Below are 142,968 nucleotides of genomic sequence, written 5' to 3' on the forward strand. Positions count from 1 at the left end.
CCCAGATGCCCCAACATTTTCAGTTTTAAAAGCTAGACAGGCTCCACCATATCTTTTGAATACCAATAAAATCTGATTTTGTTCATGTGTTTAAGTGTTCTCTAATGTTTTTAACTTTACTAATATACAACAATGAAAAACCACATAAAAATCTGAGAAAGTATTCAAAGCATTACTTCGCTGGGAATGACTATGTTCTAGATATTAAAGGACAACTAACTTGCTAAGAACAAATGCTCTGAGGCTGTTTGTGAAAAAAATGCTGGTGTCAGGACATCCATGATACCTACATAAGGTGTCCTAGCATGTAACAGAATAGTGCCAACTAAGTAAAAAAATATTACTCTAAGAATTCTTATTCTTTCCAAAATTGTAATCAAGTAAATAAATTGAGTAAACAGCATTTATTAAAAGTACATAGACCATGGAAGTATTTTTATATCAGCTATCTCTGGGAGGTAGGTTCACCAGTCTGAAACTCAACCAAGTGAAGTCCTTGCAGTGACAGTTGCTTGTGTTGAGAGGGTGGAGAGGTCAGAGCTCTAAAATGACAATGACAATTAAGGTAGGAGTGAGTCAAGAGTAAGCAATAGCAAAGGTTGGTCCTAAGGAGGCAGCTGAGAGAAGGGAAGATCGTGGGCTCACTGGCTTGGTGCCCTTCAAAGAGGACATGAAGGGGGCTGAACAAGGAGGCAGGTAAGATTTGCTAGTGTGGAGGGCATTAAAGGGTTATGTGAATTCGAAAGCCAGAGAGTTATCCTAAGGAAGGAAGTGGCTATGTTGTATGTGCTACTGGGGGAGGGGATTCTGAGTTAGTTACTGGTAAACACCTGCCCTAATTAGGTGTGTTCATTGGGTGTGAGTGCGATGATCTTTCACAGACATTCCAGATAACGGGGGAAAGGCCCAGGATTAAAGTTACTTTGTGAATCCTAGAGTGAGGAGACATTGTGGCATAACATTATGGGATGTGGGTTCACATCCCTTGAGCTTTGGAAATCAAATAGGTCTGTGATGGTTAACAAATTAACTCGACTAGGCCATAGGGTGGTCAGATGTTTGGTCAAACATTATTCTGGGTGTTTCTGTGAGGATGTTTTTGGAGGAGATTAATATTTACATTGGCAGATTAAGTAGTTGCCCTCCATAACATTGGTGGGCCTCATCCAGTCAGTTGAAGGCCTGTAAAAATGAAAAGACGGACCCTCCCCCAGTGAGAGTGAATTCTTCCTGCCTTTGGACTTGGAACGGAATCATACCATTGGCTCTCCTGGGTCTCCAGCTTGCCAACTCACGCTGCAGATCTTAGGAGGTACCAACCTCCATACACAGGTGAGCCAATTCTTTATAATAAATCTCTTATATACACATATATATTAACTGAAATAATTTCATAAAGCATTGAGCACAGGGCCTGGCACATAGTGCTCAACAAACGGATGTTATTTTTATATTATTACAGAAGACTCTATTTTGAGAAAAAAATCCAGGTGAAATAGTGCCTAAAAATGATGAGGAGGGTGGTATGAAAGTGAGTAGGAATTGTCAAAGCTGAACCTACCCAATAGCAAAGTGTCCCTTGGTTCTTTCCTTCCAGCTTTCTTTCTTCTGCTTTCATGAAAGTTACTTTCTGTGTTTCATCACACCCATGGAACTCTTTGTGTGGGAAAATGTAGCTGAACCACTTTCTAAAACCCTAATTAAAATCTCGTTAAAAATCTTCCAAATACTTTCTTGACTTAATTAAACACAGTGGATATTAAAATGTGGACCTTCTGATGGGATTTTGCAGAGGTACTAATTATTGCTGAAAAAATATCAGTAACCACTGTAACATACTATGTATGTATTTTCAAAATTAGATCTCTGATAGCAACTAATTTTTTCATCAGCCCTTTGTAAAATTGAGTGTGGCATCAATTCCAGCTTGCTGAGTTCTGGCTAATAAAGTTTGACGGTAAAAATCCCCCTCTCTTTGACCGTGGTAACTTTTAAGGGAGAGAGTAAGTTAAATCTCTTCATTTTATATCCTTAAATCTTAGGGTAGGTGTGAAGTATTGTGCAGAAACCAGATCTATTTCAGTGTAAACATTCCATTTAGCAACCAGTCTTAACTATCCACAAAAGACGCAGAGTTTCTGAAATTCCTAATTGGGGGCGGGGGGCGGGGGACAGAGGGAGAGGGAGAGAGAGAATCCCAAGCAGGTTCCAAGTCCGGTGGAGAGACCGACACGGGGCTCAATCCCACAACCCTGAGATAATGACCTGAGCCAAAATCGTGAGTCGGACGCTTAACCGACCAAGCCATCCAGACACCCCTCCTATTTAAAAAATAATAATGACTAACTTCCCTGTGACGAGGACCTAACTAACCCAGTGTGTGGATTACCGTTATGGCCTGGAGAACAGGACAAAGTTCTACCATCTCAAATCTAAAGGTACACCACACTACTTAGATCCCAAAATAATTTAGGCTTTGACTTTTATTTTGTCTTTCTCATGGGTGGTGGTGGTGGTGGTGGTGGTGGTGGCGGGAGTGGGGAAGGGTGGGCTTGGAAAAGAAGGAAACTATGTCCCCTACTACAATATTGGCTTGAAGCTCAATCCCCTTAACTATAAAAAACTCTCCCTTCTCAACATTTGCAATCTGCTTTGGGAAACACCACATTTCTTCAATGAAACAAAACACTATGAAAAATACAGCTCTTATTACATGCTAACACTGTTCTAGATGCCAAAATACAAAGACAGACACCAGTCCATAGTCCCAAGAGCTTAGTCCCACTTTCTTAGTGGGAGAAACAAACATGTAAGCAAACGATCACAACATAGTGAACAATTAGTGAGTATCAGATATAGCTCTAAGAGAACAGGTACAACTTGGGGGGCAAGGAGGACTTTACAGAAATGCTAACAGGCTTCCTACAGGATGCAGGTGGTCCGTTCCAAGGGTATTTTTAAAAGCAAAAACTCAATTTCCGGACTAAAAAAACTTAATTTCTGAACGTGAGAACGTTTATGTTAAGGTTCTTATACATTACATACACATAGAACAATAACCTACACAAAGGGAAATTAGCTCAGTTTGAGAACATGATTCATCATCATTCACACCTGCTCCATTTAAGTCCCTCCCAAAATAGGCATTACATTGAGGAAAATGTGGTAGCAACTGTACGGTATTAGGACAAAGAGACTTCTGTTGCTATACGAACAATATAAAACAGTATGCCTACTTCTGGACGTATTTGTTAGATCCTAAACTGTCCCTCCTTTTAACTGTGTTAATATGGACACTGAATGAGAAATAAAGCCCTAAACACTTGCAGTTTCCATATTTATATCGGAAAATCTCCAATTTACAAAGGCTAATGTGGTTATTTTTGGAAAACAAATGAAAATTACACATTTGGATTTAGGGGTTTCTGTCATTCATTCAGGTCATGATCTGCAAAGCTATCTTTATTCCACAACTAACTTTCCACCACTTCTAAGAAAAGAACACATGAAAAACTCAAGGTTACAGCCTTCGAAAACTTGAAATGTAAAATTTTAACGGCCCAACAGTTAACGTTCCCTTATTACCATTTGACACTTCCCACTTTATCATATTTTACTCTTCTGTAATATCCAACACCCTTCATCTAGCAAGGCCAAAAGCTTCATGAACATTGTTTTATAAGCTGCCTACGGAGACAAACCCTGTGAAAACCCGAGGATGCCACACCAACAACAGAATACAGGTCACCGTAACATGGCCGACCACTCCGTAAAGTCAAAATCTCAGTTCACTTTACGCTGACAGCGCTTCTTTCCAGAACTTTTCCCTCCCCCAACAAAAGAACGGGGGAGTGTCTATTTCACAAGGTGCCTGGCGCTACTTTCTTTTTTGTTTCCTAGAAGGTCACCTTGGTAAGGGGGGGTGGGCTCGGGATGGAGAGCCTGGGGTTTTGTGGCATCGGCTCATCAGGTGACCTTCAGACCCCTAAGCCTGGGCTGAGCCTAGAACGACCACCGCCCCTCCCGTCACGTAGGGAACAGTCCCTCTCACTGCCACGCCCAATTCGGAAGTGGGGGGTCCCGGGAGGCCCCCCAACAAGCGCTGATGGTGACACCGGCCACACCCGGGCCCCCCCCCGCCACGAATTCGGAAACGCTGAGTGACGACCCCACGTGGACACCGAGGGCTGGGCCCCGACGGCCTCGGGCCCCGCGCCTGTTCGGACTTCAGCCCACACCAGACCCCATCCACCGGGGAACTTTCCAGAACCCTGGACTCTCCGGGAAGTCCCGAGTCGCTGAGCAGAAGGGAACTTTGGCTCGTTTACTGAGCGCCTACTCGGGGGCAGGGCGAACACGGGGCCGGGCTTGCACGCGACCTTTGAGGCGCTGCGTCGGGAGGCGCCCGCGCTCCACCCTCCGGCCGGGCCCTCGTCCTCCAGGAGGGCCGCCAACGGTCGGCGAGCAGGGACGGGGACAGCCGCACCCCCAGCCCGCCTGGTCCCCTCGGCCGCCTTTACCTCGCCCGACCCCACCGAAGCCGCAGAGCTAAACTTAGAAAGTAGCGCGGCGCGCGCTCACGTGCGCTCAACCGCGGGCGGGGGGCGCGGTTCGGGTGAGTCACGGCCCCGCCCCCATTCGCCGAGGACGCGCTGACGTCAGCCGTTTCCCCGAAGGGTGACGTCAGCGCGCCTCGCGAAGGCCGCGAGGCCACCCGTAGAACGTTCACTGAGTTTCGATGCCTTAAAGGGACCAGGCGTCGGATCGTGAAAGGTCTGGAGAGGTGACTGCAGTCAGCCAACCGTGGGGTCAGAGCCCATCTTCAATCCTTTGTCCTGAGATGTGTTGACCGTTGAGATGGTGATGAAAGAAAGGAGAGCAATTGAGCCTCATTGGAGGCTGCTGAATGCCCCAGAACCTCCTCCTGGAAGCCCTCCTTGATTAACCAGAATCCGATCTTGACCCAAAAGTCAGAGAGTTTTCCTGGCCCTTGACTCCCTACCCCTTCACTTATAAGCCCTCCTCATATGTTTATATGTCTGTTGGTAGGGAAAAGCTGTGGTTTGAATGTTCATGTAATCCATCAATTTGGCCAGCTTGTCCCATTTATCACTGTTTTTGACTGTGTCCAAACTGTTATTAGTCATGCAGGCTGTAACAAATTACTGAACTCTGGGTGTGACATTGGTGAACTGGTCTCCAAACCGTCCTCGGATGCTAATGTTGCCTGTGGAAGCTTTCAGGACAAGAGCCCTGTCCGACACTTGGTCATTGAACGCTATCGCAGCCTCACAGGGAGGTTTGCCTCGCTGAGGTTTACCATGAGGCAGGTATTTTCATTACCCTCCTTGTCCCCCTCCTTTAATCCTCATACCTCCTCTCTGAGGTAGGTGTTATTGTCCCTATTTTAATACTGATGAGGAAGGACACTGAGGCACAGCAAGATTACGTATGTTTCCCTAGGTGACACAGCTAAAGAATGGCAAGCTGGAAACCATTCCCAGGTCAGTTGGACGCCCAAGTCCATGTTTTTGGGGACTGTGGTGGGCTGTGAAATATGCCTTATTTTGTATGTTGAGTCCCCTAGAACCAGTTTTCCCCTTATAACACAAGCCGAGTGCCTCTGAACAAGTAACCACTGCATGCTAGAAGATGCCCAGAGGAGGCCAGGCCCTGGGGCCTGCACAAGGCTAAGGCAAGTGAGGAGGTGCCCATCCTGCACTTGCAGGACCCTGAGAGCGAGTGCCTCTTTGAGGTTTGCACCCAAGGCGCCTCACCCCCCTCACTCTAGTCCCAGCCCTACCAGGCCTGCCCTGGACTCTGTGATTCCTCTCCTGAGACTAGAGAGACCATCCTGCTTACAGTGTCCTCACTGAGCACCAGCGGGCAGCCCCACGCAAGTGCAGAAGAAATACCTTGTTTCTCCTCCCATAATCCCCTCCCCATAAAGCAACAGAAAATTTCCCGTTGGAACAGCATGTTTGTGCCAAAAACAAATTAGAGTCATCAACAGCTTCTCAAAGTTTTGAGCAAAATGCGGGTGCCTCTGTAGGTGAGCTGTTGTCACTCTTCTCTTCTGACAGTCATTACTGGTCCTTGGCTGAGTGTCACTCCCACCTCCTCAGAGTACATGGGCCAGGTCTAGCGGAAGCACCTTCTTCCCTGCAGCTCACCCCTCAGAGATGTTGAAAATTGACCCCTCTTCCCCTGGACCCAGTCTCCAGCCACCACAGAGCTCTCCTCTGTGTGTCCCCTGCTCCTGTCCTCTGTGTCATACTGACGGATCAATCCCTGTCCACTGCTCTTTCTACTCTGCCAGGTTTTCTGGAGCCTGTGACCGAATGTGTCCTGTGTGCTTCCAGCAAAGCCTCAGGAGGAGATGGGGAAAACCATGGGCAGCCTCAGCCAGTTGGGGGTGGGGGATTATGGGGGCAGCAGCTTTCTCTGTGGGGCTGGACCCACAGACATGGCAGTTTAGAGCAGTAGGGTACCTTCAGGCCAACCAGTCTAGCCCTGTTCTCTAAGGGAACTAAGGTCCAGGTTGGGTGACCTACTTGGACTCACATGGCCTGTTAGGTAGAGAATCCGAGTCAACTGACCTTGTACCCACTGCTCTTTCTACGGATCACAGCTCTGTGACAAGACCTTGGTGGGACAATGGGCGTTAAATGTGCGTGATAAACTGTGACATGTCACATACGTGCTGAAACGGAAAACAAACGGTGACATGAAGTAAATATAGAGATGAAATCATAGGGGCGAATCCAAGAACACAGTTGCAGAGACCCCTGGCCATTCCCTTCTCCCCTTTCCTTCTCTCTCCCATCCAACCTCGAGTCGGGTAAGGGGGTGATTCCTCCTCAGCCCTAGGAACCATTTCCCAATGGAAGGACATGCTGAGTTGGATTGCCAGTTTTAAACCTTCAGTAATCAGGATCTGGTGTGTCATTTCAGATTTTGATTTTTTTTATCTCCCAGCCTTCACTTCCCATTATTTTCCTATCCCATAAGCCCCATTAAATGTTATTAAGAACCATAAATGTAACTGGCTGCTCATGTGGGAGGATTGTCATCTCCAGAAAACAGCCCCAGCAAAGAAAGGAGCAGGAATCCTGGGTCTGTTCCCACCCGTGCTGGTGACTCACTGGATGACACAGAGCAAAGGGTTGCTTTTGTTGGGAGAGAGATGTGAGACATTACATATGGCTGCTCCCCTAGCAGAGTAGAAGGACTGGGGAGAAGCCATTCAGCCCGCTCCCAGCATAGTGGAAGCTCAGAGGTCCCTGGGTGAATCCAGGTCCATAGTAACTGCTTAGCAGTGGCCCGTGGGGTCAGCCCGGAACTCTTTCCCACTTGAGCACCTGCCCCTGATGGGGCCACTAGAATGGCTTGGACTGGATTATGGCACTTACCCTTCATGACCTCATTCTCACTGGTTAGGAATGCACCCTAGTTATTCCTAACTCCACTTTAATAACTTGTTATATATCTGCCCCCCAGGAATTTATTTGAAATTTTCTTTAATCTATTTCTATTTCAGCCTGTACACCCTTTTCAGGCAACGAGTAGGGTTACCATTTATGTAAAAGCACTTAAGTCCTAAAAACCAGAAAGTGCTGTATCAGAGCTTTTTTTAAAAATAGCAACAATAATAATAATTTAATAATTAACATACAATTTTATATATGATATAATTATATTATAATTTGATGATGATAATTCATTCAGATGGTCTCACAGGCCTATTTTCAGTCCTATTTATTTCCATACACACACCCCCATCAAATAGTATTTCTCAATGGAGTGGGGCCCTGTGGTGGGTGTAACTCCTCTTTCTTGCAAACTAAGGTAAGTACATTCAATGTCCTCTGTGGACTTGCCATCTAGGACCAACATTTAGTAGGTGCTCAATAAATACTTGTTGGGCGGATGGATGAACAGATGGAATAAGAAAAGAGAAACCCATGTGGTAGGTGGTGGGACATACTAGGAATGGCCATATTGGGGGCTGGAGAGCAAACATGAGTATACTTGGCATGGAGGGGAAAGGGAACGTTCTGATTTTATGGTACGTGTGCATGTGAGAGCTCTCCTCAGATCGGCCCCAGAGCTCGTCCTGGAGGAATAGCTGGGTTCCCAGGCTGCTGAAATGGTTCATAGCCAAGTGATGCCAAAGGTCCACCCCCCACACACCCCAATCCCGGCAGGGGCTGTGTGGGTAGCAAGAGAGAGGAGGTGGGGATGGGGTACAAGAGAGGAAGACTGGTGAACCACACTGGAATAAAGTTTTCAAAGCCAGGGGTTCAGTAGGTGAATGGACAAATAAACTGTGGTACACAGAGACAGCAGAATATTATTCAGTGCTAAAAAGAATTGAGCCATCGAGCTACAAAAAGACATGGAGGAAACTTAAATGCATGTTACTAAGTGAAGCAAACCAACCAGAAAAGGCCACATACTGTATGATTCCAACTATGTGACATTCTGGAAAAGGCAAAACTATGGAGACAATAAAAAGATCAATGGTTATCGGGGTTTGGGGGGGGAGGGATGAATAGGCAGAACACAGAGGAATTTTAGGGCAGTGAAAATAGTCTGCATGATATTGTAATGATGGATCCATGTCATTATGCATTAATCCATACCCATAGGATGCTCAATACCAAGAGTGAACCATATTGTAAACTATGGACTTTGGGTGATGATGATGTGTCAGTGTAGGTTTATTAGTTATAACAGATGCACCACCCTGGTGGGCAATGTTGATAGTGGGAGCACGGGGTCTATGGGAAATCTCTATAGTTTCTGCTCAATTTTTCTGTGAACCTATAACTGCTTTACAAAATGAAGTCTATTTAAAAAAAAAAAAATCCAGGTGCAGTGGTTACACCTTTCTGTATGTAGGAATTTGGTCCACTGTGGAGTCAGAGACTTGGACTGGAATCTGAACCCCACCACGACCAGCTCTGTAACTTTGGGCAAGTTACTTAACCATCCTGATCTCAGTTTCTATAACTCCACAGGACTGTAATGCCGTCCTCAGAGCATTTTGAGTATTGCATTAAAAACTTTATGTAAGGTATCTAACCCAGTACCTTGGATATACACCAGGGTAAATATATACAGCACCCCCAACTCTTCTCTACTATCTGTGATTATTAAACATACCAATTTCAAAGTCAGGCCATTGGAAGAAAGCTGTCTGTATGAAAGTGACCTTCTACTAGGAAGGGAATCTGTGTGTGGGGGTGGGCATGTGTGTTCTCACATGCTCAATCAGAAATGCTGGCCACAGAAGGTCAGCCATGAACTTGAGCCCTGGGAGGCAGCATCAAGCCCCTCACTCAGCTTTCTCCCGTGAAAAGGTCAGGGTGATGGAAGGCTGTCATATTTAGATGATGGCTCGCAGGGAAGCCTCAGTGAGTTAGTCACCTATGATATGACATCATATTGCCACTCAATATAGTAACAGCTGTTGATTGCTTTGGGGGGCAGGGGCGGGGTCAGCTTTTTCGACCAACCGTACCTCCAGGATAAATTAGACAGAACCAGCTGGAAAGACATAACAAGAGGAGAAATCCTCCTCTAAATAGGATGCTCCACAGTTTCCTCAGAATTTTCGGCATCTCACCCCAAAAATGTGAGTTTTGACTTTTCTTTGTCTTTGGGGCCAAGCAGGGAAAATGTCATAGGAGAAAAGTGTGTGGTGAGGAAGTCTTCAGCTGGGGGAATAGCCACCATGGCTAGGATCGGCACCGCCTTCTGTGCACCAGGTACATGAGGGCTATGTGGCACCCAAGGTAGATGTCCCAGGGAGGGGGGGTTGAAAAGGCCTGGAGTTAGGGTGCTGCAGAGTCTCTAGGTTGGATTAGGCATTTTTCCTCTCGCAGGTTACATAACAACAACAACGGTGGGGCCAAGCTAGCACCCCGTTGAGCAATGATGTCCTCCCAGCCTTTGAAACGAGCCTGGATGAAGCCATAGTTTGAAGATATCACCGATCAGTGCTGTAGTTAATCTGGGATATTGATTAGTCATAGCATAATGGAAAGTTGCAGGACGTGGTTAACCCCTTCCTTGCCGTGTATTCTCCTCCTGGACATCTCTGGCTCTTGTGGGGTCTTGTGCTTTGGGAATAGAATGCTTTGTGCCCACTGTGTAAGAGGCATGTTAACTGGGGCGAGCAGACTGTCCCTATGCCTAAATTGGAGTAAGTCCAGAGTGAGGAAGTAAGGAGATTAGAGAGAAAAAGCCCTTGGACCAAAGGTTAGGAGACCTTGTTTGGCAGCTGGTTCTGCCACTCTTTGAGCTGTGTGACCTTGGACAAATCACTGCCTCTCTTTAGATTTTGGTTACTTGTCTTATCTGCAAAAAAAATGTGTTCTTGGGATCCTTCCAACCCTGACACACTTTCATCTTCTAAGTGTGGATTCACTGTTCTGTTGTTGGCAGAGTAGAAAGGGCCTAGGGTCCGAGTGTCTGGCTCTGCCACTCAATGTGCGACCTTGTGTAAGGACACGCCTTCTCTGAACCTCAGTTTCCCCACCTATAAAACATTGGTTATTATGAGACACAGGAAGCCTTTTCAGATGATGCCTTGAATTCAGAAGGGCAAATGGGGTGTAAGGCTAGCTGAGAAGGGCACAGTCAGATTACTGGCAGGTTGGACCAGGGCTAGGAGCATGAGGAGGTAGGGGTTGTGGTCAGCCATAGAAACTTCCAACTCTGTGCTGCTCGGTTCCTCTTCATTTCCCGGCAGCTAGGGGAGGGGAAACAATGGAGAGCTTGTAAATGATGCTGAAAACAGCCCAAGAAAGTGGCTACAAATTCTTGTCTAAAGAGCCGTGCTGTCCAAGTGGGCACAGCGCCAAAGCCTAGGGTCGCGGGGAGCCCAGCAAGGGTCTGGCCTCCCCTTTCCTACGGATGTGCAAGGGTAATAGTCCAGCACCTCCCGACTCAGCATCACCTCCAAGGGTGTGAAAACACCTCCTAGGGGAGCCCTGGAAATCACAAATCACGACTGTACATTGATCAGAGTGACGTGTCTCAACTTATCTCGTCGGGAAAATCACAGATCTTGTAGAGAAACTCCAAATTCCTGTTTATTCTTTACGTAAACGGATTAACCTAGGGTGAGCGATTGGACTTTGACTTTCCGTTTCACATTGCAGCGAACATGAAATTGACCACTCCTTGGAAGCCCTGTCTTAAGCCATAAGTATAAGCTTCTTTCCTCCCACCAAAAGAGGGTTTCTCTCTCTCTTTTTTTTTTTTTTTTTTTTGAACCCCCAGGTGCTGTGGTTGAGAGGCTGGCAGGAGGTGCAGCATGCCGTCCTCCTGCTGACTCATCTGACATTAACATAATTATGTTTCAGGAGTCAAAGTGATTTTCAAACTATGAGTAATGCACGGTATTAGAGAGTATGTTTACAAGGCAGCAGGGTGTAGGCACACTGAAGAAACCAGCTGCTGCGAACAGCTGAAATGAGCGAAGGAATAAGAAAATGCTCTCAGGAAAAACCACCTTTCCCTCCCGGAGCTTCTGTCTTTAGGAGGGATTCTGATATGAAAAGCAGGTGAACTCAGAAGTCCCCAAGGAGGGATCCAGATCTAGCACCGCTATCTGAACAGCCAGAGATCTGATCATTTTATGTGAAAAAAAAAAATGTTTTTATAGTCTTAATTTTTATATCCCCAACTCTAGGGAAAGATAGATTTAAAGACTTGAGCAGATTATTTCTTAAAGCCAGTGCATTGCCAGTATTAAAATAATAGTCTAAAGTTGTGTGAAGTAATGTACTGCTTCTAATACAGGAGCAGGGACACAAATCATTTCCCCAGTTTTAAAGACGGGGAGTGGAAGCCCATGGGGTCCAGGGTTGGAGTCAGCGAATGCCTTCTTTTGTCAAACTCATAAAAGTTTGAGAGCCATTGAGTACAATTAGCCAAGTGTTTAGACTTCAGGAGAGAAGAGCTAGGTTCCAGTCCTATTCCAGGGCTGTGTCTGTCCCTTGCCTCTGTTTCCCCAACTCTTTTTTTGAGCCACCCAGGCGCCCCTCCCTGACTCTTAATGGGAATATTAATAACACTTGTTCTGCACACCTCGGAGAAAGACTCTCGGGCTCTGGGAAGGCAAGGATAGCGTCTCTCCATCACTGTAGCCCCACTGTCCAACTTGGACCCTGCACATAGTATGTGCTTATAAATACTGGCAGAATTAATGAATGAGATAAAAGCTTTGAACACCTGAACTCTGCTCTTCTGTTAGTTGGTCTTCTTGCCTTTAATTCTCCCTGCCCAAAGCCGGGGAGCGGAGGGTAGTGGGGGGGGGGGTTGCTCAGTAAGTGGGGCCATACTTGGAGACAAGTCTGCTGAAGGCGCTAGCACTAATAAGGAAAAATAACTGTTCATTTCCTTGGGGACTCACTGCTAAAATCAGATGAAAGTAGAACACTCAACTCAGAAACTCTTTTAGAGAAGGCTCATTTAAAAGCATGACAGTAATTTAATTTGCTTATATGTTGGAGGTAAATCGGCAGACCATTGGGCTTAATTTCACCTGCTGATTCTTGAACTGCAATCATCAGCGCAGGTGCAATAACCATAAAGTGGACTCAGTGTCTGGGCATTCTGATAGCAGATGAAAGATAAGTATTCAGGCTGGAAAAGCCCTTAAAAAGAACAGTTCCACACTCGGACAGGTTTTTAAAAGTATAAAAGAAAAGGAGAAATTATGAAAAATTTACCTGCCATTTTTTTTCCCATGGGAAAAACACCCACTTGATTTTATATGTGGGGACAGATTTCTAAATTTTGATATGGGCTTACAAGTGTGGCTATAGCTTTTTATGACATCTGCATCAGATGACTCTGTTCTCTTGTTCTTTCCATTCCTGCTTTGGCTTCTCTGCCTCTCTCCTTCTTTTTCCTCTCCCTTCTGTCCCTCAGTTAACTCCTTCCTCCCCTTCTTGTTCCCATTTTGCTTTCCTCCCCAGCATTCCTTCTCATTTGTGTAAACTTTCTTAAAGCTTCTCACAAGGAGTCACTCACATGGGTGAGTGGTCAATAGCATTAAAAAATATACGTATAAAAAGAAAAAGCCCTGAACTAATCATAAGGTCACTTATAAATAAACTGTTCATAAATAAATTGTTTATTTTTAAGCTACCAAGCTTAATCACACCCCAAAATATTCCTGTTCACTTAGGAATGTCTTTGATGAAACAATAAAAAGTAATTAAATATTGTCCCTTGAGTATACATCCTTTTGAATGTTCTACATTTGCACTGCAGGAAAAAAGGGGGGCGCCCCAAAGAAAGACACCCACAGAGAACCTTGAGCCTGCTCTTAACTGAGAGGCCCAGGTGTGTTTTAGTAGACTACTGGATCGACCGATCTGTCCTCTCTCCACTCGTTAATATAATATCGTCAGGCTTACTTCAAGTAGTAAACGTAAACCAGTCTACTCATGGCTAATCCGTACAAAGTGGTTGTTAAAAAGAATTGGGCTCTGTGGTTTCATCCCAAACATCTGAGGACCATGTCAGGAGAGAAAATGTGTGCGCTCCCAGCGGCCACCATTCGGTGCTCCTACCCTAGACTCCCTCTCCCGTGGGGTAAGTCCGGGCTGGGGGCATCTCTAAGGTTCTGAACCTCTGCTGCTCTCTACATATCAGAGCCGCATGTCCAGGGCGATCCTAATTTCACAGCCCCTACTCCCTCATCCCCATGGGTACATTGATGCTTGTCAGGCTGGGAACCCTAATTTGGGTTTGAATGACATGATCACCGTTCCCTAAGACATCTCAAGCAAAAAAGCTCCTCACTCTTTATCTGGATTTACTTATTTTATAAATATTTGTAAATAGTTACTATTCATTTAACAGTATTATTTAGTGACAGGTTGCTGAACATTTGAGATACAAATGTTTAACATATATTCTAAAAAAATGTTGGCTCTTTAAACTCCTATAGAAAAAGCTTATTCTGATTTTCCCGCATATTGTCCCTTTCTTGATTTCTTCCCCTCTTCCTTCTTTCCCTGTATCCTTCTCTCTCCCCCCATCTTCCTTCCTCCCTTCTTTCCTCTTTCTTTGTTTTCTTGTGTTTTGTTTGTTTGGTGCTATGGTAGGTGTCTTTCTGAAAAATATACCTAGGGGTTAAGGAAAACTGATCAAGGCACCTGGGACCGATAGAGACTTTGCATCATATGCATGTCTTTTACTGTTCCAACTTTTTTTTTAAGATTTTATTTATTTATTTGAGAGAGAGAGAATGAGAGATAGCACGAGAGGGAAGAGGGTCAGAGGGAGAAGCAGACTCCCTGCTGAGCAGGGAGCCTGATGTGGGACTCGATCCCAGGACTCTGGGATCATGACCCGAGCCGAAGGCAGTCGCTTAGCCAACGGAGCCACCCAGGCACCCACTGTTCCGATTTTTAATCATGCACACCTATGCCTTTTCCCAATTAAAAAAATAGTGAGTGAAGCAGTATTTCATACCTTCCTGTTTTTAAGTGTTTTCTTCCCCAATGTTAATGCCAGTCTATTTCCTCCTTACCAGAAGTGAAAGACAGAAACAGCTTCCAAAGGGAAATGGGGAAGAAGGGAAGGGAGAAAGCTAACAGAAGCTAAATGTCTCTGTGTCCACAGCAAGGTTATAGGGGAATGGGTTAGCCCAATAGGATCAAGGAAGTTTGATTTTTTTTTCTTTTTTATAACTCAAGATGTAAACATCTTCCCACATCATTAAGTATTTTCCTACAACATCATTTTTAATGGTTATACAAGAGTCCTAAGTTAATTTATTATCTTTGTACTGTATTTAATTAATACTCTATGTTAAACATTTGGGTAATATCTGATTTGTCATTATAACAACTAGTGCTACAGTAAACATTCTTGTACTTAAATCTCTGTGCATAACTATTCCTTTTTACTTTAAATATGTCTTCTCACAGAGAATAAATATATTTCTCGAAGGAAAATACATCAGGGTATACAAATCCTAGAGCCTTTGATATATGTCACTCCTGAAGAAATTTCCCCCATGTTTGTTAATAAGTTTTATTTCCTATTTATGAATTTCCTGTTCAGAACTTTTGCCCACATATTGGTTGGTATCTTAATACTTGCAATGACTTAGGATGTTTCCACATATATCAAATATACAAAGACTCCCTTGTCTAATATTTTTAAATAATAATTATACTCTGGCTTGATATTTGCACTTTAATGTTGATTATATTTATATATTTTTACATACAAAGGCATTTAGATTTAAAGTGATCAAATCTATCAGTACTGGGGCGCCTGCCTGGGTGGCTCAGTCGTTAAGCGTCTGCCTTCGGCTCAGGTCATGATCCCAGGGTCCTGGGATCGAGCCCCGCATCGGACTCCCTGCTCGGCGGGAGGCCTGCTTCTCCCTCTCCGACTCCCCCTGCTTGTGTTCCTGCTCTCGCTGTGTCTCTCTCTCTGTCAAATAAACAAATAAAATCTTAAAAAAAAAAAAAATCTATCAGTATTTTCGTTTCTGAAGAAACAGCTTTTCCATATAGAAGTTTGAAAATTATTTCCTATTTTTTCTAATAAAAAGGGTTTAAAAATTGTTTTTAATTTTAATTCCAGTGTAGTTAACATACAGTGCTTCAGGTGTGAAATATAGTGATTCAGTAGTCCCATACATTACTCAGAGCCCCTTCACCTATTTCACCCATCCCCACCCCCAACCTTCCCTCTGGCAACCATAAAGTTTATATATTTTATATATTTACAGTGAAATGCACAAATCTTAAGTGGACCATTCATTGAATTTCAACAAATGACAAATGCATAAACCTATAAAGATTTAGAAGTTCAAACGGTATGGGTTGTGTTTTTTTTTAAGCTGATGGTTGCACAGACATATGAATATATTAGAAACCACTGGGTTGTACACTTTAAATGGGTGAACTATATGGTATATGAATTATATCTAAATAAAGCTGTTAAAATATATAGAGAGAGTAATTAACATCATCCCAGACATTCCATAGCATCCCTTTCCAGTAGTCCTTCACTCGCAACTCTACCTCAGAGACAGCCACAGGTTTTAATTTTTTCATCATGGATTATATCTGCCTGTTTTAGAACTTCATATAAACGGAAACATACAGGATGAACTCTTTTGGGTAAAGTTTCTCTCACTCAACATGTTTTAAAAATTCATCTGTGTTGGTGTGTATCAGGAGTTTTATGTTGTTGTTGCTAAGAGTAATATTTCATTATGTGTCTATGTTACAACTTGATTATCCATTTCTCTATCGATGGGCACCTGGGCTGTGTCCAGTTTGGGGCCATTATGAACATTCTTGCATCTGTCCTCTCGTGGACATATGCTTTTACTTCTCTTGGGGAAATACCTTCAGGTGGAATTGCTGGGTCATGGAATAGATGTACGTTGAGATTTATAAGAAACTGCCAGACTTTTTCCCAAAGTGATTATACCATTTGACATTCCCAGCAACAGCGCAGGAGAGTTTCAGCTGCTCCTTATCCTTGCCAACATCTGAGACTGTCAGTCTTTTCCAATTTTAGCCATTTTTTGAGGCGTGCAGTGGTGGCTTATTGTAGTTTTAGTTTGCATCTCCTTGATGACTTAAGTTTTTGAACATTTTTTTATGTGATTCTACTTTTAGTTTTATTTTAATAGTTCTGTATTTTATATCTAATTACATCTGTTTATCCATCTAAAGTTATTTCAATTATGATCTGGAGTAAATCTCTAAGTTTATTTTTTTCTAAATAATCCATGAGCCCAGCATAGTTTATTAAATAATAATTTTATTCCTACTGACTTATCATGCTTTCTTCATCATAGATGAAGTTGTTATGTATAATAATGTGGTCTCAAAATATCTACTCTGTTAGAAAATATAATGGAAAATTGATTTGTACATTTGTATGTTTGTCCTTTTGTCAGTTGCACACTATTTTATTGATACTTCCTTTTTAAAATGGTTTAATATCTGGCAGGGCCTCTTTGTTATCATTCCTTTTCGTGCTCAATATTTTCTTTGCCATTCATACCTAATTATTCTTTCAGTAAGCATTTGAATGATAATGTCAAATTCTAAAGTGAATCTTATTGAGATTTTTATTGAAAGTATATTGAGCACACAAATGAATTTGAAAAACCCTGCATTGTAGCCACGGAATTTAATATTTAAATTTTCTCTACATTTCTCAGTAACATTTTGGAGTTTTTATTAAATGAATCTTTCACTTTCTTATGAAAGCTATCCCAGGGCATTTAATAGAGATTTTCAGTGTCATCATTGTTGCTTTTTGCTATTATAATTTGATTATTTTTCATTGTGTTTTCTGAGTAATATTTCTATATAGAAAGGCTATGTAGAAAATTTCTGTGTAGAAAAGCTACTGGCTTTTGTGTCTCTTTATTTAGCAGTTTTCTTGAACTCTCATACTACTTCTAAAGATTTTTAGTTGAATTATTTTTTTGAGCTTCCAGGAGTGTAACTATATCATCTACAAAAAATTATAAAACTGTTTTCTCCCTTGTAACACTTACGCATCTTATTTTTATATATGTACAATTTAGTTGGTCAGAACTAATTTTTATTTTATGCATCTTATTTTTATATATGCATATTATTTTTATATATGTGCTATTTAGTTGGTCAGAACATTCAGATCAAAATTAAATAAAAATGACAATAGATTATATCCCTATTTTGTTCCTGATTTTAATAATATTGCCTTAGTATTTCATTCTTAAGAATAGTATTGGGTGTTTAAAATAAATACTATTTAGTATGTTAAAAAGTTCTTAAGTTTGTAATTGTTTTTTAATAAAGACCAGCTGTTAGATTTTAATTTTTTTTTTTTGCATCGATTGAGAATCTCATCTGGATTTTCTTTTTTAACTGGTGGATATAGTATATTATTCTATTGGATTTTTCAAATATTGAACATAAAACCTTTCATTCTATGTTATTCTAAGAATAACTGGGGTTATTCTTTTGATACTCTGTTATCTGTGTTTAGATTTTCTTCTCTATGTTCATAATTTAGATTCTTTCTTTCTTTCTTTCTTTCTTTCTTTCTTCTTTCTTTCTTTTTTTCTTTCTTTCTTCTCTCTTTCTTTCTGTCTTTCTTTCATTCTTTCTCTCTTTCTTTCTGTCTTTCATCTTTTCCGGGTTTTGACATCTGGGTTATCTCTGTAAATTAGGTACACTTTTTCTATTTTTCAATGTTTGGAAGTAATTACTGAAGCATAGTAATTACCCATTCCTTAAGAGTTGAAAGATTATTCCCTCTAAAGTTTCTAGGCCTAGACAATTTTTTTTTTCTGGAGAGAGTTCTTTCCTTCTTTTCTCTTCTAGTTTCTCTAGCTATGATTAGTATATTTAGATTTTATATTCCTAATTTTGGTAATGTATATATTTCCCAAAGAAAGAGTTTTCAAATTTAACTTAAAATTTTACAAAGTATTATCTTATGTATAAAGTATCTCCTTTTCTGATGTTGGATCCCTCTTTTTACTTCTAATTTTTTTATCCACAGGGGTTATTTCCCTTCTTTACTTTCTCTAAAGGTTTGTCTATTTTATTTTAAGAAGCTCTTAAATTAAGTCTATAAATTTTCCTATATCCTAATTCATGTAGTTTTGGTTTTGCCTTTATTATTCTTTCTCGGAATTTTATTGTCATCATTTTTACAAATCCTTAGGTTGAATACTTTCATTTTTCCCTTCCTTGAAAATAATGAAAACATAAAGATTGTAATTTCATCTTTCAATATACTTTGATAACATTTCATAACTTTGGATATGATGTGTTCTTATTTTAATTATCTTCTAAGTGCCATGCTCCTATACTTCGATTGTTGTTTTAATTTTTATTCTGTCCTTATACTTTGTTATTTTAATTTTAATTGCTAGTATTAATAGCTTGTTTTATTGTCCTGAAATCAAAGAATTAAGCTTGTATAATTTCTCCTCCTTAAAATATTTCCCCTTTTTGGTCCTATGCGTTGTAAATACTTTCTGCCATTCTATAATTTCTTTCCATTTTGTTTACCATGTCTTTTTTTTGTCTTAATGTAATCAAATATATCCCTCTGATTTTATTGTTTGTATGTTTGTGTCTTATAGGAAAAATCTTCCCCTACTTGGTGAGAGTAAAATCTATTTTCCTATGGTTTCTTCTAAAAGTTCCAAACATTTGCTTTTCACATTTAGGTCTTTAATCTTTGTGGTTGGTGTGAGTAGGACTCTAGTTTCTCTTTTCTCCCTCGTTGTGTTGTGATTGCCACCTTAGCCTTAGGTATAGAGTTCCCTCATGTGTGTAGGTTATTTCTGGGCTTTTATTCTGATCCACTCATCTGTATGTCTGTCTCCTGTGCCGATGCCACCACAGTCTTATTGCCCTCTTCTTCTTCAAAGTTGTCTTGATTCTTCTTGTCCCTTTCACATGCATTTTAGAATTAGCTTGTTAAGAATCACACACACAGGGCGCCTGGGTGGCTCAGTCGTTAAGTGTCTGCCTTCGGCTCAGGTCATGATCCCAGGGTCCTGGGATCAAGCCCCGCATCGGGCTTCCTGCTCAGCCAGGAGCCTGCTTCTCCCTCCCCCTCTGCCTGCCGTTCCCCCTGCTTGTGCTCTCTCTCTCTCTCTGTGTCAAATAAATAAATAAAATCTTAAAAAAAAAAAGAATCACATACACATTTTGGAGATTTTTAAAATTAAAATCGCATCAAGTCTATTGGTCAATATGGAGAAAATTGACATATTTACATTATTGAATAATCAATGAACATGGTATTTCTCTCCATGTATTTAGGTCTTTATATTGTTCAATAATAACTTTCCTAGTTATCTCCATAAAGTCTCGCACATCTTTTAACAAATTTATCTTGAGGTGCCACATAATTTCCCCTACTACCGTGAATGGGATTCTTTTTTTTCTGTTAAATTTTCTAATTAGTTATTAAGGTGTAGGAATGCTGTTGATTTTTGTGTGACTATTATATCTAGCATCCTTGCTGAAAATTTTTTAGCTCTAAGAGTTTCTCTGTGAATTTTCTGTAACTCTTTATGCAGGCAATCAATCACCTTTTCTGCAAACAAGAACAGTTTTCTTTCTTTTTCTAATCCCTCTCTGTCCCTCCCTTTCCCTCTCTGCCTCTCTCCTTTCTGTTGCATCAGTGAAGACCCTCAATACAATGCTGAAAAAAAGACATAACTGGTATCCTTATGTTATTCCTGACTTTTTGGAGCTTTCTCTAACATATCACGAGTTAGTGTAATATTTGCTATAGAATTTAGATATGTGGCCTTAGGTAAAGAAAATTGCTTTCTATACCTAGTTTGCAAAGACTTTTTTTAAAACTGTGAATAAATACTACGTTCTATGAAATATCTTTTCTACATTTATCAAGATGATACTAAAAGATTTTTAAAAAACTTTTCTCTTTTAGTCTGTTAACTTTAATAGGTTTCCTAGTCTTGAATTATGCTTTCAATTTGAGATTAAATCCTGTCTGGCTGTAGTATGTTTTTAAAGATTTTTTATCTACATGAAAGGTGAGATTAAGTTATACTTTACTTGTACTTGTCTGGCTTTAGTATCTTAAAAAATAAATTATGTAGTCTTTTTCCCTTTTACCCCCATTCTTACAAACAGATTTTAAAAATGACATTTATCTTTTTTTTTTTTTGAAGATCTGATGAAACCATTAGGGCCTGGTGTCCTCAGACGTGGGAGAACTTTTGGTTACCAATTTAATTTCTTTAATGGCTAAGGCTTTATTCGGGTTTCATCTGAATACATTACCAAAATTTTGTTTTTCCTTAAAAAATATCTTTTTCTTCTAAGTTTCCATATTTATCACCATGAAATTGTGTAGAAATACATCTCCATTCTATTTCTAACCCCTTTTTATTCCTATTTTCTGTTTGTAAGGGTTTTTTTTTTCCCTTTTTCTTGATCACTTTACTCAAGTTTTGTCTATTTCTGTAAGTTGTTTCCAAAAAACCAGCTTTGGGTTTTATTCGTCTTCCCGAAATACTATTTCTCTTTTTTTTTTTTATGTTAGTCACCATACATTCCATGATGCATTGTTTGTGTATAACACCCAGTGCTCCATGCAATACGTGCCCTCCTTAATACCCATCACTGGGCTAACACATCCCCCCACCTCCCTCCCCTCTAAAACCCTCAGTTTGTTTCTCAGAGTCCGTAGTCTCTCATGGTTTGTCTCCCCCTCCCATTTCCCCCCTTCATTTTTCCCTTCCTACTATCTTCTTTTTTTTTTTTTAACATATGATGTATTATTTGTTTCAGAGGTACAGGTCGGTGATTCATCAGTCTTACACAATTCACAGCGCTCACCATAGCACACACCCTCCCCAATGTGTATCACCCAGCCACCCCATCCCTCCCACCCCCCACCACTCCAGCAACCCTCAGTTTCTTTCCTGAGATTAAGAATTCCTCATATCAGTGAGATCATATGATACATGTCTTTCTCTGATTGACTTATTTCGCTCAGCATAACACCTTCCAGTTCCATCCACATCTTTGCAAATGGCAAGATTTCATTTTTGATGGCTGCATAATATTCCATTGTATATATATACCACATCCGAGCAACATGTTTCTAACCAAAAAAGAGACTGAGTGATTTCAGTCAGGTGTTCATTCAGGCATAGCCATGGGACTTAGAAACATAGGAGAACCAGGAGGAAACACCAATGTTACTGAGCTCGTGATACAAATACCTTGATTTCTTTATTCCTCCTTCCCCCCTGCTGTAGCATGTCCCCACTTTACAACCAGGTGACAAAGGCTCAGAGAAGTCAAGCCATTTGCTCAGAGACACATAACTAGTGGCAGAGCCTGGATTCAAATTCGGGTGTCTGGGGCTACAGAAGGCCAAGCCCAATTTCCATGCTACCAATCTTTCTCTCTAGGAGGAGGGAGATGCTAAGGAATACTAGGGTTGGGGCGCCTGGGTAGCTCAGTCTCTTGAGAGGCTGCCTTTGGCTCAGGTCATGATCGCAGTGTCCTGGGATCGAGCCCCACATCAGGCCCCCTGCTCAGCGGGAGTCTCCTTCTCCCTCCTACTCTCTCTCTCTTCTCTCTCTCAAATAAATAAATAAAAATATTATTTAAAAAAAGAATGCTAGGGTTGTAGAATGTTCTAGAAGAAATTATAGGATGTTCATGGGGCAGGTTCATTCCTAACCAATTTGTGAGGGAAGAGTGGAGGTCATGATGTATAACAAAATGAAAATGGGCTTCAGAGCTAGACATACCTGGGTATGAATGCTGCCTTTACCACCTTTTTAGCTGCATGATTTTGTTACCTAATTTCTCTTTATTAGTCAGGATCCCAGCAGGAAAATGATGGCACACACTCATGATTTAACTGAGGAGAGTTTAATAAAGGGACTATTAACTGAGACTTTGGCTGCATTAAGGGATTTGGCAACAAGGGATGGTGAAGTACCGAGAAACTGATGAGAGCAGGAAGCCATTACCACACTGGGCCTGAAGGGCATGGGGGGGAAGGGAATATTTTATTGGATCCTGTTGAGAGGTGGGGCCATGAAAGGGGGGCCACCTGACAGGAGCCATGGCCCTGGAGGAACACAGCCACTGTCTCAGCACCACACTTGGAACAGTGGTCCTAACTTTGACCTCTCTTTCCCTGGCCAGGACTCCACTGTATGCGTGTCTGTAGAGAGAGGTCAGTCTCCCAGGGCCCAGAGCAGGGCAGACACAGAAGAAGGGGGTGAGGCATTGTAATCAGAGAATAACAGTGTTCAAACTGAGCTCTGGTTTGCTTTTTTTTAAAATGGGAATCACAGTACCTACCATGTGGTGCTGTGATGAAGATTAGCCATGGATCAACTGACTCCTTCAACAAGTGTTTGCCAAGAACCTACTGTGTGCCAGGCTCTCTCTCATGGATATGGTGTGACCAAAACAGAGAGTATCTCTGCCCTCATGGAGATTATACTTACAAGAAAGCCAGTTTACAAGGGGGAGGACATAAAATATCACCAAGAGCACTCGTAAATAGTAGCTATAATTATTTTTTAAAGTCTCCCAAAGAGGCCCAAGTCACATAGCCCTTTTTCATTTCATATACCAATGTTTGCGAACAACTTCTGCCATCAGGACAGGCTTCCCCACCATACTATAAAGTTCTGAGCATGCTGAAAAGGAAAAAGCAGTTACTACTATTTATATTAGTCAGGGTTCTCCAGAGACACAGAAACAATAGGAGATTAAATGGATGGATGGATAGATAGATAGAAAAAATAGACAGATAATAAGAATTGGCTCACATGATTATGGAGGCTGGTAAGTCCTAAGATCTGCAGTTAGCAAGCCAGAGACCCAGGAGAGTTGGCCATGTAGTTCCAGACAAAAGACTGGCAGGCCTGAGACCCAGGAAGAGTCAATGTTTCAGTTCAGATCCTAAGGCAGGAAGAAAATGATGTCCCAGCTCAAAAACAGTCAGGCAGGAGGAGTTCCCTCTTACTGGAAAGAGGGGCAGCCCTTTTGTTCTCTTCAAGCCTTCAACTGATTAGATAAGGCCCATTTTATGGAGGGTAATCTGCTTTACTCAGTCTACTGATTTTAAAGCTGACCTCATCTACAAACACCCAGAATAATGTTTGATCCAATATCTGGTCACCCCATGAGCCAGTTAACTTGACAGATAAAATTAACTGCCACACTTACTCTGGAGTCAAAATTCTTCATTCAGTTGCCCCACTCTTTTTCCTTCCTGCCTAAATATGGCCTCCCCTCTTTCACCTGGAGTTTCCCAGAGTGTGACTCCCAGGCCACCTGCATCAGAATCCTGTGGGAGCTTGTTAACCATGCAGAGTGCAGGCCCCACCCAGGCCTACTTCGTGAGAGTGCCCGCAGGGAAACCTAAAAATCTACTCATTTTTAAGCCCTTAATCACCTGATATGCCCCCTCCCAACCTGCCACATACCAAGAGGAGGAGGTGAGGAGGAACCCTACAAGGGAAGGTCTGTTGGTCTTTGATATCCATCCACCTGGCTGCCTCCTAAATGACCCAGGTCCTGTTGTGGCCTCTGAAGCCCTCTGCATCCTCCCTTTCCCAAACTTGATGGGGCCTCTGGCCTCCCTCACCTCTCCTGGGTCCTGCCTGTGAGCAGGAGAGGTCTTGGCTACTCTTTTGGCCGCACATGCTGTGAGGCTGCCCCGGGCCATGCACCCAGATGCCTCCCTCACCCACACCTCTTCTACTCTCCCACACAGGCTCCTCTGGGAACTTACCTGTGGAAGTGGGGTACAAGTCTCCTCTGCCCTGAGATTCTCCAATTTTCCATGGAATTTCTTTTATCTTCTGACTCCAGAGCTATCTGGCAGCAGATAGAAGGAGACCCACAGAGCCAGCTCCCCTATTTCTACCTCTCCTGCTTCTCCCTTCGCTACCCGCTGGTAGAACTTTATTTGGGGCAAGGGGAAGGTCAGCGGGAGGGAACACTCTTCTTGGGCCATGGTGCTTTCTTCCTCTCTGCTGCTCACAGTGCAGGGTTGATGGTGTAAAGGTAGCTTCAGGAAGGTACTCTCAGCCCTAAGCACGGTGTTTGGCACATAGCCTCTGGTGAGATTTGATGAATAAAAGAATGAATGAACAAATGATTGTTATCAGTAAATGTCTGCCATCTTGGATGAGACTCTTGCCCAGAATAACCTTGGAGAAAGTGCCAAGGAACTTAATTTGGTAAGAGTTTCAAATGTCCACTGCAAGGTAGTTGTCCCCTCTCCTCATGAGTGAGAACATTGCTCTCTGTGAGCCAGAAGCAGCCCAGCGTACAAGAAAATAAACACATGAAGTGCTGCACTGGGAAGGCAAAAAATAGCCAATGGTTATGAGTGTTAAACCTTAAAAAAGCACCTTTTTGTTTGTGTCAATGCTGCAGCCTTAGGAATCCCAAAGATACTGATATCGAGCTAATTCCCAATTTGACCCAAGTCACCACAGTGTGCTGAAGAACACGCTGAGTGACTTCTTAGGCTGGCCCTTCACTGGACAGAGGAGCCTTCTGGGCACTTCTCCCTTCCAGCATCATCGAGAACTTTCTGTCTCTGATAAATGAACATTTTCACTGACTCTGACATAAGTTTTGCTTTTCTCTCTCAGGTGGAGCTGGTGAGTTGGGGGAAGGAGAAAAAAAGGGGGTTATGTTTGGAAAAGAAATGACCATTTGGAAGTTAGAAACAATAGAAGCTAAAAATTGAGCAAAGTGATGTATTTAAGAAACTGTGTTTGATAAAATCATATGATAATAATATAATGCTCAAATTACACATAATTGGTATTCAATAAATTTGAGGGATGAGTATATTAATAAATAAAGAATATTCGTATCTATGAGCTGTAAATAGACTCTCAAAAGCTGGCCTAGGAACTAAAATAGTCCTTTCTTATATTTGTTCCCATAGGAAAATGTTTTGCATTCCAAACAACTGACTTGCATTGAGACTTTTGCAGAACCTGGGGCTGCTGCCATGGGGGTGGGTTACATGACAGATACCATAGCCACTAGCCACTGGGCCTCCTGTGACCAACCCACACGTTTAGAAGCCCACAGGCTGGGCTCAGGGAAGCCGTCATTGGCCAAAGTGACAAAGTCTTGCTAAGAGGGAAATACCTCAAAATATGAACCTACAACAGAGGACAGGAAATGGTAAATAAAATCCAGCCTTTCTGTTTTCAAGTCAGTTGCAACTCCAGTTAAAAGGGAGAATTAACCATTCATTCATTCATTCACTCACTCACTCACTCATTAAAAATACATGTATATTTCCATTCTCTCTCCCCATAAGCTTCCTGAAAATAACACCAAAGGAATAAAGAATGTAGTCACTTATAAGGACAGAAAGGACAGGGGGTTAGAGATCAGCAGATAAGAGATGCCAACAGAATTGCAGAAGATGGAAAGTAGGGGTGGGGTGGGTCACCTGTGATTAATTTAGGAAAGCAGAAGAGTCCAAATGAGGTGCCTGCCAGAGGGGATGGGAGTCTCTCTACAGAACCCTGCCAGGCTCAGCATCTGGGGGCAGCAGTAACTGAGGGCGGGGAGGGTGAGGGACAAGGCTGAAACCAGGGAGACTTACACATCTGAATCAAGAGGGTGACCTGTAAGTGGCTGCCCTTACCCCCTGTAGCCAGGTAACTACTCCTCCCACCTTGAGAAGCTTCTTCTAAGAAGAAATTAAAACTGGAGAGGCTCAGGATATGAAGACGGCGGGCAGGGTATGGACTTGGACGCTACTGAGGGGATTACATGAGGCTACACATTATGAATTTTGGGGTGCTCAGCACACTTGCCAACCGGCTCACAGACAGTCCCCAGCCATGCATGTTACAGCCAGCCCCCACCAGAGGGAAGCCAGAAAAAGGACTTGGGCTTGCTACCCTCAAGGTCCGCAACACCACGCGCAAACTCGCCTCACACGAAGAGTCCCAGTCTCTCTCTTTTTGGTGCCTTGCTTTCAGCTATTCGACTGGATGGGCAGGGATCGTTTGAGGAACGGGATGAGAGGGACAGTTACTCTCTTTTTAAACTTAATTTCAATTTAACAAATTAACAAAGCAACACATAGACCAAGTTAGAAAGTCCAACTATTCTGCAGGGCTCTGTTAAAAACACACCGTCTCCCGGCCCAGGCAACCCCACCCTTGATTTCCATTTTCCAAAGGCAACGGTTTTTCATTCCTTTAGCTGTTTTTTCCTCCATATTTATTAATAACGTGCTTATTATTTATAACTGCTAATTTCCTGATTTTTCCATTTTGGATATTATCTATTATTGACTTCTCACTTTGGACATTTTGGATTTAGCTTTCTTCCTCACCATCTTCATAATCCCTCCCTCAACTGCTCAAAATAATGCCACAATTTAGTTGTTTTCATATTTGGTCTAGAATTTCCTTCTCAAAAATATAAATCATACAGGTACATGATTTTTTTTTTCTGTGACTATGTAGACATATTTTGAAAAAGAAAACTATTGCCCCAATTGAAAGCCAACTAAAACATAGCATCACTTGGAGCGTAAGAGAGAATGCATGGGACTGGCTTTACTTTGAGCATGTTCTCCTGTAAGTGGCAAGAAAGGCGGTGACTTTGACCAGGCAGAGAGGGAAATACGGTCCTCGCATGCTCCTGGGCATCACAGTAATCCAAACTTACATGGTCATAATCATACAGACCCTGTCTATTCGCTTTCCACTCTTGAAATCAAACCGTCCGGGGTGCCTGGGTGGCTCAGTCGTTAAGCATCTGCCTTCGGCTCAGGTCATGATCCCGGGCTCCTGGGATCGAGCCCCGCATCGGGCTCCTTGCTCAGCGGGAAGCCTGCTTCTCCCTCTCCCGCTCCCCCTGCTTGTGTTCCCTCTCTCGCTGTCTCTGTCTCTGTCAAATGAATAAATAAAATCTTTAAAAAAAAAAAAGAAATCAAACCGTCCACAAAGCAAGGAAGACTTAAGTATGGTGACAGAGTTGATTGTAGAGATTTCATTCTTGATATAAAAGAGTGCAAATAGCAGATGATGAGAATAGAGGAAGTAACATTGTAGGGAGTCAAGACGTGCTGCCTCAATAGAAGAAAAGGAGGATTAAGTATGTCATATACGTATACAGAGGGGGCCAATAGGAGAACTAAATTATAAATCAGAGAGCTGGGAGCAAGGAAGTAGGAAGCTAAATCCTCATATTTACTAGAGGTGAGTCAGGAGACGGTGTCTTAAACTGACCAAGAAATTGTTTTAAAAAACAATCTGAATTTTTTTTAAATAATTTTTTAAAGAGGTGGGCGCAAGCCGTGGTCTCTGGGAAGCGGCGTGCATGTGGGGCAAGCACTGTGGGCTTTCTCCCAAATGACTGGATTTTGAAAAGTTTTGGGCACGTATTACCTTAATTTTTCAAATGGAAAAGAGGGAAATGCACACATTTTTAAAAGTCGATTCCAACGTGAATACAGAGCCATAGTACAAGTGTTCATTTTGCAGTGGCAATCTGTATTATCATTCCTTCAAAAATGGCACATTTTCCAGGCACTTCTTTAAATGGTAACATAAGCTTGATGGGCCTCTTGTTGAGAGGCTTACGAAGTTAGCATTGGATACGGGCAACATGAGCGGAGTAGATAATGTATTTTCATAGCTCTTAGTGTTGGCTACAAGGTAAGTGAGCCAACCACTCAGATAATGAGGACAGTCTGCACAGAAGTGGGAAATAGCTTCTCTGTGATGGACCTGGTTTCTTGTACTAAGCCCAATTTATCATCTGGAATCTTCTTTTATTACCTAAGCAGGTCTCTCTTATTTGCTTTAGTCCCACCCATTTCTGCAAAGCTGGGTTTAAAGGACCATTCAATTCAAATAACTTTGGGCCCCCGTAGCTAGGTGTCCCACATTGTGCGTAAAGAATGCATTTCCCTTCATCATCTCTCATCTTGGTCAGACTTTTTAGTCAGGAGGGAAAGGAGCAGTGTCCATCTTTGCAAAGAATGTGCCCCTTAGTAGGCTCTCAATTTGTTAAAAGAATGAAATTCCTAGCAAGATATAAAAGCATCCACGATTTGACCCCAGCTAGCTTTTCCAGCCTCTTCTTCCCTTCCATGTCCCTGCACCAGGAGACGCTCCTTTGTGATCCCATGCCTTTGCATGTCCTGATTCCTCTACCTGGAACGCTTTTTTCCAGGCATTCCATTAAGGCAATGTCTTCTGGACCCACTGTCTTTGAAGGAGCCTCCCCCACTGCAGCCTCCTCCAGCTCCTTAGCAGACAGGACCCCTTCTCAGTGTTTCCAGCAGAGTGGAACTCAATAGAGATCCGTCCTGTCGCTCAACAGATGTTCCTTAACTCTACTCAACCATTGTGTCTAGGACCCTATTGTGAGGAAAATCTAAAGTGATATCTCGGTTTATACCTGCAGGAAAAATATAATCCAGAAGCTCATCAAACTGGTTGAGAAAGACGTTAGGTGTTGCAGCAAGGGCAGAGGTCAGGAAAATGTTGTAACTGAGTTGTGAAGAAGCAAGCAGGCTTTACACTCAGATGGTGTGTGGATCAGTCAGGGGGCATGCAGTAGAAGAGGCTCTTCACAGCCCCGCACCCGGTCCATGGCATGTGCCCTCCCAATCGGCTGGACTCGGGTATGTTTGCCAACAGATTTCCCCTGAATTCATTTACCCTTGAGAGTCAGGCATTTTGCTGTGATTTAAAATCTTTTGATTGTGGAAATTTTCAAACATGCACGTATCAATTCTCATATACCCAAAACCCAGTTTCAACAGTGATGGATATTTTGCCAATCTTATTTTATCTTTCCTTCCCCACTCCTTTTTTAATGGAGAAGGAGGTAGGAGTATTTTAAAACAAAGCCCAGGCATCTCAGGATATATCTCCAACAGAGAAGTACTTTTAAAAAATTGTGGTAAAGTATACATAACCTAAAATTTAGCATTTTTCCATTTTAAGCATATAATTCAGTGGCATGAAGTACATTCACATTGCTGTGCAACCATCACCGACAGCCATCTTCAGAACATTATCATCATCCTAAACTGAAACTCTATACCCATTAAACACTAAATCCCCATTCTCCCTTCACCATGGACCCTGGTAATTTCTACTCTACTGTTTGTCCCTATGAATTTACCTATTCTAGATTCCTCATACAAGCAGAATCGTATAACACTTGTCCTTTTGTGTCTGGCTTATTTCACTTGGCATAATGTCTTCAAGGTTCATCCATGTTGTAACATGTATCAGAATTTCATTCCTTTTTAAGACTCATAAGGATTTCGAAGTAATAATCACAGCAATAATCCTATTACACCTCAGCAAGAGAGGTCCCTGGTGTCTGGTGGCCCCGCATCTAAGGATATTAAGGTGGATCAATGGGTTCAAGGGCTGTCAGCCTGATCCACCTGCTGATAATTTGGCATTTTAAAATAAGTGTTCTTAAGTCCTTGTAAGTGATCTTAAGCATACATATGTGTCTGTGTCTCTCTGTGTATGTATTTATATCAGCCGCCATGCTCAGCCCCACAACTGTCTTCTATTTGTTCTGTAGATCCTCAAAACTCCCCACTGTTCCTGCTCAACCTCTGATGCTGCAGAGCCACTCCTAGGATTCTTGAGCTCTCAGGATTCATCCAAGACAGCTCCCTATTTCCAGTTAGTCCTTGAGTTGCCTACAAATGGGAACCCACCCCGAGCCACACAGATCTACCTAAAAAGAACCCTCTCCCACCTGCCGTGAATGCTTGTTCTAATGGCTAAGTTTCACAGAGAGTAAGCCTGCCTTCTGCCCGGTCTAGAAGCTGAATTCTGTTTCCTCTGTTTGTGGCTTGGTGGGGCTGAAGACTCCCTTGCAGACGGGGTCTGGGGACATGATGCACGAGGCTAAGACACATCTTAGATAGCCTACATGCTTCATGAACTTAACAAAAGATTGGCAAGGACTAGAATATGTTTTATTGTAACTTCCCAGGTTGGGTTTATTTTTCTTTTAAAATTAAATATAGATAAGCTGTTTTTTAAAAAGCAAATATTCAGAGAATATGAACTTCAAAGGTCCTGACCATTTTCCAAAGTTCAGAATTGATATTGTGCTTATTTTGTGTCGTTATAAGTTAGCAGAGGCCAACAGGTGCCAGACTTAAAAAGTCAGTCTACCTCTTCCACATTCTGCCTTATTAGGGAGGAAGGATGGAGCAACAGGAGGGAGAAGACAGAGCAGAGACAGTGGGACAAGGAGAGCCTGAGATGAGGGTGGCAGGAGGGAAGAGGAGAGCTTGAGTCTATAGATAGAAACAGAGCACGAGCCAGGATGCTGGATGCTAGGTCAACTATCCAATAGAAATAAAATACGAGCCACAAATGTGAGCCGTGCATACAATTTTCAATTTTCTAGTAGCCATATTAATAAAAGTAAAATTAAGGAAGTGACATTCATTTTAATAATATTATTTTATGTAATCCAATGTATTCAAAATAGCATTTTAACATGTAATTAATATAGAAATTATTGATGTGCTATTTTACTTTCTTTTTGGTGTATTAAGTCTTAGATCCAATCAGTATGTTATACTCACAACATATCTTAACTCAGATTAGCCACATTCGAGGCTCAATGGCTACCTGTGGTGGGTAGCTCTCATACTGGATAAAATTGCCCTAGATCTTGACCAAACTGCTCAGACTCTTCTCTCAACTTCTATTCTGTAAAATGGGGATCACTCTCCCTGTCCTGATCCCTTTTTAGGGTTGTGTGAGATGCATGGAGCTAATAGGTGTGAATGTGCTTTGTAGGCTAAAGCTATTGGGCCCCTCACAGGCCCCTACCTCAGGAGAAAGAAGAGAGAGTGTTGCCAAAAGTAACCTATTAATCTATTGCCTGGTCACCGGGACTTAGCATGAATGCAACCAAACAGAATTGTGGCAGGGGCTCACAGACAACTCCATTTTACAGACCAGTTAAATTTCACAACAAAAATCTGGATCACGCAGATGAAGTTGACAAGTGTTGTTTTACCATCTACTGTCACAAACATTCTGTTTATTTAAAAAAATGAGGGGCGCCTGGGTGGCTCAGTCGTTAAGTGTCTGCCTTCGGCTCAGGTCATGGTCCCAGGGTCCTGGGATCGAGCCCCGCATCGGGCTCCGTGCTCCGCGGGAAGCCCGCTTCTCCCTCTCCCACTCCCCCTGCTTGTGTTTCTTCTCGCTGTGTCTCTCTCTGTCAAATAAATAAATAAAATCTTTAAAAAAATAAATAAAAATAAATTTAAAAAATTAAAAAATGAAAGGATATGTTAATACTATCCCAAGCACCAGGGATGGTAAGATGAGAAGAAGCTGCTTGCTGCTGATGAGGTCACGGAATAGCAGGGGGAACACATAGGCAAAAATGTGTATAGAATGTATCTCCAAAGGCTCTTGTTTGCAAGTATCAAAAAACCCAGTTCAAAACAGCATAAGCTAAAAGGGGGGATTTACTGGCTCAGGTAACTGAAGACTGCACGGTAAATGTGGCTGCAGGCCCACCTTGACGCCTCTCGCCTCCTGGCTCTGTCCTTTATCTCTGGCTCCATGTGGCAACACCAGCGGCCCCTGGCTCACAGTCCCTACCTTCAAGTCCAGCAGGAAAACCAGGGAGCCTGTCTCCAGCAGCCCCAACCGAAAGAGCTCCCGGCAGCAACTTGGCTCAAACTGAGTCCTCAGCCCATTCTTGGATCAATCAGGGTGGCTCCTGGCAGAGTTTGCTCTGCCTGGTCACCTGATGCGCATGGACCAGGAATGCCAGGGGCATGGCTTTCGCAAAGGAACACTGGTAAACTGTTACTTGAATTGGGGTGAAGAGATGCTGAAGGGCTAAGAAACAACAAAGTTGACTGGAAATTACGGGAATGCAGAAAAGGTGTGACCAGGGCTGGCTTCCTGAGCCTTTGGTCTGTTCGGTCCCGCTTTTAAAAGGTCCCACACTTGGTTTAATGCTCTGCTGTCGCAAGCTTGAAATTTTTAAGAATTCGGGAACAAGGGGATCCACATTTTCATTTAAATTACAAATCACCTACTCATCCTGGATGTGGCTAACTCACGTTACATTACATACACGAAGAAGTGACTTTGGAACTGAGTTTGCAGAGATGAAATAGCAATTTTCCAAGTGGGAGGGGCTAAGAGGTAGGAAGGAGCGGGAGGAAGTTCCTGGCGAGGGATTAGCAGAGGCAGCAATGCTGTGACGGGGAAGTTTCCATGAGGGACTGAAACCACCAGCGTCTAGAGTGCTTGGGGCCTAACGTGCCGGTGGGGAGGGGCCCCAGCTGAGCTGGAAGGACAGGGGCAGAGGGGCGCCTGGGTGGCTCAGTCGTTAAACGTCTGCCTTCGGCTCAGGTCATGATCCCAGGGTCCTCGGATCGAGCCCCGCGTCGGGCTCCACGCTCCGCAGGAATTCTGCTTCTCCCTCTCTCACTCCCACTGCTTGTGTTCCCTCTCTCACTGTGTCTCTCTTTGTGTCAAATAAATAAATAAAATCTAAAAAAAAAAAAAAAGACAGGGGCAGAGAAGGACCTGGTGTGCCAAGCCAGAAGGCTGGCACTCAATAACAATTTCTCGAATGAATTAATAAATACAAGTCAAGTGAATTACACTAGAAAAAGTATTCCTTTTTTCAACCTACATTATTCCGAATGACCCTTATAAAGTAAGTAACTGCCCCCGTTTTCCTCCCTGCTTTTCCACCGCAGAGGAAGGCTAACTTAGCACCATGTAATATTAGTGTCTCCCTGATCTTTATCAGCAGCATGTTAACGAGGTTTGCATTCCACCTCCATGACTTCACCACCCAAATATTTATGAATCAGAGAGATGTTTCTAAGAACGCATTTTCCGACTGTTTATAACACTCACAGGGTGCTGTAATTACAAAGATGACGTTTTAAAACCTAAATAGAACAAGCCTCAATTGTGTGGGAGTTCATTGCTTTGGTGATAAAAGAAACACAGACGGTGACTCAGGTGGAACCCTGTTTCATTTTCATTTTGGTTTCCTTTGGTTCTACATGTCAGGACACGTTCCAGAATGCATGTAGAAATGTGCTGTGGGGAATACGAAAGTTAAAACTAAGGCTTTACATGTGAGAAGGGAAGAACAGTGTCCCCTTTTCAAGGCCAACATGAAAGGGAGGGATGACTTCCCTCCGGCCCATGGCTGGTAGTGGCCAATATTTTGCTCCCAAATTATTTGAAAGAATAAAAAAAAGCTAAAGAGGCAACACTGGTTCTTCTGAGTTGAGAATCTTTTTGAGTTTCCCCAATTTCAATGAAACATAAGAGGAGAAAGTAATGTTCAGGTATTTGCTAAATGCTGAGTGTGGAGCCTGTCCATTCTTACATTCCTATCTCGATGAATAGGCGACAAATAAGTGAATAAATTTATTCCTCACAGGAATCCTAGGTGGCTATGACAACTTTCCAGATCAGAACCCAGAGACTGAGACTATGTGCTGAAAATTGAGGGAAGGGGATGGTGTGTCCAGGCAGGTATGTGCAAGGCAAACAGAGACAATGTGAGGCTTCCTTGGTGACTCGCTTCTTTGTGACCGAGTGTGTTTCTCTTCTGTAGAACCCCTGGTCAATAGAGAATGACACCAGGAGCAAAGGGGCTCTTCAGGTGAAACATCTCCATCATGATCTTCATCTTCATCATTGTTATTGACTATAGGCCCAGAGCTTAAAATTATACGATTGGAGAACTGTAAGGAATTTTAGAGTTTATCATATTAGAAGCTCCCATTTATGGATATAGATAGATAGATAGATAGATAGATAGATAGATAGATAGATAGATATGACCACTACCATCCCCTTATCAGCCCTTCAGGGTAAGTCTTACTATCTCCATTTTCAATGTCCCAGCTCAACAAGTATCCAAGCTGGGACTCTTGTGCCTCCCACAGCCATCCTGTTAGCACAGATTCCTTGATTAACACAGAAGGAATCTGACCCTCAGAAGAGGCCTCAAGGTTATTCGGTTAGTACAGAACCAGGACCTGAACCCAAAATCTATGCCATTCCCACTTACCCAATTTCTCAATTCAAGATGAATACCCTTTGGATTTCTTTCTGTTTTGTTGATGTCAGTCAATGCCAGGGTTAGCAGGACAAAAACAATTTGAGTTTATTGAGAAGTGATAAGTCATTCCATTCCCCACCTTAGAACTACTTAATTTTTTCCTGTATCCCATCTCAGTCCCTGGAACACGGTAGACGTTCAGTAAGTGCTTGATACACTTAATTAAGCCAGGATTTGATGTGGATGGAATCTCAGTCCTTAGTATCTTTCAGTGGCAGGACTGGATAAAGGTAGGAAGCTATACCCTTTGAAAGACACGGGATGATACTAGTTTTTATCTTCATTGTAATATAAAATGTATGCTTTTATCTTTTAAGAATTAACATGCTCCATTGTAAGAAAGTTAAATAATTCAGATATATATATAAAGAGAAGGGGAAAAAATTACCCACCTGTATTTCCACCAACCTGAACGAAGCACTTTCAATATTTTATGGCAATTTATTCTTTTTTCCTCTATTTATGTATTTTATTATTTATAGTTTTTATTGAGTTGACTGTTCTGTATTTACAATTTATGTGTCTTGCCTTTTTAAACTTACATTATCCTTATAGCATTCCCTAAGCTATAAGCTCTTTTTAAGTATCTTTTTAAACAGGGGCATGGCATTGAAAAAATGAGTATCTACTTTATCAATTCTCAATTATGACTGGCTAGGGATCACTGACTTCTCCTGGTTCTTTGATGGTCACTCCATTGCTAATTAGCCACTTTATCAGAAAGCTAGCTGGGGTCAACATTATTATTTTTGTATTAAGACTTAATTTTTTTAGAGCAATTTTAGGTTCACAACAGAGGAAGGAAGGTACACAGATTTCCCATATACCCCTTGGCCCCACACATGCACAGCCTCCCCCATTGTCAACATTCCCCCATCAGAGTGATACATTTGTTATAATTGAGGAATTCACTCTGACACATCATAATCACCCAATATCTGTAATTTACATCAGGGTTCACTCTTGGTGTCGTACATTCTGTGGATTTGGACAAATGTATAATGACATCAATCCTTCATCACAGTATCATATACAGTATTTCACTGTCCTAAAAATCCTCTGCCTATCCATTCCCCTGACTTCCTACACACACACACCCCCAACCCCTAGCCACTACTGATCTTTTTACTGCCTCCATAGTTTTGCCTTTTCCAGAATGTCATATAGTTAGAATTATACAGTATGTAGTTTTTTTCAGATTGGCTTCTTTCTCTTAGTAATAGTATTTAAGGTCATCCATGGCTTTCCATGGCTTGATAGTTCATTTCTTTTTTTTTTTAAGATTTTATTTATTTATTTGACACAGCGAGAGAGGGAACACAAACAAGGGGAGTGGCAGAGGGAGGGGGAGAAGGGAGCAGGAGCAGGGAGCCTGATGCAGCGCTCCATCCCAGGACCCTGGGATCATGACCTGAGCCGAAGGCAGACACTTAACCATCTGAGCCACCCAGGCGCCCCAGCTCATTTCTTTTTGGTGCTGAATAATATTCCGTTGTTGGATGTATCACAGTGTATCACAGTTTTTATCCATTCACCTACTGAAGGACAGCTTGGTCGGTTCCAAGTTTTGGCAACTATGAATACGCTATAAACATGGGGGGCGGGGAATAAAACTATCCACGGGCAGGTTTTTGTGTGGACAGGTTTTCAACTTATTTGGGTAAATACCAAGGAGTGGGATTGCTAGACTGTATGGTGAGAGCATGTTTGGTTTTTTTTAGAAACCACCAAACTATCTTCCAAAGTGGCTGTAACATTTTGCTTTCCCACCAGCAATGAGTGAGAAATCCTGTTGACCCACATCTTCACCAGCATTTGGTGTTGTCAGGATTCTGGGTTTTGGCTATTCTAATAGCTGTGTAACTGTACTTAATTAATGATCTAATTTGCATTTCCCTGACGATATATGACATGGGACATCTTTTCATATACTTACTTGCCATCTGAATAGCTGCTTTGGTGAGGTGGCTGCTAAGGTCTTTCTCCCATTTTTTTAAAATTGTGTTGTTTGTTTTCTTATTGTTGAGCTGGTGTCTATATCATTGGCAAAAGCCTGAGGGAAAACAGAGGGAAGCTGTGGAACCAGTGGGGGCAGATTTGCATGGTACTTGGTAATTAATAGTAAGTTGCCAATAATCCAGAACAGGCTACATTAACCCCAACATTGAGCCCTAGGGCCCAGTTTGGCTACCCTTCCTCCTTCTCTCCCCTAAGTCTTTCTGTCATTTTGATGTTCCCAACATGCCTATGCCGGGGCCCTCCCTTCTTAGACATCCTACTGCTAAAAACAGTCCCCAAATGACCCCACTAGCCTCTTCTCTGCCCTTAGGACCTACAGTACCAATCAGCCCTCTCCTCACCCCCTTGCAACTCTCTGCCCCTCTCTGTCTGTCCTGACACCAAGCTGCTGCCAAAATCCAAAGGCAGCTGCCTGGAGGTTTCCCCAGATCATCCTCTCCTGTTCCCTCACTGACCCCACCTCAGTTCAGGCATCATGGTTTCATGCCCAAAGCTTACCAGGTACCTGCTGAGGACACTAGTAAAGTTGGGGGGCGCAGCTCCCAAAATGTGATAAGCTCAGCTTTAGTGAAAGAATCTTGCATTTTGCAATGAAAAGGTCTATTTTACTTTTGGCATTATGTTTTGTGAATAACTGTTATTGTGAATGAATAACATGTTGAGAGGGAGGACACCATCAGCTTCTCAGTTCATGTGGCCTTTGATGGTGTCACCTGACCAGTGTTGCAACTTCCCGGCACCCCCTCCTCCGCCCCGCCGCCTCCATCACCCAATCCGCCCTCAGCCCTGCACCGGTGCTCTTCCTAAACACATGCTCGTGTCCATCCACTGCCGAGGGACCCTGTGACCCACCCCTGCCCTTTGTCCCTAGGACACCATCCAAAGTGATTATTATTACCTTCAAGACCTATTATAGTGTGTTTTCCCCTGCTTCCTCCCCAACTCCCCCTCTCCTCCCACACACCTCTGCTCAGCAGCTGCCTTGCCCTTCTCCAAACATGCTGCAAGGTTTCACAATTTTATATTTTCACTCATTGCATGCACATTTTTGGTGGGGCCAGCATGTGCCGGGACCGGTGCAGCGCGGGGGGGTGGGGTGGGGAGGAGGCGGCTGGGAATGAGCATAGAGATGAGCAGGGCACAGCCCCCACCTTCCTGGCACCCAGAGCATCTGCATATGCTTTTCTTTATGCCTGGAATGCCTTCCCTCCTCTTCTGCCCAGAAAATGCTCAGCCTTCAACATCCAGCTCAAAAGTCTCTTCATCAATCAGCCTTTGCCAGCTCTCCTGGGCAGAGCCATCCTGCCCCACTTTTGCCCTTACTATATCAGCCTGTAACTACCTGTTGTCAAAGTCTGTCTCCCCCTGAGCTGTGAGCACTTGCAGGGCAGGGAAGATTCACTGTGTATCTGTAGCTCCCGACACAGTACTTAGCACACACTAGGTGCTCATTAAATGCTTGCAGAATAATATATATATTCATATAACATATACAGACACCTGCTATTGCGGATACAGTTTCAAGCATGTTAATTGGCCACCTAGACACGATTTAAAACTCCTCAAGGACAAGGAATGCTCTTCTATTGCCCTTGTAACCCCAAAGTGTCTACACATAGTGCTGAGAGCAGGATCTGGCAATAAGACATATTTGAAGAATTGACAGATAGGTATAAACTCACCGGAGTGACTCACTCTGCCCTCAGCCACTCCAGTTTCAAGTACAAGTTCATCATCGGCTGATTTCAGTTCATCATATTTTGGGAAACAGAATAAAAGTCCAAAAAGCCCTACTCAGTTTACTCAGTCAATAGCAGGGCTTATGTTTGTGGTTAAAGCAAATTATGGAATAATTGCAAATTTGGCAGACAGGATAGTATCACAGTGGGCACAGGGATGTGGAATTTGTCAAGTGAGAATCTTCTGGGGCTTTGGGTATGGTCAACTCTAGAAGGTTCCATGCATTTAACAAGACTTTGGTAAAGGAATGGTGCCCATTTTCAACAAGGGAAGCAAGGCTACAGAAGACTGTGTAGGTGTAAAGCTCTCTAAGATCTGGAGGATGGTACAGCTTAATAGACGTTTTCAAAGAAGCCAGTGTTTGAATCAAGTGCCTACGAGCAATTTTCTTAAGGTTTCTGAGCTTTGGTTTCCTCATCTGCAAAACTGAAATCATGATACCTACCTCACAGCGTTATTATAAGGATGAAATAAGATATTAGGTATTTTTAAAAGTGCTTACCATTGTGTCTGGCATGTAGTATGTGCTCAGTAAATAGTAATTACTAAATATGACCTGGCCTCACACTGATTTTTTTTAAACCTGTTTTAAAATCAGTCAGTCAGCCTGAGAGCTAGAGCTTTCCTTTGGAGTCTAGACATTTCTTTTTCTTTTTTTTTTTTTTAAAGATTTTATTTATTTGCCAGAGAGAGACACAGTGAGAGAGGGAACACGAGCAGGGGGAGTGGGAGAGGGAGAAGCAGGCTTCCCGCGGAGCAGGGGGCCCGATGCGGGGCTCGATCCGAAGACCCCATAGTTCTTTGTGACTTGTTAGCTTCCGAGGTAAGGTGGGAGAAAGGAAAAAAGTAACATTTATTGAATCCCTCTTACATGGAAGACTTGAGGGCGTGTTGTTCTTTAATCCTTGGGTATCATTTTGTACAACTGATATTGTCCTCATTTTACAGGAGAAACTGAGGTTTCAGGACCCACCCAAAGCCAAATAGGAGGTGGCAGTGGAGAGATTTGAACCCAGTTCTGAGTGCCTGTCCAAGGTTCTTTTCTGCCATTTCTGGCTCCTACCCCTGCTGCTCACATTTTCAGCTCGAGGGATGCTGCTCACGGCCACTCCCTAGCACAGGATGCCCCTGAAATGTTCTCTGTGGCTCTCACAATCAGCTTTCTTTACCTTGGCCCCAATCTTGGCAAGGAGAGCATCTCCCAGGACAGCGGGCAGAAAGGGGGCTCAGAAGCCTGACTGCTAAGGTTCCTTTCAGTGTAAGAATTGATGATCCTGAGACCATGGAGAGACACTCTTCCTCTCTTAGCTCCATTTCCCCAAAATCAAATGAGGACACCGAACCACATCAGAGCTTCCCAAGATTTCCCATGAACATTTGCTGAGAGGCGGGAGGTGTTATGGGTAAGCACCAAGATGGAAGCAATTACTTACCCTCTCTGTGCCTCAGTGCCCTCATCCATAAAATGGAGATGTTCACAGTACTTACATCATAGGGTTGTTCTGAGGATTAATAGGAGTAAGTATATGTAAAGGGCTTAGCTCAGTCCAGAACACAGTGAGTGCTACATAACAGCATTTGCTGCACTTAAAGGCAGAAGAGAGGGTACTAATCCCACCCCCCACTGCTGGGTCCTAGGAATGTAACTTTCCATGGCTCATCCCACGCCCAAAATGTATTTGATATCTTCTCCCTTTCCTTAAAAATTCTTGTGTGACTTATATTTAAGCTCAACATATCCATATTTGTTTAATATAAAATAATAAAGCACTTCTTTTTTTAAGATTTATTTATTTTTATTTTAGAGAGAGAGAGTGGGGGCAGGACAGAGGGAGAGGGAGAGAATCTCAAGCAGACTCCCTGCTGATTCTGGAGCCTGACATGGGGCTCGATCTCATGACTCTGAGATCACGACCTGAGCTGAAACTGCTGCTTAACTGATGGAGCCACTTAGGCGCCCCAAAATAATGAAGCACTTATTAACACAGACACTCCAGCAAGACCTCTTCTGCTTACCCCCGGCTCTGGTGCACAGGGGTGTACCCATGTGCAGGCTCATGCCCAGTTTGATGGAAGTAGATGACTTCCGGGGTCCCTTTGCCTCTGGGGTCTTCTATTTTGGATAATCAGCACCACCGGACTCCAGGAACATGCGCTGGTGGCCACCTACCTGGTATCACCCAGGTCATCCTTGCTGCTAAGCTAGCACGGAGATTCCAGAGGTTAAGCCCCAGTGGACAAATGGCCCAGAAGACACAGGCTGAAGCACTGCTCCGGCTGGTCCCCCTCCATACCACTCACCCACCCATGCCGCAGACTGGATTTTCTGTTCGAAGGTGGACAAAAAGAAACTAAAGGAGAATGGGTAGGTAGTGAGCAGAAGGATTAAAGCAGACACTCCACAGGGAAAAGTACCTGCAGAACTCATTCGTTTGTTTGGATGTTAAGAAGCAAGGAAAATAAACAGATAGCCACAATTACTGGGGGTCCTTCCAGCTTCCACTATGCCCTGTGTGGCCCTTGAAGATAGAAATCAAGACCCCTTTCTGAACTCCATTTAAGCAACAGGAGCAATGATGGAATTTGATACCCCTTTCCCCATAATAAAGATTTAAATTTGTAATATCATTCTAGCAAAATATTGGGAACACCTTAAATACTAAATGTGGGGGAACTAAGTAAATCATACTACATCCACGGCCATGAAAAATTACATAATAAAAGCGAGGCTAGTCATTACCTCTGGGAGGTAGAGAGAGGTAGGTATGATCGGGAATAATCACATGGGGGCTTCTCAGTACTTGTGTGGTAGGTTCTTGATGTTCGTTTTATTATTAAAATGGGTGTATATGTTCTATATAATCACCTGTATGCATGCTACATTCACAACAAAATGAACAATTTATTTTTGAGAAGAAAAAATTATGGTAATAAAGACCACATACAATTTGCAGTGATAAGCAAAAGAGCAAATTTCAAATTTGCATGCAATCTCAATCCTAACTATGCTCTTAAAAATCACAGGCATGAAGAAAAATTGGAGGAAAACACACCAAAATGCTAACAGTGTTTAGACTATAGGACTTTTTTTCTCTTGTCCATTTCCCAAATGTTATAATGGTTATAAATATACATATAATGATTTATAATGGTGATAGATAGATAAGAAAGAAAGAAAAAAGAAAGAGAACGAAAGAAAGAAAGAAAAAGAAAAAGAAAGAAAGGAAGAAAGAAAGAAAGAAAGAAAGAAAGAAAGAAAGAAAGAAAGAAAGAAAGAAAGAAAGAAAGACTTGCCCATTTAATTATTTTCAGTTCACTCCCACATCTGTTACCTCATTGATTCTTACACACCTCTTTGGGGGAGTCAATGTTAAATAGTTCTGTTTTATAGACTGGAACACAGGTGAAGTGTTTATGACCTGCACTAAGTCACTCAGTTGGCTGGAAGGAAACCTCTGAGTGGATCCAAGATCTCCTGAGTCTTGCTATCACCCAGTGGCTGAGACTTCATCTTGGACACCCAGGACTCAAGGGTCCCCACTCTTAAATGGGAATAGCTATTACCTGGACTTTGGTCACATGGTCCAAGGTGGGTGTCTATGGCAGTAGAAGATGGACTACGTACAAAGATGTCCCCAAAGATGCAATCCCCACCTGAAGCGCTCTCACACCCGCTCCTTTCTATCAAGGCACCAAGCCCATTGGTAAAATTCCCTGGAAATGTGGAGAAAGAGAGAGAGAAAGATCAGTTGTCAGGACCACAGGCTGTGTTTGAGAATCAGGTTGGACATTTCTCAACTCTAGTTTTTGGAGAGGAAAAGTGTTTACCGAAATGGATCTGTCCTTGTGCTATTCAATGTCTTCCTCTTGCCACTTCTTTCCCTCCAGCTCTCTGAGGAGAGGTTGCCAGATGCTTGCTGTGGATGGCTTCAGCTGGTGTCCATTCAAGACCCTCAGAGCTCAGCCAGGGGCCCCTCACTTCAGAAAAGGTGGGGCCTTAGAGAGAGGGAGTAGCTTGCTCAAGAATACCAAAGGCAGAAACAGACCAGACACCAAACCCCCTGGTCTCATCCCAACGCACTTTGCACAGGACCAGTGGGAGCTTGAAGCACCACCCTGCGCTGAGGAGAGTGGCAGGTGCATACCCAGAGTTATGTGGGTGGAGAACCAGGATCCGCTCTCATTGTTTTCTGTATGGAGTCTTATCCTTGCTCCTTTGAAAATGATCATTTCTGGATATAGCTCCACGTCATCCACCACTGTTGCTACTGACTAAAGGGACAGAATGGACTCTAGGAGAGATTCAGGGATTTCCCCTAGAAAGCCCCTCTTGATTCATAATTAATGATACCACCACTGAGGACTGGCTGTGTGCCCCATCCTCAGGGAATCCTCCCAACAAGTTTATGTGTTAGGTGCTGTTATGGTGCCATTTTCCAGCTCAGCCAAGAGAGGGAGAAATTACTCCTCCAAGGTAACACAGCTGCTAAGTGCTGAATCCAGCATCCATGGGCCACCTTCCATGCTTCAGAGTCCAGTATGGGATGCTTCCCTGGTTTTCCGGAGAGGCCCATTTTGGAGAATCTTAAATGAGTAACCCCCACATTCTAACTGACTTTATAGAAAGTGTGGGCTTTGGAAGGCAGAGTAAAGAAGAAAAATCCTCTCCACTCCCTTTGTGCGGTGAAGAAGTGGGTGGAGCCAGTACGGGGTTACTGGTCCCTGGCTGTTTCCCAGATTTTGTGTTGCACTTACCTGTCCAGAGCTCTGTAAGCAAATACAATCTTGGGGTTTGAAGAAGAATAATGTCATGGGGGGCAGAGTGGGAAGGGACTGTTCCCTGGACTAAGAAACTGCCAAAACCTTTAAATATCCCTTGAACTTTTTTTTTTTTTGGCTCCCTGCAGTGTTTTGGTGTTTAGATTCCGTTGCCACGAGTGGGCTGTTTTTAGCTGCCTGGTTCCGTCCCCTCTGCTTTTAACTTTTTTCCCCTTCCTTTCGCACATGCCCCGGCATGAAGTTTCCAATTCTTATCTCAACATACTAAGGCTGGTCTGAATGTGGATTCCCGCGGCGGTTCTCCAGCGTGGCACCTCAGCAATATTCAAATTTCTGCTTAACTCTCTTCCACTGAGGATTAACCCCCTCCCCGCCCCCCCAAATAACCCCAGCCCCGCGCTTCCTTCTCAAAGGGGGAGGCGTACTTTGCCCTTGTGTAGAGAAGCATTTTGGTCTGTGGAGCTCTTCTTGCCCCACTTCTAGATGTACAGAGTATGCACGCTAGACGTTGGTGGCTTTAAAGTCAGGGTGAAATGAGGACACACAGGACTGAGATATCGATCACTCCCGCAGCAGCGCACACCTTGGGGCTCTTCCCCAGCGCGAATCTTTCCCTGTCTCTCTCCAGCTGGGCAGGCATTTCGCAGTCCTCCTGGGGGCTGGGGGCAGGGAGTCAAGCAGCCCTAGTTTTTGTTTTCCTTGGATAAGAGTTTCATTCACAAGGGGTGGACTTACTTCTCTGTCAAGATTCTTATCACTTTTAGAGTTTCAGCGGGCCAGGCAGGCAGACGATGCGAGGCTCACACTTCTGTGACCAGCTGACAGCATTTTCTACCCAGGGGTCACTTGGAGATTCCAAAAGCAAGACTTATTTGAATGAAACAAGACCAAGAAAAGGAACGGGAGGCACGATGATAATAAAAAATAAATGACTAGGGGTTGTGGACTTCTCTACCGTAATTACCCTTCTCTTGCATTGTTTTGTGGAGGCTGGTCTGGCTGTTTGTTTACCCTACGCCCTAAATTGAATTTCCCCGCAAGGACAAGACTAAACCACAAATCTGGCTTGGGTGTATTAAAATGTAAACTGGTTCAAGATTACTGTAGGCATTTCACGGAGAGAAAAAAAAAAGGGGGGGTTCACATGTTCTCCATCTCTTTATTTCAATTTATGATGGTGCAATTTATTCCAGAGCAATAGATAAGTAGATATAATAGATGCATAGAAAATCCCAAATAATTTTCATTTAAATGTACAAACGTTTTTCCTTCTGCTCTTGCACTGTTCTAGGGGTTGTGCCGACACGCCCGGGGTTTACCTGCCCGCGCGTCTGCAGGAGGGTGGGGTGAGGGGGTGTGGGGCTGGGTGCGAGGGGGTGTGGCCGTGGGGGTGGAGGGTGGGGCCGGGAGAGCCGTTACCTGGGCGAAAAGTAAAGCAAAAACAACCGCCCCACGCTTCCCGCGCGACGCAGCTGGAAAGCCGCTCAGGTGCAGGACTACATCCTCGAGGATCCTGTGTGGAACCCTCCGCTCCCAGACGGGTTGGGGGCGGGGACGGGGGGCTTCCGAGGCTGCCCTCCGAGTTGTCCCGGGCCGGAAGCTTGGTGAGGGGGTGTTCTGGATGAAGTTCGGGCTTGGGGGACAGGAACATGGGTGTGGGGGACCTGCAGTTTCACCTGCAGTTCTGAGGGTCTATGCCCCAGGCGGCTTGGCAATCGGAGGGGCTGGAGAAATGGACAGATATTCCTCGGGTGTGCAGGACTCTGTGTGTGTGTGTGTAAGCGGGGGTGGGGGAGTGGGGGAGGTGGGGACGACCCCTCCATCACTGTCGACTGTAACAGGTTAGGGGTGCGGGTGCGGGCTGTGGGGCTGCCGGGGAGGCCCGGGCTCCAGGACCGTTCTAGTTCTTACCTCAAATTACCAAACTATGACCTTCGATCGCCTGTCCCAAGAGGCAGGTGGAAGCAGGGGTTTCTGCCCCTAACCGTGCCCCCTGCACCCCACCGGCGCGCGCGGGACCCCTCCCCTCCCGGGCAGGTTCGAAACTTCGCGAGCCACACTCGCGTCCACGTATATTCGTCCTTGGGCAGTTGAGAAGGTCCCTGGTTCTGCCACTCTCGAAGCCCAGACAGCTGGGGTCGAGGAATCGGAACCCGAAAATCGTTTTTAAGTTTCAAATCCAGTTCTCCTGAAGCTCCAGCTAGTATCTGCGGCCCTAGGACCCAACCTTTCCCGACAGCCGGGCTTTGAGGGGCGAAGGGATTTCTGCTACGGGGACTCATTTCGGCCGAGGTCAGTGCGCTCCCACTCACCGCCGTCCTGTCCCTACCAATTCCGCTCTGGGGGCAGAAAAACACGTGAAAGGCGAAGATGGGTTTTCCCTAAACGTAGCCTAAGAGGGTGGCGACCTCCCTCCGCCTGGGCCGCGGGGATCAAAGCACCTTCTCTTTCCTCCTCGCCCTGGCCGCTTGGTTTCAGCCCCACTCTTAGCGCCCAAGTTGCCTCTGATTTTACAGCTCCTCTCAACTTTCCAGGTTGTGTTCGTTTCACTGAGAAACTGCCCGTCAATTTCAAACGCTTTGTGGCTGTTAAGAAATCCTAATCCGCACGGTCCTAGCACCTGCCCTGGCCTCGGAGACGCGCTCCCCGCCGGCCGGGAGACGGTTCCGCTTGTGCGCTCGTGCGGGGTGTGCCCGGGCTGCGGGCTAGGACGCACCGTACCCGCCGAGCGCTGCCCTCCGCGATTGGGTTAACGCGCGGACTTCTCGCGGGCCAAGCCGCGGAGGTCACCCCCGGCGGGTAACTGTGTGGGTTCACGCAGGGGTCCTTTCGGCACCTCTCCCACAGCGGGGACTACCGCTTCTGACCTCATCCTGCCCCCAACTAGAGAAGGCGGCGTTTGGCGGCGGAAGGGGCTCCAGAAAATGACCACGCATTTTAGATAAAGGTCGTGCCCGCTTCCCAGCCTCACCTAGTTTGGACTGCAGCCAGGCCCCGCCCCTCCATCTCCCCCCTTCCCCCAATCTAGCGGAGGGAGAGATGCCAGCGCAGTGGAGTCATACCGCTGGCTTGGGCACCATTGGCTCATGCCTGGAACACGCAGCGGCGAGTACGCACATCTGGCGGCCCGCCCGGACGGCTCCGGTCCTGATATGGAGAGAGAGGGCGGGCGGGTGTGTGCCCGAGAGCGAGAGGCCGGGGGAGCGCCGCTCGACCGGCTCCTCCCCGAGCTTGCATCACCAGTCCCCCCCCCCCACCCTTCGCTTCCCCTTTTGGCCCCTCCTCCATCCCTCCTGCCTGCCCAGCCTAGTTCGGCTGGTTCTCCGGGGAAGCTATTAATAGCATTACGTCAGCCTGGGACTCGTAACCCGGAGTAAACTGGCTCGCCGCCAGCCAGAGGGCTATAAAAGGGGTGATGCAACGCGCTCTGAGCCACAGTCGCACGCAGCGAGGCGCGCAGTACCCAGCGCTGTCCCGGCGCCTCCGCCCGAACCCGAGCCGACTCGCCCGCCACCCCGCGCGCCGGCCGTGTGTCCTCGGGGCTCGCCCGTCCGCCCCCCAGACAGACAGCCCGACCCCGCCCCGACCCCGCCCGCCCTCTGGACCCTGGCCGCCCCGAGTGGAGACCGGAGGTGAGCGCTGGAACCGAGTGAGTGAGCGCGGCGAGGGTAGCCCGCTTTCATACCCTTTGCGCCCCTCTAATGACCAGTCCCGCGACCCCTGCGCGGGTCACCGATCCGCGCGCCCAGCCTCCGGCTGCGAAAGAACTCTGGCCGAACTTCTCCCAGCCGAAGCTGCTCCTCAGCGCTTCGGAAAGTTTCTCGCAAAGAACTTTCTCTTTTGACTTGGGGCGCGAAAGGGTCCCGGTGACCGAGAGGACGGACCACGGCTCCTCCGCCGGCTTCGGAGCCCTGCTCCTCTCCGCCCTGGGCGCCTGCTTACCTCTCCCGGAGCGGGCGTGGGGAGCTGGGTGCGCGGGGGTGGCCGAGGCTCTCCGGCTAGCTGTCCCGCTCATCCTTCGCTTCGTGCCGGGCACCGCCGTTCCCGAGGCCAGCCTTCCCGGGCCCAGCGGAGAGGCCCACCGAGGCCGGGTGCCGGCGGGAGGGCTGCCCCAGGAGCCGGACCGAATGAATGGGAAAGGGACGGGCGAGCGGGGGTCGCGGTCGCGGCCGCGGCCGCTGGGGGTCGCCCTGCGCACCCTGGAGCGCTGCGCCGCGGGACCGCGCGGGAGCCTGGAGCGAAAGTTAGTTGGGATAAGTTTCGAGGTGGCAAGCACTCGTGTTGCTGTCCTGGGGCGGACGGCGTAGAGGGCTCCCGGCACAGGCTGGTGTCCAACCCCTGGGCGGGAGACTTCTTGTCCCAAGGCTCTCACACGGTTTTCTCGCGTACCTGTGACTCTTCCTCCGGCGGGGTCCGCGGGTTTCTCTGCCGTTCGTCTACGGAGACCCACCTTGGAGGAAGCAAGGGTGCGAGACCGGTGCAGATAATTGAGAGAATGCCTTTGTGGTCTAGTGGCCGGGACCCTGAGAGCTTATACTGAGCTTCGTGTCTTCGAGCCTCAGTTTCCCCAAGTGAGAGAACTAGGGCGCACAAGGCCCGTGCTGGCTGCCTCTGCCTGTTTGGAAGCACCAAGTGGTAGTTGGACCCGATAACCATTAAGGTCCTCTCTGAAAGAAGTTTTTCAGGTTCCAGGGCGATGTAACTGAAAGAAAGGGAGCCGGTGAGGAGACGTGAATGACTTGAGTGAGGGGGTCTCTGTCTAATGTCACTGACCAGCTTCGGAGGCAATGAAGGGGAGGGGACTTATCTATGGGGCATGTCTTCCCTTCCTAACGTTCTTTCCATTGCATGGTTCTCCTGTGCTCCCCCACACCCCATTTTCATTTCATCTACTTACTTTCTTTCCTCCTTACCATTTTCTTTTCCCTAATTTTATTACTGAGATCACATATACATCCTTACAAATAGAGGTGTTGCTAAACCCTTGATGGAGCCAGGGGGGAGGAAATGCGGGGTAGAACATTCGGGTGGTCTCCCCCCAATGCACCTAGTTCAGTGTGGGTGACAGTCCCACCTGCTGGGGGGGAGCTCCCCATCTTTAAATGAAGGAGAAATTGTTATTACTGCCCTTCTTGTTTTGTATTTAGTATTTGGTATAGAATAATTCTACAACATATAAACTCTTGCTTTGAAGATATCCTGGACAAAGACGAGGGTGGCAGAGGGGTTTGTGGTTGTTATCATCTGGATGGTTTCAGAGACGTGACGGGTAACATTCCAGGCTGGCAGTGTGGATAGGATACAGCACCCAGCACCTGTGGCAGCTGTTGGAACCTTCCTATCCTTTCTGTCTTAACCCCCTCACCCCCCATCTCCCTCTTGGCCCTTTCTCTCCATTGTTCTCGTTCTTCGGTACGCCCTCCCTGTCTCAGTCCTGTCAAAGCCTCCTCTGTGGTGGATACCAGGTTACTAAGACTGCTAACCCCTCATCTCCCTGGCCAGTGGCTCTATTCTTCATGTGCCTTATTGGTTCGTCCTATCAGTGTTGGATCTTTGTTGATGATGAAGCAAAATGAGCAGTGGGTGAGTGGTCGACAGCTTGGCTAGGGCTGGGCCACTGACCCGCTTTATGGCCTCGGGCAAGTCACTACCTTCCTAGATCTCATGTTAATTGCAAAATGAAGATCTGACCTACGTGCCTCTAATATCGGGCGTTCTATCCCTTTATGTAGAGCCCATGATTTCTTCTCTTTTCATTTGGCTGGGCACGGAACAGCGTCAATGGTTCCAAGTGTTACCCAGCCTAGGAAGGAGGAAGTACATAGTCAGGACACCAGAGAAACTAGAAATGGTTTCATGTGTGAGAACTGATTATTTCTCAGCTACGTAAGAGCAGTGGAAACAAGCTTTTGCCAGCAAATATATAGTGGGGTAGAATTGACCTGGTGTGTTGGGAGCCCAGGGTCAACCAAAGTGCAAAAGAAGCTGTGAATGACCCGAATTTCATTAGGGTTCCAGTTGATTCCTGATTAATGGGGCTAACTTGCATTGACAACAACATTCTGAGTTCCCCCTGAAATGGGGAAAGTGGAATCACAGTAATAATGGGTATCCAGCCCGTGTATAAATCCACCTTTGTGACTCTTGTATGATCTTGACCACCCTGTGAGGGAATGGGGGCGGGCAATATTGGTCTCATTTTACAGATAGACTGAGGCCCAGAAAGCGTGAGAAGGTTGTCAATGGGGGCTCAGTTTGTGAGTGGTAGTGATGAGCCTGTTTCTGAAGCCCCAGCATTACACCAACGGTTTTTAGATAGGCCTGGAAAAAGACCAATATAGGAAGTTAGTGAAAGACCAGTATCGGCTTCGTATACTGTGAGATGTTTTACGAGCAGCACTTAGGTGAAGAGATGAAAATTAAAAGTGAAAATTCAACTTAGTTGTAGCTACTAGGAAATAAAATCTGGGAGTTGAATTTCCAGTTAAAGAAATACACGAGTGAAGTTTCACTTTCTTGAAAATGATGAAACTGCCAAAGATATGACATGGTTTCTGATTGGAGATGATGAAGCAAAAGCAAAATGCAGGTTCTTTGTAGCAAGTCTGGACAATTTTAAGATCAGTGTAGAAAGCCAACTCAGAAAATCCCCAAACAGATTTTTTTTATTCAACAAGGGGGAATGTTGGCGGGTCTCAACTTTCAGAAAAGTTGTCTGAAGATTTAACTTCATTTTCCTTGTAGGGACACAGCCTGAGTCTGGGCTGAATCAGACCTTAAGAGAATGAGTCAAGAAGTAACTAGAAAGTTATCTCAAGAAATTAAGCTGTAGCAGAATGCAGAGAAAACTCCAAATCTCTACAGATGCAACTGCTTTCCTTTGTGAAAGGCTTTTTAGCATTTTTACAACCCATTTCCATCCCCAAGTAAGCCCACCCAATGCTTGTCATAAAAACATTCCATACCACTGACATTGGAACAGCTGACTTTAAAGTAAGAAGGAATAAAACCAGTCCCAGGGCGCCTGGGTGGCTCAGTCGTTAAGCGTCTGCCTTCAGCTCAGGTCATGATCCCCGGGTCCTGGGATCGAGCCCCACATGGGGCTCCCTGCTCCGCAGGAAGCCTGCTTCTCCCTCTCCCACTCCTCCTGCTTGTGTTCCCTCTCTCGCTATCTCTCTCTCTGCCAAATAAATAAATAAAATCTTTAAAAAAATAAAATAAAACTTCCCAATTATTAAAAAAAAACAAAACCAGTCCCAAACAGCAGACCCCAAGCCCCGAGAGCTTATTAATAAACTTAGCTGGGGGGCAAAACAGACTACACTCAACACTGGTGGAATTCAAACTACCCAGGTAAAGGAGAGCCGTCCAGTCATCCAAACAAAGGCCAGCCCAGTGGTAGCTCTGAATTCCATCTCTGAACTACTGGGTTTTTAATCAAGTTGGTTAAGGGAGGGAAAACATGAATGCATGGGAGAATCATAAGCCTCGGGCTTCAGAAGGCTGGTTTCTCAGAGTTTATTGCCTGCCAGAGAAGTATCCTCCCTACATCTGAAAACGATGGGATTAAATTGATACAGGAACCTCGGTTCTGGCTCACACGACACAGGGCTTTGGGAAGACAATTACAGACGTTTCCCAGATTTCTTTGAACACCCAGTGGTGGCGTTGGTCGGCCTGGCATTCTTGCCTCCATTAGTGTATTTCAGACCTTAAGGGGAAGTCAGTTAAGAGGTCAGGGTGATCTATTCCAAAGTGTTTGAGATCACAGAGAGTGACCAGCCACCCTGCCACCGGGACCCCACAGAGCATCTGTCACAGAGCCAGCCGGGCTGGAGGGATCCCAGGGAGGCCTCACAGTTGCTTTATATTTTCCGGGGCATGTTCATGTATTACTTTCTCAACTCCTTCCACAAGTCTGGAAAAATGGGGTGATTGTCTTTAGCCTTCTTTTACAGAGGAGGAAACAGGCACTGGGAGGTATGATGATGATACGTGAGTAAGTGGGCCTCAAATCTTGATCATCTGACCCCAGTCTAAGAATTTTTGTGGATAAAAGACCCACTTATGACTCCTGAAATGCAGGCAGCAGCTGGAGTGTGCACGCTGAACAGAAAGATCAGCGGTTCATTGCACAGAGTTCATGACTCCCCCCTGGCTCTTTGCTTAGTCTCCTCTCCACCGCTTCTGTTCCAGGACCCCCACCCAGCCCCAGCCAACCCCCACCCAGCCCCAGCCAACCCCCACCCAAACCCCGCAAGAAAGGTTTGCTCTGGCATTTTTGTTTTTGCAGTGTAAATAATATTTTCTATTCTATAAGTTCAGGGCATGAGTTCTGGAGTCAAACTTAATCCAAGTCCTGAGGCTGCTTCATACTAACTCTGTGACTTTGGACAAGGTGTTTAACTAGTCTAAACCTCAGTTACCTCATCTGTGAAAGGGGGCTAGAACCTAATTCACTGGGTTCTCGTGAGGGTTAAATGAGATAATGCACGTAAGGTTTCTAGCCTGAAGGAGGCACTCTGTTAAATGTTAGTCGCTTGCCAGAGGGCTTCCTGTCGACTAGACTGGGCTAATGACTGCTCGCAGCCAGATTGCAAAGGACGCTCCAGGGCACAGTGTGCCTAGACCGTCCCCACACTCCTCATACCTGGACAACTGACTGCAAGGATGAGGGGACACGGCTGCTGCTGGAGGGAGTGTGTGGCAGGCAGAGATTTACGGGGGGCTCTTCCAAATTGGAACCGTGGAACTATTATGATTTCTACCCTTCACTTTCCTTTACATTGTCCCTTTGGGCTCCCTGGGCTATAGAACGAGAGAGGTAGGTGAGACTTCAGAGACCATTTGATTTGACCCCCTCCTTCCCCCTTTGATGTACTCAGTGGGGCGGTCTGCGGGGGTCAGCAGGCCTTGGGAGCAGCTGGTGCCAGGCGCTGGGCCAGCTCTGGGTACAGGAACAGTGAAGACACTCAGTCCCCATGCCACAGGACCTCTCAGCCATTGGCCAGATGAAGACTGAGACTCAGCCTAGGTCACACTGTTCCTCAGTGCTGGAGCCAGTCCCAGCTTCCCCTCGGTCCCCAGCCCCAGCCTTTCCAGACACCGCGGGGCTGAACAACACCCCCAGGAGAGGTCCAAATTCTTAGTTCCTTGCTTTTCTTTTCTCAGGTATTTTGCTTCAGCCGGCTTAATCTTTTAAGAAGGGGCTACTGGTCCCTTGTGATGTAAATCCCCCGCCCCACCCCTCAGCCCTAGCTCCTGCCAAGCTGGGCTGAAGAAACACACCTGCTGGCTACAGTTACTATCCTCCTTCTCATTGACTTGGATCCAACTTCCTGAGGGAGAAGTTTCAGAGATTTATTTGCTAAATCCAAGGGTCCCTGAGTCTTCGCTTTTATTCCATTCACTGATAGATACATTCAACTTGATTTCAGATACCTGCCAAGTTTCTTTTCAAAACAGAGACTGAAAATGGGGTTACATAAGAGTCTCACTGATTTTTTTTTTTTTTCTTTAAATGCTCTTCCTCTTTCAGGACTGTTTGAGGCTACATTTGCATATATGCACACCAGCCAAAACTAATAGCTTCTTGAACTCTAGCCTGAAATGCCACCCTTTATAAATTTCAAGTAGGCATTTTATCCACATCACTGAGCTATGTATTTTAAGAACGTGTTTTACTCAAGAGGAGGATGGTGTAAACCGAGAACAACACAGAAGCCTGAGGGGGATACGGCTGTGGTGTTGGGGGCCGCTGACGTGGGGAGACTTGATCCCATGCCCCTAAGTCCCTGAAGTAGTTTGGGTCTCGATATTTCTTTCAGCAAAATGATGCTTCAACACCCAGGCCAGGTCTCTGCCTCGGAAGTCAGTGCGTCTGCCATCGTCCCCTGCCTGTCCCCTCCTGGGTCACTGGTGTTTGAGGATTTTGCTAACCTGACACCCTTTGTCAAGGAAGAACTGAGGTTCGCCATCCAGAACAAGCACCTCTGTCACCGGATGTCCTCTGCACTGGAGTCGGTCACTGTCAGCAGCAGCCCCCTGGAGATGGCAGTCACGAAAACCGAGGTAGGTGCTCCTCGCAGTGCCCGTTCTTTACGTGCGTCTTCATTGTACACCCGCCAGGCCCGGCGTGCTCCAGGCAGGGCGCTGCTCAGAGTGTGGGGACGGTGTTCGTCACAACGAGGACCCGGGCGGCCAGTGTGGGTAGCAAGGGCCAGCCAGCCCCGCTCACGGCCCTGGCAACAGCTTCTGCTCTGAGTTCCCTTGTCTCCGACACTTGCCTTCCTCCCCATCAAGCAACCTTTTATAAGACACCTGGAGTAACAGACGTGGCGAGAGGTCTGAGAGCTGGGTGCTGGCCATGCGGTGGTGGCTCGAGGACCTCAGAGTGGAGGTCTTGGCTACTTTCTGGGCCTTTCCCTTATGGATAAAAGATGGGAGTGTATCAAGCTTACTTAACTGCTGTGATCACTGTCTTTGGTCAAGGGGCAGCAGAACTATGATGCTGTGTGCACAAGGCCTCATTAGAGGTACCACCTGTGCTGCATTAACGTGAGAGGTCATCATTGCCCTGTCCAGTACTGGACAGTGCAAGGGGAGCCATGGGACACGCGAGGAATTGTCTAAAAATTCTCTGTAAATACCTTGAGATAACAGGATGTAATGGGAAGTAGTAGGATCCCCATAGAAGAAAGAAAAGCATTTTGCAAGGGTATATGGAGGGTTCCTCAGAGGAAGAAGCAGATGTCCAGTGTAGAGGATATCTGGTGATAGAATATTTCCTGATCTGTGGAAATATTCCTTAGAGCCACCAGACTCATCCACTGATTGTGTGTTTACTAAGTGACCTTCTGATCTTACGTCAGTTTAACAGGTGGGTTCTCCTACTGGGAAGAGAATGCACCAACTAATCTCGTTGAATATTCAGGTTCCCTTGGTTGCTGTAATTCTTATCTTAAAATAGGATGCCGAGCCTATGAAACCCATGGGCATCCTGTGTGCTTGGGCAGCAAGACCCTGTTCTGCCAGGTCCCAGTCACCTCTGGGAAGGCAACAAGGCAGAATGAGGCAGTGTGTCCCAGAGAGGGGATAGGATGAGGAGCCAGAGGCCTGGGTTTACACCCAGGCTTTGTAGCCTACGGGTCTGGTGACCATGAGCTGGTGATGCCTGGGCCTCCCTGGAAGTGCTGCTGCTGGCCCCTCCGCACCTCATTTCCACAGCAGTAAGGTCAGGGGGTTGAACTGAATGGTTCTTGAAGGCCTTTTCCATCTCTGACAGTGTACGATTCTGAGATTTGCTCTACTTTCAAGTATTTCCTCGTGTGAGAAAACCCCGAATCCTCTCCGCCCATCCAAAAATATCTGTAGGGTTGTATAGGAAGTACCACAGTTGCTGGGTTCTTGATGAAGAATGGTGAGGTTAATAATGACAGTAACTAAGGCTGACTATATGCTAAACACTGTGCAAAGCATTTTAATTATATATATAAATATATATATGTATATATCTAACTTAACTAATTTGACCCTCCTCCCAACCCTATTGGATAGATAAGATTATTGATCCCGTTTTACAAGTGAGGGAAACTGAGGTTCAGAAGAGTATGGTAACTTGCCCAAGGTCTCACAGCTAATAGGTGGTGAAGCTGGGATTCAGAGCCAGTGTAGTTTAAACTCAGATGTCTGCCTGATGTAAAAGGTAGAACTGCCTCTCGCCCTGCTTTCCCCTCGGACTTTGTTTCTCTAAATTGTGAGGCCTTCTGTCTCGGTGCACGCTAAGTCAGTGTCGTCGAATCCAAAGGACGAGCAATAAGACAGATCTGAAGGGACTGTTGTGTCCCAGGATTTCTTTGGTTTGAAGTGTGGATCCCTGCCCTTTCTTGCTGTCCGGAGCAGTGACGACAGGTGACACGACAAGGTCTGACGTTAGCAGCCTAGACCGTCACCCACTCAAGCCCACCCGTGAGTGCCTCATCCCAGCTGGCCTCGAGCCTCTGAGCCAAGCCCAGTGGCTGAATTTCGCAGGTGCCCCATCAGTCCTGAGACAAAGGGTGAGAGCCAACTTCCAGAGAGGACCAGAACCTAAAGCAGGACAGGGTTTCGTTCTCTGAGGACCCCCACAGCTGACTCAGGGTGGGGCAAAGAAAGGCAGTGTATTTAAGGCGGGTTGCCTTTTTTGCCTCCCATGAAGCATGCGGTCTCTTGAATTTTATAGGTAGCCCCTGAAGAAGATGAAAGGAAAAAGAGGCGGCGGGAAAGAAATAAGATTGCAGCTGCCAAGTGCCGCAACAAAAAGAAGGAGAAGACAGAGTGCCTGCAGAAAGTGAGTCGTCCCTGGGGCACCTGGGTGGTGTAGGTGGTTCCGCGTCCGACTCTTGGTTTTAGTTCAGGTCATGATCTCATGGGTCGTGCAATCAAGCATCAAGGAGGGCTGAGCGGGGAGTGGACTTGAGGATTTTCGCCCTCTGCCCCCCCCCACTCACTCTCTCTGTCTCTCTAAAATAAACAAGTAAATCTTTAGAAAGAAAGAAAGAGAGTCCTCCCCGCCTCACCCCCTCCTCCTGCTCATGCCTGTCCACGACCAACCTCATGTTGCCAGCACGAGGGGAGTCAGAAAGCCCCCTGCCCAGAAGTCTTTTCCCAAGAAGGACCTGTAGCTGGTAGCAGAAGGCTGGTGGCTGCAGGAGGGGGGAACGGAGCTGTTAGCACATCAAAGGGGACTCTGGATGTAGAAGAAGCAGGTGTGTGAATTAAAAACCACAGATTGTCTGCTGCCCAGATTCCCAGCAGTCTTAGCCCGTCCATACACGTCTGGCAGCTTCCAGGCTGCGGGATATGTCAGCCCAGTTAAAGAAGGTTCACTCACCCGTTTTACCGAGAGAAGGAAGCTGCCGGCTCTCAATTGGCTCAATATGAAAAGCCTTTAATTAATCTCTTCAAACAAGTTATTTCCTTAATCTGCAAGCAGTGGTTACACTTTTTTTTTTTTTTTTTGCATTCTGGTGTATTCTTAACTCTGTTGCCCTTCTCCTCAGCTCATCCCATAGCCCGAGCTCCCCACTGTGTTCCGCCAGCTCCCCTTCTGCAGGAAGAAGTGCAGGTGGGAAGAGCATCCCTGGGCAGGTGGGACGCGCCCAGGTGCAGTCCTTCCGTGCCTGTGTCCCCTCCCCCAAGTGTGGACAGGCCAGCGCAGAGTCTCCGCCCAGGCTCCACAGGTCCGCAAGGATTCTGTTGATTGCTTCAGGGAGGCAGTGAAAATGGAGACATTTTGTGTGTTGCCATGTACATTTTTTCTGGGGAGACGAACTTCTCACTGAAATCAGTGACTCACAACAGACAGAGCACCATGAGTCTGCATTTTTTCCCAGCAGGGCTGCTCATGGGCTGTTGGACTCATGCAAAGGATGTCTCTGAGCCGTTGGTTGTACTGCATTTTCATTGCCATGACAGTCACAACCCACCCTCAACCTTGAGTGGAAACTCAAGGGCATCTCTGAAGAAGCCTCCAAGTTCAAAGGCTTCTCCAGGGTCTGGATTCTCCCAGACCTAATGCCGCTGTCCCTGCTTTGTGGGGACGCCGTCCCAGGGAGCCCAAGCACTCCCTCTCTGCAGGCTGTTCCCAGCCTCATGAACCACAACGACGTGTGACCACTGCCACCCCGAGGCCAGCCTCTCTGCACTGGAACCTTGGCTCCATTCCTAATAATTCTGTTGCTTGTTCCCCAGGAGTCGGAGAAGCTGGAGAGCGTGAACGCTGAACTGAAGGCCCAAATCGAGGAGCTCAAGAACGAGAAGCAACATTTGATATACATGCTCAACCTTCATCGGCCCACGTGTATTGTCCGGGCTCAGAATGGGCGGACTCCAGAAGATGAGAGAAACCTTTTTATCCAACAGATAAAAGAAGGAACATTGCAAAGCTAAGCAGTCGTGGTATGGGGGCAACTGGGGAGTCCTCATCGAAACCTTCTACATCCCAAACCCTGAAGCCATTGGAGATCTGACTTCCTGTGCACCTCTCACATCCCAGCCGTGAAGAACCATCGAGGCGGAAGAGCCCTTGGTGACTCAGCTGGGCCTTTCCTCTCTGCACCAGAGTGGACTTTGGACCAGGACAAGGGCATCTTTTTGTCTCAATGCCAGGATTTAGACCTTAACATTACTGGCTCTTCTTGGATGCTGCAGATGGCCCCTGTTGAGGGTCCTGCGCATCTTCTGCCTGGATTCTACCAAAACCAGGATTCTCACCATTAGGACTCATGCTGAAGAAGTGTCTGTACCTTGGGTGGGTGGAGTGGGGCCACGTCCTGCGCTGCCACGGCCACTCACAGGGGACACAGAGTGAGAACGGCATTTAGCAACGTTGTACAATGGCCAGGGTTGTGTTTTCTAGCAAACATGCTATTATGTACCGGAATTAACTGTGTGCAACGCGTCTGTGTCAAAGCTAGGCATTGTGCTCTCCTGATGTTTGTTTTGCACAACACCGGTGTGATTTTCCTCAGATCTGGTTTCTGAGCGGGGGGGTGGGGGGGCGTTGGCGAGCACCATAGGCCGTGTCTTACAGAATGTTGAGGTGGCCAGAAGAGCTTGTCCACCCCGGGAGAACAGAATTCTGCTGGTGAGCAGGGCAGTTTTGTGTCAACAGAGAAAGCCGCCTTTCCCGTGGCAGCCAGGCATTAGCGAAAAACTCATGGGCATGACTGCAGGTCCTCTGTCTCAAACTCATTTATAATGTCACAGGAAGAAAGCAGGAAGTCCAACTTCCAAAGGGCTAGGACTCTCCACTCAGTGACTTAGGTCAGGAGTTATTTCTAGGCCAGAAAAGCCAAAGAATATTCCATTTTCCTTTTCTCACAGTTGAAAACCACATTCAGTGGAGACAAGTTTGAAGCCCGGTGATGCCTAGGCGTTAGCATTATTGGATGTCCGTGGCATTGTTTGTCATATGGATGTTTGTAGAAATCTGGCCCAGAGCATTTATAACTGTGAGAGGTCATTCACACTGGCCACAGGACTCTGGCTACTGTCTGTTTAAATTCTGATGTTTCTGTGAAATCCTCAAGAGTGTTTAATCCTATTCAATAGTATCATTACAATTTTCTGTAAGAGAAAATATTACTTATTTATCCTAGTATTCCTAACTTGTTGATATAATAAATACTGGAACCAAGACATGGTGAACTTAAGTGTTGTGCTGGTTTCTCTTCCTTTTAAATGGGTTGGTTGTTGAACTCTAGCCATTCCCCACCCCCTCCCTCTCCGTTGAGGGGGAGGGGCGTTTTCGCTTAAAAATTCTCCCAAGGGTCATCCTTTGCTCTTTGGGGTGCCACTGGGCGGGATAGTTGACTTTCCATTCTGTTCCTCAGACTGTGGCATCTGTTGCCCAGTTTCTCATTGACAAGCCCCGAAACACAGCGCCAACCAAGTATATCCTTTAGACCAACTGTTTGGTGTTAACATAGAGTTTTGATATAAAATCTCAACTATGTTTCTTTGAATGTACAGATGCCTAAAACGTAGACCCATTGTTCAGCTTGACACTGTACCTTCTGCCTCAGAACATTTCTTAAAGTATTCACTCGATTACATCCGTTATGTCCAAATATGTGTCTGATTATTGCAAGTATGTATTTCAAATAGGAGGAAAGAATGGAGGGAGGAAGAGAGGGAGAGAATCATTTTGATAGGTGTGCTAATTCAAAGAAAGGCATTTCACCGAATGGGATTCCTTAGGTCTGGAACAGAACCAGGCTCCCTTGCTCTTTGCCTGTGCACGCAGGTATTCCTCACAGGCTAGAAATAAAAACTGGCTATTCTGCTACTAATGTCTTCCTTCAGAGAGATATTAGCTTCATCCAATGTTAAGATTCGTGCACATGAATGGGGAGCCTGCTCCTCTGAACTCCTGTACGGTTCCTTTAAATTAGCACCTGTGACACCCGTGTCCTGATTTTGCTGCTTTATTTGCACATCAGGGATACTTGCCCATCTGTAAAGAGCCAATTGGTGGAAGCGCCCCTTGTCACTGCTTTCAGGAGATAATCTATTTTCTTTAAGGGGTGGTGGGGGGGGAAATCCTTGGCATTTACCCTGTGGTTGTAGGTGTAGGTGCCACCAATCAGCGGTTAGAAACTCCAGACAGTTTTTAAGCTGCCAAGGACAACAGTGAATTGGAGAGGAAGGAAGTGGGTGGTGGCAATGGCCAAAAAAATTGATCCGAAAAATACACTGTATATGGTTAGTGGAACTGAAAGCTCCTTTTACCAAGTGTATTAAAAACAGTTTTGTTTCCTGCGGCCAAGTTTATGTTTTGATACTTCAATAATAATAATAAAAAGGACAAATAATCTATTTACCATCAAGTTGTTCAGTTCCTTTTGTTTCATAGTCAATGGAGAGGGAAGGTTGGGAGGATCTGAGAGAATAAAGTTGGATGGAGCCTCCACCAGAATCAGACACACCCAGTTTGCCAGTCTCTTTCCACGGGCCTCCTGCTGGGGTGGTGACATCACACTGGCGGGTCATGGAGAGCCCCCCCTCTCCTGACCTCATCCTTGCCCCTTGCCTTTCCCTAACATCTCGCCTGACACCTCTTGCAGAATCAAGAGTTTTAAAGGTTCTGGTCCAGAGGGATTCTGGAATTAAAACTTTAACTTTCTGCCAAGAGCTCAAAAGCTATTTTCCATCTTTATCCTACTTTCTCCCCATTGGCTTTGAATAAACCCTTAAAACCCAAACCCATACTGAGCCTTTCCTTTCTTCCCATCCCATACTCTGGTTGTATTCACCTTTCTCTGTGTTTTCATGGATCTGCCTGACGTAGAGCCTCAGAGGAGGCCAGTTTTGCCCACTGAGCATCCTTCTGTGTTCTCATAGTGACTCTAACCCCACAAGCTTCTCAATTTGTCCTCTCAAAAACTGCTCTCGGGAAGGAATTCACACGGAGGCTTAAAAGGCCAGTTGAGGATGAATGCTAATAAATGCTACTATTTATTGAGTTAGACGATATGCTCAACACTTCACATGCATTATTTCGTTGAATCCTCACAGCAACTGTTATCCCCATTTTACAGACGGGGAAATGGAAAGCTGAGTCACACCGTTGACCTTTCTAAAGGGTTCCAAGCAGGAGTGTATATGTGCTATATGTGCATGTGTGTGTGAGAGAGAAATTACACACAACATAAAATCTACCATTGTACCCATTCTAGAGAGTGTAAAACTCAGTACATTCACAATGCTGTGTGACCATCACCACTATCTAGTTCGAGAATTTTCATTCCCTACAAAGTAAATCCTGTACCTATTAAGCAGTCACTCCCTACACTCCCCTCCGTCCAGCCCCAGGCAACCGCTAATCTACTACCTGTCTGTGGATTTGCCTCTTCTGGATATTTCATCTAAATGGAATCATACAGTATGTGGCCATCTGTGTCTTGCTTCTTTCACTTGGCATCCTGTTTTCAGGATTCATCCCTGTTGTAGCAGGTATCAGTACTTCATTTTTTTTTTTTTAATGGCTGAATAACATTCCACTGTATGGATAGACCACATTTTGTTTATCCATTCACCTGTTGATGAACAGGTGTGTGTATTGGAATAGAAAGATATCCTTTATTTTCAAGGAATGAATCCCTAATGTAGGATTTCAGGCGTAACATCAAACTGGGAGATTAGAGAGTTGGGAGCAGGTGTCTTAGAACTTCCAAGTAACAATTTAGAAATCACATATTCTGCGGCTAGCTCTGTGGGAGGGGTGATAAGGCAGGAGGTATAATGGTACATGCTCTCCATAGGTGTCGATGCTTCCAAACCACTCCTGTTGCCCCAGGAGGGTGCTTGGTAGGCTCCTGGAATTGAAGATGACACCTCTGCACCCCCCGCACTTCATTTCACTGGGGAAGAAGGGAAGAAAACCAGGGGTCTTAAGAGAGCATAACCAGGTTTCCACACACAGGCTGTTTGTAGAAGCATAAGGGAGAGGAGGAACGAAGATGACCCCCCTGTACAATTTAATTCCCATTTCAGCCCAGCCACCACCTGAAGTAGTTGTTTTGGATTCTGTCCGTAACATATATACACATATAGAGTCATGCAACTTCCAATAGTGCATCAGAAAGGTCTTAAATCAGTCTGGTTTAAAACCTGTGGCTGGCCCAAGCTTTCTTTGTGAGGCAAAGTACTGTGGTGGTCCCAAACAAAGACTTTAGAATCAGGTAGACCTGCATGCAAATACTGCCTCTTCTGCCATCAGTTCTGTGAAGTTAGGCCAATGATACCGTCTCACTTTCTTCACCCGTAAAACGGGGCAGTAGCAACAGTACCAAACTTGATGGATTCTTACGGTCATATGTGGAGAACATGGCATGGTGCGTAGGGGATGCAGTGTTTAAGGTTATCATTAATGGCTGCTAGCATCAATGTCTACTGCAGTGTTATGAAAGAGCAGGCCAAGAACCAAGACTGCCAATTCTGGGTTCTTGGACAAAATGAAACCATGAGCTCCAATGGTTCAAATGTATCCCATCATCTTACCTTCCTATAGCTTTGGTCCAGTTGCTGAAATCTTTTGAATTTGGGGGAGGGGAGAAAAAAGTCCCCACACAAAATTGTTCCATTTGAAGAAATTTTTATTTTGATACCCACCTGAGTCCCTGGCAGGGTAAACCTGTCCTCTGTGGGGGCAATGGGGCTTTTGGGGGGAGGATGGTGGCCCTGCCCTGAGGGGGTGTCTGGGGGACGAGAACAAAGGGGTATGTGACAGTGACAGGTCACAAAGGGCAGCAGAGGATAAATATGGCTGCGCAGGGGTTTAGGCTGAGAGAGTGGTCACTTCTCTCACCAGGACTGTAGTTTGCAGCCTCTCAGGAAAATTTTTAAAAAATCAGGGCAGAGGTGAGGTAGAGGAGGAGCCCACCGTCCATCTCTACACCCTTGCAGAGATTCAGTCTGGGGTCCAGGCACCCACCAGCATCCCCTCTGCCATCCTCAGAGCCCCCAACCCGGACCTCTGTCTCTGGGAGGTTCTGAGCCAAAGGAGGGGGGGGTCTGTGGCCTGTGGGGTGGGGTGGGGTTGAGACACCTGCCCCAGAGCCACCCGTGTGACACAGGAGCCCTCTGTCAACCCAACAAGGCCGAGGAAGGGAAGACCCAGGGCCACCCCCGCCGCCCCTTGCCAGCCAGCACTGCTCGTGACACAAGGTGCTCATGAACGCCGAGGCTCTGCTACCCTACCACACAGCCCACAGTGCTTCTGGGGTGGGCATGTTCAACACCACCATGGGGAAACTACAGAGACAACTGCACAAGGGAGAATATGACATATTCAAGTACGCACCTATTTTTGAAAGCGACTTTATCCAGATTACCAAAAGGGGAGAAGTCATTGATGTGCACAACCGAGTCAGAATGGTGACCGTGGGCGTCGCATCCACCAGCCCCATCCTCCCGCTCCCTGACGTCATGCTGCTGGCCCGCCCGGCCACCGGCTGTGAAGAGCATGCCGGGCGGGGCCAGGCCACCAAGGGAAAAGGCCGCAAGGCTTCAAAGACCTTAGAGCTCACCAGGCTCCTTCCCTTGAAGTTTGTGAGGATCTCCATTCACGACCGTGAGAAACAACAGCTGCGCCTCAAGTTCGCCACGGGCCGCTCGTGCTACCTGCAGCTGAGTCCCCCTCTGGACGCGCGGGAAGACCTCTTTGCCTACTGGGAAAAGCTCATCTACCTCCTCCGGCCGCCAGTGGACAGTCACAGCAGTACCTATGCCATTCCAGCCGAGGACATGCTGTGCATGCCTGTGTTTGAGGAAGAGGACCGGAGGAGCCCAGCGGGGGCAGATTTCCAAGGAAAAGGGGATCAGGACCAGGTCAGCATCAGGAGCCTCCACGTGGTCTCGGAGGTGGCCGGCGCCACCTCTGCAGCTTTTGCTGGCGGGGAGGGGACCCATCAGGACTCCCACAAACCCAACACCCTGCCCGACGTAGCCGCCCCAAACACAAAAGCGACAGGGCTCGACAAGGAGTCGGCAGCAGGGGCCACGACAGAGGCGGCGGCGGGGGAGGCCGCGGGGGCGGCGGCAGTGGTGGCCGCAGGGACAGCAACAGGGTTCGCAGCGGGGGTCGCAGCGGGCACCACAGCAGGCGCTTTGAGCGTGGCGATCACCAGGTCTGGGGCCCCTGAACAGCTAAGCATGGCCGTAGCCGGGGCAGCCACCCAGCGTCCAGGAGGCGGCAAAGCGAACCTCGCCATTGCGGGCGCTGCCAACATGTCCCCGAGGAGCGTGAACGTGGCCTTGGCAGGTACCGGAAAGACCCCAGGGTTTACTTCCGACTCGTCCAACGGTCTCCCAGAGGACAGCATGTCCCTGGCGTTCGCCGGGACAAGAGCTGCCGGCAAGGCTGCGGGAGAAGCCGCTCTGGACGTAGCCGAGGGAGCGCTCCTCTCCGACGCGCCGAGCGCGGGCGGCCCGGGCGGGCAGGCGGGAAGGCAGTCCCTGAAGGGCCGGAGGGAGCGGAGGGAGCACCGGGAAAAGGAGCTAGCCCTCCGGAGCTCCCGTCGCCGCAGGGCCGCCGAGAGCCGCCACAAGGCCCAGGGGGACAAGATCACCCGGAAAGCCTCCAGCCGGTCCATAGCGGTCCACAGAGCCGCGCGCGAGGACAAGAAGGAGAAGGGCCGTGGCAGCCCGGGGGGCGGCAGGCGCGCCCCCCACAAAGGCATCAGCCACGCCCCCATCGCCAAGGAGTCCAGAACCTCCCACAAACCGGGGCGGAGCTTATCCACCCCCAACTCGGGCTCCGCCACCAAGAGGCTCAGCAGGATCAGCTCTTTCCTGAGGAACGTCAAAGCCAACCTTATTACAAGAACCATGGCCTCCCCACGGGGCAGAGACGTGGACATGTTGCTGAAGACCGTGGACAGGAGCGGTATGGAGGCCATCATCGAGGCCGCAGAGAGCGGCCAGTGCTTGGAGAGCGCGGGGAGCGGGACATCTGACATCATGGAGACGGTGACCTTCGAAGCCCATTAGTAGGACCCAGAGCTTTCGGCAGCTGCAAAGGGGACCGGGCTCAGGGACGTATCCCCGGAGACTCCATTCCAGCTTTCCTCACTGCAGTTGAAATAAAAAAACATACAATCTGAGAATGGCATGCTGCATTCTGTCGGAATTTCTAGGTCCTGCAGCCCAGTAGTGACCTCACAGTGGATTCTGTGAGGTCAGCCGGGCTGCCATCCAAGACCCCAGGGTCCAGTCGAGGGCAGCCCCCACCTCACACCCATGCTCAGAGCCAAAGCTCATCCTGCCTCAAGGCCTGTCTGGCTTGTTCCTCAGGGCCACAGCTAAAAGTCAAACTATGGCCCCTAATGCTCCACCTCCACCATTTCTCTATTTTTATAAACGTTCCTAACTCCTGAAGGTCCATAGACAGAGTAAGAACAGGGACAAAGTAAGAACGGTCCTCCCCATCTCCTCGGGCTATTCAGTGGAGGGAAGAGGGGTACAGCAGCCTTTGTGGGCAATATTCTCGTCTAGACCTAGCAAGTTCTTTCCAGGGTATATATCCTGGAGAGACACCGGTTCTAAGATGGTGGGAATGTTTATAGCAAAAAATAGCGAAACATTGCAAGCAGCCCAAATTACCCTCAACACAATTCTCAACACAACCCTCCGTGCTCAAGACCGAGGTGATGGTGCAGAGAGGGGTGAGGCAACACCTTTCATGTAGGATATCATAGTGGGATATAAATACATGCAACAGTGAGCAGCTACATACCCTGGTGTGGGAAAAAAACCTATTCTGTGACTGTAACCTATTCCACTTATAGAACAGTTCAAAAACAAGGTCAAAAGTACATGTGTGACAAAAACAAGGGAACAGTACACACAAAAATTCAGGACAGTGGTTTTCTCCAGGATGGAAAGGTAAGACACAAGGTGAACACAGGGCTTTCAGAGCTTCTGGAAATGTTCTGTGAAGCAAGGCCGTGCGCACGCAGGTGTATTTTTCACATCACGATCTCTGCAATCAGAATGGTCCTAGAATTGCTTCCGACATACCTAAGTGCCTTTCCCTTATGTTTTCACTCTTGTGTATGCACAAAAGTGTTATGTCTTATGTCTGAAAGGTCTGGTCTCTTTCAATTGGGTTCTGGGTTCTTGTAATAATTTACCTACTTACAATAAATGTAATCACTATTTTACAGATAGGAACACTAAGGCTCAGAAAAGTTAACTTGTTCCTATCACACAGTAAAACCTTTGCAGAACAGTGATCCACTCCTTTATGCAAAGGATTCCCACCACTATGTTCCCAAACTCTGCACCAAATGTACTGGACTTCCCCTTAGGGAAGGAGGTTTGGGAGCTGGGGATCTCCCGATAATGAGCCACTGTGAGCTGGTTTTTGAATTTCAGGGAGCTCACAGCCCTCAGCTGGTCTTATCTCAAGAGTGTCCAGACCACCCTTGAGTTAGGTCTGGCTCCCAGTCTTCTATCCCCAGGCTCTGTGTGACCTGCACTGCAGCCAGCCATAAACGGACCTCCTGCCTGGTATTCCAGGGACCAGTCTGGAATCTCCCCTACAATCCATTCCTCCCACAGCCACTAATTAAACTTTGGTATGGAGAAACAATTTAAAAGTGTTTCTCCTTACCGAGTCTCTCCTTCTGGGGTTCGGAAAACAAATCCTTAAACTTCGCCTGAGGGAGATTGTTTGTTAGGTCACAGCATCCATGCACTAAAGAGTCAGGGAGGAGAGGAGTCGCTTCTGTTGGTGAAGGGAATGGCCATGGGGTGGGGCTCTGGTGAGGAAGGAAGGAGCCAGAGACCCACACACATCCACCGTTTCCTCAGGCAAAACAAGGTTCACAACCCCAGAATGGAGAGTTATTGGAGTGAGTCAAGTTATTCTTAAAGAATAGAACATGCCAAAGATTAGATACGGATTGGCCCTGTGAGGAAAACAACCTCAGAATCATTAACCCAGAGCTTCAGAGAAGACTCAGAGCTGTAGGGAGACACAATTAATAGTTTACTCTTAACCAGCGTTTCCCTGGACTCAAGGCAGGGAAGTTACAGAAAGATCACATCACATTCCTTTGATCCTCTGATTTCCACACAGGCAAGTGCAGGTAAACACTAGTCTGGAATAAAGACATCTGCATAGCATTTAGCTGTTTAATAGCACTCAGCCAGTTAAAGTTCTTTAATGTATGTGCCCCCTTCTGATTCTCCCAGGTCTCCATTTGGCAGATCAGCAAATGGGAGTTCAGAGCATTTCAAGGACTTGCTCAAGACGGAGGTGATGGTGCAGGGAGGGATGAGGCAACACCTTTCATGTAAACTTTACTGAGTGCTAGCGCTGTGTCCTGCCGGGAACTATGGAATCAATGGGAAAAACAGGACGGACTTGAGTGATTATCACAACTCTGAGTGACAGATACAAGGAGAGACGCATGTTCAGGGTACAGGATCCATTCAGAGGAGGTTCCGGGACATGGGAAGGAGTCTTGGGTCAGGGAAGTGTTCACAGAGGAAGGGGCAGTTATAAGAATGACTAGGACTCTGCCAGGTAGAGGAAGTATGGGGAGCAAGGATAAAGGGTGGAGGAGGTGCAGGTCACAGAAAAGAATGTGTGCAAAGTACAAAGACTTGAAATATCACGATGTGTTGAGCAATTATAGGTATTTCAGTATTGTTGGTCGGCGCACAAGAGGAAAAGAGGAACATGAGGCTGGAGAATCCGGCAGCTGGACCTTCCGGCACCTGGGGAGCCATTGAGAGCCAGCACCTGATGGGAGTAAGTTCTCTCTGGCTCCTGGGTGGACAGCTGATGGGCAGGGGGCTGTCTGAGACAGGGGATCCTCCAGGAAGCCAGGATTGCCTTAATCCTGGCCAGAGATGGGGAAATCTGATCCTGGGTGGCAGTGAGGAAAGAGAAGGGGGCAGAGTCAGGAGATGTTAAAAAGATGGAACAGGACAATTTTCCATCCCACATCCTGAAAGACGGGGAGCTCAAGGTGTGGGCTCAGCACTCATCTAAAGGAGGCGGAAGGGACGAAAGGGAAGTGTCCTCCCTCCATGGTGACTGTTGGTCGGTAAAGGGGATGGCAAGAGAGAGGCTCATGGGAAAGCCAGGAGGAATGTCTTAAGATATAAAACAGCTTCTAGGTGGCTAAGGGGTAAAACATCAGGATAAGGCAGCCAAAGGGAACCGGAGAGGAGAGGAGAGCCTCCCTGAGCCGTTCCTTGTGCATCTGGGCGGGAGGTATTCCAACAGAACCCTCCTCCGCTGCACATAAGAGTCGCTCGGTAGAGCCCCTTGTGGCCACATCCTGGCACTGCAGGCTATCGCTTGAATGATGGGAGCCAGGACTGAGGCTGAGCGGCAGTCACCACTTCCCTTTGTCACACCACAATTAGCCTAATGCCAATGCCGGACGTGTGAGCTGGGGGGGAGGGTTCTGAGTAATGTCTCTCATCCGGGCTGCTTGGCTCCAAGCCTCTGGCCAGGAGTGGCAGAATGTGGAGTGGCCACAAGACCGGTACCCTAGGAGGTTGGGGGGGTCCAACTCAAGGGGATAATGAGTGACCATCCAGAATAGGGGTAGGGTGGAGTTAGTGTCAAGGTCTCCCTGCAGCCTAGAAGTCATTGGACAAACAATTGTTGAGCACCTACTATGGGCAAGATAGTTCACGTACACACACACACACACACACACACACACACACACACACACCAGTAACGCAAGTCAAAGTGTGGTGGTGGCCTTGGGCAGTGTATAAAAAGAGGCGTCGTAGAGAAGGAAAGGTCTGAGCAAAGAGATGATGGAGAAAGAGGAGGACTTGGGAGTTTGGGGGTCTTGGGAGATGTTTCTAGATGACAGACAAGTACAGTGTGCCCAAGATACCATGTGTTTAGGGGATAAGGTAGAGGAGGGTAGTGGGGAGCGGGTGAGGGTGTGTTGGGAAGCGAGGCTGGAAGGGGAGATGAGACCACGGCATAGAGGAGAGACCAGGAATGCCGAGTAAACCCCTGGACCCCATGATCTTCATTACTGCAAATGGGACCTGTAATCCAGAGGCGAAGGGTACAAAGGCTGGATTTTCCTGGAGCAGAAGAACAGGAGAACTTAAAATGTGTTATGGAGGTTCATGTCTTCCCCCACTGTGTAAGTGGGTGTTTTCCCACAAGTGTGCTGAGGTAGTGATACCGCTCATCCTGGGGACACCTGGAGGACACAGCCAGTCAGCTTTGGCTGCCAGGAGCCCCATCTGATATCCCAGGATGCCATTCCAATGTTGCCATTTTCTACATGTTTCATGACCTGCAAAACTTTGGGAAAGATCTGTCTAGATATGCACATTGCATGCACACAATATACTTGTCAGCAAAGAGCCACAGAGAAGCACCTTCCTTGGAGGGCTGGCCTGTTTCCCCCAGTTTCAGTTGCTGCTGACCATGTCACTCCTGTTTCCTTCTCCCACGGACATAGTCACAGCCGCAGCACCTTGCCGTAATGCAATTTACACTAGTTTAAGGAAGGAGAAATTGGAAAGTTTTTCATAAAACTTTGTATAAAGTTAAATTAGTTTTTTAAAGACCTATCTTTTGCTTTGAGAGCATGTCCTTCCTCCTGTTTTTAACATTTTAGTTTGAAGTATAACATACATCCCGAAAACCCCCACACAGCTAGCACCAGTGACGAATGAGAACATCACCACACCCCGAGAAGCCCCCCTCAGGTTCTCTACCGCCCAGGGTAACCATTATCCTAACTTCTGACACCGTAGACTCCTTTTGCTTGTTTTCCAACTTTAGGTAAATGGAATCACGTTGTATGTACTCTTTGACTCCGGTTTCTTTCCCTCAACAGCATATTCATGAGATTTGTCCACAATTTTTCGGACAATAATTCACTCATACTCACTGCTATATAGTATTTCATTGCATACATGTACTACAATTTATTTATTCATTCAGCCATTGGTGGGTGTTTGGGTTATTTCCAGTTTTTGGCTAATAAGAAGAGTGCTGTTATGAACACTTAGATGCAGATCTTTTGGTAAAAATATACATACATTTCTGTCAGGCGTATACTTAGAAATGGAATTGAATACATGCATATGTTCAGTTTTAGATGATAATTCCCCAGTGACTGTCATTACACACTCCCACCAGGAACATGCGAGAGCTCTTCTGGTTCCACATCCTTGCCAACGTTTGATGTTGCTCATCTCTCTCCTTCTAACCAATCTGGTGGGATGAAGTGCCTTTTCTCCCTTTCTCACAAAAATATACTTTTTTAAAAACATAATATGGTGACCTATAGAAAATGGTAATTTTGTTATAATGTCCTGAATAGGCAAAGTTAGAAGCTGGCTTCCAAACTTGTTTTGAAATCTCACACATCTCTGAGATCTTAAAAGTCTTGTGCGTACATGTTTAAGGGTTTCTCATTTTAAGGAAGCTTATATTTTTATAAGCCTCTCCTACCATCCTTTTGCTTTATAACAAACTACCCGAAAACTTTGTGACCTAAAAAATGATATCTTGTAGACGGGTGCCTGGGTGGCTCAGTTGGTTAAGCGGCTGCCTTCGGATCAGGTCATGATCCAGGGTCCTGGGATCGAGCCCCGCATCGGGCTCCCTGCTCAGCAGAAAGTCTGCTTCTCCCTCTCCCTCTGCCTGCCACTCTGCCTACTCGTGCTTTCTCTCTCTCAAATAAATAAATTAATTAATTAATTAATTAATTTTAAAAAAATGATATCTCGTAGATTCTCCTACATCAGGAATTTGGGCACGGCTCAATGGGGAGCAGATTCTTCTGCTCCTCATGGTATCAAGTGAGGCAGATCAGTAGTCTGGTCTGGAGAGTCAAAGAGATCGTCATTCACATGTCTGGTGCCTTGAGGGAAATGGCCATAAGGTGGGACTCTCCACAGGAATGCTTCCATGTGGCCTTCTGCATGATGGTCACAGATAGTCAGATTGGCTTCCCTCAGAGCAAATATCTCAAGATAACCAAGTGGAAACTCCTGCTCACTGAGCCTTAGAAGGCACCCAGCGTAACTGCTACCACATTCTACTGGTTACAAGCGAGTCGTAAGGGCAGCCCACGTTTAAAGGGAGAGAAATTGAACTCTGCTTCTTCATAGAGAAATGACAAGACCACATTGCAAAAGGACGTAGGGGCGGCAATGGTATTGAGGCCTCTTTGGAAAATACAATTTGCCACCCCCCTCACCCCCGATTCTAACAAAGTCAACCTGGCCAGGATGTACCTGAGGAGCCCTGAGGTCACTGTGGTCACCTCCAGCTTTCCTACTTTCCCTCTCCTTAACTCCCTCTCTTATATTCTTCCCTCTTTTTACTTTATTTTCTTATTCCCTCGCGTCCTCCCCCTTTCAGTCAACTAAACTCATAAGAACCCCCACTGGACATTTCTTAGTCCCCTTCTCCCCATCCCTCCGCACATATCTTCAAGTTCTTTGACCCTCCCCCCGGGGGATAGAGTACTGAGACACCTAGAACCACACAGCCTGTCAGGCCCGGAAGGGTCTTGACTAATCCAAGATGCACTTACATCTGAGGAAGTTGAGGATTAGAGAGGAGAGGGGCTTTCCCAAGGTCCTACGTCAAGTCAGCAGCAGAGTTCTGGCTAGCACAGCACAAAACCTAGTCCACAGTGGGTCTCAAAGAATATTTACAACTTTTCCTTCCATTTCTGACTTCCTGGAACTAAAGCCACTTGTTTTCTGTTTCATATTCACTGCCTCGACATTATGATGTCATTTTGGCCTCTTGGTCAAGGAGGGAAACCAATGGTGGGCGGGCCTCTGTCCCCAGAGAGGCCTGCCCCGGCCCTGGCCCGGAACCCAGCCTTCAGAGATGGACAGGGGTCTTATGGATGGAGCAAGTCAGGATTAGGGCAACCAGTCCCCCTCTAACCAACTGACTGTACCCAGACACAATCGCTCCTTTCTGCTGCTGAAATCCAAGAATCCTCTAAACTTGACTAGCAACGAGCAACTAGCAACCAGTCTGGGACTTTTCTGGGCATCCAGGGACGGTGAATTTAATTTAAGCTGATGATGACGGAAGTCAGGCTAAGGCTAAATCTGACATGACCTAGGGCAAGAGAGACAGAAACACTGTTAGGTTACAGTCTGTTTCGTCTGCTAACTCCACTTGGGAGGAGGCGAGGGCCCCGAGAGCGGATCCCAGGCTGGGCCACCAGACAGCCCATAGCATCAGGGGCTGGATCGCTAGGGAGGAGCAAGGGCTGGAAAAAACCTGGGGGGTTGGCTCATTGCTCTGGGATCTCAGTGGTAAGGGCATGAAGCCTCTCAGCACTTTTTGTAACACGCCAGCTCAGCGCTTCCGGCCACTGGTAACAGCTGTGCAAATGGAGGATAAGCTGAGAGTGTGACATGGGTTTGCCAGAGGGAGAGTCCTGGAGGCTGGCTGTGTGTGTGAGGCGGGGAGAAATGCCACCTGTGGAGGGCTTTGTTGACAAGGAAGGGCCCACCAGTCACTCCTGCATCTGGGCACAGTGCGTCGCCAGCATTCCATCCTTCTCTATGGCCCTCCCTCCCCTCTTACCAGCAGCCCTGTGAGCCGACTGACAGGGGGCCCTGGACACAGAGAGACACCACTAATGATGCTCAGCCCTCCCTTACCCACAGAGGCCAGACCAGCAGACCCTTCACTGGGAGTGGTACAAACCAGTCAGGCAGGGGTCTGTGCCTTTCTTCTTGCCAGGGTCCCTCCCTCCAGCTCATGTGCGCCTTCTTGCCTAACTAATAAAGGAGCAATTTCTTTTCCTTCATACTCCCCTCCTGGAGAGAGAGGGAAAAAAGGAACCCACATCATCACCAGTATCATTTCCCAGCCTGTGGTTGGCCAGAGCCCGTGCCCGGCCCTCATCCGCCGAGCCTGCTGCCGGGGCTGCATCCGTTGGGGCCGAAAGTGCACGAGGAGCCGCCACACCGGGCACAGAGCCAAGAAACTGGGAGCCCGCCCCATGTTTCCCTCCAAGCTCCTCAGGCTTTTCCGTGCATTTTACTTGGGGCTGCCACGCGTGCGAGCGGTAGTATCTACTGAGTGCTTCCTGTCTTGGCAGCTACCGTTCTAAAAACTCCACAGGGGCTATTGGGTTTAGCTCTTTTTCCACAGCTTGACAAAGTCGGCATGATTTTCCCATTTTACAGATGAAGGAACCGAGGCACAGACAAGTTCAAATAATTGACCCAAGGCCGGCAGGGGTGGAGCCAGGATTAAATCCCAAGATGTCTCTACCCTCCTGACCCCCTCCTGGGCTGACTCTGTGGACTGCGTGGCCTTAGAAGGTATCCGACCCTGCACAGTGGTGAGCGGCCAGCCCACAGCCAGCGGTCAGTCAGTAAACTCCATGGCTGGGCGCCTGGCTGGCTCGGTTGGTTAAGCGACTGCCTTCGGCTCAGGTCATGGTCCTGCAGTCCCAGGGTCGAGTCTGCACCGGGCTCCTTGCTCAGCAGGGAGTCTTCTTCTCCCTCTGACCCTCCCCCCCTCATGTGCTCTCTCTCTATCTCATTCTCTCTCTCTCTCTCAAATAAATAAATAAAATCTTTTTTTAAAATTTAAAAAAAAATAAACTCCATGGCTTGGAACACTGGGTGCCATGTCAGGTGCCCCTGGGGGTCACTCCCTTTCCCTCCACTCCTCTGCTATGGACAGCGCCTTTCATTCAGGCGCAGGGTGTCTTGGCCACACACTGGAGGAATGAGCTGCATATGTGGGCAGAGTGTTTTGTTCCTTCTGGTTCCAACCTGCTGACCTCTGTCTTACCTGGAACCACTATAAAATCTGTCATTGGCACTTTCAGTCTGTGACACCTCAGACCATTCCTGGGCAGACCCAAGGGATGAAATTCTGGGCCAGCAAGAAAGCCCCGCCTAACAGAGAGGAAAGGAATGGCCCCCAGGGAATCTGCCCGGCCAGGCGCTTGCTAACTTTGACCATTCACCTCCTAGATAACAAATGTCCGCGATCCATTCTAACTAGCCACACACTGCTTGCCCTCCCAGTCTTGCTCCTTCTTACCCCTCCCCTCTCTCTTTTTCCTACCCGAGGGCTCCCTCCTGTAGGCTCTCTCAGTCTCCAGTAATGATCTCCATTCTCCTTCCTTCCATCTCCACCCCCAACTTTACTTAGATCTGAAGGTCCCTCCTCACGCAGCTCCTGTCCCGCCTCATCCCCCACGCCCGCGTCATGACTCGAATTTCCTCTCCTAGGTTCCACCACATTAAGGATGAAGCTTCAAGGTCCAGAAGACAGAGCCCCCCCCCCGACAGAGATCTCAGTGGGCCCAGCGTGAGGATCTGCCAATCAAGGGGATGACAAGACCTCTTGCCTAAAAGTCAGGGCTGCCACTCTGCTGTCTCTGAGGCTGAGGCTGCCTCGCTCTGCCACGTCAGTGGACACAAAAGCTGGATCCCATTTGCTTTAATTCTCTGGGCTGCTTTGCCTCAGAGTCAGGGACTCCAAAGCATGCTAATTTTATGCAAACTGAATGCAAATGAATATAGAAAACTATGCGACCCTGAATTTACTGGAAATCAGAGGCTCTCCTGACGGGAAGACTTACAGAAATTTTGGAATCTACTTCCCAAGAGAAATTTAAAAATAGAGTGGCCCCCAGTTGGGGGCTGGGGAGGGACATAGTTGGAAGTCATTCAGAGGAAGGAACACAGTCTGGGTTTCTGTGTCGTTTCTAAGTGACCCAGCAAAAGTCAGAGGAAGAGAAAAGCATCTGGCCACCAAGCCTTCCCTCTTTCTCCTCTCTTGGCGCTAAACTCTGGCTCAGCTCCATGCCCTGCCAAAACCACCCTGTAGTGTGCATCTTGGAGAGCAGAGCACCCAGGGCATTGTGGCATCTTTGGAAATGGGCATTTTATTTAAATCCCACTTCCCATGACAACACTCCACTATTCTCTTCTCCCCTTGCGTGTCCTACATTGACCTTCTTCTACTTGTTCCTCATTGGGTGTGGCTGGTCAAGGGAACAGAATATTCTGGAACCTGGCCAGGAAGTTAGGTTAGGAAGTCTGGATGTTCATATAAAGAGGACCTCAGAGGATAGCTCTTGGATCCATCCACCCAGGCACGAAGCCTTAGGCATCTCAGTTCCAGGTGGAGGGAGAAAAGGACCACTCTGAGAAAGGACAAGCGAGAGGAAGGTGGCTCCAGAAGTAACAGCCCGTTCTTCTGACCATAAACGGAGATGTTCTGAATAACTTCAAAAGGGAGTAGCTGCCCTCTTCTTAAAGATTTCAAGAAAAGAAAAGATTTTTCCAAAATATTTCCACTAAATATGAGAGTTAAGATTGACCAGTAGTTTGGGCATGATAGAATCAGCACAATCTGATTCTTTTTTTAAAAAGACTTTATTTATTGGGGCGCCTGGGTGGCTCAGTCGTTAAGCGTCTGCCTTCGGCTCAGGTCATGATCCATTTATTTGGGAGAGAGAGAGAGAGAGAGAGAGAATGCGTGCACACAGGCAGGGGGAGCGGTAGAGGGAGAGGGAGAAGCAGACTCCCCGCGGAACAGGGAGCCCGATGCTGGACTCGATCCCAGGACCCTGGGACCATGACCTGAGCTGAAGGCAGATGCTCAATCGACTGAGCCACCCAGGTACCCGGCACAATCTGATTCTTAAAAGAGAGGGAGGCAAAGGATTATCGGCAAGAAGGAAGGAGTAAAAGGTTTTTAAATTTTCTATTGAGATAGGAAATCCCGCAAGTATAATTTACAGGGGCTAGAAGACCTCTCCTGCCCCCTCCCCCGAACATTTCCAGCTCTACATTCTCTGCATTACAGAATTTATTCTTGGTCTTAACACTCTGTCTCTCCCCCTTAAAATGATGATCTCTCTAGAAGAGTAACTCATAATTGCCTTATTAGTCAGTTTTATCTTATCGTAATGCAGGACTTGGTGGGAACTGATATTTATTGAGTCCTTATCACGTGCCCATTATGTTCCAGGATCTTAAAAACCATGAGTACCTGCTATGACGTGAGCACGTGAGCCAGGGAATAGCAGGCACCCTCCTATGGCCAGTCATTTCTGGCACAGTGGTGGCTAGCCACCAACACTCACGTGGACCAACACTGTTGGGACACCTGGAGTCCCTGAACCTGGGCCCCACCAACAAGCATGAACAGACCTCAGAATCCTGCTGCCTGCCCAGCCAGCCAGGGCCTTCCTCTGCCCAGCATCCCCCCCGCCCGCCCCACTGCACACAGGACCCCAGCAGCCGGCTTCCACTAGCTGCTTGAGAGCCTTGAAGTCAGGGCCTCTGCCTTCTGCTCTCCCAGGTAGGGTAGGGTGGAGATGCAGGCTAGGGTGGCAGGCAGGTATGCTCCTGTTCTTTCTATTTTTTTTTTTAATATTGTATTTATTTATTTGAGAGGCAGAGAGAGTGCGAGCCAGCTGGAGGAGGGAGAGGGACAAGCAGGCGCCAAGCTGAGCACGGAGCCTGACGCAGGGCTCAGTCTCACGACCCCGAGACCATGACCTGAGTCGAAATCAAGAGTCAGACGCTCAACCACTGAGCCCCCCGGGCGCCCCGGTCCTGTTCTTTTCAGCACTGTGATTCTTATCCTTGATTCGGCCCCCGGCTTAACGAGTTGTTTGGGGAGAGTCTGACTTTATATTCGGGAAGAAGAAGAATGGAAATTTGCAATTTGAGAGAATTTTAATTTAAAGTACATTATTTTACTCAAGTTTCATCTTTTATGGATGGGCAAACTGAGACTCGGAGAAGCTTAGGAATGGTCCCTGGCCATAGTGGCAAAAGTTAGATTTGAACTCAGCTTGTCTGATTCCAAAGTCCTTGCTGGTTGCACTACACCAGTGTTTCCTAAACTGAGTTGCTCCTCAGAATCACCAAAGGATGGTTAAAAATACAGATTCCCGGTCTTGACTCCAGGCTTCTGAATCCCTCTCCAGGGTCAGGGCTCAGCGATCTGTGTTTTCACACAGCCTGGGTGCGGGTGAAGTTGAGCCAAACCGGAGATACGCTCCCCTGTGGCTTGCAGTGGGAAAGACCAGAGGGTGAGTTGAGAGGGGACGCTGAGGGAATGAAGGGGGGAGAGAGAAGGGGACTTCTGCGCTGTTGCCCACGGCTGGCCCTGCCCAAACAATGGCGCCTGTCACTTAGTAGTTGAGATCCTGATGTTGGGCCTGGAGGACAATTAATGACATCAAGAAAAGGCCTTTCCAGTCAGCTGTTTTCCTTACATCTCTACTGTGGAAAGGGGATATCATGCCTGTGGAATTCAGCTGCAAAAAGTCATCTCCAGATCTATTTTTAAATTCTCCAGAAACGAAGAAAGAAAAGCCTGTCAAGGTTCAGAATGTGCTCATCATTTTCCTGACTTAGGAAAACTGCCTTGATTTAGTGCTCATTGCTTGCAAGCCTGCGCTCACAGACAAATGGACTGAGTGTGAGGTATGCGGGCAGTGGGGGAGCCTCAGTGGAAGGAGACTGTGTCACAGGGGACTCCAGATGGCAGGAAGGGGGGGCTCCCCTTCTCTCATTCCTCCTTGGCTGTGCCTAAGGTCCAGAGCTCCCTCAGGCCTGGTGATCTGAGCACCTCTCCCAGTTCTCCTAGTAGGAGACTTTGTGACAATCCCTTCAGAGGCTACTTAATGGATCTGATAATCTGAGGGAAGAAGTTGTTTTAAAGGTGATTAAAACTGCTCCTCCCCATTCGACAGACAGCCCCATCTTCTGGTGCAGTGCCAGCCATGTCCCCGAGACACAATGGAGAAGTCAGGGTACACAGATTTGGCCATATTGGGCACCTGGTCACCAAGGCAGCTTTTAACTCTGGCGAAGTGGATATTGTCACCATCAAGGACCCCCTCATTGACCTCCACAACATGGTCTATATGTTCTAGTATGATTCCACCCACAGCAAATTCAACAGCACAGTCAAGGTTGAAAACAGGAAACTTGTCATCAATGGAAAGCCCATCTCCATCTTCCCGGAACAAAATCCCACCAACATCAAATGGGGTGACACTGATGCTGAGTATGTTCTGGAGTCCACTGGGGTCTTCACCACCATGGAGAAGGCTGGGGCTCACTTGAAGGGTGGGGCCAAGAGGATCATCATCTCTGCCCCTTTTGCTGATGCCCCCATGTTTGTGATGCGCATGAACCATGAGAAATATGACAACTCCCTCTAGATTGTCAGCAATACCTCCTGCATCACCAACTGCTGGGCCCCTCTGGCCAAGGTCATTCACGACAACATCAGCATCGTGGAGGGACTCATGACACAGTCCGTGCCATCGCTGCCACCCAGAAGGCTGTGGATGGCCCCTCCGGGAAGCTGTGGCATGATGGCCGAGGGGCTGCCCAGAACATCATCCCTGCTTCTACTGGCACCACCAAAGCTGCAGGCAAGGTCGTCCCTGAGCTGAATGGGAAGCTCACTGGCATGGCCTCCGTGTTCCCACCTCCAACGTGTCAGTCATGGATCTGACCTGCCACCTGGAGAAAGCTGCCAAATACAATGACATCAAGAGGGAGGTGAAGTAGGCATTGGAGGACCCCCTCAAGGGCATCCTGGGGTACACTGAGGACCAGGTTGTCTCCTGTGACTTTAACAGTGACACCCATGTGCGCGTATGCACCTGCACATCACTCACTGGCTAGGAGCTCTCTTGCCCCATCCTTCCCTCCATCCCAGACCTGGGTCCTGTGTCTAGGGATGGTGGAACTGATGGTGCATGAGCTTGTGTTTGACTCATTCTAACTGGAGGTCATGTGGATGACCAGAAGTTGTGCCTCAGTATAATGAACTTGCCCAAAATCCCAGAGCACCTGCTTCTCTCTGCCTAACCAATTCAACCAGATGTAACTGGTTCCCCTATGGAGCCTCTGCTCCCATCGGTATCCTCCCTGGGTGGCCCCATCAAAGAAGACCCAAGGGAGAAGCAGCTGCAGGTATGACTCTTCTCCCCAGTTCAGCTTCCTCACAGATAATGTTCCTTCCAGTGTTTGTTGTTTGTTTCTAACCATATTCTTCTCATTCCTTGAAGGTGTGAATAGCTAACCCGCTACAAACTTGGCTGACACAAACAAGTGTTAGTGTTATAATTAAACTAAACTTACCCAACTGTCAATAAGACTTGCAAAATGATAGGAGGCATATAGGCATTACTTTGCTTCCCGGTAATTAATCCAATGAGCCCAACTACTGCCTTCCCAAGTACCGTACTTCTCAAGCTGCAGGCTTAATAGAGGCTTTTCCAATTCTTAGATATTAGCTAGACTGTCTGGTTTTGTGTTGGCTGGACATCAACCAACATTTCTTTCCTATTGGAGGAGAATCTCCCAGCGTGTAAGGTCTTGGTACGTGACTATTTGGAGACTAAAAAGGCCAGGTACTCCTTCTCTCTGTAGTCAGGTGTCCAGATCATCAGCCTGATTCAATACAATATATGTGCCAAGACTTCAACGTTGAACAAGTAACACAAAGTGCAGAGGCACTAGAATTCTTTCACAGTGATGAGGAGTCCATACCAGGCCATTCTGGCTAAAAGCGTCTATTGTGCTTCCTGCGTCTTTCCTGCAGACTCACCCCATACCTCTTTCCAATAAATTCCCCTTCGGGTTACAACAACCAGACACTATTTCTGTTTCTTGTTCCTGAAATCACTCCCTCGGTTGTGGCAGGCACTATCGGTAACCCACCCAACAGCGGCTCCACCCCTTTCTTGCGAATAGGACCCCAAGGTTTCATTCGTTGTACATCCACCTGGTCCAAGTGGATGGATCATGATTGGTCAGTCCTTTCCTCTTGTCCAGTGACCTGTGAGCCAGTTCTGGCCAAAGAGACCCGAGACGAAGCTGCTAGATAAAAGCTTCTAGGAAAGATTTTCCTTACTGATTGTGCGCCTCCCTCATTCTTCCTGCTTGAGAAGCTGCTACAGGGGAAGAAAAGTTTGGAGCCCGGCAGCCATCTTGCCATGATGAGGGGACACAGTGGCAGCTGTGAAGAAGGCAGAGAAAGAAGATAGAAGAGCCAGAGTCCTTCATGACCTCCTAGAGACACCACACCAATCCCAGAACCACCTCCCTCTGGTCTGTGGGTTTGCTATAATGAATCAGCCCATCATTTAGTTCTTTATTCCAAGTGTTGTGTTATTTGCAGCTGAAACATTCATATATGCTGATTCACTGAATTTCACTGCTTTCCCAAATAATTAATCACACGTTATTGGAGCTTGATGACATCTGGGAGATCAGCTAGCTTTGAACCACTTTGTAAGAGAAGCAGCTGAAGTAGATGAGGCAGAACCAGAAGAAGCAGGACCTCCTTAGTCCTACCGCATGGCAGATTCCCCAACACCCTGAGGACTGAGTACCCACCGCAGGGGCACTGGTGGGCAAACAGGGATAGAGCCTGAATCCTGGTATCTGAAAGGTGTGGGTAAAGGGGCAGAAAAGAAGGTCAGAGTGGACTGGACTTGGACAGGTCTGTGTCCCGAGACACCAGAGCCTGAGGAAGGGCGAGATGTATTTCCAATTCGTTCTGTCAGGGCTCACTCACACAACACACACAGGCAAACACCCCCCCCCCACACACACACACATACACACATGTACAAATCTTCACCCTGGGCTCCACTTTCCAGTCTCTTGAGCTTCTGGGATCTCCTGTTTCCCTACTGGCCTGGCACCAGGGGCCTCTTCTTCCCATGGATGAGTGCTTTTTGTGGTTTTGGTTGGTTTCATGCCCTGTATTTTGCTCTACTTCACAATTCTTCTTGCCGCTGTGCTTGGACCAAAGATAGCTTGAGGAGAGGCTAAAAATTAACTTCTGTACTCTGCAAAGCTGCAAAAGAGTGAACCAGACCTAGTGGGGATAGTGGTCATGGAAAGCAGCTAGCGGGCACAGATGCCCACGTGCTGTGATTTCCTCAGAGGCTTCAGAAAGACCCCTCTCCCCCAGCTGCCACCCCGAATCATGCTTCCTTTGCCTGGGAAATCAGTGCTAAAATTCCACCATTAGAGATACAGTGTAAATATTCCACAAAAAGCCCCACAGTACTCCTCAGGGTGGATGAATTCTTATGATCCTTTCAGGAGGGTAGACATCAGGAGGGATGGGAGCAGTGTGATGGTTAGTTCCATGTGTCAACTCGACTGGACTGCCCAGTGCCCAGATATTTGGTCAAACGTTGTTCTAGATGTTTTTGGATGAGATGGACATTTAAATTGGTGGACACTGAGTGGAGCAGATTGCCCTTCATAATGTGGGTGGCCTCATCCAATCAGTTGAAGTCCTAAATAGAATAAAAAAAACCAACTTCTCCTGAGCAAGAGAGAATTCTCCAGCCAACTGCCTTCAGACTTCATCTGCAATATCAGCTCTTCCTGGTTCTACTACAGATGGTCTTTGGGCTGGAACATGTGTGTGTGTGTGTGTGTGTGTGTGTGTGTGTGTGTGTGTGTGTGTGTTCTATTAAATCCATTCCTTGGGAGACCTTAACTGATACAAGTGGTATATACCAGATATATTGGTGGGTCAAGGGTAGCATCAGAAGATTCCTTTCATTGTACAGGATAGTCTCTGCAAGTCTGTCCTGCTAACAGGGCACACACAGGGTACCAAGAGGGCAGTGGGGACAGTTGCATCCTTCCAAGGGGAAAAAAGCTGGGGGAAGAAGAGGGCAGGAAGGAGGCTGGCAGGTATGTCAGGCCACAGTAGAGGACCTAAGCCATCAGGGTGAGGAGTGAACAGTTACCTTAGTAGTGACCACTAAGAGTCACTAGAGGTTCTTGAGGCAAAGAGTGGCATAATCCAAACACTAACTCTGGTGGCTCTGTGGGGGATGGACTGAATGAGGGGACTGATGTCAGGGACTCTAGGGAAGGCACAGTGAAAGGCTGAGCGTGGGCATGGGGGGTTGGGAGAAAAATCAGGAGAAAGGAACAAAGTAGAATCCAAGTGGCCAGGTCCCCAAGGACATGATGGGGGAATGCTGACGCCATGAAAGGAAGCTAAAAAGTGAGGCCAGGGCGCTGGCTTGTGGGGAAGAACTAGTGAGTATAAGGTGCTGGTAGGTCATCCAAGTGGAGATATTATTGCAATTATTATTGGCCAACACACACTGAGAACATAGTCTCTACCAGGCACCATCTTAAGCCCTTTGCATGCATTATCCCATTTAGCCCTCACAGCCTCCCAATGGGTTGATGCTATTATTATCCCCATTTTACAGATGAAGAAACTAAGGCTTAGAGAAGTAAGTACTTGCCAAGTTCCCACAGCTAATAAGAACCCAGTTTTCTTACTTCAAAGCTCCTAAACACCTCTAGGCTCTGGCACTTGGGCGAGAGGTCAGAAGCTGGTTGATGGCCACAGGGATGACAAGAGGGGTCTTAGGACTATCTGGGACCTCCAAGGAAATTTGGAGGAGGAAATGGACAGGAGAACTAATCTTTATTGAATACCCTTAGACAAGTCACTTAACTATCACCATATGTCAGTGAGCCTTTAATCAGACCTCTAGGAGCAACTTCCCCTTTCAGCAGGATTACAGTGGGGTCTGGAGGTGGGGTCGATGTCCCAGCAACAGCTCACTAAGCACGGCACAGAGTCGCCCTTACCTGAATGCGAAGGAGACTTCTTGCTCCTTCCACTTTGCAACTCAAGTCCCCAATTTCTTTCTTTCTTTTTTTTTTTCTAACCAGGAGTTCTTTCCTAGTTGTGAATCTGGACAGCAGATGCAGGGGGAGTGGGGATCAGCTTTGGGGGTCACTATAGTTTTCAGTTATTCCCTGGGGAGCTTCAGGGACAGTCTGGGATGGGGAGGCGTTGAGGAGACAAGAGACCCCAGAGGATGGCCAGAGAAGAAGGCGGGATGTTGGAGACAGAGGAACAGGGAAGGAAGGCTTGAGGGCACTGAGGCCACAGAGGCATTTGCCCTCTCAATTCTCGCTTTTATCCACTAACAACCTCACCCTGGGCTTCTTGACTCCCTTTTCGTCTCCTAAAAGAAAAGAAATTCAAGAAAACACTTGAACTGAAACTAAACTGATCCGTTTGCCCTCAAAGCCAATCCCATGGCTCTGTCCCCCAGGGACTGCCTTCAGTGCCCGCTCCTTCCACATCCACATCTCTGCAGGAGCCAAGAGCGGACCAATTCGCTTCAGACACTTCTCCTTCATCAGGCCTTCCCTGTGACCCTGTGAGAAAAGGGGTGAACCTTGGGAACCTGGAGGAAAGTTCCTACTTGCCTACCTTCACCCTCATTCATGGCCTGGCGAGAAGAGGTGGGGATGAATGGGAGGTACCCCACCTCGGTCCTTCCTGCTTCGAGTCTGTCTTCCTCACCCAGGTCTGAGTTCCCAGAGCCCAGCACACCTGGAGTTCTTGACAAGTGTTGGTGGGATAAATGAATGAATAAACAAACATGAAATCAAAGGTGTCAAGGGCAGAAACTGCTGGATGGAGGAGGCTCCAGTCTCTCCAGCTGGTACAGCGGAGAGTCACGGGGCTCTCCACACCTCCAAGGCAAAGCTCTGAAAACCATTAGCTCTGACTCAAGCCCAGCTTCCGTGGAGTGGGCTTTAGTCTGCCTGCTGTAGAGGTCACACGCCGGGTGCCCATCCCTGGGACCAGTGGCCTTGCCTCTGGTCCAAGCTCAAACCTTCTGCCATTGTCCTGTTTGGGCAAGGGAGTGGGCTGGAAGCTCCCAGCAGGCGGGAACTTGGGCTCACCAGCTGTGTACCCTCAGGGACAAGGCTCGCTGTAAGTGGTGGGTGGATGTCAGGGGGGAAAAAATGGCCACACAGCTGTCATTCAGGCCACACGGCAGTTCTGGGAGGCAGATGAGGAAATAAACATGGGCAAAGAACTTAGGAGACTTCTTGAAGCTCTTTTGGTAACAGAGAGCTAGGGTTGGTTCAAATCAGGTCTTCTGTTCTAAAGGTCATGTTCCTTCTAGCAACCCGAAAAACTCAAGTGGATTTGGGACCTGGAGCAGGGAGCCATGGTGTCCCAGAGTCGGGGCAGTTCATGCTCCGCTCGTCTCCCCACCCAGGCTGAGTCGGGGAGGACAGCAGCTCCTTTAGGTCTTGAGGTGGCTCACCGACGTGTCGCTGAAACTGGGTCTCTGTGGCCTCTCAGATGCCAGGATGGGGAAAGGGCGACTCCTTCGGAGACCTACAGGGCCTGGGTAGGGTCTGGATCCCAAGGGTGAGCCTCCTGCTTCTACCCCCAAACCCTGAAGGCCTCTTCCTCTTGCTGGGGCCTGGGGGCTCACAACACACAGCCAGAGGTCAGGCCACACCCATGCTCTGGAAGGACCCAGTGTCCCATGGGTGAAAAGAAAGGCAGAGCCAAAGAACCTGGCAAGGGGAGACCATTGGGCACTTGATCCCAAAGCAGGGTGAGCACGTGGGCCGACCCAGCCTCTACAAGCATGCTCAGGTGTCTGAGCAGCAGCTTGCAAGGGCCCCAACCATAGTCAGCCAACTCCAGCTGAGTCTGCGCCTTGCCTTCCAGAGCTCTGTGCCCTTGAGCAAGTCACTGGACCTCTGGGAGAGCCCTTCCCTGTGATCATCAGACACTCCAGAAGACTCTAATGGGCATCGAACGTGAGTGAAGCACTGCCCAGCAAAGCAGATGAAAGAAACAGAGACAAAACATTCAATTAACGTTTGTTAAATGGAACTGTTCTTATTTCTAGCCAGATGTTGAGTGTGCAGCTTTTACTTAGTTGGATTTGGGTTAACATTCCCTCATTTTTTCTCATTCTCTTTTTAATTTGTACTTGAGTGATTGGGGAATGACAATGAACATTAATTGAGGGTCTAGTATGTGCTAGATTAGTCCTTCTCAAAGTTTGTTCCCTGGACAGATTGTACCAACAACTCCTAAGATGCAAATTAGAAATGCAAATTCTTTAGGCTCACCCCAGATGTACTGATTCGGAAACTCTGGATGGGGCCCAATGACTAGTATTTTGGTAAGTTCTCTGCTGATGCTAGTGCATGCTAAATCCACTGTCCTAAATGTTTTACATTAATATCTCATTTAATTCCAAAAATGCCTCAGGAAGTGGGAATTAATATCTCTGATTTACAGATGAGAAACAAGCTTCGGTGAAGTTAGTGCCTTGCCCCGGGTTCCACGCTATTGCCCTTTGCCCTCACTACTACAATGCCTCCCAGAAGTGGAACAGTTTTGTTCCCAGAGGGTGTCCTACAGGCGGGCGTGAGAGGCAGGAGTCACTGGTGAAGCTGGAACATTCTCCTGGGCTGATGAATAGGATAGCCGGATATTTTTACATGGTGTGCCAGGCCAACTGGACAGTGTTCTTTAATGAAAATAGGCAAATATTTAGTGCTAGGGCTGTCCTACTACTGGGCTGGCATTCCAAGGGCGTCACTGCTGGTTTGCGGTGTGCCCAGAGCACCTGCCTTCTGCCAATCATGAGTTTCAGCAGCACAGAGACCTGTTGCAGACCTGTTGATGAGAACGCATTAAGGACGTATTGAACTCAAGGCTGCTAGTCTAGGGGATTTGTAATTTAATCTCCACCCAGCCTTATTACGCCCTTTAAAGGATGAGAAAGTGGAGGTCTAGAGAGGCTAAGGACAAAAGCTCACAATCAAGCGGGTAGGGGTCTGGCCTGCCCGGCTCTAAGGAGCATTCCTTCCGTTATGCTGCCTTCTCATAAGGCAAATCTGGTCCTAGCCTTGGCGCCCAGGCCCCCTTCCCCTGTGGGCTCCTTGCACCAGGAGAAAGCCAGTTGGAGCCCCCCCAGCGCAGGTGGGCCGAGCGCCAGGCACCGGAGCCAGGGGAGCCCAAGAGCGCGCTGCCCGCGGCCACAAGATGGCGCTGTGGTTCAGGGGACTTGGGGGCCCGCCTGACACCATCTGCGACGACGGAGGACCAGGACCCACCGGGTCAGGCCAGCCCCGAGAGGGGGACCCCCAGGTCGCGGAAGGTGGTTGTGGAGGAGACTCCCCGCTCCCTCCTGCTCCCGGCCGCATCGGGGAGGCGGGACCCCGCGGGACAGGGACTCCGCAGGGCCTCCCAGGCCGCGCCCCCGGAGCCCCGCGGCTTCTCGCTCCCTTCCACGGTCCCCGAGCGCCTCCCCGCCGGCCGGCCGGGCCCAACCCACCGCCCTCCCACGTTACGCGTCATTTCAGCCCGCTCCCAATTTGAGGATTTTAAATATTGCAAAACTCACCCTCAAAAATGATCTCTTCGCAAGTCAGTAATGTGGGAATAGCGTTGTATGGTGACAGATGGGGACTACACTCACCACCGTGAGCCCTGAGTAATGTAGAACTTGTCGAGTCGCTGAGCTGTACGCCTGAAACTAATATAACATCGGATGTCAGCTATACTTCAATATTAAGAACGTTTTTCAATTGCAGTGAAATGATCTCTTCACCTAAGGTATGCTCCAACTTTAAAACTTAGCCATCGAAGTTTCTTCTTTATATCAAAAATTAAGTTACAAGTGGAGTCAGAGTCCCGTGCCTGCTGTTCCTTCTTTCCCAAAGTCCTTTCCCATCACTTAAGAAAAATAGGCACAGGCATATTTGTGCACATGCACACTCGATGAGGCAGAATTCTGAGCTTGATTCCTGGTCTGCCATTAAAAAACGTGTACCGCCTAGCGAGTTCTTTAATCTCCCGAGGCTCACTTTTCTCACAGATGAAATGGGAATCATAGGGACGCCTGGGTAGCTCAGCTGGTTAAGTGTCTGCCTTCGGTCCAGGGTCCTGGGAACGAGCCCAGCATCTCCGCGGGGAGTCTGCTTCTCCCTCTCCCACTCCCCCTTCTCGCTATCTCTGTCTCTCTCTCAAATAAATAAATAAAATCTTTTAAAAAATGGGAATAATACCAGTGGATTGTCGGAAAACTTAAATCCATATAAACCATGGAGAATAGCACTTTGACATGTAGTAAGTGCTCAATAAATGTTACCATGATGATTTCCTTTCCACTGAGACTTACTGGTGTGTGCTTATTAGTGGTGTGCACCAGTCACTTGGCATTCAGTCCAGGCAACCTTGTGTTTTGGACTGACTTCATTTGGGATATCTTATGGCTCTGGGGAGTGGGGAGGCTGTCTTATGTATCTCTATGCTTAGAAGACCCAGCTCCTCCCGCCGTGAGACATGGTAACTAAAGTGGGTCATCGCGGTCCCCACAGACCACAACCTCTGGCTGTCATTCTTCCTCCATCTTGTCTTCTCCGGTGGTGGGTGCTCACAGAGACCTGCCATTGCAATTGTGGAGTGTCCCCCCTCTTCTCTGCTGTGGGGCAAGTGGTGCCCAGTTTTGAGTGACAGAAGCTATAGCCTTCTATTTTCCTCTAGGCCAGGGAGCCCCTTCTGCTCCCCAGGGCTGGAGGGAATGTCTCGAGTGGGTAGGGTGCAGCACCAGCGCATGTTTTATTTCCACTCAGTACTGGAGAGACCCTGTGTTCCATGGGAAGGCCTGCAAGGGCCGGGGGAGGACCGTGGCTCCGGAACCTTGGGCAGATGAAGGTGGTGTGCAACTCTCACCTCTGCCGTGCACGGTCACACAGGTGAACAGGTCATTTGTAGACGTTTGTGCCTGGAGTTCTTTGGGTTTCTATTTCTGTCTTTCCTGACTTCTGCATTTCTGAGAGCTGGGTGTTCCCTCACCATCTCTCTGTCTTGCACAAACCAGTCCCTGACAAGAAAGGCTTCGCTGGCAGTGCCCAGGCACTCCACAGTGTGTTGACTGACTGCCTGACAAACTGGCTCTGAGAATTCAGCCCAGATCTTTCAAGAAGCTGCCACTGGACCCATTAGATTCCATCAGGGGGCCCTGCTGAAGCTATTTGAACAAAGATCGCTCCATGTCAACAAAAAGCTAACCACAGGTGCAAATGAGAGTGTTGGAGGTGTGGGGAGTGGGGTTGGTAACCTGGGAGTGGAAAGGGCTTCTGGTTGATCTAGGAAGGCTTTCCGGTTGGGGTGGTGGTGGTGGAGGGTGGTACTGTTGAAGCCGTAATTAAAACGGATAGAGTTTGACAAAATGAGAGAAGGGGGTGGTTTTAGGCCATAGCCCATCCTTTTGTGATTCAAGTCCTCACTTGAGTCATTCCAGAGATCCCCTGCCAGCCACTGGGAAGGTTCCAGTGCATGACATGTCTCAGGAAGCTAGCTGAGGTTCCTAGAAAACCACCCACAGAGAGCAGATCTACCACGTCCACCCCCAAATCTTTCTTAGAAATCCTACCTGCAGCTAGGAAGGAATGGATCAGGGATCAAGGATTAAGCAATAACCAAATACTAGGTTTAGGGGACCCCCATAATAGAAATCTGGTTTCTGGTTAGGACCGCTTGCTGGCACCTACTCCCTGGGGGAGGACACAGGAGAGATGTGAGCCGAGCCTGGCGGTGAAGGGGGTGTCTGAGGGGCTCTCCGCTGTCCTGATCTCTTGCTCACCTGGCCAAGTGGGGCTGGCTCCGCCCAGCTGCTCTCTGAAGGCCCCGCCTGCCTGTTTTCCTCTTGGGACTTCGAGAGGGAAATCTAAACCATGTGTCTCTGATTCATTACTGTGAACTCATCAAGTTGGTGTTTGGCAAGAGTTCTTGGATGTTTCAGAAAGAGTCTTTGGTTTGGTTTGGTTTGTTTTTGTAGTGCTTTTCCTTTGAAGTAGGAAGTCCGTTTTTGCCAAAAGTAAAATGAAAAACTAGATTTGAGGTTGGATCAGAGCATAAGAAGAAATTAGGTATTATCCTTTTGTTTCTCTATTTTTGACTGCGCAATACAGAATAAGTAATAGCTAACATTTAATCTTGCAGATTGGGTCCAATTATTATCATCCCCAATCTACAAATAGCAAAACTAAACCCAGAAGAGTTAAGTGAATCACCCAAGTCCACAGAACTGGGAAGTGGTAACCTGATATACCTGCACAGTGCCAAGGGCCCATGATGATACTTTGGGGGACTTAGAAAAATGTTTTAATTTCTTTTAAACTCAGAAGAAAAAATGAATTTTTAGGTCTGAAGATAATGTTTTAATACATCATATTAATATGTTTGTCTTGGGTGCCTGCGTGGCTCAGTCAGACAAGCCACTGCCTTCGGCTCAGGTCATGACCTCAGGGTCCTGGGATCGGGTCCCGAGTCAGGCTCATTGCTCAGTGGGGAGCCTGCTTCTCTTTCTCCCTCTGCCCTTCCCGCCCCCCACTCATGCCCTCTCTCTCTCTCTCAAATAAATAATACATAATCTTTAAAAACTGTCTTTATTCCAACATAGCCATGTAAGTTGTAATTATTTTAGAAGCAGCCGCTGAGTTAGGTACCAAGCAGAATTAGAACACAACAGTAGCCCCTGGTGGTGGAACCACCCAAGTGTGGGCTGATCACTGGGTACAAAGTGACTCAGACACCACATGATCCCCTCACTGGGGGAGCCAGGCCCGCATCCAAAGACACAGCAGCCTAAGTTCGACAAGTGCTACCAGGTTTGCACGGGGTGGGTCGCTGGGGCTTCATGAAGGAGCTCAGTTCTGAGGAAAGAGGTTTAAACATGAAAGGAGAGAAATGGGAAAGTGGAAGCATTTGGGGGAACGGGGACTTCACTTGTATGGGGAAACTGAGGCAGCTGAGAGGTTGTGTTAAAATTCAGTTCCAAAACTTTTGAACGTTTTTCTTACACGTTTCACATCCAGGACTCATTATTTAATTATTAAACTCCATCAGTGGTACTGAAGGCCTAATTGTTACTTAAACTCACGAATTATCTTATATAATAGAAGGATAAACAGGACTTCTGTTTTTGTTCATAGTTCTTTCCTGTTAGATATTAACTCATATTCATTCTTTAGAAGTTAGTGTCCCCTAGTAATTAACAAATTGTCCTAAAGGTCATAAGAAACCATCTTACTTCCTTATTTTTGCATCATAGTGACATATTGAGTTTGTAGGTTTCCATGGGGCAGACTGGTGGTTTACAAACAGGGCTTCTCAGAGGTAGAGCTTGGTAAAGATGCCCAGCACTGGGGGCCTGGGGTCTTTCTTCCTGCTTTAACCCAAATATTAGATAGATGGGTAGGTAGGTATGTAGGTAGGTAGACAGATAGATGATATAGATAGGTAGAGAGAGAGAGAGAGAGAGAGATACTGTAAAAACTTGAATAAAGGTAAATTAGAACTCCAGGAACTAGTTTATTTATTCTTTGCCTATTCCGAGAAGAGCCTAAGGTGACTTACAAAAATAGATATGACACAGTAAGATTCTGGGGGTGGGGGAAAAAAGGGGGAAGGAGAGAGAGAATCTTAAGCAGATTCCACACCCAGCACGGAGCCCCACTCAGGGCTCGATCTCACGACCCAGAGATCACGACCAGAGCCAACGTCAAGAGTCAGACGCCTAACTGACTGAGCCACCCAGGTGCCCCACAGCAAGATTTTTTTAAGTAAAAAAGAAAATGGAAAGAAGGGAAATCATGGTAGGAAAAGTCAGATATCACCATGGGAAGGTTCAGGCACCAGTGCCCCAGCGAGGGGCTGGCTGAGGGGTGAGGAAGGATGGGCTGCTGCTGGCAGACGTGGTCCCCCGAAGGGTCGTATACACACAGCCTTTCTCCATCTGCAGAACAGGGAGATGTCATCCTGGGCAGTGCCCTGAGCTCCCCGTGGCTGCTCCTAGACAATGAGTCAGGAAGTGTTTGACCTTGGACAGGCTTATCCTCCTCTCTCTCTGCCACCATCCTTACCCTCCCCTTCCCCGGTGACCCAGAGACTTGTTGCAGGGCTCTGCCCAGCCACCTGGATGTCCTTAGTCCTCTGGCCATGACCCCCTCCCCAGCCTGCCCTAGGCACGCCAGTCACCCCCTCAAAAATTATCAGAAAGTGACAAAACCCAGGGTTTCACAGCCAAGGACTTCTACTAAATGAGAATAGCTACCATTTGCACCGCATGCGCTCCGTGCCAGGCCCTGTTCCCAGCACCTCATACCCATTAGCTCCCTTGATTCTCACAACAACCCGACTCAGTGAGTTCTGCTATTTCCCCCATTTGGCAGATCAAGAAACAGAGGCACAGAGAGGTCAAATAACTCGCCCCGGTCATACAACTGGTGATAGCACAAGATTTGAATCCAGTTTGGCTCTGTGCTATTACCCCATGCGGCCTCTGGGTCTGCCATGTTCCGGCCTGCTGGCTGGGGGTGTTCCTGAGGCTCAGGTCCCAAGTTTTACCCTCAAGTAGGCCTATCAGCCTCATTCTAGTCCGTCCTGTTTGGCAGCTGCAAGTGGCACCTTGTGCTCTGGCCCGCGCTAATTGAGAATGTAGATCCCAAAGAAAACCCGAGGTCTGAGGGCCGGCAGGAGCTCGGAACAGGCCTTCCTCACAGTGGACAAAGCGGTCAGCAAGCTGAACGTGTAAGGTGGCGTCATGGCTGATCCACAGTTGTATCTTACTAACACTCATAGTTACTGTGACCAATGCCAGGTAGAGCCAGGTGCTGTTCTCGACCTTTCACGCTCGTGATCTCATTTAATCCTCAAATAGATGAGCGGGCAGGTATTATGAGTCTCACTGTCCAGGGGACATTGAGCCCTCAGGCAGGTTGACTGACTCCGCAGAGGGCACAGCTAGCTCCCCCCAACCTCGTGCCTTCAACTGGGGGCCACAGTACCTCTGTTCCCTACGTGGCTACCACCCCTGTGCCCCCCAAACCCATTTGTGCAGAGGTTCCTCCATGAGCATTCTCAGGATATTTCTTTGCTTCAGACTGTGAGTTCCTCAAAAGCCAGGGTTCTATTCACCAGTTCTCTTTATGTACCCCCCTCTCCAATGCCAAGGACCCCACAGGACGCTCTTTGTAAGGTGAACTCTAGTTAGATGCTCCAACTTCGTGGCTATGCTTGCATCAGCAGCTGGCTTCGCTGGGAGAAATGCAGAATTAAGGACCCAGCCTAAAATCTAGTTTTCTGATCCTTTATCCCTCCCCGAAATTCCTCGCTTGCCTAGACACGCATGAAGCATGTATCTACCCAAACACCCCCAAAACGTACCTACAGGTGAGTGAGTGTCCAAGACCCAGCCACGTAAATCCTCATGCAAATGAGGTGGCAGCTGGTGAGGTGGCTGCCAAGGCCATCTGCGTCTGTGTCTGCTCACACCCAGAGAGAACTCAAATACTGGCAGGCCAGCCTCACCCCTCCAAGCTCACCCTGGCCTGATGACTCAGGGAGAAACCATGCAGCAATTTACTCAGCGGCCTCTGAGAGTAGCCTCTCGCCTGCCCTGCCAATCCTCCCGCACCCCACCTCCAGCCCCGCACCTAGCGTAGGCAGGGAGAGGTGATAACAAATGGGCTGTGACCAGCTGTCACTGCCGGGCCGCGAAAATGCCCGCTCAGCCTGCTTCAGGAAAACACACTCCCCTACCTCTGAGTGATCCCTGGGCACCCAGGGGCACAAGGGGGACAACCGGGGCTGGACCCGGCTTCGGGCTTGGGAAAGCGGCATTCATCTGGTTGGGGCACAGATTGTGAAAATGGAGCACCAAAATTTCCTTCTCCACCATCTATGAGCAGACGAATTTTGAAGTAAACAAATTCTATCATTTGTTTGTGTATTCAAAGCATATATGGCACACACTCAGTGAGGACTAGGGGGAAAAAACTAAAGATGGTCCTTGGTGCCAAGAAAAAAATGGGTAAGATAATCGGTTGTGGTGTCTTTGTCTATGAGAGAGAATCAATCAGGCATTTCCAAGCCGTATCGGAGCCTGTAGTTCAGCAGGAAAACAGACCTGTGATTCGCAATGTTTCCCTCTTCCTTGGAGCAGGTCCATGGGACCTTCTTCTTTAACCGTCTGTCGCTCCACTCAGTGAAAATACGTTTGTAAGAAGCAAAAGCCATTGTGCTTTACAATATCTAAATAATTTATCTTCTAAAAACTCAGACTCTGCTCCCTACCTCAATTATTCTGAATGAACGAGATGGCCCTAAAGAATGACTCTGTAAAAATCACTGGGGCTTTGGAACGTATTAAGCTCTTGCCACTCAGTTTTGTCCGCAGACCAGCAGCATTGGCACCACCTGGGAGCTTGTGAGAAACACAGGCTCTGCAGCCCTCCGATCTCCTGGGGCAGGATCTGTAGTTTAGCAAGATTCTCAGTTTCTTCCAGTGCACACTGAAGTTCCAGAAGCAGCACTGGGTTGGGTATTATCTTCACAGGCAGTGACTTTCTTTGCAGAGTTTTTCTTTACTCCAATGCTGCTACCAGGTGCTGTGTTCTGGGGGGCAGCCGGTTCTGGATCCTGTTGAGGTTGGGGGGAGCAGGGAGAGAACAACCCAAGGCATGGAAGGACAGAGCACACAGTGGGGTGTAAGCACCATGACCTTGGCAGCTGGCCTGTAGGTGGGGAAGAGCAATGAAGGGGAGGAAGCCCAGAAAGCAGATTTCCCCAGGGGCCAGTGGGCGGCAGGGGGAAGGGGTCTGCACCCTGTGACGGGAAGCATCTGTCTTTGGTGCAGATGATCGGAATGGAAGAGAAAAGCCCCTTCAGGATCAGCACAGTGATCCAGGAGGTCTCTATTTCAGCCCAGCCCACAAGGGGGGAGGGAGGGTGGATAGGCTAGGGGCTAAGAAAGGGTCAAAGGAAAGCCAGGCTGAGAGAGTGCTGGGTCAAGGCCCAATTCATCACTCCTGTAGTGTCTGCTCCTAACTTGCACTAAGAATATGAGAGAGACAGGCTGTGTTCCATGGGCAGGGAGATAAGCCTGGGCTTCTGAGCCTCCAGCTGACAGAGCAGAGAAAGACAAGGGCAGATCAAGGCTGGCACTGACTTAAGAGCACCCACACCAACTGCTGCACAGGCAAACGCGTATAATTTTCTTGGGACAGACCCTGAGCGCATAAGATGAGCACAGGCAACTGCCACACCCCTTCACTCCCCTAAAAAAAGCAGCATGCCTTCCCCCTCAGCATCTCTCAGGCAGAAGGCAGACTCAGGCTTCCTGAGTCCCTCAGACCACAGGGACATATACTGAGGGCTATGAGTTCCCCGTTGAATTTCTCTTTCTTAACTGTAGGGGATCGAGGCAGCCCTCACAAAGCCGTTCACAATCTCCTCTCTCTCTCCCCTTTAATATCTCGGCATAGCTGAGAGGTTTTAAGGGTCATATCACCGGCGTTAAGCTACCGCTGGGGTAAATTTTACATACAGCCTACCAATTCCTTTGGAATATCTTCTCTACTCTAACTGGGTAGCTGAGTCAAAACCTCAACATTACATCTTGTGTATGTGTCATCGAAAAAAAAACAAACTAGGAAGACCCTCAGTGTTTATTAATATTGGTTCAGTAAATCAGAGACATCCATTCTTGGGATATTATGCAGTGGTTAAAAAGAATGAAGTCTGTCTCAGTGCATGAACATGAGATAGTGTCCAAGATGTATTATGTGAAAAAGCAGGTATCCAGTATTGTCTTATTTGTGCCTAGAAGGAGAGGGAAAGATGCTCACATATATGTCTTTATGCATAGAATATTTCTGGATGTACATACTAGAAACTGGATTGTCCCCTGCTTCTAAGTAAGGGCCCTTGAAGGTTAGAGCTGGAGAGGAAAGACTTAGTTTTTACTGCACACCATTTGATATTCCTGAATTTTTCTCTGTGTGTGTATACATATATTTTCTGGGTATATGTAATATATAAATATATATAAAATATATTTTATATATATATATCCACATTACATTTTCAACCCGCAAAGAATGATAGTCATTTAAAATGGTGATTATGAAGATTAATGTAGCAACATGGAAAGTTTTATGACATAATGTTAAGTGAAAAGGGCAAGATTCAAAGTCATTATGTGCATTCTGATTTCAATCATATGAAGATAAGGAGATGAACAAAATTTAAGAGCAGTTTTATTATAGTGCTGGAATTTTCCATACTTATAAGAATCAACAACAAAGTGGAGGTATAATTTCTATACAATATAATACATATAATTTATAAGTACACATTTGGATTAATTTTGACAAATTTATATACCCATATAACCATCACTACAATCGAGTTACGGAACATTTCCATCATCCCAAAAAGGTCCCTTGTAACCCATCTCATTCAATCCTGGGATCAGTCCCACAATCAACGATGTGTTTTCTGTCACTATAAATTAGATTTGGCTTTTCTAGAGTTTCATATAAATGGAATCCTATAGTATGAACGCCTTGTGTCCTGGCTTTTCTTTTGCTCAGCAGATTGCTTGTATCCATCCTCCCGTTCTTCCTTAATAACCAAACCCTCAGCAATGTACCCAGCTAAGAGATTATGCTTCCCAACCCTCCTTGAAACTAGATGTGACTATATGATAAAATTATGGTCAAAGAAACATAATTAAAAGGGTCTTCTGGAAAGTCTCTGTAAAAGTGAGAGACAGATACCCATTTTCTTTTCTTCTCCTTTCTTTTGCTGTTGGCCTGGAATATGGACCTGATGAATGGAGCTCCAGCAGCCCTCTTGGAATATGAAGTAACCTTAAGGATAAGCAGAAAAAGAAAAGGAGCCTGGGTCTTTGATGCCACAATGGCCCTGCCATACCAGCTTGACTTCCTTCCCCTCAGGCAGCTTTGACATGGAAAAAATACGTATCTTGTTTAAGCACAAATATTTTGGGCTCTTCTGTTAAATTTTTAGTTGAAACTAACTCTAATTGTGCCATAAGCCTTCTAGCACAAGTTGACTTTTTAAAAAATTATGCATATGTTAGATTAAAAATTTATTTTCGTTTTTTTTTAAGATTTTATTTATTTGACAGAGAGAGACACAGCGAGAGAGGGAACACAAGCAGGGGGAGTGGGAGAGGGAAAAGCTGGCTTCCCGCGGAGCAGGGAGCCCGATGCGGGGCTCGATCCCAGGACCCTGGGATCATGACCTGAGCCGAGGGCAGACGCTTAACAACTGAGCCACCCAGGCACCCTAATTTTAATTTTAAAAATAAACCTTTATGCCAAAATCTGACGAAAACAATTCAAGAAAAACACCACAGAACACCATTTCTCATGAACATAGTTGCAAAAATTCTTAACAAAATGTTGGCAAATTGAATCCAGCAATATAAAGAAAGAGTAATGTACCATGACCAAATGGAGTGTATCCCAGGAATGAAAGTTTGATTTGACATTCAAAAATAAATCAATGTAATTGACCATATTAACAGAATAAAAGATTTTAAAAAATCAAACCATCATCTCGAACCATGAGAGACGATGGACTCTGAAAAACAAACTGAGGGTTCTAGAGGGGAGGGGGGTGGGGGGATGGGTTAGCCTGGTGATGGGTATTAAAGAGGGCACGTTCTGCGTGGAGCACTGGGTGTTATGCACAAACAATGAATCATGGAACACTACATCAAAAACTAATGATGTAATATATGGTGATTAACATAACAATAAAAAACTGAGCTGCTCAGAAAAAAAAAATCAAACCATCATCTCAATAGAGGCAGAAAAAAACATCTGAAAAAAATCAGTATTCCCTCATGACTAAAAACTCTCAGCAAACTAAAAATAGAAGTGAACTTCTCAGCTTGATAAAGGGTAATTCTGGAAAAACAAAAAACAAAAAACCCTACAGCTAACAACATACTTAATGGTGAAAGACTGAATGCTTTCCCCTAACACAGGAAACAATGAAAAGATGACTGCTATTAATACACCTAGTAAATATTGTGCTGGAGTCCTTAGCCAATGTATAAAACAAGAATTAAAAGGCACAAAATTTGGAAAGCAAAAAGCAAAACTTTCTCTATTTACAAGCAACATGATCGTCTACATAGAAAATCCCAAAGAATCTTAAAAAAAAAAAAGCAAACAATCCAACTAGAATTAGTAAGTGAATTTAGCAAAGTTAAAGAATACAAGATCAATATAAAAAACCAGTACACCAGCAACAAACAACTGGGAAATTATAATCTTATAAATTCCATTTACAAAAACATCAGAAAGTATACAATACTTAGGGGAAAATTTAATGAAAGGTGTGCAACACCTCTCTGTCGAATATTATAAAACATGGAATATATAAAAAAATTATATATAAGCCGAGAGAAATTAAAGAATGCTTAAACAAATGAATAAATATTGGAATACTCAAGATTATCAGGATGTTAAATCTTCCCCAAATAGATCCATAGATGCAGTGCAATCCTATATGAACACAGCTGTGGTGTTCAGACATTGATGAGGCGATTGTAAATTTGTATGGAATTTTTAGTTTAAATATAATGAATCCAGGGCGCCTGGTGGCTCAGTCAGTTAAGCATCTGCCTTCAGCTCAGGTCATGATCCCAGGGTCCTGGGATGAGTCCCACACTGGGCTACCTGCTCAGTGGGGAGCCTGCTTCTTCCTCTGCCTGCCCCTCCCCCTGTTTGTGCTCTCTCTCTCTCTCTCTCTCTCAAATAAATAAATAAAAGCTTCTAATAAAAAAAATACGATGAATCTACAATAGAATCAGACAAAACCAAAGCTGTAACAGAGACAGTAGAGAGGAAGGAAGAATCGCTCCTATCAGGTAACTCAGAAGCTCCTTGAGGGAGACACCGTTTGAACTAGTTGAAAGGTGACTAAGTACTTATCAGGTGGAGACATCCATGAAAGGCATTGATTTGCTTAGGTTTTCCTGATCATGAGGAACTAAAATTCATCCCATTTAGCTAAATGAAGTCATTGTCCAGAAGATAGTCTCATAGAAATCCTTAGAGACACCTCGTGGACTCTGAGCTTGGAGGGGCAGTCCTGGACGTCAGGCTCCTCTCCTGGCTTCAGCAGCTGGAGCCCCTAAATCTTTAAGGTTGTCTTCTGTCTGTGTCCAGCCTCTCTTGGCTCCTCCTATCTTTTGCTTTATTCTCTCTACACCTCCAGGAATGAAGTTAGAAGGATAGGTTAAAAACAGATGGCAAAAGGCTTTGTTTGCCCAGGCAGGTTGGTTTTTATGATTGTAGCTACTGAAACTCTTTAAATAAAGAGAAAGAACTGATCAGATTCAGCTTTGGGGCAGATAATTCCATTGGTTGTGGAAGAGATGAGTGGCAGGAGACCAGGGAAGAAAGTATTGCAAGTAAGAGAGAATGAAGCTCAAAACCAATGGAAGTCAGTGAATATGGGGTTTGGGTTGCAGCAAGATACATCCTACCTTGGTAGAAAATTTTTCTGTCTCCTTAGGAAACAGAGGGAAGGAGAGTTAAAGCGCCTGCATTTTACAAAAGCTCCCCAGTTAATCCTGGTTGAAAACGACCAGTCCAGACAAAGTGGCATTTATAGGGACTCAGTAAGAACAGAAGGAAGACAGGGATGGATTTGGGGACCACTGGACTTGGTGGAAGAAGGTGTCCAGGTAACTCTGCAGTTTCTAGCTGAGGAAGCTGGGTGGATGCTGACTTCATTCTCCAGGCCTTGAGAAACAAAGAGTAGACTAGGTTTACATACAGGACTGGAGGTGAGAGAGCTTGAGAGAATTATTTCTGCACGTCCCACAGAGAGTCCAGGAAGTCCATTGCAGCAGGCAGTGCCAGAGATGGGCCAACTCGCACCAGCCCTTTAGCTTTGCCTCCCTGGGGCAGGCCCTGCTGGCCAGAAAGGTGCTCTCTGGGCATTAGTTAGTTGGATAGACACTGAGCCTTAGACTCTGAGCAAGCACAAAGCAACTTTCTCCGTGGTTTTGCTGTGGCGGTGGTCATGTTATTTAGCAAGGACTTTGTTAACCCCTTGGTTTAGAATATGCTGGAACAAATTTCACCAGCGTATCCGTCAGGTTCCAGGATTCCACTCTGATGGCTCTTCCGAAGAGACTTTACTAAAGGGACGGTTTACAGAGATGTGGGCAGGAAAGGGGGGAACGAACAAGGGATGTGGAGGAGTCCAAGGGATTTCAACAGTGGGGAGCCGTTACCACATCCAGGCCTGACAGGGCAGAGGGACAGAATGGTACTACTGAGGCCCAGGGGAAATGAGCTGCCTGCGCAGGAGAAGCTGTAGTCACAGAGGAAGCAGCCACTGCCAAAACGAAGGATCCAAGTCAGGAGGGACAGGCAAGAAAGAGCCCAGCCAACCTCTCCCTGCCTTCACACTTCCGGGGGGTGAACGCCAGCTGGGAGCCTGCCATCAGGAGAGCCCGGGCCGAAGGATGCAGGGATCGGCCTGCAGACACAGAGAAGGCAGAGAAGGGTGGCGAATGGATCAGGTGTATATAGGTTGAGGCGGCAAACGAGATGCACCAGCACAACCACCGCCCCCCCCCCCCCACAGCCTGTGTGAGGCAGCGGCTTGGTAACTCTGTGGAAGAACAGGAAAACCACACCACAGGAAGTCAAGATACTTGGATTCCTGACAGGCCTGACCCTCCCACACACACAGACTGTCCTCAGGGGCACCCTGCTGGCATCCTGGCCTTGACTGCTGTAGCTGTGAAAAGAGTAGGTTGGACCACGTGACTTTCAAGGCCTTCCAACATAGGGTTCCTCATTGATGCTGTCAGTCAGCTTGCTCCCTCGGCCGGCGGACCGGGCTGCGCGCTGGGGGTCCCCGCCGCCAGGGCTGCACCACAAGCCCACCCGGCGCTGAGCCTGACCAAAGGCAGCGCCGAGTCGGGGGTGGGGGTGGGGCGTGGAATCCTGGGACTGGCCGGCCCCTGGAACTACACAGCATGCTCCTTTCTTCTAGCGAAGCCCTGCGACGTAGAGAGTCAACCAGGGACTTTCTTAAACGTATTTTTCACTGTGATGAGGTACATTCAAAAAGAAAGAAGAGTGTATTCATCTCCAAAAAGCAGCAGCTTACAGACCTGCGCCGCCCAGCTCCAGGTCCTATGCTGCAACCCCGCCGCCCCAAGTTCCTGATAACTGAAGATGAAACTTGAACAGCAAAAGGGAAGTCTCCTGTCTCCTACAGGGTATCAAATCCTGTTTCTACCCAGTGTCAGTTCTTAAAGACACAGGATTCCATATTTTCTCAAGCAATATTCTGGAAGGCCAAGAACATTCAGTGACCACCAACCACATTTGTTCGCCCCCCAGCCCACCCGCTGGGGGGTGAAATGGAAGTGCGCTGCAGAGCCTTTCTGAAGCCGGGCTTGGAAAAAGTGTCTGCGTATTTGTGAAATGCATCATCATCTTCCTCCTTATTCATCTAAAGAAGCGGTCTGGGTAAGTGCACAGATTTGCTCAGCCGGATCTGGAGCCCAGGGTGCCTCTAATGCTTTTACTTTCCTAGCTTCCTGCGGGGGGGGGGGGGGGGGGGGGGGGCAGATGACTCATCGTTTTCTTTTGGAGGTGGGAAGTTCTGTGCACCCTGGCTTCAGGTTCACTCCAAGAGTGGCCTCGGGGAGATGCCTGCTCCTCTGTTGTGCCATGAAACGTCCCAGGCTGCTGGAGAACAGCCTGAGCTGCAACTTACTGGGGTCCTGCTGCCTTCCGAGCATTTATTTGCAAATACACGTTCAGTTATGTGGGCGTTTTGTGGGCTCTGTGGTTTATTAAAGAGGACAGAGGAGGAGAAAGAAACAAAGACAAAGAGAGCAATATAAAAAAAGGTGGTACAGGTGTTAGTAAGGGTGCCCACGCATGTAAAAATACACAATAAAGAAAACAAGAGGATGTGTCCACCGCAAGAGAAGACAGGAAAATGTTTCCACGAAGATTCTCTTTAGGACCAAGACGTTTTCTCATTGAAGTTAGGTAACAGAACAAGCAATAACAATCAAATGGGATGTGTGCTGTGACTCACATCCAGAGTCTAGGAAAGCACCTTAGTAAGAGCTCTTGATTAACTTTGTCGGATCACAGAAGATTGCTAGAGAAAATCACATTTAGTGGTGACGTAAAGGATGCTCGGGAGTTCGAGAAAACAATAAGGAGGAGGAAGAGCCAATCAGAGGACCTGATTCAAGATAATAGAGACCAGGACAGCAAAACAGGAGAAATGGTCCCAGAGACTCTGCCCCTTGGAGACAACACTCAATGGCAATCAATATGCTGCCCTGCTTTCTCGGACTCTGTCCACATGGGGAGAACTTCGCCCAGCAACACTAGGGTCATTTGGCCCTGTTTAAAAATAAAGTGCAAAAAAAGGCAAAGTCATGGCCCTTGTTCAGATAGGAAATGAACAGGTGTTAAAATTTTTACTTATTAAAGATTAAATAAGATCATAAAGATGAAAGGTCATTAATCAATGGGGAAGCTGAGCAGTTATGTAACCAGTTCAAAAGAGAATCCACAGAGCCACCATGTTTATAGATTCAAAATATTGAAGTGAATGTGCCAATGGAAGCAAACTGGTTTTTCAAGGAGGAGGGAGGGAGAAAAGTATATTGACTTCTAGGGACAGGACATAATTTGCATGTCTAGAGATGAGAATCATTTTGCATTGATACCAGCTAGCTATAATTTACAGAGTTGTAAAATGGCTCAAAGACATTCAAAGTCTGTAATTAGATAGAGGAATGTCCTCTTAGACAATATATAGTTTTCCCCATGACTGATCTGTTCAATTTCTTTCTTTTTCCCCTCCAGGCGAGAGCCACTGGAGATTCATGTATCTACCTCCTCTGTGTACACGTGTTAAGTCAAGTACCCCTAAGCAAATATTAAAGACTTAAATAATAATGTTGTAGAACAAATAAAAATAGAGTAACAATTTACAACATTTAAATAAAATTGAAGAAAACAACCAAGAGGTTTGTTTCCTGTGTGTTTTCTGCCCCACACCTCCACCTTCATCGTCATCAACCTACTGTGCTTTCGTCATTTTTGTTACAAGATCTTTATGAAGCAACTTCACTGCTGACTTACAGGAATCCCTAATTTAAAACAGGCAAACTGACCCAGATGAAGAATTATAGGAACAAAGGAAGTAGGTTAGCTCCATGCCCTTAAATGGGGAAATAACACTGAGAAATTCATATCACAAATGAAGTAATATTAAATGATGGGGGTGTGGAATGGGGGTAAGGACTTACATGGAATGAGGACTAGGGAAGGCGTAGCCCTTCATTTCATCAATCACTCAGACGGATATTTTTAGTGCTTACCATGTGCTAGACACCGTGTTAAACAACCAGGGATGTGTGAATAAATAACACGATCCCTGTCCTATAGTTGTTTACGATCTAAGTAGGAATGTTCCCGGTTCAGACCAGAGGGAGAACATCATTATCTCTCCCCTCCTCAAACTGAAAAAGGTCTAGAGGTGAGATTTCAGAAGTTATATGATAGCGGCGCCTGGGTGGCTCAGTCGCTAAGTGTCTGCCTTCGGCTCGGGTCATGAGCTCAGGGTCCGGGGATTGAGCCCCACATCGGGCTCCCTGCTCAGCGGGGAGCCTGCTTCTCCATCTCCCACTCCCCCTGCTTGTGTTCCCTCTCTCGCTGTACCTCTCTCTGTCAAATAAATAAATAAAATCTTAAAAAAAAAAAAGAAGTTATATGATAAGGTGATTCTCTAAGGTATGTGCATGTGTTGGGGGGTGTCTGTCCTTTGTGGGTCCTGGTCCCCCCCTACATATATACATACAATGGACGCTTAACTACTGATCGTTTAAACAATAGCTAATTCATAAATTAATGACTAATCATTAAGTTTTATTTTTAAATAAGTATTTTATTATTTACTTCTATAAATAAATGTATTGGTTGGGTACAATTGGTTATTAGAGTAATTAATTAATTACTAATAAAGTTTAATAATCATTAATAATTAGCAAATTCACTGCAATAGTTCGAGAACTACTGCAAGGTACATTCACTGGTTCTTTCCATTCTTTTACCTCAGGACACTGGCCCCCACTAGTGTTTCTCCAACTCTCTTACTTTCTCAATTTCAGAAAGTACTGCCTGGCAAATTGAGCTTTCTGTGGGTTTGTGACATTTGGGAAGGTACTTTTTTGTCTTGCTGCTGGTCTAGAGGAAAGATTGCAAGGAACTCCATGAATGCCAGGATGCTTGGGAACAGTGCCACTTTCCAGGCCCTGGGCAAGGACCCTTGCTTTGTCCACGAATGAGGGACCAGAGATTGAGACAGAGCAGAAGGTGGCCTCAGAGCAGAACAGAGGCTGATGCCCCACACTAGACTAACTGAGAACTTAAACCAGTTCAAGAAGGGTCTTGATAATGGATGGAGAGATACGTAGCAGGTTTTTTAGGGAAATCAGGGAAGTTCCAGTTCCATCTCTGGCCTTTCAGGATGGTGTCTTGAATGCAAACACTGGACTGTCCCTCGCACTTTCCTAAGCATCATGGTCAGAATTCTGGGCTAGTGGCCTTTGGTCTGATCTTCGATGACATTTCTGATCTTCTCAAGAATATTGGACCCGAAAAGGTCACGCTAGAACACCCAAAGAGCAGGTGAGCTGCCTCCAGGGCCAGAGTCTGCCCTGAACACGGCTCCAGATTTAGGACACGAGTTCTTCAAGCATGTCACACCAAGAGCATCGGCACCTGCTAAGTACAGACTTTCAGCGTGGGTCATGCTAACGTTAGGTGATGATGCCCATGGTGGGGGAAGCGAACTCATTGATCTCCTTTGGTCCCAAATAGGTAAATGGGGACAATCTCATCAAGGAGGTCTGTTTCCAAATGGCCAATGCAGGGAAGTTCCCTCGACTCCAAGCATGGAGTGGTCTGCAGACACTCTGGCCTTGGCCAGCTCCACTCTCCCCCCCACTCGAGTTACATGTCATTATTTGGGGGCTTCCAGCGGCACATCCCCCTGGGGATTCAGCACCACTTGCCCAGGAGCAGGGAGGCTTTAGGTTCAGAGCTCAGGTTCCCCATCCCCCTCTCCCCATCCTCCTTCCTTCTTTCCTTCTCCCTCTTTTTCTCCTTCCCTTCCTTCCTCTCCCCTTTCTCCTCCCCATTCTCCTTTCTGCTCACCGGCTTTCATTTACAAGCCTTCTTGCCGTGGCATGGATGACCCTGCCAGGACTTCCTGGATATCGTGGGAGGGAAGATGTGTCCGTGAGATTCAGGGCCACCCCTTGTCTTCTAGCTCCTGCTAGGACAGAACCCGCAGCCCTGGTAAGTACACCCGGAACTATGGAAACCTTAGCGTTGATGGGAAAGAAGAGAGGGGCTTTTGGGTCTCTCGCTTTCCTGTCTGTTAGTGTCATCATTCTCAACCAAGGTTTGGGGCCCAAACTGGGGCCTGATTCAGTGCTGGAAACCCCAGGCTTCAAGGCTGGGCTGCTGCAACACAGGGAGGGATTGCGGACAGGAAGTGGTGTGGCCGCGTGGGTGTGAAGGAAGGGTTTCCTCCCTCTGACACTTTCTATGCTGAAGGGGCCTTTCTCAGCCTGCGTCCCTTCCCCCCACCCAGCCCAACACACAGTCACTCGGAGACTCAGTTCAGATGTGGGGTGCCAGGCCGTGCACACGACAGCAGTGTGAATACAACCAAGTAAGTCTAAACCCCAGCAACTTATCGACTTCCCTTGTCCCTCCTGGAATAATACAATAGTTCCTCAAGTTTATACAGAATTTTTGCTTCTTCGGAGTAGAAGCTGGGGAGCTGAGAGGCCCCTGATGGTACTGGGAGGTTGATAAGGACATTCTTAGCAGCCAAGCTCAGTGAACATTTGGTTTTCAGAACTCTTCTCACAATTGCCAGTTATCCTGGAGGGGACTTGGACCCCAGCGCCATGACTCATTTCCCTGGGCTTCCCTAGTTTGGGTTCCTTGACTACACATTTACTGCTCTGACATCAGAAGTGGAGGCAGCCCCACCTCAGTGAACACACAGCTCAGGGGGGAAGGCCCCCGTGTTTAGCAGCTAGTTGGTATCAAGGCCTTGTTAGCAGGTAAAGCAATTAGCCCATCGGAGCGAAGTGACTGGACCTGGGGCTACTGAGGAGGCACAACTGAAGGGCTTGGTGAATTATGCTGGGGACACAGTGCTTCCAACTATGAAACTATGATGCCAGGTGGGGGACAGAGCCCTTTATTCAACAGGTGAAAACAGATCAAGAATCATCTTTGAAGGGAAGACGATGAGATCATGAGTACAGCTGTGGACGTGTTGAGTGGGATACGTTTGTGCGACATCCTCGGAGGCATGGGAAGGGCAGCTGAATATAGCTCCCCTCGTTCTGGGTACGGATGTGGGAATTATCAGTTTAGGGATAGATGGAGATGGAGGCCCCAAGAAGAGGAGTTCCTTTATACTGTGAAGCAGCAGGTAAAGAGACAGAAAGAAATGCAGAAGCTAGCATCTTAATTTGAGGGATGAAAGGAAGATAAGACCTGAGACATGGCCATTAGATTTGGCAGCCAGAGCTTACTGGGGACCTGCAAGTGGGCAGTTTCAGTGAGGGGGTGGGAGCAAAAACTGGATCTTCTTCTGGCAGAGACTGACAGATAGTCCCCAAATCCGATTTGTCCCCGACTGAGCACATGGCTGAATTTCAATCCCCAATGTCCCTGATAGCTCAGCGAGGCTGTTGTGACTGAGGGCTGGCCACAAACTGTGGGCAGAAATGGTATACTATCACTTCTGAGATAGATCTGCTCCCCACCATCCTCCCTGGGCCCCTTGTCCCGAGTCTCCTGGCCAGAGTAGAAGAACCAGGGGACCCCAAGGCCTTAGGGGCACAGAGCAACTAAATGGAAGGAGATAGTCTTTGAATTATCGTGTGGAGCCAGAGGACTCAGACCAGGGAGGCTAGCAGGCACAGAGAGCCCGGGGTTAACAGTGGAGCAAGGCAGTGCCAGAAGGGGTCACAGCAGACCAGCGGGCAGTACCGCCGAGGACTGTGTGAGCCAGGACAGACGGAAGTACTGCGGGATCAGGCTGAGACCCAGCCAGAATAGAAGGTGCTCCCTACAGGGACAGAAGGTGCTAGAGTTGAAAGACGGCAGCTTCAAAACACCTGCAGGTACAAGGCACACACTTGACGTGTTCATATTCACAGCCACATCAGCCCCTGGGACCCTGGCTCTGAGTCTGCCCCTCGTGAATGGGCTGGTCACCTGGACTGTGGTGGTCCTGGCCAGCCTTGTGAGGTTCTGACGGAAGGTCATGCCACGTATAGACCCCAGGTCCTGTCCTAAGTCACCTCCTGCGACATGGCTTCAGCCTGATGCTATCAGCTCTTCGGTGGGTCAGGAGTCACGTCAGACCCTCTGGGGTTCCACCCTGGTTCTGCTCCTTGCTCACGGGGGACCTTGGGCAAGGCCTTTCCCCCACCGCATCGGAGCCCCTTGTCTGCAAAGTGAATGCATCAGGCTGGATGATTTATCAAGTCTCTGTTACTAAGAAATGCCACCTTTCCCCTGAAACAGCTGTATTCAGGAAGCTTCAGCCTGGTTCTACAGCAGCCTGGGTCTCTAATGGCAGACTTCCAATGCCTTCAGCCCGTGTGGGTTACAAGAGACCCGCAGACCTCCAAAAAGCTGGCGGGGGGGAGCGGGGGACATTTCCCCAAGAAAAGGGAGGCTCGTGAGGAGTAGCCAATATGAATACTTGTATGAAGTCAGCAAGTTGGTCACCCCTGGGATGGGCTGGGTCCTCTTTCTTTTCTTACTTTCTTCTTTTTCAACATCACATTTACAACAAAGCATCTTCCTTCTGTTCCCATTTCTTGTGCCTTTTGTGATGGCATGGCTCCACCTTCCACAACTCCCTTGGTCCAGGGGAAAAGAGAATTGGAAGAGGTTGGGGAGTCCTCTGCCATTTTGCTTTTCTCGCTGGGGCCACCTTTGACTTGTCTTGGTTCTGCTTTTCCTGAAATAATAGTTAGACGGGACTTTTGAAAGGAAATTGCTCTCCTCATCTGCCAAAATATTTGTTTTTCTTTTAAACTAGGGGACAGATTTCCCCATTCTGTTGTGACTCATGCTAACATAAAGTGAAATTGTCCTCTGATCCTATGCCTACTTATGGAATGGGGAGGTGGCCCAGGAGTGTACAGAGCAGAGAGGAAAACCAGCCTGGAATAGAACAGTTCTCATGAGAGTCCAGCATGGGCGAGGGTGTTGACCGAGACGGAGGGCTACCCAAAACAGAAGACAAGCACGAGTCATGCCCAGCCATGACTATCCCTTGGTGACCCAGCTGGGGTGGCAAGAAGTCCCCCGGCCTTTGCTCTGCAAGTCCGCAAAGGTGCCTCTTGCATCGAACACGGTTACGGCCTCAGGGACGATGACCAGGAGGAGAAAGCAAGACCCAGGAGCCACAAAACAGCCTGAGGAGACAGAAGGTGACGACCTCTCCAGGACTAGGAAACGTATTGTATTTCCAAATTCCAAGAACTTGGCAAAAGGAGAGACCATAACCATCTTTATTATCCAAATTCTAGAGGAAATAATTCTGCACAGCACGGAAACTACTAGCTGCCAAAGCAGATCGAGGTGACTCCTGAGGGTGGCCTCCCTGCCCGGATCCGCTCAGGGCTCTGAGAGGCGCCCGCGGGAGCGTCCTGCGGAGCCGTCCACTGAGGACACGGCCAGGAGCTCCGAGGAGGTGACCTGGCCCCGGTCCCCCTGGACACAGATGCAGAGGGAACCCTCCTCCCCGCCTTGCCCAGGTGTGAAAAAGACCAAGGCTCCTCCGTCGGCAGAGGAGGACGATCCTCGGGCTTCATCGGGGCAGGCAGCCAGCCACAGGGTCCGGCCGTGGCAGTGGCACAAAGTTCATGGGGCACAGCAGCGGGCACATCTTCTCGTGCTCCTTCAGTGCCTCGCTCAGGTGCTTGAGCTCCTCCGTCAGCTTCCCGATCTCTCTCCGCAGCACAGTGTTCTCTTGCTCCAGGCACTCGTACTCCTGGACAGAGACGCAGAAATCGTGAACTGGTGGCTGCAACCACATTCCCTTCCCGGGGCGGGGCTTCCTCCCTAATTGCGCCCCCTTCCATCACTTTGCTTGCTTTGTTTTGCTCTCCTCCCACCAGGATGAAAGCTCCAAGAGGGCAGGGCTGTGCTTTTTGAATCAACCTGACTGAAATACAATTTACATCAAGTAAAATACACCGGTTCTATGGGTCTCATTCAATGAGTTTTGGCAAATGTCAACCAACGTGTATCAAGAGAACATTCCAGTCACTCCTAAAAGTTCCCTCGTGCCCCTGTGCAGCCCGCCTCCCCTCCCCCAACTGCTGAGCTGCTCTCTGAAGATCTCTGTTGGGGTCACTGCTGTGGCCCCAGCACCTGGAACAGCGCCTGGAACATAATACGTTTTGCTGACAGCATGAGTAAATGAATGAAAGTATCCCTTGCCTTGGCTTCGCCCCAACACTCATCTGTGAAATTCCCACTATATCCAAGTTTTCAGAGGCTTACACCTGGAGGGGCTCATAGAGACCCCTCAGCCCAACCCACACAATGCAGAAAACAGATATCCAACGTGTGCTGGGCACTCTCTTCTTCAAAGGACAGTCCCCGCCATCTCTGAGCTGCTCTATCAGAAAACTCCTCTTTGCAACTGATACAAAATCTCTTGCTCTTTCAAACCCACCTATTGGGCTTGGTTCCACCTTATGGAACCACACAGAGTAAATTCAATACTTTTTCAACATTGCAGTTCTTGAAATATTAGGAGACAGCCCCATACCACTTCCCCTTAGGTATTCTCTGAGCTCAACTGTCTCAGGCCTCCTGAGTTCCTTGGGTTTTAAGACTTCTGGTCCTTCTGCCCTCCTGGAGGTCATCCCGACACACACTCTCATCTGCCGGGATCTCTCTGAAAAAGTGTCATTCCCAAAGGGCAGTGCATGATTCTGGGGATGGCTTGACCATGCACAGGGAGAGGTATGGAGGTGGCCTGCCCTGGGGCTGGACCCACACCTGCAGCCACCTCACCCTGGGGAGTCTCCCTGAGCTTGCAGAGAAGTGCAAGTTTTGTTCACCTCTGCTGCTTCTCTGTCTATATTTGGATGATGACTGATGATGAAGATTAAGTGTGGGCTCTACATCCACTTCTCCTGACTTTCACTCTGTTCACTTGGGCATCTTCCAGCCTAGCAAAATCTTCCTGAATCTTAACGTGTCAGATCACGGGTCATGATACTACACAGCTGTAAGCTGTCCATTAACTTGATAAGTAGGTCTTCCTTTTCTTCCTCCAAGTCATTGATAAGTTCTACAACACTTGGCCAATGGCAGAGCCCTAGGGCATGCCCACAGAGACCATCTCAAAGCTGACAATCTTATTTAAACTTTGCTGCAGTTTTGTTTACCATGCATGTCCTGAGGTGGTGACTCAACCTTATTATTATCCAACACATCTTTTCTCTGACTAGTAAATTTTTTAAAATATCACTAAAAAAGTCTGATCTTTTTGCAGGCCTCTAAAGCACATGCAAATTCTCAACTCTGCCCCTTTGCTAATGCTCTTCTCTTCCACTGGACTACCTTCCTCCTTTTCTGTGTGAGCCCAGCTCAAGCACACCACCTCCAGGAAGGCTTCCCTGATCACAGCACCTAATGGAACCACATCCCTCATTATGTTTTCTATTCAATCTTGTATCCTATTCAATCTTACTTATACTAAATAAGATCGCTCCCCAAAGATCAGAAATGTATAGCACCTAGGGGCCTCTTCTACCGTCTCCTGTAGCCGCCCCTGAGGGGCCACTGCCCAGTGACTCCTCTGCCTCCTTCTCTCAACCGCTTCCTTCCCTTCCCACCTCTAGGCACCAGAGGGGCTGCACACAGAGGCCATCTGAGCCCTCTCCAGGCAGGCCCTCAGAATGGTCTGGAATACTCGCCAAGGCAGCAAGCTGCACCCTCTCCCCACCCCCGGCAGGCTGTCCCGGGTCAGGCTGGCTTCACTAGCGCATGGGCTCCATTCCGCCTTCAGCCCTCCTGCCAACCCCAACTCCTCACACTGTCCTCTGGCCTCCGACAAGCTCTAGTCCTGGAGCCCGAATTCCACCTACAACGCAGCAACAAGCCCTCCGTGGGCCAGGGGAGGCTGTGAATGGGAAGACAGGGACAGTCACCGCGGGAAGGCTGCCTGCAGCAGCGGGATGACCGGCCGCAGCTCTGTGGAGCGCGTGCACACGCGCGCATGCGCGCTCCACCCCGCGACTAGAAACGCTCTTCACCTCCCGGTAAAATGGAGAATAGATGTTCCAATGGTCCATCCCCGCGTCCTCTCAACCAATAGGTTTCAATAAGCTAACATTTTAACTAGATTCCAAAAAACAGGAAAGTCTCTTGCTGTGGCAGAATATTCTATTTCTATATTAGCTTGTTTGCCCTTCTATATTTATTGAATTTTGCGGCAGGATGCCGTGAGCTTCTGAGCTTTATCTCTGAAAGCCATGAGGGGCCACACTGCCTAACGTCTTCCCGAGGCACCACTGCTTCCCCCACACCCCAGTCCAGCAGGCCCCTCGTCTGCCTTCTCTGTGGGGACTTTCTCTTCTGGGATTTGACTTTTACTCATAAACCTGCTAAGGGACTTTCATGAAGCTGAGGGAATAAAAAGGAGAGAAGAAGTCAAGATCTTCCGGTGAGGCCAGCTCCACAAAAATAAAAGGAGTAGCTGGAGCAGGCGGAGAGGAGGTGAGCGGACGTGGGGATGAAAGGGGAAAGAATAAGACCCACTTCACACCGAGAAGAAGGTACCTGGACCTGACATATGTGAAAAACATCCTACAGAGCCCAGTGCCCCCCAAACAAGGAATTATCTGGCCCCAAATGTCAACAGTGCCAAAGTTAAGAAACCCTGGTCTGGGCATCTAAGAGAGGTTGACTGTGGAATGAGGGGCTGTCTGGGGGTATCCAGGGTCCAGGATGAAAAACCGGCAAACGAGCTATTGTGGGTCCCCGGGACCAGAGATGAGAGCGAAGGAAGAAAGGAAATGAGGGGGTGGAAAAGGCCATCAGGAGGGCACAGCCACACACAGACCCCATTTCACAAGCAAAGAAAGTGAAACTCTGAGAGGCGCAGTGACTTTTCCAAGGTCGTGCGGGCTTGGAACCCGATTTCAAGGTCAACTGCAACCCTTGAGCAAGGATGTAATTCTGCTTTCACTGGGCAGTGCCTGGCCCCAAATTTCCCCGCAGTGGTTACCAGCAGTAAAGGGCTGTAAGCGCTCAGGATTTTACAATAAAGCCTATTCCCAAGCCCTACTCTGATCTCATTCCCAGCAGAAAAATTGTGTCATCAGGACGGGCTGTACAAATTGGTGTCATCATCAGTTTCTGAACCAAGGGGGGGGGGGGGTGACATGAAGCATTCTCTTAGATCATGCAACATCTGAAGAAGCCGTAACAACACAGACCACAACCGAATTGCCCAAGAAGTCTGTCAGTTGGTGACATTTGGGGTTCCTGAGGATGGCATCACTGCCTTCCTTTTCTGACTCAATGTTCTTTCTCAGTCTTACACCTTGGGCTGCTTGGCTCGAACCAGTCTGACCCACTTCTGAGACACCTTTCAGCCTGCTGTAGAGAGCTGGACTGTTCACGCACGTCCCTATTTGTGGATGTGGACTCAGGCGTGTGCCTAATGTTCTGAGATGAATAGGGGCTGAAATCCCCATGAAAGGTGTAAGCGTCTCGACAGGATGATTTGAAAAGCCACCATGAGCGCTGAGGTACAAAGACACACGTTAGGAACAGCTTCTCGGCACAACGCTCGGGCTTCCAGCAACCACCTCTCTGAGGGGAAAACTCAGATTGATGAGTGACCCCAGCCTCTCTCAGCCTCTCGGGCCCTGCCCTCGCCCCGGCGGACTGTCCCCGCCCCCCCCATGGAGAACTGGGAGGGGCAGGGGGTGGCCCAGAGTCTTCTAGGAGCTAGCACTGGAGGAGATTTCTCAGGGTGCTGGAGGTAAGGGAGGCTCAAGGTAAGTGAACGAGGTGGGCAGGAAAGGTGGGAACTCTAAACAAGCTCTAAATAGTCCCCTTTGTGGTATGCAAGATAGGCAAATAAAGATCTTGGATTCTTTTGAGATATGCAGCAATGCTACCCCACAGGATGGGATAGAGAAAGGACTGAGTATAGCCCTTCTCATGGGCTAAGCTCCAGGGAGTGGCAGTGGCCCTGGCTACAAGGTGGCAGCTTTCTGCACCCTTTAGAGTCTCTGAGAGAGCAGGCCTGATCCCAGGTTGGAGGAGTTTTCTGAGAACTGTGTCTGGTCCTCACTTGCCCCATCCTTGATGTGGCCTGGAGCCCAAGGGGGCCTGACGGGCTTTTCTGCCATGACCCAGAGCAGTGTGCTAGAGGTTCTGCCCTCAACTCACTCCTTGGAGCACAGTAAAACAATTCTTCACCACATTTTTAAACGAGATACCCCACCCTCAATATGCAGATTTTTTTTCAAAGTTAAAAAAATACTCATTTTTTTACTATATTTACCTTTTTTTTTTTTCCTATGTTGGCCCTGCAGAACATAGATCCCCATAACTGGGATGCCCTCCCTGGAAGGAAGTGAGGAATTAACAGCAGAGCTATTATTCGTGTGCTACCCTTTGGCCCAGAGGGGACATTCCTGTTCTACCTCAGGATTGGGATGCATTTCCATTTTCCTGAGCCAGCCACCTGCTCCCCCACCTCCCCTTGTGACCATTAACACTAGTATGTAGCTAGGGACAGTAAAGATATGGGCTACAGCTTTGGGGTCTGTATATGGATGGAGCCACTGTCCTGGCCTCCTGAACACTGTGTTTCTCAACAAGACGTGCCTTGATGAAGTCATCTGCCAGCGGTGGGTAAACCTGAACTAGTCTTCTGGCTCCACAGAGTCAGAGAAGGGAGTGTTCTCCCATGGAGGGATTGGGTTTCAGATCAATTAGTCCCATTTCCCAAAAGAGCACCTGGCTAATTGGTCATGTGCCATAGTGTATGGACAGCAGAAGAAGCTAGGAACCCTACAGAAGGGCACCCCACCATGGTTCTAAGCGGGATTGGGCAGGAGTAAATGTGGTACCACCCCTAACTTTCCAGGCATCTGGCTCATTTGGGTATCAAATCCAACAATGACAGATACTGAGAGAAACCCATCTTCTTTGACACTGTAGTATTTATGTTACCTTCTGAGGTAGGCAGAATAAGGGCCTCCCAAACATGTCCCAAAGATGTCTACATCCAACCTCTGGAATCTGTGACTATGTTACCTTATGTGGCAAAAAAGACCTTGCAGATGTGATTAAGAATCTGAACGTTGGGAAGATTATCCTGGATTATGCAGGTGGACCCAATGTAATCACAAGGGTCCTTAATGAAAGAAGAAGTCAAGAGTCGGAGATGTAACAACACAACAGTGTCAGAGTAATGCAGTATGAAAAAGACTTAACTAGCCAGTGCTGGCTTTGAAGATGGAAGGGGACCACAAGCCAGGGAATACAGAAGCCTGCAGAAGCCAGAAAAGGCAAGGAAATGGATTCTTCTCTGGAGCCTCTGGAAAGAATGCAGCCCCCTTGACACCTTAATTTAGCTTCATGAGACCCAGTCCAGACACCTGACTTCCAAAATTGTAAGATAATCCATGTTGTCATATTTGTCATAATTTATAACAGAGTCATAGGAAAAGAATACACTTTCCTTGAAAACTCTTATGCTTCCAAAAATAGGAATGAGATCTTACTCCTTTCTGTGACCCAGCAGCCAGGCCTTGCCCATGGTGGTGCTAACAAATATTTGTGGAATGAATCTACTCACCCTTGCTCCATGGAAGGTCTTGTCGATGTCATTTAGCCACCACCATGGACATAATCACTTGGGACTTACAACTGAGTGTCCCCTAGTGTTTTCTTATATTAATGCACCTGGCTTAGACGAGAAGCTTCTTGAGGGGAAGGACCCTGGCTGTCCAGCTGGCACATGGGGTCTGAACGCAGGGCCATGCGCTAATTGAGCCACAAGTGCCTTCTGGGGTTATCTGGTAACATGAAGCTAGAACCAGGACTGCTTCAGGAGCAAGGGGGGAGGAAGAAAGGAGGCAAAGGACATCCCACCTCTTCTGTGGAAAGTTTACAGAACCAGTCCAGGCTGGGAAGGACCTTCTCTGATCCTCACCTGAGGATCTTATCTCTTTTTAGGGCCCAGCCTTCCTATTTCCAGGAAAGAGTCTGATATTTGTAATTTATGCCCACTGTGAATTTCTATCAGTGGGTCACCTCTCCCTGGAGTACGTGCATCCTAAATCTGTTCTCAGTTCACTGTGAAAGGTTTTCAGAGATGGTTCTCCCCCCTCATAACACCTCAGTATCTGCTATGCTGTCAATGCCCCCAGACTCACCTTGCTAAGACAAGCTATGACAAGAGAGCAGGCAGGGAAGGGCTAAATTAAAACCCTCAATTATTCACACCAACCCTGTCTAAAGGTGAGAGTTCAGAACCATCACCAATTCTTTGCACAGATGCTTGGATGCCTTTGAGGCCAGGGCCTGATAGGGCAAATCCCATGTCCTGGCTGTGAGATTATGTGGGATTATGCATAAGGGTAGAGGAAAATGGAAGAGTTCAGGATAAACCCCAGGTTCCTGATGTGGGTGATGAGAAAGGTGGTTAGGTCCATTAACTCAACTTTAAGACAGTGAGAAGAGAGAGTCTCAGGGTAAACACACATATCACGGTCACGTTGCATCCAAGCAGCCTGCAGCAGACCCATCTGGAGACATCTAAGCAGACACTGGAGATACAGGTTCGGGGGTCTGGAACTGAGGTCTTGCCTGGAGCAATCAACGTGGGGACCTAACGCTGGGAGAACAGATTAACAGATCATATCTTCCAGGGTGGGAAGGAAAAAGGGCAGGGTCTGAAAGCGTGGTCAACATCAACACTTAAGAGAACTGACAGAGGAAGAGAAAGTAGCAAAGAAACTGAGAAGAAAGGTGGTTAGTAGGGTCAAGTGGGAAATGCGGTCTCTTAGCAGCTAAAGACCTTGAAAGAAGGTCTCAGAGAAGGGGTAAGGGTCAACGGTGTCAAATGTTCCAGGAAGGTCACGGTTGATGAGTCTAGAAAGAAGCCCCCGGATTAGGCAGTGCCAAGGCACTAGGGACCTCCGCGGGAGCAGCTTCTGTACGAAGGTCTGTGTTTGCGCGCGCGCGCACGTGGGCGCCTGCGTAGGGTGGTGTGCGTGCGTGCGTGCGCGTGTGCGTGCGTGCTGGGTGGGGAAGGGCGGCAGAAACGCTAGCACAGAAGACTGGGGAATAAATGGCACCGAGCCCGTGGAGACAGAGGGTCTCTCTGGAAGGAGCAGGGAAGGAAGGAAAGAAAATAAATGGGACAGTAGCTTGAAAAGGAAAATGGGATCAAGAGGAGGTTTTGTTTCATTTTGTTTTGATTTATACTTAAGAGTGAGGAACAACCAGCGGATGAGGGAGAAAGGTGTCAGTGAAGAATCAGAATACTGGGCTGGAAGGACGCAGTGAAATGAGACGTACGTGTCCAAACTGGTGGTGACCGGGACATGACCTTAGGGCCACCACCACAGTGTGAGGGCGGAGGCTGGCTCCCTTCCGCGGCCCTAATGTGGCTCTGTCCCAACCACAGGCTTACCTCGTGGAGTTTGTCAGCCTTCTGGGTCTGCTTCTTCCGACTTCTCTGAGCAGCAACTCGGTTTTTTTCTCTCCTTCGGACCTTCCGGTCATCATCCTCTGGGCTCTGGGGGTTAAAGTCTGGTTAGGTGCGCTGTCGGGGCGCCTTGCTTCACCCTTCTCTGTCCTGTTTCATTTGCAATCCCGGCAGTGCTTGTTGCTACATGGGTGGGACAGCAGTAGCCCCTTGTTCAGCCATGTGCGTGGCTGAGTCTAACTGTTCATCCCATGACCCCCCTGAGAAATGTGTGGTGTGACTGCCATTTAAAAGATGAGGATAAGAAACTCAGAGGGGGTAAGGAACTTGCTCCAGGTATCACAGCTAGTAAGTGGGTAAATGGGAAGTGGAACTCAGGTCTGTTGGGACTCCAAACCAACGTTCATAAACCTCTACCCCACAGGGTGTGTGCCTGGAAGAGGTGCAGTGTCAACATCCATCTGAGAACAGGGAAGGCAGAAGGCATGTGCTCTCTGGAACCTGCTGTGTGCCAGGCCTTACACCACCACACACAAACAGGTACTTTTGATACTGAATGCAAATTTTACACTGGTAACTAATTGCAACCACACAACTCTACCAACACACCAAATGATCTTAAACACCACTTCGTTTGAACAACGCTTGATGGACATTTTGTTTCACAGGTCGGAGTGAATCAGAAAGCAAACTGATGATGTGTCTTGAAAGCTCTCAGCTCTATATGAGATTTAACCAAACCTAGTCAAATCCATCAAGAGTTATCCTGAAACAGGCAGGCTAAAAAAAAAATGCACCTACCAAGGTAAAAACACTTCAGTTATAGAAAAAAACATGGAGAAGTAGAGAGTATTTGCTTTCCAGAACCCTGTGAGAAGGTACCAAAGGGGCGGGGAGGGGGTATACTACCTGCCAAGAGGTTAGTAGGATACAAACACAGGAAAGCTACTCAATTATTAACATTAATGGAAAGCAAATATTGATAATATAAAATAATGGGTAATTTCACTTATTTTATCTGGCCTTGTATTCCAAATATGAGAGACACTTATCTTCTCCCCAAGTTCCAGTGGGTAAAGAATTTTCAGTACGTGGAAGAATATAAGCCTATAGAAGGAGACAGATAAATAACATATAAATAATATAACAAATTGATGTGGTCTGGAAGAAATGCTTAAGGGAAGAGGCACAGGTGTTAAAATGTAGTTTTTTAGAGGCAAAGAAGCCTTGGTTAACATAAACAGAACACCACAGGGGCAAAATGTGGTGTACAGGACAGAACTTTAGCTTTAAGAAATACATAGCCACTGGTTTTGTCTCTTACTGTCAATATAGCCTGGGGAAAATGGCTTAAATTCTCTGAATGTTCAATTTTCTCATTTATCGTTAAAGTGTGAGTCATTCATTCTTTCAATAAGTATTAACTGAGTACCTGCCATGTGCCAAGCACTGTTTTAGGCAGTGGAGATGCATGCCCTGAACAACTGATCGGTAATCAATGCCAAAATCACTCTAACAGTCTAATGCTTGGGACTAGCATATGATAAAATGAGATTTTATCCTAAAGCTCCCAGCACATGGTATGCCCTTAGTAACCTCTGTGGAGGTTGCTATTTTTTGAGTCTCCCATAGTGATTGTCACCAAATCATGGCTTTTTGTTCACAGTCAAAAAGTCATAGAGCCCAAGGAAGCAACCTGCATCCTGCTCTCTGGGAGCAGACCCTGTAAACTGGATTTATCACCTATCACACCTGATAACCCAGCAGTAACATTTAATCAAAACAGAAAGAGGGGAGCTGTTAAGATAGTCATAAATTATTAACTATATCTAAATTAGTCCTCATAAAAATCTCGAGAGGTTATTATTCATTTTACAGGTGGGGAAATCGAGGCTCAAAGAAGTTAAGCAAAATGCCCAAGGCCACTCAGCCTGTGTGTGGTAAAACCGAGGTCCAAACTCAGAAATGTGTGACTCTCTAGCGTCACCTGATGACACTATGTGCCAGGCATCGAATTGGGAGGGGGGGGCATAACGATGAAGACTGTACAGAGCAGCAGAGTGGGAAGTTCTCTGATGGCCATCCCCGCAGGCAACTTTATTTCAGTTTCCTGAGTACGCAGTTGTAAATGTTGCCGGGGACAGCACAGAGGGCTGAATGCGGGCCGAGGGGTTTCCACCAGCAGCGGGGCTGGAGTCCTCCCACTGCGGGCCCCCACCCCGCACCCTTAGGCTGATGGGTCCCGAGTTCCCCATTCGGACCGTAGACGTTGGGAGTGCCTGGACACGAGCTGCTCCTTCGGGCCGAATTTCCCCTGGGCGCACCCTGGCGCCCGGGAAGGGCTACGCGTGCCGGCGGTGGGGTGGCAGCGGGCGCCAGCGCCAGGATGGCGACCCCGGGACAGCGCGGATCCCACGTGCGGGGAAGCGTGGACGGTGCCTGGGCGTCTGCACCCTCCGGTCTCTCCGCTTCCCGGGGCGCAGAAGCCGAGTCACCGTTCCGGACGCTGCGTGAGCTGGGGACCACCGGACAGAGGCGCCCGCGGGGTCCCCGGACCCACCCCGCGCCCCCACTCCTGCCGGTCTCTGGCTCCCGCAGCTCCCCTCACTCAAGCACTCAGAGTTCACCACCCCGGAGCCCCAGACCCACCTCCTCGTGCCCCTCGGCGCTCCCATCCCCGCATGCCCGCGGGCCTCCCTGAGCCTCTAGCCCACTACCTGCGGCTGCGGCTGGTTCCCGGGCGCCGCGACGCTCCTCTGCAGGACGCTGCCGGCCGCCGGGAGCACTTGCGACATGCCGGGCGCTCCTCCGGCTCGGCCCGCCCCGCCGCGCAGCCTCGCGGAGGAGCGGCCGCGCGGCCCGCCGCGCCCTGCACGCGGGGCACTGCCTTACCGGCACTCTCCGGTCACCCGCATCCTCGCGCCCCCGCACCTGCCGGCCGCCGCCCTCCGCCCCGCCCCCTCGGGCTTCCCGCTCTCCCGGCGCGTGCGGCCACCGAGCTGCCCGGGTTTCCCCACCCCCGGCCCGGGCCCGCCGGCCTGCGCGTCCCCGAGTCTGCCCGCCCCTCCTTCTCTCACTCCCGCCCCGTTTCCTCCTCTCCCCGCCCTCTCGCCGCACCTCGGGGTCCCAAATCCCACCCCTGCCGCGGCTTTCCGGGGGCCCTGCGCTTCGTGGAAGTCACGTGGTGGCTCCGAAACCCGGGAGGGAACGCGAAGCCCCCACAAGAGTGGTGACGCTGGGGCGGCTAGGGGTTCAAGGAGACGCAGCACAGCCTTTGGGGTCCTTCGGCCGCTCTCGGGGAACTTCAGGCTGAGAGACGCAAGTGGGTGGCTTGGGCGGGGCGAGGGGGGTGTTGTTTCCCGGTCCCATCTCGGCATCTTCCTGCGCACCCGCCTCGCCTCTCCCTAGCGCAGGGGTCACACTTTCTCGGGACTTTCTTCGGGGCGATCGGTCACCCAGGCGCCACTCTCACTCCTTCCTCGACCCGCGGCTCCCCTGCCCCCCAGGCGCAGGCCAGGGGCCGGAGGGCCAGCTTGGCCGGGTCCCACTGCGCACCCTGAGAGCCGCGGCACCCCAGGGACCGTCTGCGGGGAACATGTGTCCTTCTTCCCCCGGGCGCCGCAGGGCGGTGGGAGAGAGCGAGGCGGGGCGGCCCCGAGGGTGAATTCCCTCCGTGTGGGGTGGGGAGGAGGAGGTTGTCCTGAGAGCGAATCTGCCACGGTGGACGTCTCTCTTGACAGGATCTGAACCTCAGTTGCTTTTTCTTTTTCGAGATTAAAGTGACAAGATGCTCTGCGCGCCTTAATGCCAAACTGGGGACAGGGTAGAGGTATTGGAGCGTTCCCCTCCACCTGCCTACCAGTGAAAAGATACAAAGTCAAGCAGTATCGTACTTGGTCCCAGCAAAGAAAAAACGAGCGGTTTCGGGTTTGTGGTCTGCATACTTACTGCGAGCCCCGAAAGAAAGAACCGCGAACCTAGATGGGCGGGTGGGAACCAGCGCCAGGAGGTCAGACGTGCCTTCCGACTGTGGTCGCTTAAGTCTTGAGGCTCGTGGGCAGCGGCAGGGGATGGGGGGCGGGGCACTTCGGGCTCTCAGTCCAGCGCACGTGGCTCTCCGCCAGGGTTTAAGACCCTGGCAACAGCTCTGAGACGCAGCTTGAGTGAACTTGATTGCCTGGCGTGGGGGCAGGAAAATAAGTGGACGATCTTGTCTGTGGGATCAGGGGCTTCGACCGACCGAACAGAGGGCTGAGGTGCCAGGCAGCGGGGAGGACTGAGGGTGGGAGCACCCCTTTCTAGAGACAGTGCCATACCCCTATACCATTAGGGCTACACAGCTGAGCCATCTCTACATTAGGTTGTCCGCCTAGATTTATCTTCTCATTTCTCATTTATCCTTGTCATCATGCTACCTCACTCATGGTTGCCCCGGAGCTATTACTTTTGCAAACCACACAGGCACACGGTGTTCCTAGTACAGCGCTACACACGCGCACGCACGCGCGCGCGCGTGCAAATTCATTGCAGTAGGTCGACTGAGAGCCCTCAATTCCTGGAAGCATAAGGACTCTAGCAAGATAGGAAAACCTCTGGGTCAAGTGGTCTTGAATTTTCAGAAGTGCTTTCATTCTCCAGTGCTGGTTAGGAAGGGAAAGGGTAAGGTGAAAGCACAGCGGACATTTAGGTGCAGTCCCATCGTGCATTCTGGGTATCGCCACTCTGCTGTTCCCACGGAGCCACACCACCCCGTAACTCCTCTGGGGCTGTACCTTCTACCTCGCTCCCCACAGAGTCTGGATCCAAGTCCCAGCGCACGAGAACTCTTCATATAGCCATAGGCCTACTCTCTTACTTCTTTCAGGGGTCTCTTAAAATATATTTAAAGAAGGAGTCTTGGTTAACTAGCAAGCATTTAAGGAACAGGTCAATTGACCTACCTATTACACATCAAAATGAACGGATTAAATAATTAGATACAGAAAATAAAATCAGGGAAATAAAACAATTAAATTCTTTATCAAAGCCCTGGGATTAAGACATCATAGAATTTTCTAAGACAGCATGTGACAGGAGATACCACATTGGAAAGATCTGAACTGTACTAGAATGTTCAAGTCCTGGGGTGCCTGGGTGGCTCAGTTGTTAAGCGTCTGCCTTTGGCTCAGGTCATGATCCCAGGGTCCTGGGATCGAGCCCCTCATTGGGCTCTCTGCTCAATGGGAAGGCTGCTTCTCCCTCTCCCCCTCCCCCTGCGTGTGTTCCCTCTCTGTGTTTCTCTCTGTCAAATAAATAAATAAAATATTTTTTAAAAAATGTTAATGTACTTTAGATGAGAGCATGCCCAGAAATTACAAAGCGATGGGGAAAAAATATTCACAATAGCTATGATAAAGGGTTAAAATCTGCTATATATACAGCCCATGAAAAGAACAATATTGAGACAGCCTCTCAAAAGTAAACTGCAGGGGCGCCTGGGTGGCCCAGTCATTAAGCGTCTGCCTTTGGCTCAGGTCTGGTCCCAGGGTCCTGGGATCTAGCCCCGCATCGGGCTCCCTGCTCTGCGGGAGGCCTGCTTCTCCCTCTCCCATTCCCCCTGCTTGTGTTCCCTCTCTCGCTGTGTCTCTCTCTGTCAAATAAATAAAGTCTTTAAAAATAAAAAATAAAAATAAAAGCAACAGGTAACATCTATTCAAATTAAAAATATGTTTTAAAAAAAAGTAAACTGCACAAGGGACATGAATTGTTACTTCCCAACAGAGGAAATAATCAAGGAAAATTGATATAGGAAAAAATATATATTAGCATGAGAAACATTTAAAAACATTAAGTTAACAAAATAAAAAGTATCAAATGTTGGTGAGAGTGTGGTGAAACTGCTGCTTTCATATTTCATTGGCATTGTAAATTGGTACAAACTTATTGGAAAGCAAATTTATTGTCATTTTTAAGAACCATGCAATAATCATGGTTTTTGACTTCATTTTCCTTAGAAAAGTTCTAGAAAATCATCATAGGAAGATCACTGTAAATACTAAAGAGAAAAATACTATATGCACTGAAAGCTCATATTTTTAAGAGTAAAAAAATTATAAGCAACATAAATGTCCAATTATAGGGGAATGGCTGACTAAAATATGTTTTAGTCATGAAGTAGAACAGTATGCATCTTTAAAATTACAAGCATGCAGACAGATTTGCCACATGGAAGATTTATTGGATACAAGATAAAGTGAGAAAAAAAATCGGGTTACAAAAAGTGTAAGTATAACATGTATAAAAAATGTGTAACACTGCTGTACTATATGCTTAAAAAATGGTTAATATGGTAAATTTTATGCTGTGTTTTTTTTTTTTACCACAATGACAAAGTATATGCATATAAGAAAAAATTGGAAAAGAATAGAACAAAGTGGTAGCTTTTCTGCTGTGGTGGTGGGATTATAAGTAATTTTCCTTTTCCTTTTTTTTTAACTTTTTGGAGAGAGTTTTATTATGTTTACATCTTAAAACATTTTATATTTACAAGCACTAACTATTGCTTTCCCTGATACTAAGCTCATTTGTCACACCAGCATGCCAACACCTCTTTGACCAAGTGGGATGCTCTACTGACTGCCTGTTTTCTTGATTTTCTGTAATATTTGCTGGTTCATTTTATTCTAGGTCAGAAGGAGAAAAAACAATGAAAATGAAGGAAAGATAAACAAGAACAGGGGTGCCTGGGTGGCTCAGTTGGTTAAGCGACTGCCTTCGGCTCAGGTCATGATCCTGGAGTCCCGGGATCGAGTCCCGCATCGGGCTCCCTGCTCAGCAGGGAGTCTGCCTCTCCGTCTGACCTTCTTCCCTCTCATGCTCTCTCTCTACCATTCTCTCTCTCAATAAATAAATAAAAATCTTTAAAAAAAAAAAAAGCTAAGATTTAAAAAAAAAAAAAAGATAAACAAGAACAGACATTTCAAGTGTCTCCTTTTCTTCTTCTGCCTTTCCTTTTTATCCGTAGTTTTTCCTTTGAACTGTGGGAGAGAAATTACATGGTTTGGCAATTTCCTATTACTACCACAATGACCCTGGATTACATCTACAGGGACGGGGGGTGGTGGTGCAGGAGATTTATAGCTCAGTGATCAAATCCTCTGGTGATTCACTTCATAAGATGATAGTTCTTTATAAAAACAAGTTGCTCAAATGCTAGGAAACCCTGTCACTACTCACTCTCTTTTAGGGAAACTGGCTTTCCAGTAACTATATTTTCCCTGCTCTTTCTCAGAAGGTGGTCCTGTGGGCTTCTGGTGGGGCTAGAGAAAAGAAAGTTTAAGGCAGAGACCCCTGTGTTTACCAGAAATCAGTCATTGTGTCAGGCAATGGACAAAGCAAAGATCCACACCTCAGGAAGCTCATGTTCTAGAGGAGGGAGATAAACAATAAACAAAATGTAGTATTTAGCAGGGGGAAATGTAGTATTTAGATGGTGGTATGATCTATGGAGAAATATAAAGGAGGGATGAGAGATAGGGAATATTGAAGGGAGACCAAGCAAGGTTCTCCTGAAGGAGGTGAGAGAGGGGGCCGTGTGAATATCTGGGTAGGGGTGATCCAGGCTGCATGAACAGCAAGTGCCAGAGCCCCTTGGAAGCATGCCTGACCATTCCAGAAACTACAGGACACTAGAGTATAGTAAGGAAGGGCTGCATACCAAGAGGTGAGGTCAGAAAGGCAAAGGGGCAGGCTTTTACTCGAAGCGAGATGAGAAAATATTGGACTTCTGAACAGTGTGACATGATCTAACCTTGTATAGGATCCCTTTGGGCTAGGTGTTTAAAACAGTCCAACAGGGGTAAGGAAGAAACAAGAAGTGATGGCAATAATCCAGGAGAGTGGGGATGAGGGCTTGGAAGATACTGAGAGCAATGGGGGCCAAGACACATGTGCCAGGAAGTCAGTGTGCATAGGCTTATGGTTCTTCACTTGGGCAGGCCCCTTTCAAGACCCAGAGGGGGCCTAGCAATGTGTTCATATGGTGATAGCCTGTAATAAATTTGCAAAAGTGGGATATTTTAACTACAAATGGTTAAGACCACTGTCTCTTTTCACCCCAACCTCCCCTCACTCCCTTCACGTCTGCTGGTGTTGAACAGGCTATGGGCATCTGGGGGACTTTGCCAAGGAAGGCTCATCAGAGCTGTACTTCTGTATCGGGATATACGTATGTGGTTTGCAGTCACTTCTGTCTAGAGTCATATTATTGCAAGTTGTATGCTGCCAGGAATATCCCTACTGCCCACCCACCATGCTAACTCACCTGAGAAGGTTCTTTGTACTGAGAAATGAACATTTTTTTAAAAGATTTTATTTATTTATTCGACAGATGGCACAAGCAGGCAGAGTGGCAGGCAGACGGAGAGGGAGAAGCAGGCTCTCCGCCGAGCAGGGAGCCGGACGTGGGGCTCGATCCCAGGACCCTGGGATCATGACCTGAGCCAAAGGCAGCTGCTTAACCAACTGAGCCACCCAGGCGCCCGAGAAATGAACATTTTCACGCAACATCAAACCAATGTGGATGGTGGAGAAATGCTTGAAATGTATGGCCCCAGAAGCAAATCTATGAAAATTCTCCAGATCATCACACATGCAAAATTGTAAGCAGGGGATTGAGTTCTTGTGTTTGTCTAGTCAAAACAGCATCCTCTCCTGCCAGGAATGAAATCAACAATACAGCTTCTATAATTATAAATATACCTTAAGGAGTGTTTACTTTGCTAGGTGGCATATTTTATAAAGCTTGATTATAACATTTTAATTGTTTGGAAATGTGTTCTGGAATATTTTCAATAAAAGTTAGAAAATACAGACTCCTGATTTGTTCATATACGAAGGGCACCATCCTTTATCATTTCTAAACTTATTTATGTATTAAAGAACTGAGAGAAAAAATATATAAAATTAATGAAATGTAAAAAAGGGTGGAAGATAAGCAATTAAAATCAATGGAAAATTTTCTGACATGAAAAAGCAAACTGTAAAAACAAATTTCAGATTATACTATAAGCAAAGACATCAGAAGAAAAATAAGTGTCAGATGGAAGCAATGAACACGACTCTTGTATGGTCTGATGATGCAATAATGAAGTAGAGTGGACCATATACACCATGGAAAAACATTTACCATTCTTGCTGCTCTTGTGTTGAAACACTGACATTGATGAGGATAATGTGCCACTACAGTGAGGACGTCAGTAATGATTGCTTGATGGGTGTCACCAGTTCTAAGAACATTTAGGATGAATCAGTGGAAAACAAAAGGAAATGCCCTGAAATATTACAACTCACACATTAAAAAACTTAGAGGTTTTTCCAAATGTGACAATTCTAAAAAATGACATTACTAATAATGTGTTGTGAAGGAAGTTATCTGAATATTTTTAAGTCAAATTTTCAGCCACATGGGAAGACTGGATTATCTTTCTACTCCAATTATAGAAACACTACATTACAGAAGCATTGTCTTATGAAGAAGAGAACAGAGTATCCAGCTTACAATTGTAAGAAAAAAAGTATTATAGAGGTATGTCAGGGAGGTAATTAAAAATAAGGTATTTTTCTGCTGTTTTTGGTATTTGTCAGTTTTTTTAAATTTGTAATTTATTGTACATTTTTTTCTAATGAGAAAATTCCTTTCCTGATGTCAGCCCTGTTGTGTGATAGCTGATGACATTGTAGTAAAGGTAAGAAGGTAGCTGGCTAAGAGTCAGCTAGCTGACTTTATAACCTTTGATATTTTTATGATTCTTGGTCATACATGATAATAAAATCTAGAGTTGACTGGAAAGCATACAAAAGAGAAAGACTTCCCATCATCCATGCACCCACCCATACAGAGATGACTCTGTTAATATTTTAGCATATTGTGACGGTCAATTTTATGTGTCAACTTTACTGGGCAAAGGGACACCCAGATAACTGGCAAAACATTATTTCTGGGTGTTTCTGGAAGCAATTAGCATTTGATTCATTTGATTCTGAGTGAAGAAGATCCTGCTTCACCAATATGGAGATTGTCCAATCCATTGAGGGCCCAAATGGAACAAAAGGGTGAATTCTCTCTCTCTTTTTGAGCTGGGACATCCATCTATCTTCTCCTGCCTTTGGACTTCAGAGCTTCTGAGCTCTTCAATTTTGGTCCTTCCGACTCTGGGACTACTTAACAACCAGCAGCTCCCCACACCACCCCCAACCCCTGGTTCTCAGGCCTTTGGACTCTGACTTAATTATACAACCAGCTTCCCTGGTTCTCCAGCTTGAAGATGGCAGATTATGGGACTTCTCATAGCCATCAGAACCAATTCCTATAATAAATCCCCTCTTATGTATCTCTCTATATATATCTTATTGGTTCTCTTTCTCTGGAGAACACTGACTAATACACATAATATTACTTCCCCACATTTTTTAATGTAAGTATACACACATATATGTGTTTACATGCATAAAACCATACTCCAACTTGCTTTTTCCCTTGAGAACATCATAAACCTCTCTCCATGGCAACAAATATGCATCTACATCATCATTTTGAACAGGCATAACCTCCCACTATAGAGCTATACCACACTAATCTACATATCTACTACTTTTCTCTGTTGTTTTCAGTTTTTCCTTATATGTAAACAACGTTATTACAAATATCATTGTCTTAATCAGCCCGGGTTGCCATAACAAAATACCACAGACTGGGTGATCGAAACAACAGAAATGTATGTCTCACAGTTCTAGAGGCTGGAAAGTCCAAGAACAGGTGCTGATCAGTTGAGTTTCTGGTGAAGACTCTCTTCCTGGCTTGTGGATGGCTGCTTTTTCACTGTATCCTCTCATAGTGGGGAGAGAGAAAGAGAGATGTCTCTCTCTTCCTCTTCTTAGAAGGCCATGGTCTTATTAGATGGGTGCCCCACCCTTATGACCTCATTTAACCTTAACTACCGTCTTAAAAACCTAATCTCCAGCTACAGTCACATTTGGGACTAAGGCTTCAACATATGCATTTGGGGAGAGACACAATGCAGTCCACAGCAATCATTGTACTCACATAGTTTCACACCTCTCTCTTTATGGCCTTGGGTTTCATTCCTAGGAATAGAATTGCTAATCAAAAGGAATATACCTACTTTCAAGGTATTCGACCTATATTGCAAAATGGGCTTACAATTAATAGTCCTTCCAGCAGTGTATGAAAATCCTACTAGCTAATTAGGGAACATTTTTAGGTGAGCTATTGTTCAGGGTCAGAAGGATTGAACTTGTTTCTCGGGTCACTTGTTGGACTCCTGATAAAGAAGAAAAAGAAGAACAGGAACAGATATATATAAGATGAGGACCTGCCCCAAAGAACATGTCAATGGTTGTTTTTAGCAACTTCCCTTCCATGGCCCCTTCTAGAAACATCCACCCCCTGAAGATGTCTCCCTGGTGCCTAGGATTCCTCAAGAGGCATGCAGCCCAAGGCAAAGCTCTGGACTCTGCAGCCCAGTCAGAAACACATGACAGCATTTCTTCCAGCCAAATTTCCCACCCCTCAGGCTTTTCTCTCCCTCACTTCTCAGAGAGGAAGACAAAGACAGCAAGTCAAACCTGGGTCTTCATAGTACCTCTACTGAAGGTATTTGCATTTCAAAAGGAAAAAGTATTGATGATGCATTCACACAAAGGACAAATATCAAATAGTGGAATTGTAGGCTCCCTAATTCTACCAGTGGGAAGATATTTGGAGAATGTGATTTAATCACACTGTTAGGCTATTACCCTCTTACTCCTATGTGTAGAATTGGCACTGAAAAAGGACTGACTCTTGATTTCAGCTCAGGTTATGATCTCAAGGTTGTGAGATCGAGCCCATGTCGGGCTCCACGGCTTAAGATTCTCTCTCTCTCCCTCTGTCCCACCCCCATCTAAAAAAAGTTTATGTATATATAATTGTGTCAGCTGCATCATCAGATATGTCCTGAACAGTGAGGACTTCCTTTTTTTTTTTTTCAAGATTTTATTTATTTACTTGAGAAAGAGAGAGAGAGAGAGCATGAAAAGGGGCAGAAGGAGAGGGAGAAGCAGACTCCCCATTGAGCAGGGAGCCCGAGGTGGGGTTCAATCCCAGGACCCTGAGATCATGACCCCAGCTGAAGGCAGACACTTAACCCACTGAGCCACCCAGGCGCCCCGAGGACTTCCTTTTTGACTAGGCATGCATGAGAACCGAATCTTCCATTGTTATATAGCTAATAATTGGAAGGCTTGGCCAACAACTAGTTTTAACTGAGTATATTTCAAACCTCCACTGCCTGCTTACTTTTGGTGCCAACGCCATAGGATACATTCATATCACAGTAACCTCTGCCCTGCACCTTCACATGGCAGGTGAGTTGGCACGGTGGGTGTTAGGAGTATCCTGGAAGCCATTCCTATCCCAGTCTCCCAAACTAAATGTGTACCAACCCAAATCCCCTTTGCTGTCTCTCAACAATGTACACGGTCATCCCAGTGCCACCTGACAGGAAAAAAAAATATGCTAGAGAGAAAGTTGGAGTGAAAAGAAACCACAGTTTTAATTAACCGCAGTTAAAATATCTTTATTTTGCTAATTTTATGAAAATATATAACCGAGTGAACATAGTGCTATGATCCCTTCCTGGGCCTTGGAAAGATCTATGTGATGGGCTCACACTTCACTGGTTTCAGAGTAAATCCATCTCTGTTTCTACCTCCAAACTTCTCTGGAATTCCTCTCTCCTTTCATTCCCCCTCCCCCCACATCCTCTTTTGCCTGGACCATAGTAGAACAGCCCTGTAATAGACCTTCCTTCTCCTGCTCTCATGAGCCTCCAGCCCATCTAAAAATGCAAGTTTGCCACATGACTCTTGTATTTAAAACCTTTCCTTGTCACCAGGTGTCCTTTGTCACCAGGATGAAGCACTACTCTTCTTGGCTTCCATGGCTCCCTCCACCTCTCCAACCTTCTCTTGCTTCTTGAGCCACATCATCCTTTATGCTCATGTAGTAGGACTGCTGGGGATCCTCCAGACCATGCTGAGAGTTCTCCACTCCTCTCTGTGGCTTTTGTCTTTCTCTTTCCATCTCCTTTTTTCCAAACATATCCCCTTCCCACCCCTAACCCCTCAGTTGGCATGATGAACATCTACTCCTCTTTCATGGTGTAGCTTAAGCATCTCTCCCTCCATAAAGACTTTCCTTGACGATCAGAATTAGCAACATGTCTTTTTACTCCACTACTTTATGAAGTTCAAATTTTTTTAATTTACATACCAAATACATGAATACACTCTCATTGTAAAAAGGGGAGACTCAACCATTATGGGTAAATTGAGTGTTCACCACCGCCAATGCCAGTCATTAGTTGGGTGTGTGTCTTTCCAGCTTTTATATGTGTTAATGCCCCATTCCTCATTTATACATCTTTCTTCCCCTACTAGATTAGAAAACCCAGGAGGGCAAAGGCAATGTCTTATTCATCACTCTATCCTGACTCCCCAGCCCAGTGCTTGGATGTAGGAATAGCCAGCACCAGAAATGAAAGCATTGAAGCAGAGAGCTTAAGGAACTTGCTCAGAAAAGTGGTAGAGTTGGTATTCAAACTCAACTAGAACATGTACTCACTAAAAGTTTAATTGATTAATATATAATGAAAACCCACATTGGGACAGGTAGCATTTGGATTAGAAGAGTTGCCCCCAGAGAAGGTCCACCACATACCATCAAAGCAGATGTGAGTGTGCTTAATGACTTACATAAGCACCATGGTAGCATACTTCACAAAAAATTAAGTGATTGCTTTTTTTCTTTTCCCCTCCAATTCTGTTTCTTATGGAAGGACACCTAGTAAAAGTTTTCACTAGTTATACAATGCTAGTATCTAGGGCAGCCCTAAGTTATAGCATACCATAAGAATTATAATAGTTTAGTATCTGAAGAGGTTGCTCATTATTCTCTTTAAAATAATGAGTAAGACATTTGTGACTTGCTTTTTTTTAAAATAATTTCACTCACTTCCTATACAACCTACCACTATCTACAACTAATTTGTAATTTCCTTGGGGGCAGCTCTTTCTTATTTTGTCTAATACAGAGCTAGGTTCAGAGCACTAGTCATACATCTGCTGAATGAATAAGCTATGAATGACTTCCACTGACAATGCAGTAGATTTCACTAGATGGAGAACAATAGCTTTGATAGTCCCCCAGACATTCAAGATGAAATCTCTTTTTTCTCTTAACAATCGCCCATGTTTACAACTGAAAGAGCCTTTGGTTTCTGTAAGAAAGCAGCCCAAAGTCTGCTTCTCAAAAGAAGCTGGGCTAGTTCCCTCCTAGACGTCAGGTACACAAACTTGGGTTAACCTTTATTCTTCGTCCCTTCTACTCTGTCATCATTGGTTCATCAATGGATTTCTTTTAATTGTTTATTACTTTTTAAAATTTATTAATAACATAGCAAGCATCTCTAAATCCACCACCTAGGGGCGCCTGGGTGGCTCGGTTAGTTAAGCGTCTGACTTGGGCTCAGATCATGATCTCAGAGTCCTGGGATTGAGCCGCACATGGGGTTCCACGCTCAGTGGGGAGTCTGCTTGTCCCTCTCTCTGTGCTCCTCCCCGACCCCACACTCATGCATGCTCTCTCACTCTCAAATAAATAAAATCTTAAAAAAAAAATCCACCACCTAATCCAAGAATCAGTACACGGACAATCTCTCTCATTCATTTTTATGTTCCTCCCTATTCCATCCCTTTCCCCCTTCACTATCCGAAATTTTGTGTTTACCATTTTGTTGTTTTGTGTTTTTTTACCTAAATTTTTTATTTGGAGGTATTTTAGATTTGCTTGCAATGAGATCCCACGTGCCATTTACCCAGTTTCCCCCAGTGGTAAAATCTGACAAAACTGTGGTACGGTATCACGACAGATACTAGCATTGATACAGTCAAGATATAGGACATTTCCATCACCACAAAGATCATGAGTGTGGGCAATACCTGCTATAGTCACAACCACTGCTATCTCATACTTGGTCCACCCCATCCTTAATCCCTGGCAACCACCGATCTGTTCTGCATTTCTATAATTTTGCCATTTCAAGAGTGTTGTATAAATGTAGTCATACAATATATAATCTTTTGAGATTGACTTTTCTTCATTCAGCATGATTTTCTGGAGATTCATTCAGGCTGTTGCCTGTATCAATAGTTCATTTTTGTTGTTGCTATTGGTGAGTAGTATTCTTTGGTATGGATGTACCACAGTTCATTTAATCATTCACCCATTGAAGGGCATCTGAGTTGTTTCCAGTTCTTAGCTATTATGAATAAAGCTGTTATAAGCATTTGAGTATAGGAATTTGTGTGAACATAAGCCTTCATTTCTCTGGGAAAATGCCAAAGCATGCAATTGCTAGGTCATAGCGTAGTTGAATGTTTAGTTTTTCAGGAAACTGTCAAAGGGCTTTCCAGAGGGGCTGAATCATTTTAAATTCCCACCAACAATGTATGAATATCATTTTCAGCATGCTCGCCAGCATTTCATGTTGTTACTATTTTTTATATTAGCCATTTTGATAGATGAGTAATAATAGTTCATTGTGGCTTAAATACGCATTTCCCTAATGGTGAATGATGTTGCACATCTTTTCATGTATTCACCATCTGTCTATGCTCGTCAGTAAAATGTCTCTTTATGTCTTTTGTCCATTTTATAATTGGGTTGTTGTTCTTGTTTTGCTGTTCAGTTGGGGTCTTTATATATTCTTTTTTTTTTTAAGATTTTATTTATTTGACAGAGAGAGACACAGCGAGAGAGGGAACACAAGCAGGGGGAGTGGGAGAGGGGGAAGCAGGCTTCCTGCTGAGCAGGGAGCCCGATGCGGGGCTCAATCCCCCCGCCCCGACCTGAGCTGAAGGCAGATGCTTAACGACTGAGCCACCCAGGCGCCCCAAGGTCTTTATATATTCTTGATACTAGTCTCCTGTCAGATGTATGGTTTGAAAACATTTTCTCCCACTTTGGAATTTGTCTTTTCATCCTCTGAACAGGGTCTTTTGTAGAATAAAATTTTAAATTTTGATGAAGTCCAACTTACCAATTTTTCTTTTTATTGATCATGTTTTTAATATAAAGTCTAAGAACTCTTTGACTAGCCCTAGATCCTAAAGATTCTCTCTTATTCTTTTTCTAAATGTTTCACAGTTTTTGCATTGCATTTTATATTTAAGCATGTGATCTCTGTTAATGTCTCTGTAAGGTATGAGTCTTAGTTAGGGTCTTTTTTTTTTTTTTTTTTTTTTTGGTCTATGGATATCCAACTACTCCATTTATTGAAAATACTGTCTTTCCTCCACTGAATTGCTTTTGCATCACTGTCAAAAATCAACTGAGCATATTTGTGCTCAGTTTTGCATTTCAGTCAAAAATCAAAAGAGCTTGGGGCGCCTGGGTGGCTCAGTTGGTTGGGCGACTGCCTTCGGCTCAGGTCATGATCCTGGAGTCCCGGGATCGGGTCCTGCATCGGGCTTCCTGTTCAGCGGGGAGTCTGCTTCTCCCTCTGACCCTCTTCCCTCTCGTGCTTTCTATCTCTCATTCTCTCTCTATCTCAAATAAATAAATAAAATCTTAAAAATATATATCTATTTTAAAAAAATCAAACGAGCTTATTTGTATTTCTGGGTTCTTTATTCTGTTCTATTTATATATGTGTCTCTCTGCCAATACCACATAGTCTTGATTACTATACTTATAAAATGTCTTAAAATTTGATAGACTGATTCCTGCCAGTTTCTTCCTCTTTTTCAAGATTGTTTCAGCTATTCTAGTTTGTCTTTCCATATAAATTTTAGGATAATCTTGTGTATATCTACAAAATCTGGGATTTTTATAGGAATTGCATTAAGCCTATATATAAATTTGGAGAGACTTGGCATCTTTACTAGGTTGAGTCTTCCAATCCATAAGCACAATATGTCTTTCCATTTATTTAGATTTTTTTATTTCTTTCATCAGCATTTTGTAGCTTTTAGCATACAAGTCTTATATGTGTTTTGTTAGATTAACACCTAAATATTTCCTTTTTTTTAGTTATTATAAATGGTATTGTATTTTAAATTTTGGTGTCTATGTGTTCATTTGATTTTTTTTAGGTTTATCCTGTGTCCTGTGAACTTGTTGAGCTCACCTATTAGTTTTAGGAATTTTTTGTAGATTCCTTGGGATTTTCTATGTAAACAATCATGTCATCTGAAAATATGGACAGTTTCATTTCTTCCTTTTTGATCTGTATACTTTTTATTTTATTTTCTTGCCTACTGCACTGACCACAATGTTCAGCACTGTGTTGAATAAGAGCGAACTTTATTACCTTGTTCCAGATCTTATAGGGGAATGCATTCAGTCTTTTACCATTAAGTATAATGTTAGCTGTAGGTTTTTTTTTGTAGATATTCTTTATCAAATTGAGGAAGTTCCCTTTTATTCCTATTTTTCTGGGAGTTTTTATCATGAATCATTGTTGAATTTTGTCAAATAGTTTTTCCACATCAATTGATATGCGTAATTTTTCTCTTTTAGTCTGTGAAGTGGATTATACTGATTGATTGTCAAATATTGAAACTGACTTGTATCTCTGGAATCAACTCTATTTGGTCATGGTGTATATAATTCTTTTTATATATTGATAAAATCTGTTTGCTAATATTTTGTTAATTTTTTTTTCTGTATTCATGAAGTACTGACTTTGTCTGATTTTGTTATCAGGATAATACCAGTTTCACAAAATGAAATAGGAAATATCCCCTCTTCTATGTTCTGGAAGAGATTGTATAAAACTTGTGCTAATTCTGCTTTACATGTTTAGAATTCTCCAGTGAAACCATTGGGATCTGGAGATTTCTTTGTGGGGGGCTTTAAAATTACAATTAATTCCTTTAGTAGTTAGAAGACTATTAAAAGTGTCTGTTTCATATTGGGTGAGTTCATGTTTTTCTAGGAATTGGTCCCATTTCATCTCAGTTGTCAAGTCTATGTGTGTATAATTGCTCATGGTATTCCTTTATTATTCTTTTGATGTCTGAAGTTTCTTTAGTGATATTCCCTGCTTCATTCCTGATATTAGTCATCTGTGTCTTCTCTCTTTTTTTCTTTGTCAGTCTTGCTAGAGGTTTGTCAATCTTGTTGAGCTTCAAAAAATCAGCTCTTTGTTTCCATAGTTTTCTCTATTGTTTTCTGTTTTTAATTTCATTGATTTTTATTATTTCCTTCTTTCTGCTTGCTTTTATTTTTCTCTTCTTTTTTCTGGGTTCTTAAGGTGAAACCTTGAGAGATTTCATGCTATAGCTGTGAACACTGCATTAGCCGTGTCATGCAAATTTTGATATGTTCTATTTTCATTTTCATTTGGTTTGGGTATCTTTTTTAATTTCCCTTGAAATTTCCTATTTGACCCATGGGTTGTTTAAAAGAGTGTTTAGTCTACCTATTTGAGGATTTTTTGTCATCTCTCTGTTATTGATTTCTAGCTTGATTCCATGTGGTCAAAAAAATACATTCTGTATGATTCTAATTCTTTTTTAATTTGTTGAGGTTGGTTTCATGGCCCATCTTGCTACAGGTTTCATGAGCAGTAGAAATGAATGTGCTTCTGCTGTTTTGGGGTGGGGTGTTCCACAAATATTTATTTGATCATGTTGGCTGATGGTGTTGTTGAGTTCCTCTATATCTTTGCTGATTTTTGTCTAATTATTCTATTAATCATTGTCAGATGTCTTAATTTTTGCCTGTGTAGTAGGTGGAAAATGTTATTTCGTGGTCTTGACTTGCATTTCCCTGAGTTCTATTAAAATCGAGGATCAAATTAAATACTTTCCTTCCTCCCTAATTGCATTTTTTAAAACATGTAGGTGAGACTTTTTTTAAGATTTTATTTATTTATTTGAGAGAGAGAGAGCACAAGCCAGGGGAAGGAGCAGAGGGAGAGGGAGAATTGGATTCCCCACTGAGCAGGGAGCTTGATGCAGGGTTCAATCCCAGGCACCCCAAGACTTTCCTTACCAATTATTCAAACTTTTTTTTTCTCTTATTTCTGTTTTTTGTTCTTGTTTTTGTTCTTACACATGTAGTGACCCCGGTGATGCATCTGAATAGAGAAGTCAGGAATATGTCTTTGGATAATCTCCATCTGGCACAGTGCCACAATTAGACACATACTTAGGTAAAAAACCTTCAATGACTCCCCATTTTCTAAAAAATAGAGTCCTATCACTTCTTGGCCTTTTGGCTAAGATCAAGTCTAAAAAATACACACCTAAACCTTAGCCTGGCATTTAAAGCCCATGTGATGTACTTCTGATTTAACTAATCCAGCTATGTCAATGCCTTGCTGTTCTCTAATAAGTTGGCCCCTGCCTCCACACTTTTGCCCATGCCATTCCCTCTGCCTAGAATATTCTTGGTCAATCAAAATCCTACCTCTAAGTGTGACTCCAAAGTCTCTATAGAGAATTTCTTGATCATTCCAGCTGGAAGTGATTGCCCTTTCAATTGTCCTATAACATCTATCCTATAATGGTGCATATCTCAGTATCATAATGCACACATCTGGTAAACCATTGGGTGGCTTCATTCAGTGATTCAGACCAGGACTGGGCTGTTGTTACTGTACATCTGTTTCTTGGCTTGCAGGCAAAATGCCTCCCCTTTATTAATATTCTAGCTCACATGGTGAGCATTGTTAAAATTCTATCTCAAATGACCAAATTCACCAAAAGTAGTATATTAGGCAAACCACCCATTTGTTGAGCAGAACAGATTAGAAGAATGAATAATTTAGAATACTGATAAACTCATGCTCTGAAATGATTTCTATATACATGTCAGTTGAATGTGGGACATGTACTAGCAAAACAACTGAAAAATATATTTTTAAAAATTTGAGTTTGTCTTATGGACAACACTTCACTGAGTTTTGAACTTTTGTTTCTTTAAGCCAGATGATAGTTTCAGTAGACTGATAGACTGTGTAATATAACAGGACTTAAAAAAAGCAAGTCTAGATAATACCCAATGTTATTTTCAAAGTAAGAAATTCTAGGAAATGTTCATACAACTTATCTACATAAAAGTAGCTGTGAAATTTCATATCTCACATTTTCATACACCAGGTAATTCCAGTCTTTATTAAAAATCAAACTATAATTTTTTTAAGTCACAAAAGACCAGAAGAAATTTCTTGGGGAATTCTTACCTTACCATAAAAATGAAACCCCTTTATTACAGAGAATTAGAAAATAACAATGGTAATAGTTATTATTGATAATTAATAAACTATTAGGTATTAATAAATAATTAATTATTGTTACCAACCATAATCTCTTTACTCGGCGACTACTATTGATAACATAGGACTTTGGAAAGGTTGTTTAGTTCTTTTTTGGTTGGTGTTTAGACAAGACTGTTACTGATAGATTTTTTTTTTCAATGAAGTCTATACCTACCCTTGCTGTTCCAGGACATAATAACACTGATGGTTGGCAGTGCTTCGTGTTTATTTTCAGTTCCACATGCTATTCTGCAGACCCATTTCCTCTTGTTCTCTCCCTAGCAGAGGCAGAGAAGTGTTGACCTCTCTCTTCCGCCTCAGAATCTTCCACAGAATTAAACTATTGCACCTTCAACCTGCTTTCTCCAGGATGAATCAATCATCTTTCTCCTTGACATTTGAGTCTCATTTTCCAATTATTTTATCACTTTGAAGTATACCCAGGACTTTCTAAGGGCTGAGAGCAAGGCATATTTTTCCTAACAACTAAGTGACTTGGCTATTTCACATTCTCTTTCCTGAGAGCAGGGAGACTGGATAGATGATTTGGGGGGCTTACTTTCACTTGTGACTTCACGCATCTTTTTATGGTGCCTGAGCTGAGGATTCTGCGTGTGGCAAATATTTAGTAAGCCTTCCTGGCTATCTGACTCAAGAGTGTGATTCCTAATAAGAGCCACAAATGGTAAAGGCAGTTCCAGGAATTTGCTGATTACTCAGCAGTGTTGGATCAAGCTGGGAAGACAACGCATGCCTCCTGCCCATTTCCCAGCCACTTCTCCCCACATTCATTGTGAAACGGATGGTCAAAAAGAATGATCTGAGGAACCCCACATTGCCCCTCGCAAGGTGCTCCTTGGCAGGGGACATGCCTTGCAAATTATGTTCTTCAAGAAGCTCAGACTTCACAGGGGCTACTTTACCCAACATGGAATAGATCTCTGGGTAGTTGGGGCTCACCTGGGTGCCTCCTTCTGGTTTCATTGTTTCTTTTCAAGGAAGCCGCTTTTAAACGTGGTGTTATTGAGGCCGTCCATTGCTGCACTTTGGTACCCATGAGATATAGCCATGTTCATCCTGTGCCTCTATAAGAACCCTTTCAGAAGTGAATGGGAAGACCAAGGGAGTGGAAGCCCAAGCAGTGGGGTGACAATGCCAAATGACCGCCTTTGCAAAAGCATTCCAGGCACTGGAAAGCTTTTGCAGAAAGTGCCTGGACAATTCTGTCAAACACCTTCCCAAATTGGCCCCCCTTTCTTTGCAGTTATTCACCAACCCCTTCATCTTGTGTTTTGGATATTTTTTTTTTAGATCATACTACTTGCCCAGAATATCACCAATATCACCTCTATCTTCTCCCATCATTCAAAGGGTTTCTGAAACCACCTCTTCCAGGAAGTCTTCCCTGACTCATTAGAACAATGAAACCTCCTGGCCTCCCTCCCCACTAACCACTCTCCTCAAAGAACTTCCCCTTTGTTTCCACAGAACATAAATGCTGCAACTTATTTATTAGTTTAATGTGTATTTTGAATAGATTCTCAGGAAGGATGCTTTCCTGAGGCATAATAATATGTGATGACTTCCAAGAAGTTGGATGGTATCTAACGGATGTGTAAATAACCCCAACACATAAGAGCAGTAAACAAGCATTGCTATAGGTATGACTTTGCAGATAGTTGCTCAGACTTCACCTTCAGAAACTGAACTTCTACATTTCTAGTGGTGCTGCTTATCTATGCAGCATTATTAACCAGATGCTTCAATAGTGGCCATTCAGGAGATGTGTGCTGAGAATCTACTGTCAGCCAGCATTGTTTTAGATACTGGAGAAATAGTGCCTACTGGAAGTTTTTAAGACTACTGTGGTGGCCCACAAATGCGGTGGCCCGTATTGAACCATGCCTCTCAGTATTCATGCCTTTGTGTAGCCCCCACACCCACCCCTTCTTCAATCTGAGTGGACCTATGATCTGCTTTAAATAATAGAGTCGGGGCACCTGGGTGGCTCAGTCATTAAGCGTCTGCCTTCAGCTCAGGTCATGATCCCAGGGTCCTGGGATTGAGCCCTGCATCAGGTTCCCTGCTCCGCAGGAAGCCTGCTTCTCCCTCTCCCCCTGTTTGTGTTCCCTCTCTTGCTGTGTCTCCCTCTGTCAAATAAATGAATAAAATCTTTAAAAAAGTAAAAAATAAAAATAAATAAATAAATAATAGAGAGTAGAAGTAATGTGCCAGTTCCAGGCTTAAGCCCAAGAAGACCTGCCAGTTTCTGTTTTTGTGTTTCGGGGAGCCCTGAGCTACCATGTGAGAAGTCTAGCTACTCTACTGGTGAGATCATGTGGAGAGGTCACTTGGAAAGGCAGAGGCCCTGAGACTACAAGGAAAGAGAGAGAAGCTCAGCCATCCTGAGTCCCTGCTGAACTCAGCCTTCAGTCAACCTGCCAACTGAGTGTAGCCACATGAGTGACCACCACCAAGACCAGCAGAAGAACCACCCCGCTAAGCCCAGCTCAGATGGCAGACCTATGAGCAAATAACCACTTGGTTATTGTTTCAAGCCACTTTTTTGGGATGATTTGTTATAGAGCAATTGATAACCAAAGCAAAACAAAAAACAAAAACACTGATCATTCCTGAAAATAGGAGGGGAGTATATGATCTTCCAAAGTGGCTTCAAGATATGTTGATAGATTAAATTCTTCCAAGTTTAATAATCAAGTAGAATCATGGTAGCAACAGGTCTCAAAAAACAAACTAGCCCATACCAAACTCTTGGATAAGAGTTGACATGTCCATCTTCCTTAAAAATAAGCTATAAAATTAGTGCAATCCCAAAAATTACCAACAGGATTTTTTGGGGGGCATCTGATGCTAAAGTTCATGTGGGGAAATAAGCAAAAGTGGCCAGGAACTTTCTGGAAAAATAATGATAACAAATGGACAGAGGAGAAATAGTCTTAAGAGAAAATAAATATATCATAAAACTATGAAAAATTAAAGCAATTTGGTATGGGTGTTTGAACAGAATAGAAACAGACCCCAAATAGATTTTAAAGATTTTATTAAATGGAAAATGTGGCATCTCAAATCAGTGGTTACTATCAAAAAAAAGGTACTATTAAATAAATGGTGTCAGGACAGGTAGTTAGCCATCTGAAAGAAAATAAAAGGATTAGATCTCCCCTATAAACTACTCTTCTATTGAGTGGTAGGAGAAAAAAAAAAAAAGCACTAGCATTAGTCCAACTCTGACAATCTAGTTCAGTCCGATTATTGAAACAGTTTTTAGGAAGTAACTCTGGCTCTCCTGGATGATTTAGTATCTTTTAGATTTCCTTGTTCCTCATTAAGACTGCATGTGGATGTAGGGGAAGAAGGGTTTCTAGAGCCTTCTGGACAGATCCTTGTACCTTCTTTGGTCCCTCTGGTTTCCATGGCAATGCCTCTGTCCACCTGGTCTCTGGGCACATCTGACATTGTGGTTTATAGGATCTGGTCCAGGCTTGTGGCCCTCCCTGACCACGTAGCTCACCTCAGCTCCCACTGGCACTGCATTACCCACGAGGAGGGCTGTGACTTTCCTTCAATGTCCAGACCAATGTAGGATGATTCAATCACTCTTCCCAGCATCCCTCTGATAGGCTGCCAGCCACCTCCACTGGCTCCTCCCGCAATCTTCCACGTGGCATGTAGGGATCTCCAAATGCCTTCTGTGAAACAACAGAGCTAAGGCAGGTTCAGGGGCTAAATTGGGGAGCACCATCACAGCATTGATTTTACCCGCCTGTCTGACCGCGGTTAGATGAGGGGCACAGGGACAATGTGTTTCCAGGCTGTGTCCTCTCAGAGTCCCTTCATTCTCCTCTAGTCTGAGACCACTCCCCAGAGAGGAGAAGTGGGGCTCTGAGTCTACCGCCTTCATCCTTTTCATCTTCCCACACTTCACAGGGGCCAGAGGGAAAAAGGTCTCCTTCCTCTCCTAGACTGTGCTTATAACTAGTCTACCAGATCTGACTCTTAATGTGTGACACAGAGGTTAATGGAATTTAGAAAATCCTTTTCTCTATAAACAAAATAGGGCTTTTGAGGACTTGCCTTGATGCCCAGCTGTCCCATGGCCCTTTCTTCCAAGCAGGGCCCATGGCCCCCTCCTCATTACTGAAGGGCAGTAAGCCTCAGTGCTCTGCCTTAGACATGGAAGGCCAGGAGGGAACAAGGGTAAACTTAGAGAAACAAAAATAAGTCAGGTCAGTGTTTTCAAAACATCATTCTTGTAACAGACAGTGCATAAATTTGGAAAACAGATACAATTTTGAGCAGCCATCAACTAAAATTGTTCCTTTTATAATTTAGATAAATATCACTAACATGCCACCAAAGAGACAGGGCAATGAATTAAATGTGTGGGACATAATTCCCAAAAAGACTTGATGACTCAACTGTCTGGAAGTTGCTTTAAAACCTTATTAATTCTTAGTTTGTCAGTTCGGAATTCCTTATAAGTGTAATTCTGAACAAACATGATGGTTAGCTTCCCACAATGAAGGAATGGTTCTCTATCGATGATTTATATTTCCATAAGAAATTGACAGCAAAAGGACATACAGTGGTCCCCCTTTTCCTCAGGGGATACGTTCCAAGGCCCCCAGTGGATGCCTGAAACCATGGATAGTACCAAATCCTATATACACTGTTTTTTCTATACATACATACCTGTGATAAAGTTTAGCTTAAAAATTAGGCACAGTAATATTATTAGTAGTAATAACAAATAACATAATAAAATAGAACAATTATAACAATATACTGCTTAAAAGGTTATGTGAATGTGGTCTCTCTAAATATATTACTGTACTTAGCTTTCTTCTTGTGATGATATGGAATAATAAAATGCCTGTGTGATAAGACGAAGTGAAGTGAACAAGGCAGGTATTGTGATGTAGCATTAGTCTACTGTTGACCTTCTGACAATACACCAGAAGGAGGATCACCTGTTTCATCCAGTTGTCTGTGGATAATTGAAATGGAGGAAAGCAAAACCACGGATGGAGGGGCGGGGGCGGGGGGGACTACTGTACTGAATCTCTGGAAGATAATCAACTGCTTTAAACCACTTTGGGCAATTTCTTAGATGTTGCTATTATCTGGCAATGTTAGCTATTCATTAACTCCTGAAAAATTGAGAAATGTTTGCTGTTAACATATGTTATCGTAAGTCATGAAGGAGGAGAGGAAGAAGGGGGAGGAAGGAGGAGAGGAGGAGGAGAGGGGGAGGAAGAAGAAGGGGAGGGGGAGGAGGGGTCCAGCAAGGTGGCTGTCGTGTAATGGCACAGGTATCTGAGACCCAGGGCAAGAGGCCTTTGCTGTGGACCATGGGGAGACAGTCAGGACTTGTAGTCACCCAGCCTTGCCCCACTGTGGTAGTCTGAGGACCCTTGGGACAGTGGCTGGGTGTGCACTCTCTCTGACTTCTATCTCTGCATCATGAGAATGGAGATGATCGCCTCTACCTCATGGATTGTTCTGAGATTTAATGAGATGATACATGTGAACCTCTTAGCATATTCCCATCAAGGTTCCTGACACATAGGAAGCACTCTGCCCGTGGTAACTACTAGTATTTCATTACTAGTAGCTTCAGCAAATCAGTTTATCAGACTACATTTAAACATTCACAGGAAAATATTTTTGTATAATTCTGGGCATATAGTGGACTCTTCACATGCTTGTTTAAAAAATACGCTCCTTTTTACAGGCCTACAATTCACACTATTTATTAATGGCCTTTCACCTGGTTTTGCGGCATGGTTACAGTTGTGCTTTCACTGAACCTTTTCCTTTTCTTTGGGCAATCTGTATCTTCATCTCCCAAGAGTAGGATATATTGTGACCTCATGTTGCTGGAACAAATCTGACATTGTGGGTTTGTTTAAACAATTTTTTTCAAATCAGATTTCTAGGGAGATATGAAAGAGAAAAGAAGTTTGTTAGGGAAAAACATAGTTTCTGAGCATTCTAAGGCACTGATCCCATGTATTATATAGTGAAGGAAACCACAGGTTTCTCTGCACGTTACATATACCACCTGACGAGCCCCCAAGAGAGTGTACCACTTCACAGACAACACAGGGGGTAAACCTGACCATGGTGCCTTTGTTCCCACCTCTTGGAGTATCCCTCCTCTGTCTCCTTTCTCTGCAATTCACATAACAGCTGGGGGGTGGGGTGAAGGGGGTCCAGGCAGAACCCCTAGCAAATGAAGTGCAGTGTTCCAGGGAGAGCAGCCAGAGAGTGGTGTGATCAGGAGATAGGGGTCATGCAGTCCATCACCCAGACAGAGAGAATGCAATGTTTGCTTATGGTCCTGAACTGTGCTTCCCTTTGAATGTAAAGGACAAAAGAAATGAGGATTCATTTTAGTAAGAAGTATTTCTAGAGAAGTAATCATTTGCCAAATCTGATAATTTCCTTTAAAAGAAAAATTCTTGGGTTGGGCTTCTAACAAAGAGAAATTGCAGTATCAAAATTGGCCAGCAAAGTACAGGAATTCCTTAGTACTCCATCATAGTTGCTGAAAGCAGACAAACCAACTTCTTGTAAGCAGCTAATCCCTCAGAAGTCTCAGAATCCTCTGGGTTTCAGTCTCATCTTCCTTCTGGGAACCTGGAACCTCAGCAATAGTAAGGTGTGTGTCCCCCACCCCCCACTGCTCCCAAGTCTTTCCCCCCACTTTCCCTTTACCGCCCTATTGGATTCTCCAGTGACGGACGGTAGATTGCTTGTGGGCAGGACCTGTGCCTTGGCTCACATCTGCATAGCCATCTACACCTTAGCACACTATTCGGGTTCATTGAGTATTTGTGGAATAAAAGAAGGGATGTATGAAAAATGATTTTAAAAATATTGTATGGCATGTGAGTGGGAAATACCACAAGGCTCTGAGGCTGGGGTTTTCAGGACCTGGAACAGAGGGGTCCTACAAAGTTGCCCAAATATTATTATGCTGCCACTGTCATCCCCTAATTTCTACACCCTCACAGGATCAGAGGTGGGCAGATGTGATGTATGTAGAGTATGACAAATCAGCAGAAGTTCATACCCACACTTATTCTAACCTTTTTCCCATATATATATATATACACACACATATATTTTAATCAGGGAGGGAAATGAAGCAAGATATGCAGGTCAAAGCATCCCTCTTCTCCTTTTTCTGCCTACTCTTCTAGTGGAGATACTCAGGTGTAAAATGACTCCGAAGAAAAGAAGGCTCAAATGCAGGAACAAAGGAAAAAGCCACCAAGCCATCAGCGCAGCTGGGGGCAGGGGAGAGGGAGGACTAAGAGAAGGTTGGGGTGATGGCAGGCGGCATGGACTCCCGAGCGGTGGGGGGGGGACGGTAAGCTCTGGCTGCAGGCGGCAGGGACTCTGAGGGGGGGGGTAACCTCTGGCTGCAGGCAGCAGGGACTCTGGGGGGGCGGTTAGCTCTGGCTGCAGGCAGCAGGGACTCGGGGGGTGTAATCTCTGGCTGCAGGCGGCAGGGACTCTGAGGGGGGGTAAGCTCTGGCTGCAGGCGGCAGGGATTCTGTGGGGGGTAACCTCTGGCTGCAGGCGGCAGGGACTCTGAGGGGGGTAACCTCTGGCTGCAGGTGGCAGGGACTCTGAGGGGGGGGGCGGTAAGCTCTGGCTGCAGGCGGCAGGGACTCTGAGGGGAGGTAACCTCTGGCTGCAGGCAGCAGGGACTCTGAGGCGGGGGGGTAAGCTCTGGCTGCTTCCTGGGGAAACTAAACCTCAGCAGAGTTCA

At 46.3% G+C, this 142,968-nt stretch overlaps 3 protein-coding genes, 2 long non-coding RNA genes and 1 pseudogene across 11 annotated transcripts; 5 read left to right on the forward strand and 1 right to left on the reverse strand.

Annotated features, from left to right (window-relative positions):
- Positions 1-838: 838 nt before the first annotated feature.
- Positions 839-58,435, forward strand: ATF3 (activating transcription factor 3). 4 transcript variants are annotated; one of them, XM_088029135.1, is made up of 5 exons: positions 46,657-46,771; positions 46,804-46,873; positions 53,069-53,312; positions 55,462-55,569; positions 56,973-58,435. In XM_088029135.1, the coding sequence occupies exons 1-5, from the start codon at positions 46,657-46,659 to the stop codon at positions 57,168-57,170; spliced, it is 735 nt and encodes a 244-aa protein (XP_087885261.1). In that variant the 3' UTR covers positions 57,171-58,435. The 4 variants fall into 4 exon arrangements, with proteins under 4 accessions (XP_027981595.1, XP_087885261.1, XP_027981593.1 ...); XM_028125794.2 differs by lacking the exons at positions 46,657-46,771; positions 46,804-46,873 and adding an exon at positions 839-1,332; XM_028125792.2 differs by having other exon boundaries at positions 46,691-46,873.
- A 4,021-nt stretch (positions 58,436-62,456) lies between these two features.
- On the forward strand, positions 62,457-64,274 carry GARIN4 (golgi associated RAB2 interactor family member 4). The gene has a single exon (XM_028125744.1). The coding sequence runs from the start codon at positions 62,457-62,459 to the stop codon at positions 64,272-64,274; it is 1,818 nt and encodes a 605-aa protein (XP_027981545.1).
- Positions 64,275-77,038: 12,764 nt separating this feature from the next.
- Positions 77,039-77,837, forward strand: LOC114225947 (glyceraldehyde-3-phosphate dehydrogenase pseudogene; annotated as a pseudogene).
- A 20,795-nt stretch (positions 77,838-98,632) lies between these two features.
- On the forward strand, positions 98,633-101,017 carry LOC148162797 (uncharacterized). The gene is made up of 2 exons (XR_015766437.1): positions 98,633-99,491; positions 100,857-101,017. It is a non-coding gene; the product is annotated as an uncharacterized LOC148162797 (long non-coding RNA).
- A 5,557-nt stretch (positions 101,018-106,574) lies between these two features.
- On the reverse strand, positions 106,575-118,383 carry BATF3 (basic leucine zipper ATF-like transcription factor 3). 2 transcript variants are annotated; one of them, XM_028125810.2, is made up of 3 exons: positions 117,936-118,383; positions 114,784-114,888; positions 106,575-107,094 (listed from the first exon to the last, which is right to left on the reverse strand). In XM_028125810.2, exons 1-3 carry the CDS (start codon positions 118,173-118,175, stop codon positions 106,912-106,914), a joined length of 528 nt encoding a protein of 175 aa, XP_027981611.1. In that variant the 5' UTR covers positions 118,176-118,383; the 3' UTR covers positions 106,575-106,911. The 2 variants fall into 2 exon arrangements, with proteins under 2 accessions (XP_027981611.1, XP_027981612.1); XM_028125811.2 differs by lacking the exon at positions 117,936-118,383 and adding an exon at positions 117,516-117,810.
- Positions 110,530-123,614, forward strand: LOC114225928 (uncharacterized). 3 transcript variants are annotated; one of them, XR_015766569.1, is made up of 4 exons: positions 110,530-111,127; positions 111,671-112,756; positions 115,223-115,338; positions 123,167-123,614. It is a non-coding gene; the product is annotated as an uncharacterized LOC114225928 (long non-coding RNA). The 3 variants fall into 3 exon arrangements; XR_015766570.1 differs by having other exon boundaries at positions 110,530-111,111; XR_003612644.2 differs by having other exon boundaries at positions 110,544-112,756.
- Positions 123,615-142,968: the final 19,354 nt, after the last annotated feature.

Source organism: Eumetopias jubatus, unplaced genomic scaffold (genome assembly GCF_037043125.1).
Source record: "Eumetopias jubatus isolate StellerSeaLion01/CBP00866 unplaced genomic scaffold, mEumJub1_p1.0 scaffold_12, whole genome shotgun sequence".
Lineage (NCBI taxonomy): Eukaryota > Metazoa > Chordata > Mammalia > Carnivora > Otariidae > Eumetopias > Eumetopias jubatus.

Bases quoted from the DNA above. Each gene is read 5' to 3' on its own strand.
- ATF3 (XM_088029135.1), top strand. From the start codon at position 46,657: ATGCAACGCGCTCTGAGCCACAGTCGCACGCAGCGAGGCGCGCAGTAC. The intron at 46,772-46,803 runs GTGTCCTCGGGG...TCCGCCCCCCAG, and splicing joins CCACCCCGCGCGCCGGCCGT to ACAGACAGCCCGACCCCGCC. The intron at 53,313-55,461 runs GTAGGTGCTCCT...TGAATTTTATAG, and splicing joins TGGCAGTCACGAAAACCGAG to GTAGCCCCTGAAGAAGATGA.
- GARIN4 (XM_028125744.1), top strand. From the start codon at position 62,457: ATGAACGCCGAGGCTCTGCTACCCTACCACACAGCCCACAGTGCTTCT.
- BATF3 (XM_028125810.2), bottom strand. From the start codon at position 118,175: ATGCCGAGATGGGACCGGGAAACAACACCCCCCTCGCCCCGCCCAAGC. The intron at 114,889-117,935 runs GTGGGATTTGGG...TTTAACCCCCAG, and splicing joins CCCGGAAAGCCGCGGCAGGG to AGCCCAGAGGATGATGACCG. The intron at 107,095-114,783 runs GTAAGCCTGTGG...GTCTCTGTCCAG, and splicing joins AGGCTGACAAACTCCACGAG to GAGTACGAGTGCCTGGAGCA.